Source organism: Corella eumyota, chromosome 1 (assembly GCF_963082875.1).
Source record: "Corella eumyota chromosome 1, kaCorEumy4.1, whole genome shotgun sequence".
Taxonomy (NCBI): Eukaryota; Metazoa; Chordata; class Ascidiacea; order Phlebobranchia; family Corellidae; genus Corella; species Corella eumyota.
The window spans coordinates 10,382,448-10,504,343 of record NC_137490.1 but is presented as its reverse complement, the minus strand read 5'-3'; the positions used below and the strand labels follow the sequence as shown (position 1 = coordinate 10,504,343).

Here is a 121,896-nt window from a genome sequence, read left to right as displayed (position 1 = left end):
TAAGTCGACCTTTCCACTACTAGAATAATCAAAAATAAAATAATAATAACAAAATTTATGCTTTATTCAACTTAAAATTATATTCAATAAAACGTTACGTTTATAAAATTAAATGTTTTACAAAACGAATGTGTTAAATAGGTAAGGTGGCCGAAATTACCTCAGTTTGGTTAACATATAATTAAAATAGGCTACAGCAATGAACTAACGTTAAAATAGCTTGGGGGTTGAAAATTAGCACGTTTTTAAAATCATAAAACTAAACAACAAAACACCTTAAAAATTTAACAAAAGTAGTTAAAAATAAATAAATGTATTTAATCAAATAATAATTAACTTTGTTTTGGTTATCGAGTATTGATGCGAGCTATTTGCATTATCGATTTTACAATCCAAGTCAGAAGTAGAACTGTCCAACCCGAGAGTGGAACAAAAATGAAATTCCAAACAAGCAACTCCATTGTAAATTTTTGCATCAATTTAGAGCCAACATTTGACTTACACATTGACCCATAATAAGATAAAAATGCGGAAGATACAAGTATATAAGTTAATGAAAATACGGCAAAAAGCAAGCGTGTTAATACACGAAGATAAGCTATATGGAAAATCGGCATAACCGCACTGTGGACCGGCTTTGTAGATACTCGACTGCCAAGCTTTTCGTCCCGATTTCTGCGTTGCAATACTTCGTAATCTAAAATCGAGTTTAAGTTTAAAGGGGCGCGGCGATGTGTCACTACTTTAACATCGCCTTTTTTACTTCCAGATTCAAGCTTATGAACGCACGAACAAAACGAGTCAAATTGGGTTTGGGTCATGGCACTATGATACCCAGCAGAAGGAGACATTACACTTTTAAAATCCTTTTCATTTAAGGTATACATTGGTTCCATAAATCTATCCCTGTTGCGAGGTTGTTGGTTGTACGTTTGGTGTTTGATATGAAAATGACCAAATTTTTCGTTTCCTGGCGTTGAAGAAATAAACTGCTGCAGCGAAGGTTTGCTTTGTTGAAATTTTGCGATTGACTCCATTTGTTCCTATGACAAAATTGTTCGCTTTTTTTAAATTTTTTGAGATAATAGATACGATAATATTTTAATAAAAATGTACTGCTATTAAACACAACAACAAACATATTTATTAAAAAAAACTCAGTCATCTATATATTTAACATGAGCATTTTTTTTAATAAAATTTCTTACTTTCTGTTCTTTTAACTTGTCGATCAAGTTAGGCCGCTCCTGTGGGTTGTGAGCTATTTCTTTTGATTGAACAACTGGCTCAAACATAGTCTGTGTTTCTGTTTCCTTAAAGTCTGGGTCCTCTTCTAACTGAGGTACCTCAATTTTTAACAACGAAGAATTTCTCGTAGCAATATGAAATGGCTCCATGTGCATCGGCGCCTCAGCTTCGACGAATCTCGCATCGGGAGGTTTGCCGATGGTTCGCTCTGATATACGGAATCGAGGCACATCACGTTCAGCTGTGACAGTGCTGTCAGAATTTGCAGCAGCAAACTTAACCTAAACAACACAAAAAATATCGATTTTATTTAATGTTTAAAAACAGTTACTGCAATTGTTGATTAATTTATTGTTAATACAAACAAAATTAAAATTAGAGTATTTACCTGTTTAGTAGTATATGGCGAATTATAAATTTGTGCTGGTAACTGATGATCTAACACCGAATATTTCACCGTGAAATCCTCTTTTGAAATAATATCCTCTTCTTTGGTAGAACAAAAGCAAAATATTCCTAATGCTCTTTTAGTTATATACCAAGTTGTCCTAATTGGCTTATTTCCCTGCCAATAACTAAGGACATCTTCCACCTCACGTGACCACTTTCCTGCTGCGAGCCCAACTACAAATGTAAGTGACGTCAACATGATGTATGACGTCACTAGAGCAATAACAGCGAACTTCGAGGAATAGAATAAATTTAATAAAAAACTGGACGAAAGTCCCCATTCGGAAGTTACAAAGTATTGGGGAAAATCAGATAGCTCATGCATTGCTGTTATTAACATAATATTGAGCGAACACACGCTTAGATATAAAACGTGCTCAAAATTAGTTAGGTTTTTAATAGGTGGTTCATTTTTGAAAAGCCAAGCAATACTATGGTGTTTATAAATCAATCTTAAGAGCCACCAAGTTTTTCGTTTAAAAGTCCAACTTGATTTCAAAACAACACGATCCAAGGTAAACGATATTGGTTGAGTATGTTGTAAACCGACTCCATTGCGTCCAAAATATTTACGAAGCAGGGTTTTAACTTTTCCCTTCACTGGTAAACCCAACCATGCTTTCCATTTGACTTCTGTTGCAGGGTCACGCAAAATAATTTCTCGAATTCCGAAATTTTCACTTCTATGGCTTAAGTGCCGTTTCTGCCTTTGTTTTAATTGTGCAACTGAGTATTTTAACGCTAATGTTGATACCGATGATAAAATTGTTTCCCACGAGCGAGTTCCCAACGATTTTATTGAAACAGGTTGATTAATTGAGCTATTATCGTCCTCAGGTAGGTCGGGATTGTTTACTTGTGTGTAAACAGGTACAATATCTATTCTTAATGGTTTGCCAATTTTTGATGTAAATCCCATTACAATTACATCTGCATAACCAGATCTTTAAATAAAACAGGTTCAAAATTTTTAAAACAGTCAAGTTAAAAGCAATCAATTTTTCAATTTTTAAACTTAGCTAATCCAAGTTATACTTTTATAGACACTTTTAATTTTAATGACAAATAAATAAATTAAGTTATATATTTTAATTTACAGCATATAAGGCTAAAAAAGAATTTTTTTTACAAACTTTATTTTAAAAAACGCACAAAAATCCAACCTGTATAATTTAAAGAGATTATAACTTATTTATAGAACCACATCTAACCTTAACAATCCCATAAATGAATGCCTCAACCACATAACTGGAGAACTTTTTTTTTCGCCCACTATTTTTATTAATAAATCCGTGTGTTCATCATTCCACTCTGTTGTTATTTGAAGTTCGTAAATTCGCGAATTTGAAATCTCGAACTGAGGAGGAATCATCAACAAATACCTCTGTGATGAATAATAAAATAAACAAATAGTAGTTAAATTTATACGAGAAACAATTAAAATGTTGTAAAACAAATCGATATTAACAATAAGTATTTGGTCTACGCAAAAAAACTTTACAAAATTTAAATTTCAATAATGTTGAAAAAAATTGTATTATTAAATAAATATTAAAACTTATATATTACGCCAACTTACTGTTTAATATACAATCAACCCTAAGCATGTCATTTTGTTTTTAACTGTACTTTACCTTCCATCGATTCTTCTTGTCCCTTTTATAAGCAATAATAACAAAAAGAAACATGACAACAAGTATAACACCAACGAATATTGGAATACCAAATGTGTCAGTCTTATAAACTATCTCATCCTCACAATTAAATGGGGCTCCATATATTCCAAATTTGATTACTACTGGCGGTTGCATTAAGGCAGTGGATGTGATCATCAAACGAATAAATCTTTTTAAATTAATAATACCAATTACTTCTTTTTAGAGTAACTTCGAACGAAAACTTGCTTAAAGATTTCAATATGCCGAGTAGGATGCGTTGTGTAGCTGTTAAGACACTTGGCTTCATAACATAAGATCACTTGTTCGATTCCCAATGATTCCTTGCTGCAGCGTCCTTGAGTATGGCGCTATAACCAGGACAAACTAGTGCGAACCGCACAAAAAAAAACAATCACAAGAATAATTATCTGGCAATAAGGTAAACAATATCCAAAACTGTCGAGGCAACTTTGGGACTTTATTTTTTTTCGCGTGAAGCTATACTAAAAAACTTTAGTTATTACAGTTCGGTATTTGGTTAAAACCGCACCTGGCTTGCACAGCATTAAAATCGTAAAAGAACTCGTATCTAGAAGTTCCAACAATTACGTTAAAAGGTCCGAGTGTTTCCCATTGAACCATGTTTGATGATACAGAAACATAAAACGTCTAAATTTATAAATACTTATTATTAAAGAGTTTAACCACCATAATCAATAACGCGTTTAGATAGCAATAGTAAAAAACACAAATATTAATTTACTAAAAGTATGTAAAGATAAGTATTAATAAACAAAACAACCAAATTTTTTAATAAAAAAATAGTCTGCTAATCTACCTTAACATCATGTTTATAATCGTGTGAAGTTTGTATTTGAAAACTTCCAATTATATGTTCCATTGTTAAATCAATCCCTACTTCCCAACCTTTCCAATTTAAATGGTGTTTATTTTGTGCTGGGCCCTACATCAAGCAAAAAAAAATAAAATTAAAAAATAAATTAGAGGACAAAAAGAAACAAAATTTTACACAATTCAAAAATAATGTAATTAACTGGCAGAAAAAATATAGGTCAATTAAATATGTCTTAAATTACTCAACTTTGAATAAAAAAAAAGTTTACTTAATTCAAAAAAGAATATATTTTTTAAATATGAAAAAATAAAGAAATATATCATAAACTAAAAATTTTATTTTTTCTTAGTTTAAAAAAAGATTATTCTTACATCCATAGGCATCCAATAAGTTTCAGGTTCACCATCAAACATGTTAAAAACTCTGCACTCTACTCCAATATTGGTCAAAAGTGCTGGAATGTGTCTTGTGGTTATTGTTTCTGGTTTAATGTTTAACCATTGTCCTACATGTTGAAGGACCAGAATCTACATAAATAACTAGTAGTGTTTTTAAACTTATGACAATTTAAAAAAAAAATTAAAAAATAAAACCAGTAGCATGATGTATTACTTAAAACACTTTCTACACTACATAAGGTCATGGGTTCGATCCTTATTACTCTCACGATGTTCCGCCCTTAAGTAAGGTCTTATAAACAGCAATACATCAAGCAATTATTTTCTATCATACCCCAAATTGTTAATGGCAACTCAAGACTAAGTCGGGGTAACCAATGTTACTTTATGTTTAGGTTGTAAAGTCGACCTTGCTACATCAGAGATAAAGATATATGTAAAGAAAAAAAATAAAAATATTCATATGTTTAAAACCTACTATGACAAAAAAAATAATTACCTTATTTAAGAATTTTTGTTTAATTTTTACTGTACATTAAAGCTATATTGGGAAGATACCAGTCAATATAAATAAATCAAAAAAAACAGTCAATATAAATAAATTTAAAAAAAGAAAAAAAATATTTTGAAAAACTTATAAATATTCTTACTTGTCCCGCATTGCAGTGTGGTACAAGTCTGTAAGATTGATGTTGATTCTTAGTTACAAAACTATTAACAGCCTTACCACCAATCCTTCCTGATAAAGAGGTTGAAACAGTAACTAATTCAACAGGTTCATTGATCTCACCACCAGGAATAAGTTCATATAAAGTGGTAGCATTTTGATTTGCTATATGTAACAAAAGATTATAAAAAAATTTTGAAAAAGAGATTGCAGGATTTAAAGCTAAATTTATTACTAAAATTGAATTAGTAATTTTTGTTTTAATAACAAACAAAAAGTTCATGACTCTGCTTAACCAAATTGCATGGCTGAAGACATATTTACCTTTAAATACAAATAATCTTACCTTAAATAATAGGAGATAAAATAATAGTGATATGATGTATTAAATAAGGATTAAAATATTTCGTTATCATTTTATTTTTACTTTTACTTATCTTTGATGTGGGAAGGTCGACCTCATGACTTAAACATAGAGTAACATAAGTTACTATTAACTCAGTCCCGAGTTGCCTTTAATAGTTTGGAATCTTGTTGATTGGCTCAGCAGAGTTCATACCGATTATAGCGCCTTGGTCAAGGGCGCTACAGCATGGGAGCAGTGGAATCAAACCCAAGACCTTAAATCCAAATGTTCTTACCACTACCTAAAATGCTGGTATCATGTTTCTTTTTAATAAAATTAAACAAAAATGTAAGCAAAACAAACCACTGCAATGTATATGTTCACTTCTTGGCTTCCACCTTCCATTTGACTGACACATTATAGTCACTACTCTTGTTTTTTCCCCTATTACCCAATTACCAACTGCATCTTGCTCCTTTGCAACTTGATAACCCTCATCACAAGTAAAATTAACAATAGAATTCATGCTGTAGTTGCTATTGGTTGAGTTGCGAAAAGCATGAATTATTGAGCCAGGATTACCACAATCAACAGCTAATCAGTTGTTTGTTATTAAATAGGTTATTACTAAAAACAACATTCTAACATAAACCATGACCGATTAAACTATTCGAATTCCAATCAGAATAAAAAGTTATGTAACATAGCTTTAAAAGTTTTGGAACAAATACCAAAAAATGTTTTCTACTAAGCATAACTTACATGTTTTGAAAAAACAACACTTTTTAACAAATTATATTAAATATTTTGAACAAAAATAAATTACCAAGGCATTTAATATTGTTTGATGGTTTCCATTTAGCATCATAAGTACATTGTAATGTCAAGGAGATGATACCTGGTTTTATAAAATAACCATAATCACAAGTATATGAGACAAGAGAAAGATATTTCAGGTTTGTTCCTATTCTCTTAGAATGATGATAAAATCCTGGGTCCTTACACTTTATATCTTAAAAAATGGATTTGTTTTTTATGTAACAAATATTAAATAGAAATAAATAAATATAATTTTTTTGTATATCTTCACCCTTAATTTAAAAGGGCGACTTTTTAAAGTAACATAGAGTGAAATTTATTACCCCAACCCAGTCTTGGGGGTCCTTAGGCAGTTTGTAATACAATTGCAAGTAATGATAAATAACTAACTGGCCGAATGATTTCGAGCCTGGCTTAAGTTTCCACCGTTTAAAGTGCATTTCTTACTTAAGGATGCTTTAACATGGACAAGAAAACATAAAACTCATGACACCATGTTGTAAAGCTTAGTGTTTTAACCACTACACCATGTTGCCAGTAAATTATACCAGCCCCCAAAAAAATTAAAAGCAGTGTTTTTTTCAAATATTACAAACTATTTTTAACTTACCAACACAGTTAATTGTTGAAATATTTTTAGTCCAGTTTCCAAATTCAGTACAGGTTGCCTCCATAAATAACAACCCACTTTTTTCAATTTTATAACCATGCGCACAAACTGCAGTTACATTATCCTGATATCTAAACACCCGAGTGCCATCTGTATTCCATCTTCCACCTTTAATATATGCTTTTGCTGGCTGGCTTGGAATGAGGCATTGGATTACTAAATAATAAATAATAAAAAATCTTTTTTTTTATTATTCATATCAATTTTACATATGCTAAGTCAACTTTTTTGAATTTAAACATAGAGTAATAACTGTTCGAGTTGCCCATTTGAGATATTATAGATTATGCTGACTCAGCAGGAGTCCATACCGTTTATAGCGCCTTAGTCAAGGGTGCTTACAGCAAAAGAGCAGAGGGGATTGAACCCATGACCTCATGTGGTGTAGCAAGTGTTCTTACCCATACACCATGTTGCCGGTACAATTAAAACATATTTTACTAACAAAAGTTTAACTGTATTAAAAAGTTTAAACTGATTTAATAATTTATACTTACAGGTACATTTAATATCTTCAGGAGAAGGTGACCATTTATGTAAATAATGACAAGTCATTTTTTCTTTGTTAAATTGATAATTTATTATACCATCCTCTCCATGATCAACTACAAATCCTGAAAACAAATTTAATTAAAATCATTTAGTTAATTTTATAAAAGTTTGATAATAGGATTTAGTTTATCACCTTTATCACAATAGAGCCAAGCCACTGATTTGTAAACATAATTTGTTGAAGTTATTGTTGCATTTTGAATATTTTCTTCAGAGGGTTTTGAGCAATTAAATGCTAAATAAATTAAAAATTAAAGAAAAAAAATGTCTACGTTTTAAATAAGCAAATAAAAATTGAACTTAATTAAACAAGCTTTTTAATTTTTATAATGCTCTGTGAAGTCTTTGGTTTGATCTCTACTGCGTTTACGCTGTATTCCTTAAGTAAGGTGCTACAAACAAGGTGAAATCAAAAACCAATATGCAAATTTATTGTTGCATACCTATAATCTATAGTACCCCAAACTGCCAAAGTCAACCCAATACTGAGTCTGGGTAACAAATTTTATTCTATGTTTAAGCCATAAAGTACAATTGTACAATTTATTGTCAAGTAATAAAAAATTTATAATTTATTGTTAAGAAATAAAAAATGAAATGATAAATACTTACCAGGACAAAAAATTTTGCTAACCAAGGGAGACCATTGACCATCAGCACTACAAGATACTACAACATGATCTATGCGAGATTCTTGGTCAATAAAATGACCTAAATTACATTTATAAGTAGCTTCATCTTTAAAAAAAACTCCATGTGCAGCTAGAACTGTTACATTTGCAATTATTGGTGGATCACCACAAGATATTTCTATAACATTTTTAATAGGGTTGGTATTTATTCAAGTGGTATTATATTACCCACAATGACTTCAGATTTTTAACTTAAGAAATATAAAAATTATACAAATGAATACAAAAAAAATATTTCTTTTTAAAAAATCACAAAATTGTCCCACAACAATATAAATAATTTTAAATCAAATGGATCAAATTATATTAAATGAATTAAGGTATATCAAAAAATTAAATGAGTTAAATGTATCGTAAACAGATAGCAATTTAATCAAATAAAACAAAATAATCGATTAAACCCTAACCTAAAACTTTTTTCATTTAGAATACACTTAATCCATGTGATCCATCAGTCTATTCAATCCATTTAAAAATCATTTGATATACATTCGATCCACTCAATCCCGTATATATCTTATAGGTACACAGTAAACTATTTATTCAAATTTTTCACCACATAACTCGAAAAATAAAGATTTAACTCACTTTTGCAAGACAAAGTCTCAACATCAATACTCCATGTAGTATCTTCTTTACATTCAATTGTTACAAACTTCCACCCAGCAAACTGATTAACACCACTCACTCGATAACCCTCTATACAAACATAAGTTACATGATAACCCCCCTCATAAACTTTTCCATGCTTGTAACCATTTGGGATGTAATCAGGAGGTGCTGGACAATATATAACTAAACATTTAAAGACGCATATTTGTTTTAGAATATAATATTGTAAAAAAAAATTAAATAAAAAAAATTTTAAATACTTTTAATTAGTAACACTGTTCTCATAAAACATTAGTAGTAAAAATAAAATAACTTAAATTTTTAAATGTAAGGCTCTCTAAAAAAAAGTTTCTAACTTAGAAACCTTATAAATTTCTGTCTTACCACTACATTTAATTGAGAGTGGATCAGGATTCCACTTTCCAGAAAGTTCACAAATTACTTCTCTGGATTTCATATTATCAGATTTAAGCCCATGATCACATATATATGTAGCATTTGATCCTACTGCTAATGTGTAGTTATCTAATTTAGTTGCATGATTTATTTCTGGAAGAAGTGAACATTGGGTAGCTAAAATTAGGTAAATCTTAATTAAAAATGTAAACAAAAACTTTTTGGTTTTAAACATTATTTAACAATTGTTAGACAAAAATTTAATGCAATCTTTCCATATTAAGATAAACAACTAAAGTTTATTTTTAATCAATTTTTTTGTGTAGAATAATTGTTTAAAGTGAAACATTAACTAAAATCTTTTAATAGACATGAGTAACCCTGGCATCAATTTTGACCAAGGTATATACATATAAACATTTAGCACGACTAGAAGTTAAATTACAAAATCACAATAAGTCTTGAAATGCGTTACAGATAACGAAAAACACGATTATTTCGATCTACAAAAATTTCTTACATAAAAAAAAGAAATTTAACTGAAATTCTGCATTTGGAGACCCTTTTAATCCTTACAAATCAGAAAAATGACATAACAATTCAGTTGATCAGTTAAATTACCTGTGTTGATACAGATATACTTTGATTTTAAATAACTGTACTAGAAGGGTGTAATAATAAAAAGTTATATTTTCCGAAGTTACTGTAGTCTTTAAAATTAGTTTTATTTAAATAATATATACCGAAATAAATTGGTTTAAATTAATGTAACTTTTCTATTTATTGTTGGACAGAAAAAATATATGACCCTATAATTGTAAAACTCAGATTTAGTAAAAAAAGTTTGTTAATTACCAGTAAGTTAAAAGGTTGCTGTTTAATATAACTGTTTAAGTCTACAATGATACATTGCAAAAAATGTAACTAAAACAAACTTTAATCTAAGGTCACCACAGTTTAAATAATGAATGTAATACTTCATAACAATTTAATTCACATTAAAATGTAAAACAATAAACTTACGAATACATTCAATCTGAGGGGATAACGGAGTCCACATTCCATTAATATCACAAGTTGAAACATAACTTCCTCGTTCAGGTTTATTGTTAAAACTCATTCCTTTATGACAAAAATAAGCTACGTTGTCACGATATTTATAAAATTCCTTTCTAGTTGGTCTAATCTCTGCGTTTTTAAGATGTTGAGGATACCAGCACATTATGTCTATAAACAAAGATCATAATTTTATAAAAACACAGCTAAATAAAAGTTGCTATTTCTAACTCTACCTAAATTTTTTTTAGAACATGCATAATGATTTTGCAACAAAGACACTTACTAAACATGACATTAGATAGCACAGAAGTATAATTTTTGGAAAAGAATAAGAACTTTTGGTACAAGCGATTAATAACAAAGACTTTAAGTAATCAACAACTGGGATGTTATCAAATATAACACAGCATAAATATATCAGTGCAATAAATCACTTCTAGCAACTTATACCAAAAACAAGTAAAAACAAATTAAATGCTCAGTTTGAGCTGTAAATTGAACATTTCCCAAGTATACGTAACTTAAAACAATCCTACCATTTTTTATTTAAATAATATTTAGTAAAATAGTATACAAGCAGATTAACCTTTACAATGCAGTTTGCTTGTTTTTGGTGGAGATGGAATCCATTTACCTTTCTTATCACAAAATATTGTTAATGATTTACGTTCTTGATGAAGCCACAAATCTTAAAATAAAACAGTTTATCCAGAAAATTATCTAATTTAATTCAAAGATATTTTTGTTAGAATAAAAAAAAAAACTAAGATAATCTTAACATACCATCTCTACATGTATAAGTTACATTTGATCCAATATAGAAGTTCTGAAAACTAGGAACTCGTGAAGCACTTAACATAAATCCAGGGTCATCACATTTAATTCCTAAATTTTATTAAAATAAACCAACTTTATATATAAAAATGTTTAAGGAAATTTGTAAATGCATTAAAAGTAATTCAATAACTTATTTTAACATATTTTGAGTAAACAAAAGTTAAAAGTAATTGTTAAAAAATACCTTACAAATATTTTTACATGCAACTTCAAAAAATTTTTACTTTCACAGTCTTCAATGGCTCTAATGTTATTCCAAGTTCCATCTATACTGCATTCCAGTATACTTGTTGCAGACAAGTTAGTTTGTAAATTAGAGGTTGGAATGTAAAATCCACTTTCACATCTATATTCAAGTTTTCCACCATAAGAAATGTTGTTCCCGATAAATATTTCATTAGAGATTGGTAGTTTAGGCATTCCACATACAATCGCTACCGAAAATTTTTAAAACAAGTTAATTGCCCGCTCTACAGGCTGCATTTTAATTATTATAATATAGTTGCAACTTGCAACTAACATATGCCAGCAATAATTTGCCTGCACACTTCAAACAGCAAAACTAGACATATATATATATCGCCAACATAGCTCCTTATACATAGATAACATAAAATGTTAAGCAAAAAGCATTGTTGCAATAAAATAGTTTAGTAACATTAGATAAAAAAAGTGAAATTTTACTTACGATTACAAATCAAAGTCTGTAAATCAGGATACCACAATCCATCGTCCAAGCAACTAACAGTAATGGAAGTAATACCTTGACGTATATACCACCCTTCTCTACATTCAAATGTTATCTCAGCACCAGTTGACAAATCATTTACTGGCTTGGTGTAGTTCATGTTTGGAGGTGTTTCAGGTAACTTGCAGCCAGCAGCTTAAAAATAACAACACTTTATTTTTTAATCTATTAGTGGTGTAGTGGTTAAAACATTTGACTTCACAGCATTGGGTCATGTAATCGATTTTAACTGCTTCCATTCTGTGCTGATCAAGACCAAGGTACTTAATAATTATCAGGCAATATAATTAATTTCTTGAAAATTGCCAAAGATAACTTGAGACTGGGTTAATGTATTTACTATTGCCCAATGTTTATGCTTTTAGATCAACCTTTCGACATCAAGAATAAATTTAATAGATATGCAATTAAAAATGTGATAACTGACTTGAAAATTTAACTAAACATGTTTTTATTTTGTTGCTGTTTATGTGAGTTTAACCAGTTAATTTACTGATTATGCTAATACATTAAAAAAAATAAAGTTAAAATACTTACGAACACAAGACACAGAAGATTGATGAGGTTGCCATTCACCATTTGAACCACAAACTAAAGTAAGACTTTTCATTAGAAATTCCTGTGTTAAAAACAATATAAATCTGTGTTAAATATACTAATACATAACATTATATAATTCTAACAGTTGTATTATTATTAGGAGTAATATTTATAAAAGATAAAACCAAGTTAATATATTTGAACAAAGAAAAAAAATTAAAGTGGCAATAACAATAATTTTTCAATTTAATTTTAAATTCTGTTAACAAATAAATGTAACTATAAAAATTTACTATAGAAAATATTGATATTAAAAAAAAGCAAAAGCCGAAATAATATACAAAAGTAAAAAATAAAATGTTCTAAAGTGGTTCTAAAAATGATTTATTTTATTAGAAACTAGTGTTAATATAACCTCCCCATCGTCCATCAGTTGAATAATATGTTTTTTCTTACAACTAGCATGTGCAGTGGTGCTTAAGGAATGGATTTTAAATTGTACTGATGAACTTGTGATTTCCTCACAAAATATTTCTAAAAAAATTATTTAAAGTTAATTTAACAAACATTTTATTGGCATCTTAAACAAACATTAAAAAAAAATCGCATAATAAATATTCTTGTACTAAAATAAAAATGCAAAGTCATCAGGGCATAAAATAAATAAATGCTGGTTTTATTAAAAAAAATTACAGCTGAAAAACTTACCCTTGCATATTATAAGATCGGGCTCAGGCAACCAATTCCCATCAAACATGCACTTGATGGGAATTGAATAATTGAGTGGTGACAACCAAAAACCAATTGCACATGATACATTTACTATACTCTCATAACTAAAACTGTCAGCTAACATAAATGCATTTTCTACAGGGCCTGGATTGTCACAGAAAAAAGAAAACTCGTCTGAAATCAAACAAAATAAACAAATATTAAGACTTGAACAGTTTTTAGTTAATGTCTGCTTTGAAGCCTAAAAAAATTGAAGATTTACTGGATTATTTTAAAAAAGATGTTAAATTAAAAGGCTTAAATTGCATTAGTTAAAAAAGCTTTCAAAAAAATTTACTTAGTCGATTCCTAACCTAGTTTTATTAAAAAGAAACACTAAATAATAACTTTTTTGTTATTTCTTTTAGTAAGACAATACCTTTATGTTAATTTTGTAATTTAGAGTCACTTTTAAATTAAATTTTAATATTTTTTTAAATGATGTTTTCACGTTTAAAGTTTAAAATCAATATTTCAATTTTTGTTAAAAGCAATTTGGAAAAAAAATCTATTTATTAACACTTATTTTAGAAAATAAGTTATAATTTATTTCACTTAAATATTTAATATTGTACTGTGTTTTTATAAGTCTAATAATGCAAATCCTAATGCTATCAATCAATAAACAATATAAAAAATTAACAGTTAACTGGTTAAAACAACCTGCAAAACCTTATTACATTGTTAACATACCTCTACATTTAATATAAGCAGGATCAGGTGTCCATCTTGAGTTTTCATTACAAGTTATTTCCGTACTATTTTCTGTTCTGGAAATGTAATAACCTTCATCACAGACAACATCCATGGTCGAATCTTTTGTATAAGAATCCCCTTTTACCGTAGCATGCCAAACTACATGTGGGCGAGGACATACGATTGCTATATTGCATAAAATACATGTAACTTATTACAAAAAACTGGTGTAGTGTTTATACTATTTAACTGTACTACTTAAGATCCTGGTTTAATCATTACTCATTCTAAGTGGTACTGCACTAAAGTAAACAGTATTGATTCATACCAGGTTAAAACAAACTAGCAGGTTGATTATAAAGCAATATAATAAACAATATTTAAAACTTACAAAGACAACTAAAGACTAAATAAGAGTAACAAATGTTACAAAACTTTAAGGCCATAAAACCAGACTTTTTATGTCAAAAAAGGTTAGGTTTAAATAAAATTTTAATATATTTACAGTAAAAAAATTTTTTAACACTACATACGGTATAATATGAAAAAGTGTTCAATAAAATTGAAATAAAAGTTTTTAAAAGACAAATAAATTCCTTTTTAAACTGTAAATGAAACAAGCCTTACGTTTACAAGTGAAATTTTCATGTGGTTGATCCCATTCACCATGTTCCATACATCTTATTGTTTGGTGAGATTTTCCTGGGAAAATAAAAAATCCTTCTTCACAATGCACTGTCATTAAACTCAAATATGTCACATCATCTCCTATTATCTCTGCATGGCCTGTTACCTCCGATGGCTCAATACATATTACAGCTACAAAATAAATAATATTCATCATAATTAATAATGAATATACAGTTTATGTTTGAATGTATATTCGACCGAGTATATTTAAAAAAAGTTTTTTTACTTACAAAAAAAGTGTTTTATTTATATTTAAAAAAATATATTCACAAACAAAACAAGCTATTTACATTGAACAAATGTTTTTGTTGTTATTTTTTTTGTATATATCTTTATCCCTGGTGTGGGAAAGTCTAATGCGCTACTTAAACATGAAGTAACATCAGTTACTCCAACCCAGTCTTGAGTTGCCTGTGGCAGTTTGAGATATTATGGTTTCTAATTGCTCGATAATTATACTGCTGATTAAGTGCTGGCTCAGCAGAAGTTCATACCGTTTATGGCACCTTACCTAAGGGCGCCACAGCATAAGGCCAGTGGGGATTGAACCCACGACCTCATGTTAAAAAAAATTACAAATTATTGCAATTAAAAAAACAGTTAAAAGTTTAATAAATTGTTTTAAAATAACAAAAAGAAAAAAAATTACTCGTGCATTCTGGGGGCACTGCACTCCACAAAGAGTTAGCTTGACAAGTTACTTCAACTGAATGATTGTTTTTGCCAAACCACTTTCCTCTGATACACTCATACTTTACTTTATGGTTGTATGTAGTTTTGCCAGTCTGAATTGCATACTTTACCTCATCTGGCTGTCCACATGTAATTACTATTAAAATAAATTAAAATTAAAGATTATATACAACAAATTGTTCTACTATAGAAATATAACTTACATGAACAGTTCACATATTCGAAACTGTAACTCCATTGTCCATTTTTTAAACACGTAAATTCCCAGTAAATTTGTGGGTTTGGGCGTTGGTGATCTCCATATCCTTCAGTGCATAGGTAAGTAACTTGTGAACCGTATGTGATATGCAAAGCAGTCAATTTGGAATGTGGTCTTTGTACTGGATTAGAACACTCAACAACTTTAAAGAAATAAAAAAAAATTTTTTTAAAACCAGTAATTAAGAGTACTGTTATAGGCTTTTAAGTATATGAAACAGTACTACATAAAAAACAAAGTTTTTTTTTGTATATATCTTTATCGTTGATGTGGAAAGATCGAATGTGCAACCTAAACATAGGGTAACATTTGTTACCCCAACCCAGTCTTGAGTTGCCTGTGGTAGTTTGAGATATTATACAGACTATAATTGCGTGCTGGCTCGGCAAGAGTTTGTACCGTTTATAATGCCTTACTTAAGGGCGCTACAGTTATAACGCCTTACTCAAGAGTGCACAAGTTCCCCCACAATGCTTTAATTTCCCTTAGGCAAGAGCCCTAAACTGGTATAAGCTTCAGCTAAGCCAAAAAACAATCAGCAAGTACAGGTTAATTATTTGGCAAAAAGCTTAATAATATCCAAAACTGCTAAATTATACTCAAAGTAATATAAAAACATACATTTAGGCTCTGAAATCAAAATTTTAACCTTGCTACTAAAAAATATATAGAAATAAATAGTTAAGAGTGAAAGTTTTCCTGTATATGTAATTTAAAACAACATTAGGCTAATCTAGTGTAAAGAAAAAAAAATGTTGCGAAAAAACAACTTTTTAAGACCTACGGGTACAATGTATATATAGTGGGTTGGGAATAAATAAACTATTTTCTTGGCACACAAAAGATAAATCGGGAGTTGGTTCATCAAGTAAAATCCAGTATCCATCATCACAGGTTAAAGTTACTGTATCAAGATATTGATATGTAGTATTGGAAGAAAATGTGCTTTCACCATGAGTGTAATGATCTACTGAAAAGTTGCACTTCTTCACTAAAAACAAATAAAATATTTGGTTTACAAGCAGTAAAATTGCCTTAAAAAATAAGTGCTATCTGGTGCCTTTTTCTACAAAACAGCAAAAATATAAAGCAATATTTACAATATTACACAAACATTCAAGATTTATTTTTTACTGTTTGTCTAAACCTTTTATCAAAGCCAATAAAAATTAATCCACAGAATCAAATTAATACAATATTATCAGGTAACAATGGAAATATTTTGTTAATTCAGTTGTAAAGCCCCCTTCTTAGTTTTAAAATAATTCAAATTAAAAAATTTAAATAACCTTCACAAGTTTGAGTAAGAGAGGGTTGCCATTCTCCATTTTCTTGACAAACTGAAGCAAATTCTTCAACAAAATAACCTTCTACAATAGCATGGTAACCAACCTTACACCTGTACACTATAGTTTCAAGATAAGTATATGAAGGAGGGTTGATGTAAAGATCTGCTTTGGCAAGCCTTTCAGGATCAGGACAAATTGCCTCTACAAATATTTTTAAAAAAATGTTCTTTACAAACTAAATTATAATAGCAAACATTTTTTATTATTTATGTTTTAAGGTCTACTTTTTAGCCCATTTGCAGAAATGTATAAGTAATTTTTGTTTTCTTGACTTAAAGCAGGCTGAAATTGCCATTTTAAGAACTAAAAATCTTGTTTTTTGCTCAATAGTTAGCTTAAACAGCACACAACTTAGTAACACTAATACAAAATTTCAGCAATATTTAACCTTAAGACCTACTGTCTTTAAGTCCAGTGCCTTGACCACAGTGTCAAGCTCTCAGTAAGGTAAATAAACCATTTTTATGTAAAAAATAAATAGGTGAAAACTAACAAATGATATCTCACAAATTAAATATTTTTTTTTATTTAATTTGTAAATATATATTTTTTTTTAAATATTTTTTTTATTTAATTTGTCATGGATTATGAATATCAATAAGCTGTTGTAAAATTTTTTTAATATCAACCAACGTGGTAAGAATTTTTTATAGCTGGTAATGGTTTTTTACAACAATAGCTAAGCACAAATATTAGTAGCAAAATAAATCAATTTTTTCACCATGACAAGTTATATTCTCGGGCTTCCATGATGCAGATATCTCATCACAAACAAGATTAATTGTTTTTTCCTCAGTCTTTTGATCAATCCAGAACCCAGTATTACAAGTCACTGGTCTTTGAACGCCAGCACCTAAACCACTTCCACCTATTACCGCATTCTGTACAAGGTAGGGTGCAGTACATTGAATTGCTGTAAAAATAAACCTTTTTTCAAAACCAAGAAATGTAACTTAAAATATTGAAATACAACTTTTGCTTAATATGCATTGCCTACTTAAAAAAGGAATTGTAAAAATAAAATTTACAAATTTATTTTGAAAAACATAAACTTTAAATTTTTCAATTTCACTTCACATTTTAATACAGTCGATATTTTACTCACGAATACATGAAATTGAAGTGGATAATGGCCGCCACTCTCCATAATTCTTGCAAGCCAGATCAGCAGTGAACACGCCAGGTTTTATCCAATATTTGCTGATACATTTAAAAGTAACATTTTTACCTGAAACAATATTAATAAAACAACTTCAATAATATCACATTGTTGAAGAACATCAAGAAACTTCACATAAACCATAATTTAAAAAGAAGAATAATGGCCAAATATATATCAAATAAATATAATTTAAAGTTAACAAGGGCATAGATACACTTAGCTTTGGTAACTAATGATACATTACTATATTTTTTGAATTATTTGTACTTTACAATCCTATCGTGAGCCATAAGCGTAAACAGTAAAAGTAAGAGAAAAATAATCCAAAATGTAAGGTACAATGGTTTGTTCGCAAACCATAAAAAAGTGATCTTATATTTATTGTGTTAAGTTGTTTTTTACATTTTATTTTATAAAAATAGAAACATATAAAAAAATATAATTGAATCGTTAGTCTAGTTCAAAAAAACAACCGAATTATTAAAACTGTGTTACCTGCTTCATAAGGTCCATAATTAGCAGGAAATATTTGAGCATATCTCACAACACCAGGTGGAAAACATGTTGCTTCTATAATAACAAGACTTATTTTTATGTTAAGAAAATATTAAAAAGTAATGAACAGCAAATAAAATATAATAAATAACTAATTTTTAGTTGGAACAAATATGAATTTTGTTCATTTCAAAACTTAAAAAAAAAACATTTCTTTTTTTTATTAGGAAATTATCATATATATTTTTTTGTTTGTATGGTAACAAAATTCAATAAATATTCACATACGATTGCATTGTAAAGTATCAGGGGGCGGTGAGTATAAACCAGTTGACAAACAGGTAACTCCAACTGATATTATTCCCCTACTAATCCAGTAACCTTCATCACATTGATATCTAAGTATAAAAATAGATTTGTATAATAGCAATGAAATGTAAAATTTCTCAAAAATTTAATTATTTTAACAAACCATCAGAAAATAACAGATTATCGCATATGCAGATTGCTTCGAAAATAGCCAATAAGTCTTTTTTGGCTTAAAGCAACTCCTTTTAAATATATTTTTAAAACTTGTAATTTTAAAACAAACTATTTACTGCACAATGGCATCGTAGTCTACTTCTTCTCCACTGATGTGATAGTCAGCATTTGGAATGGGTCCCGGATCTTCACAAGTTACAACTTAATCAAAAAGTTTTAAAACAACTTTATAAGAAAAACATTTTTTTTAAATTACTTATCTATACAAACTTTTAAAAAACTTAAAAATTAAAATTGAGCATAGCCTCTAAATTTAAAAAGAAAAAATCTTACGAAGACATTTAAAATTAGTTTCAGGATCTGGTTCCCATAATGCATTAGCTGAACAAATTGTAGTTCTTTTTAGGTCTTGCCTTCCAAACCAAAACCCTACATTAAAAACGTGTAAACAATACGAGGTGTTTCAGTAATGCTCTAAGTTCATGCCATTAAATAAGTAAAGCATAAAAAAGGTATAAATTTGTTGTATAAATTGTTGTCTAATCAAAAGACTTATTTAACTGACCAGTTGCACAAGTATATTCAACTGTAGATTTCCATGTCCATAACAATCCACTTTGAATGGAATATTGAACTGGATAAGGTACTGGACACATTAAAGCTAAAAATTTATTAAAAGTTATGATGAAATAGTAAGGTTTAACGTATATAAAAAATTAGATAATGAACTAATTTTTGTGATTTAATTTAGTAAGCAAATTTGTCAAAGCTTGTTGTTTACCTATTTTTACACATATAACAAAAATTACATTCTTTGAAACTAATTTGCATGTTATTACATTATTACGCAAATCTTATTATTTAGATAGATTAAAAAAAAGTAACAAAACTGCTTTCTAATATTTGTAATTTTTGTATAATTTTTTTTATTACTTTATAAAAAAATGCATATTTACAAAAAAGTTTCTGTAATTTTTTTTTGAATCTATTAATTAAGATTTAAATCTTACGATAACATTTGATATAATCAATTCTAGGTTCCCAATCTCCAGTATAATTACAAACAAGTGATACAAAAGTAATTTCACTTTTTAACCAAAAACCTTCATCACATGTATACGTTGCCTTTGTTCCATAAGAATATTCCACTTCAGATTCAGCTGTAAGTATAAAGTACATTTAAAAAATGTTTTTTTTTTGAAACAAGCCTGATTATTTTTACAAAAATATGTTTTAAGGTTTATAATTAATTTGTTAGAGTTTGTGTGTTATATTATATGGGTATTATCCATTACCCTACAAATATACTTTTATTAATATTTTAAAATCATAAAAACACTTACAAATAACTAAATCTGCTCCATCAATAGCATGGAGTACAGGACAAAGTAGAATTACACATTTGTAAAAATTTCCAGGTAAATTCCATGTCCCATGCTTCGAACAAGTTGATTCAATTTCTTTATACCCATCTGAAACAAAAATTAAAATTATATTTAACAAAAACATATATTTACTATAAAAACACTACAGTTTAACCCAATATCGCCCTGTTAATCTACCAGTAAGCCTGATGATTACCAATGTTATTTAATTACCAATGTTAGTAGTGGTATTACAATATCTTAATGATCTAAAAATACACCTACATGACATTGGCCATCAGGTGATCACCTTCAACTATTAATAAATTCCTTTTTATTTTTAAAAATATCAAACTTAGAATTCAATAAAATCAGTCCTAAAAATAGTGAAATTTACTTTTATAAGAACAGATTCGACTTCTGTCCAACCCAATTCTCCACGACATAAAAGAATCTACCACCCCACTTCGCATTTCAACATTATTTGTTGCTGTCACACTACATAATAGTTGGATACAACAATTTGGGATAGAAAGATGTTTAAAAATGCAATATAAGAAAAATAAAATTTTTTTGCATAATATACTTATAGCAATGCATTAAAATTATAATTTTTTAGTATTTTTGTGACCTAAAAACTTATTTTTTTCTAACTTATTTAATTAAGCCCTAACAAAACCTTAAGTAAGATTCCTTTCCCTTGATTTCTAAAAGATAGTAATTGTCAAAATCATAAGGACAGTCCCATGATTGCCTGTTTTAAACAATAAACATAAACAGGTGTATAAATTAAACGTTTCAAAATATAAATTTGTAGCACAATATGTAAGCAGTTAAAAAAAATGATTTAAAAATATTATAATAAGAAGTCTAGATATTTTACTTATCGTCACTGCCATCACAAACTGCTGCAGTTACTAAAGAACCAAATCCAGCTAAACATTTCTGTGAATTTAATAAAATTGTTCTTATTAAAAGAATATTATTACAAAAAAATAATTTGTACCTCATTAAATACAGATTGTATTTGATTCACGTTCAACCAAATCCAGAGTTGTTTAAGATCTTCATTATCACAACTTGCATACATCACTAGCTCACCACTACTATCTACACCCAAACATGATAATTGCTGAAGACTAAACATCGTAAATGCATTCCTTAATTCATAACCTTAACAAAAATGAAAAATTTTTAATAGTAGTTTAAAAGCAAGCAAGGCAGTATATGGTATTGAAGTTACATTAGGCTTAAATACATTTTTAATCTATAAATAACATAATTTTAGAAACTAAAAAATGAAGCCTATAATTTTAATAAATTACCATAAATATCAAAAATTAACATAACATATTAAGCAAAATAAATCGATACATTAAGCAATATTAAACATTTTTTTACAAAAAAAGATTTACCAATTTTATTGCAAGTGTAAAATAAAGTGTCTTTGTAGTAATAAGTCTCTCTTAATACTCCACTAACATTTACATCTGGACCTGGAGATATTGGTTGACTACATGTCTTATCTTTGAAAAAAAATGTTTTTATTGTAAAAAAAAGTTTTAATTACTAACAAACCTATTAGAATATATCAAAAAAATTAAAACCACATAAAAATAAGTAATTACTTTGACAATAATTATCATCAGCAGGTGGATCCCAAAAACCATTCTTGTCACAAATAACATTTAAATCCTGAGGAGTAAGTGCAAAACCTATATCGCATATTATTGTCAAATTTGCCAAATATCTGTAATTTTAATGTCAATATTAGTTAATTAAGTAAGAAACACATTAATCAAAACATTAAGTTTTGGTTAGTGGAACTAACTACTAAACTATAAATTACAACTAATTTTACTATACAGCTTGAAGTAAATAACATAGGTTCCAGTTCTTATAAATCAGAAAAAGACTGAACAGAATTGACAACCCTTTTTAATAAATATAAATATATTTTAACCTGTAGCTTGTTAATAAGGTTTGACCATGAGGTGGAGCAGTTGGTTCTTCACAAGATAAAACTAAATAAAAATACACATATAAGTCCAGTAGTGTGGCGAACCGGTCATGGCGTCGGATTACAAGCCGAAAGGTTTCGGGTGCGAGCCGCACCAACGCCACACTATTCGCCCTTGAGCCCGGCGTTAACGGATAGCTCAAAAACACGTCATAACAGCACACCCGTACCCAATAAAAAATATAAAACTTATCACCTTAAGGTGATACGAAAAAAACTAAAAAATACACATATACATCCAAAGTTCTTTAGTTGACAAAATAGGGGTTGCATAATGTATAAAAAGTAACAAAAAAATTAAAAGTTATTTAAATAAAACAATAAAATCACAAAAAGTTATTTTACACCTTGACAGGAAACATTGGTGTATGGGTTAGGTTCCCATTCCCCACTATCTAAACAATTAAATCCATGTACTTCAGTTACACCTCTTTCAACCCAATAACCGGTGCTACAGCTGTACCATAACGTATTGTTCGATTCAGTATAGTGAGCTTTGCTGTTTCGCATTTGTGGAATATTTTTGCATTTAACAACTGTAATAAATTCATAAAATAAAATTAGCTTTGTTTTATTGTCTAAATTTTTTATAGGTTAATTTTTAAAATTGTTTTTTTTTAAATGTAAAATGGTAAACCTTTTCTTTATTAATAAAATACGTTATTTTTACACATATTCTATCAATGTAATCTATTAATAAGTGATTAACGTCACAAGATGTTTAGAAAGAGTTAGGCCATGTTAATTACAACAATTACCATGAATACAATTTCACAATACTTAGTAGCAATGTTTTAACATGAAAAGCTTAATAAAGTAAATTTTTTTAATAAATAAAGTAAAAAGTTTTAGGGTGACAAAATGTAACTCTGTGATATTTTATTACAGTTAATAAAAACCTGGCCAAATATAAGATTTATATAAAAATGCAATTAAAATAGAGCTTTTTAAAACCTATCAAAATTTATATTATCTTGAAAGAAAATTTGCACTTAGTATAAAATTTTTACAAAGAAACTTACGTAAACAATCAAATTTGTCAGGATCCGGTCCCCAAGTCTGATCATCTTGACAAGTAATAGTTTTTGTTTTAATACCAGGTAATGAGTTAATTGTTAAGGTCGGGTTGCAAGAGTAAGTTACTGTATCATTGTACTTGTAATTTCCACTAGTTATACCAGAAGGGTTAGATGTTCTAACATTGTTGTTTAATGGAGGTGGATCAGAACAAGAAAGCCCTGAAAAGAGTAAAAAAAAAAACTTTAATATCATAAACTACAATTTTTTTTTAAAATTAGTAAATACAATTAAAAAAGAAAGTGCACGTTAGGAAAACAATTTATTTTTTTTATGTTTTACTGTCTTACTTATAAATTAACATAATATTTAGAAACTAGAATATTATTAAAAAAATAAGTTTTTAAATCCCTATTTAACAATATTGCTTTATTATTCATAACAGCCTAATATAGCTAAATAAAATTGTAATTCATTATTGTAAGTCATACGTTGACATTGTAAAGTCGTAGGATCAGGATTCCAGATTCTAGAACCACTAACACACTCCAAATGTTTCTCTTTAACATTAGGATCTGCATTAAAACCATAACCAGGTTGGCATTGTAGTTTGGTTGCATTTTGACCTTCTCTCCAATCCTCTCTTACATAGAAACTCTTATCGGGAATATGAGGAGCGGAGCAACAACAATCTAACATCTCTAAAATTTTAATGTTTATTAACGTATAGTATACCACTAAGTGTATAAATAACCTAGAATTATAGTACTTTTAAGTTTGTAGATAACTTATAACTTCAGGTACTAAAGCTTTTAATACTAGTTTAATAATAAAGTAAAATTTTAAGGTGTGAAATTTTTTGTATTACAGTCGCAAGATAAAATTCAAAAGAACAATGTTTTTTTTAATTATGTTTGTTGAAATCTTTAAATCTTTTTTATTAAAATTTAAAAAGTGGAGATACGCAAAATCTAATTTATCCATATTAAGTTTTCAACATAAGACTGAAAGAACTTACGTTTATCACATACAAAGTAGTTTTGCTCGAGACAAGATCTTTCTTCTAAACCTTTAAGCTCAGAGGTCAAAAAAGAATACGTTGCACACCAACGCGCATACTGTAAATTTTGCTTTACATTATCTTTTCTTGTGCCCCTAAAATTAATGCAACAACAAAAAAAACAGTAATTCTAAGCAGAGATTTTAACAATAACTTCAATTTACATTAGTTGGTTAACATTACAACTTGTTTTCAGTAAAATAACTTAATGATTAGATTACATCGAAAATCATATAAATTTAAAAGAACCTTTCAGAAAAAAATAAAACTTTGTTTCACTCTTATGTAAGATACTTTCAAGTAACACTACCTGTAGCACCACTGATACTCAGAGTCGGTGCCATCACAAACAAACAGATTTCTAGTTAAACTTGGCATACCAGGACCGAAAGCACATTTCCTGTCTTCATGTTTCATAAAACCTCTTAACTTACTATCACCTGCTACATGAGCACATGTACAACCCTCACTAAAACCATCTTTTACACCTGCGTTAATGTCTGATACACTTGCAGGTTTACCACCTAAGAACGTATAATAGAATGCTGTCTAAGTAATCTGAACTTTTAAATATATATATATATGAAATAAACTCGGTTTATTAAAACAACAAACTAACTATTCCTCAATATTAAAAAGAGTTGTCTTAAAAACTTCTAACTTTTAAAAGCAAGGCGTTTACATAAGAAATAAACAGGATTTAATAAATACCACAGACTTACCACGTCTTAAACAATATATCTCTGCTTTTCTTTTATCATCAAATCTATTGTCAACAGATGGAGGTTCATAATTACAATCCGGATTTTTTTCGTACTTTATTTCTCCATTTTTTACCAAAAACAAATTTTCTAAATACATTAAAAAACAATTAAGTATTAGTAAAAGTGACATTTAACATACTATAAACCATTTGTAAAAACTTAACATCGATACCCAAAATTAAAAAGTAAGTACGTAGCTTAATTCAGAAGTTTGCAACTATGAGTCATATCATTTTAAAAATTAATATGTCCACAATAAATTAAGTAAACATTTGTAACATAGTTTACATAAGAATGTCACCCTTAATGTAAGTTTTAATTCGCCATTGTTTATAATTTTTTTAATATTTACTTTAGTGTTACAGCTGGCATAGAACTGTAAAATGTGCAGGTATTTTAAAACGTTAAAAAATTGGTATTCGTACATTTTCATCAAAAGAGCTCGAAAATTTTAAACCCACAATAGGTTAAGACTATATTTTTTGTTTTACCTAGTATATTCATCAGTTGTTTTATTTATTACATAATAACTTTTACCTGCAGGTCTATATCGCTCGTCACAGATTGATTCTTCACCATTTTTGGCTTTCCAAAAAGTTTCACAACTGTCATCTGTGGTTGGTCCTCCCATAAACACTCTGTCATAAGGTTCCAACTATAACATAAACCTCAAATATTTATGTTTGGTTAAAAACAATACATGTAAAAAAGTTTAGTCATTTTGAAATAAAAAAATAGTTAATTTTTTTTTTAAATAAATCACAATGATAAAAAAAGCTTAATCTTATGTCAATTCAAATTGCATTTCTTTTATTAAAATAATATAGCTTTGCTAAAATAAATTATGACCAAGGTATGATTAAAAAACTTAAAGTTATATAAAATACATCCAATATAATAATTATAAAAAAACTATAACAGTCAGATAAAAACAAACAATTTCATTTATTACAAATATTTTATATAAAAAACTTACTGCGTCCAGTAAAAAACTATGTTTGAACCCTCTTAGCTTAATATGAAACGTGTTACTTGACTGACAAACCCAGTGTTGGTAGGTATCACTAAAGTTACAAGGCCGCACTCTTAATGCTGGTGATTCTGGAACTAAAGTTCAACAAAAACTGTTACAAAGAATAATTTTGATAATACCTTATTAAACATTTTTTTACTTTTTTTTAAACAAAATTGGTATGTTTGTTAACAATATCAACCAAAAAATTAAGTTAATTAAGCAAAGTGTTATGAAATTATGCTGGAGAAAGTAAATACAAAACATTTTTAATAACAAAAAAATATAACACAATAAATTGTATGTTGTAGCGCACTACTTTATTGACATACGAAGCGTAGTATGTGTGTGTACGTTATACGCATGTTGTTATTACCTTTTTCCTAATTACTTAAGCGTCCCGCTGTTATCTTATCTTTCATTCATTCTGTAATTCACCGTTAAACTAGTAAGACGCTTTCTCACTTCTATTTAACTGCTACATTGGTGACCCCGACATCTAGAAACGACATTTCTAGAATGATTAAAGAAGAGAATTCTGTTTCTTTAAAATTGCCAAGCTTTTGGTCAGCTCATCCGAGAGTTTGGTATCAACAAGCAGAAGCTCAGTTTGAGTTAAGAAAAATAAATGTTGACCAGACGAAATACTTGTATGTGGTTGCTGCCTTAGATCAAGATACTGCCCTTCGGGTCATTGATTTATTGGAAAACCCTCCAAGCAATGACAAGTATGAAGCACTCAAACAAAGATTGCTAGGAACATTCACGCTTTCCGCACAAGAAAGGGCTTCTCGGTTGCTAAACATGCCTGGTTTGGGAGAACGCAAACCGTCCGAATTAATGGATGAAATGCTGGCACTGTTAGGCGATCACAAATCGTGTTTTATTTTTCAACACCTTTTTTTGCAACATCTACCAGAGGATGTACGTTTAGTTCTTGCCCATGATTCATTCGCAAACATGCATGCACTTGCGCAACGTGCCGATGCTGTATGGATGGCAAGAAATGCTCCATCACCTTACGCCATTTCTCGAGTTAATCGGACACTAACTGAGCGAAAACCCGATAAGAATGGCGATTCTCTATGTTTCTATCATCGCCGGTTTGGAAACAGGGCCAGAAAATGCGTTCCTCCTTGTAATTTTTCGGAAAATTAAATGGCCGGTTGCTGTCAGCGGCAGCAACCGGTAAACAAAACAATTTATTTTTTGTGCACGACATCAATCCCAAAATTAGATTTCTCATCGACACTGGTGCTGAAGTAAGTGTTATCCCGCCGACCAGTTATGAGCGACGAACAAGAACCAAACAACAACCACTTCTTTCCGCTAATGGAGGCAAAATATGCACATATGGGACTAAAATGACAAAAATTTGCTTACCTGTTGGTACATTTTTATGCAAGTTCGTTATTGCGGATGTTCTTAGGCCACTTCTTGGTGCAGATTTTTTGCGTAAAAACTCCTTCCTAGTAGACATAAACGGCCAAAAGCTTTTGCAAAAACCAGTTTTAAAAAACGACCCTCCACAAAAATTGGTATTGCAAGTCAATTCAACATATACATCGTTATTGCATCAGTTTCCAGGGCTTACGTTGCCACGTTTTGATCAAAAGACCACTAAGCACAATATCATGCATTACATTCCCACCATCGGTCCACCTGTTCACGCACGAGCTCGTCGATTGCCACCCGAGAAGCTTATTATTGCCAAAACGGAGTTTACAAAGATGTTGGAAATGGGCATAATTCAACGCTCCTCTAGTCCTTGGTCTTCACCCCTTCATTTGGTGCCCAAAGCTTCTGGAGGTTGGAGACCGTGCGGTGATTATCGCCGTCTAAATGCATTCACAGAACCGGATCGTTATCCGATACCCAATATACAAGATTTTACATCGCATTTAGACGGTTGTTGCCTATTTTCTAAAATAGATTTAGTCAGAGGATATCACCAAGTGCCAGTGGCCCCTGAAGATATACCGAAGACCGCTGTCATAACTCCATTTGGCCTTTTTGAATTCAGGCGCATGCCGTTCGGGTTAAAAAATGCTGCACAAGCTTTCCAGCGACTCATGGACAGTGTGTGTCAAGGTCTTAATTTCGTGTTCATCTATCTGGATGACATATTGGTAGCAAGCAAATCTGAGAAAGAGCACCTTGAACACTTAAAAAGTCTTTTTGAAGTTCTGTCACTAAACGGCTTAGTCGTTAACATTGACAAATGTCGATTTGGCAAATCAGAACTCAACTTTCTAGGGCATTTGGTTAACAAAGCTGGAATAATTCCTTTACCGGATAAAGTAAAAGCTATTACGCAAATGCAGCCCCCTAAAACTGTTAAAGGACTACAGGAGTTTGCCGGAATGATAAATTTTTATTTTCGTTTTATTCCTGATGCCGCACGCATAATGACGCCAATTTATAAAAGTTTGTCAGGAAAGCCAAAAAAGTTGATCTGGAATAAGGACACGCAATTCGCTTTTGACAAGGCAAAATTGTCACTTGCTAATTGTACCATGCTTCATCACCCCCAGGCGCATGCTACAACAGCCTTAACGGTTGACGCATCACAACAGGCGGTTGGTGCCGTTTTGCAACAAGTAATTAATGGAAAGTGGACACCTCTTGCTTTCTTCAGCAAATATTTACGACCTGCCGAAATAAAATATAGCGCATTCGATCGGGAACTGCTGGCAATGTATCTAGCTGTTCGCCATTTTCGTTATTTTCTCCAAGGTAGAGTATTTACCATCTACACAGATCACAAACCACTTACTTTTGCTTTTTCTAAAGCCACTGATCCTTGGTCTAATCGACAACAACGACATCTGTCGGCTATTTCCGAATATACGACTGATATTCAACAACAGATACATGTGCAAAAGCTTTTTTATACAATTGGATATCGCGATTTGGTATTCCTTTAAATATGTCGTCTGATCGAGGATCGCAATTTACCTCTAGTGTCTGGAGATCTATAAACGCCTCACTCGGCATTCAGTTACACCACACGTGTGCTTTCAGGCCGCAATCCAATGGTTTGGTTGAGCGATTACATCGCCACCTTAAAAGTTCGTTAATGGCGCGGTTGACTGGACCTAACTGGACGAATCAACTTCTATGGGTGCTTTTAGGTATAAGAACCGTTCCTAAAGAAGATTTAAAGGTGTCGTCGGCGGAGCTAGTATACGGCGCCCCAATTACTGTCCCAGGAGATTTCATTTTTCATGACCCTGACAAAACAAACAGCGAACAAAAATTAAAGCTTATACGCGAAAAAATCAGCCAGTTTATGCCACAACCCATGTCACGCCACGCAAATCAAACTACATATGTCCCTCAAACTTTAAAAACTTGTAAATATGTTTTTATTCGAAAAGATGCTCATCGCCCTCCACTGACAGCACCTTATGAAGGACCATATTATGTAATAAAGCGTGATATAAAAACTTTTATTTTGGATATTGGTGGTACCAAACAAACTTTGTCCGTTGATCGTTTGAAACCAGCCAACGTTGATTTGACGCAGCCTGTTCAAGTGGCAATACCCAAAAAACGTGGAAGACCAAAAACGAAACAAAATTAACTGTTTTTTTTGTAATTTTTAATTTTCTTATAATTTTTACTACGCTTCTGGGGGGGAATTGTGTAGCGCACTACTTTATTGACATACGAAGCGTAGTATGTGTGTGTACGTTATACGCATGTTGTTATGACCTTTTTCCTAATTACTTAAGCGTCCCGCTGTTATCTTATCTTTCATTCATTCTGTAATTCACCGTTAAACTAGTAAGACGCTTTCTCACTTCTATTTAACTGCTACAATGTGTAGTATTTAAATTAGCTATAGGAAGTATATAAAAAACCTTCTGTGGATTGTTGATCCATCTCAAAGGGAGCAGTTAAACAAAGTCCACTTTTAACATGCATAAGGTGGTAAGTAGAAACCCAAGTCCACATAAGATCAACCGGGTCACTATATTTGCAGGACTTACTATAAGAATAAATAACAAATATTTAAAAAAAGAAATAACATTACCAAAAATTTTTTTTTATTTATGTCATTGTATGACTAACAAATAGTCAAATTTTTTTAATGTACCAAACTTTTTTTTAAATTAATTGTTAAAATTAATTCTAATGTCTATGTATTTTTACAATATTAATTAACATAGTAACTGTAACATTTAACAAAAAACACACATCAAGTAGTAGTCTAAGTACTTTAATTAAACCGCTATTTTAGAAGCAAATAAGATTAATCTAATGTGTGATAAATAGAAAAATAGTAAAACACGTGTAAACACGTACTAAAAATCAGAAATCTAAACTTTTTTAAAACCATGTTACCAAAAAAATATAGGCCCAACTAAATTATTTTAAAGTTTATTTTGGTTGTTATAAGTTATTTTTTAACTTAAAACTTATTTAAATCAAAACCTTTTAAAGTTTATATAAATAAACTGGCATTCAGAATATTAAATATATATTAACAAAAAATCGAATTTGTATCTGTCTTGTTACCTTCTAGCATAATGATGACCACTTAAGGGATCTAAAGGTAGTTGGTATGTTCTATTTAATAAATCACCATACATACACCTCATTGCAAACGGTATAAGTGAATCTTTCTCCTTGTGAGTTTGCATATTGGAAATTTGAAACCCATCTTAATAAAAATTAAAAATAATAAAATATTAAACTTGACAAAAAATATATTGGTAACAGCAAAGTGGTTGGAAAAGATCAGGCTTGAATAGCAATTATCCCATTTTTTGCTAAAGCGCTTAAATAAGATACTATAAACTGTGAAATTTTCTGTCAAGCCAATAACCAACTGGCAAGTAAATTATCTGGTAATCATCTTGACAAACGCAACTAACTATAGACAGGTTCAGAGTATGTTACTCTATAATTTAACCGTAAAGTTGACCTTTTTACACCAAAGAGAAACAATATATAGATATTAATTTCATTGAACCTCTAATAAATGTAAAGAAATCTCCTAGTGATGACTCGGTTCCGTTGTCATTCCATTTCCAATCTCGTTTACTTGGATTTGTTTCATTTTGTAATGACTTGTCATATAAAGATACCCAAAATCTAAAAAAGTTAATCATATTAGTAAAACTGATAGTGTTTTAATGTGCTTGAGTTTTAAATTTAATTTTAATTAATAGCATAGCTTATTGAAATATGGTAGAAAAATTATCAACATTTTTTCAGCTAAATAAAACTAATTAAAAATCAGTAAAGTTGTAAAATTAATCAAATAGTAAATAAAAAACAATACAAAACTTAAAAATAAAAATTTTTTTTAAAAAGTTATACTTAGTTAAATAATGATAGTCAGCATCTGTCAATCCAAATTGATCAAAAAATAACGAAGTTGATTGATCTTCTACTACAGACAGTTTTCTAAACAATAAAAAAGGTCTTAACATCTTTTTACAGTACCATGTAAAAAATTAAACTAGTAGCATTGTTTAGTTAAAACAATTTAAAGCATGAGGTCCTATCGATTCTGACAATATATACAATATAATTTCACAACTGCCATTTTTTTGTATATATTCTTATCCTCGATGAGAAGGTCAACTTCACAACCTCATCATAGAGTCACAACTGTTACCCCAACCCAGTCTCAAGTTGCCTTTGGCAGTTTGAGATACTATAGATTATATTATAATTGTCCAATAATTAAGCTGCTGATTAAGTGGTGGCTCAGCAGAAATTAATACCATTTATAGCACCTTACTTAAAGGTACTACATCATGATATCACTGGAGATCGAACCCAGAATCTCTTGTAGGGTTGGAAGTGTTGTAACCACTACACCATGCTGCCGCTTAATTTTAAAGCTGACAGGTGTTAAATAAAAAAATAGCTTTATGGTGTTACTTTTAATTTTAATGTATTTTTGTAAATAATTACCCAAGGGATTTTTTACAATTTGATGAAGCTTCTTTAATTGTTCTTGCATATGGACTTGGTTGTCTTGTTTCCGACTTAGGATCATGTCTGAAGTTGTAGCAATGATCACGATGTACGGCAGAATAGTTTAATGGATAATCACAAGTAGCTTTATTAGAATATTAAATTTTTGTGTGTAAAAATTTAACTAATCGTTATTTTTTCTTTAATTGAACAAAAGTGTAATAATTTTGATATCCCTAATGTAAATTATACCTTTAATGCAAAGAAAAGCATATTCATCTGCACAATCTTTTTCACTCCACTGAAGATGATTAAAAGCATTCATAGCAACACAGTCCTTATCTTCAATAGTTGTTGATATGTCACCTTCCCAAGCACTGTAATGATGATCATCTAATGGTTCACCACTTGACCATTCAAAAAAACCTAAGCATAAAATTTGTAGCTCTTAATTTTGAATATTGCTCCCCAATTGAAAGATTGGATAATTTAACCATAACTTTTTTTTTGTATATATCTTTATCCTCGATGTGGGAAGGTCGAATGCGGAACCTAAACTAGTGCAACAACAGTTACTCCGACCCAGTCTCGAGTTGCCTTTAGCAGTTTGGAATATTATATAGATTATAATTGCCTGATAATTATACTGCTGATTAAGTGCTGGCTCAGCAGGAGTTCGTACCATTTATAGCTTCTTATACTCAAGAATGCTACAGCATAAGAGCAGTGGGGATTGAACCCAAGACCTCATGTGTGGTGTAGCAAGTGTTCTTACCACTACACCACGCTGCCGGTAAACTTAATAATATTATTTACATTGTGTTGTTATTTAGCAATAAAATGCTTACCCTCCACTCTTATATCATCCAAACCTAACCACCAATAATTTGTGATATTTGGCAGTTTTGTTGCTTTATCCAGAAACCTCAGTACGTCAGCCTTATTTTTAAGCTTAACAAAAAAAATAATGAAACATTGGTAATTAAAAATACTAAACTAAAAGTTGAATTTTTGTCAGTTATGATGAAAAATTAAAAAAAATAATAAATACAATGTTGTTAATGTACATTGCTGGCTACCACAGACAGTTTAAGCAATTCATTAACCAAACAATTTAAAGATTAAATTATTTAAAGGTATCCTATAGGGGTTCAGTTAAAGTTAAACACATATTACAGGTAAGTCATTTAAAAAATGACTTTGGTAAAATGTATTACAACTATTTATTTTTTTAAATTTTTTTTTGATATATCTTTATCCTCGATGTGAAAAGGTCAAATGTAGACCTAAACATAAAGTAACATCAGTTACTTCAACCCAGTCTCAAATTGCCTGTAAAAGTTTGAGATTTTATATAAATTATAATTGTCCGATAATTATGCTGCTGATTAGGTGCTGGTTTGCAGGAGTTTTTATCGTTTATAGCGTCTCAAGGGCGCTACAGCATAAAAGCAGTGGGGATTAAACCCACAACCCAATGGTGGTGTAGCAAGTGTTCTTATCACTACACCACGCTGCCGGTATAATATATTATAAAAACATATAAACGTTATTTAAAGTAAGTATGTTAGTTATTGACAAGTGTTGTACATTAGAATTCTTAGTTGAAAACCAACCAACTTGCCTAATGACTATTCTATAGGCCATTTTACATTTTAGAATTATGAAATAAGATCAACATAAGATTTTATTTACTGTAGGTAGTACAGCACCATCTCTTCTACATATTTCAACAGCTGTTTTGTAGTCAGTTTGGTTCAACTGATAAAGGATGTCTGTGCCCTCGTGACTAATATATTCTAAATTAAAAAATCAACAAAATTGGGCTCTAAAGACCACTAATTATACATAAAGTTTACCTAAAAAAGAACATTGCTAATAAAGTTCGTATTACGAATTACCAGTTTTTTTGCATATTTCTTTAAATAAAGTTTCTTTTGGATTGCTTGCATTTTCTACAGCTTCCCGAAACCAATTTTGAACATAACCAACTGTACTTTGTTTCAAATGGGCTATTAAGTGATTTGGCAAGATACCTTTGCAACCCAACTAAACAAAAACAATTATCCTGAATATGTTAATTATAAGAAAATTAATTTAGGATTTTTTTAGAAATGTGACACTTTATTACAAAACAGTTAATTATATTCTGGTATTTTTTTAAATATTTGAATACAAAAAAAAAACAATTTCTATTTTAATATTAGAAATTGTTTGCATATTAATTTACTTTTTCTGCAATATCTCTAACACAATCTTCTGTTAAAACTGGGTTATACGTTAAACAACCTTCTGGTAAAACTGTGAAAATATTTAAAGATAGACTTTGCTGTTAAATATATATTTCAATGATCAAATCAAAATTTCTTTATGTTAAAATTCTTTTCAAATTACGTCTTAAAATCAGTTAATTCAGATACAATTATTAAACATAATTTTTTTGTATGTATATATCGCTATCCTTGATGTGGGAAGGTTGACTGCACAACCTTTACATAGAGTAACATCAGTTACCCCGACACAGTCTTGAGTTGCCTTTCGCAGTTTGGTTAGTTATACAATATAACTGCCCAATATTTACGCTGCTGATTAATGCTTGCTCAGCAGGAGTTCATATCATTCATAGGGCCTTACTTAAGAGCGTTATAGAATAAGAGAAGTGGAAATCGAACCCACGACCTCATTAGTGTAGCAATTGTTCTGACTGCTACAGCACACTGCAGACCAATTAATATGTTTAAAAAAAACTTTAAATGTTTTTTTTATTGAAGTAAAAATTTCGCTTACCTACTTCACAGACAAATGGAAATTTTATTGCACAATTATAATCATTCCAAAACTCAGTTTTTATACTCGTAAAATCTCTACCCTCATCACTTAAATCCAATCTCATCGCTCCACAATTTTCATCCACTTCTCCATTTCCATTATTTGGCTCTGTGTATTTAGTTCCTCCATAATTCCATCTCTCAAATGGAAATGGACCTAAATTTTTATTTTTAAATAAAATTATTTTATATTTTAAAATAAATGTTAACCAAAATTTGAAGCCATTGTACAGGTAAAATCATAAAAAAGTATACGTATCAGTTTGGCATCAGTTTATAAGTTGCTTTTTATTAAATATTAAGACGCACGGTTAATATTTTATCATTAAAAATATTTGCATTTAGAAATTAAAACACCAAAAAAATTTTAAAAAGCAATTTTTTATTTAAATAAGTTAACATTTTTTGTTGCTTCTTAAAAAGTTGTCAACTCTTAGTATAGCATGTTTTCTAACCTTTTATTATAACTAACTCTAATCTTTTATTATAAATTTTTGTATCTGTTGCTAACATCTTAAAATACTCTTTTATTATAAGTTTAACTAATGGTTTTAATATATAAACAAAAACCTACCTTTTTGGCAGCTTAAAACATGACCCAATCGATAACAACCCCAATCTAAAAAAAACTGTCCATCTTTATCAGCATACCAGGTACCACATCTTTCCTCTAAGCCAGCATATTCCGAAGTCAAAAGTAAAAATTCTGCATTATTCGGATCTACTTTATGCCATGGATTAAATTCTGGAAATAAAATTCATATTAAACTGGGAAAAACTAAATACATTTTAAGCGTTTTAAAAAAACTTTACAATTTTTTTAGAATTAGAATTCGTCAAAAAAAATTTAGCTTAACTTTCTATTTAAAATTTTACTAGTATGATTAAAATCATCCGGAAGAGGAATTCTATTTCGTTGATACCAAAGTGGATTAAAATAAGTCTGTTCCCCATCAGACCACAAAAAAGGAGGCCAATTTTTGGGATTCGTTTTTGCCAAGCCTTCTGGTGTAGCTTTCCGCTCCATTGATAACCAAAAATAATGATGTGAATGTAACTCAGCTAGATGTACTCCTCTATCACTTAAATACTGAAAATAAGTCTACAAAAAAAATCATTAAAAAAGTTTAAAAATTCATTAAAAAAGGGTTTATTTAATTTTAAGAATTTTATGTTAGTTTTATTTAAACAATTTAGTTTACAAAAGTTTGAAGAACCTACATCATGATATCTTGTGAAAAAATCAAATACATCTTGGGTTTCAATTTTAGGAAGAATTCCTCCATCTAAATTTGTACAAAACTTAACTGCTAGATCTTTATTAAAAAACCTGTATTTCTCTTCATAGTAAAAATGCCAAGTTTCTAGTACAGAGGTTGTGTTGTAGTTGTACATAGGAATTTTACCATTATTTGTCATATCTTTAAAAAATGATAAATTTAAAGTTAATAAACTTTCAACAAGGCTATAAATATAAAAACTTGGAAGTTTTTATAAAATTTACTGGATCGAATAAACCACAAGAACTATATTAAAAAAAAATCACATGAACTAAATTTCAAAATGACCTTAACCCGTTTAAATTTCACATGATATATGTGATTCATTTGATATACATTTAATTGAATAGATTAATTCAGTTCAACTGATCCTGTATATTTTATAAAAACCTAAAACTTGGTATTAAACTTTTACTCCATACTCTCAATAAAATTTTAATTATACGATTAAAAAATTGTAAGGTTTCTGTACTGGATAAAATAAACATTCTATAAATATATTGCGAACTCTTGATATTTAGTTCTAAAAACAGTTAAAATAAAAATATTTAAATGGTTTTTAGTATGTTTAAATTATCTATTTAAACTTTTGTGCAAAAACAAATTACTTTTAAAAACTGGTGAAAAATTTAAAACCATTCCATTGATAAATTTCCAAACTCCTTCAGAGTCAAAATCACTAAAACCTAACCAAGCTGATGAACCTGTATTGGCCATCTCTATATCTATCATGTTTCTAATAAGAAGATCATGCCTATCTTTATTATAAGGCATAGCTAAATGGCCACCATGTCCTATAATTATTAAGATTTTAAGTATTTGTTATAAAATAATCGATGATACATTAAATTAAATTAACATACTAGTATATAGCCGATTATAAAAATAGTTCTTTTGTCTTAATGAGCTTTTAATATAAAGTATATACTGATTAAAATAAAAACAGCTTAATTGTTTTAAAATAACCTTTACAAAACTGGTTGCCCTGTCTCCAAGAAGCTAGCTGTTTCACAAAAAGAAAGGACTTTTTACCAAATTTAACTTCCCTGTCAGCCAAATGACCTTAAATAACATTAAAACCAATTAAAAAAAAGCAAAATTAATAATAAAATGCTTTAAAATATATTAGTATATTAATCTAACTATATTTAATATTTTGATTATTAGAACAGGTGTTACCCTTAGACCAAGAACAATTATTTTCCTTAAACAAGACCGTGTAACACTGACAACTTCCATCTACACATTCTTCATTATCATTACAGGGTGGTGAACACGCTCCTGTTTTAACATTTGCTTTTAAATACTTCAGAGTACATAAATAAATATTACATTAAATTTTAGTTAAATAGATAAGTTATTTGAAATAAAATGCTTGCTTACAAATGTTCCATCAATCACGCCAAAAGATTAGTTGCTAAATTTTAATTAAACGAAGACTGAATAATGGCCAATAAAAACCAGCTTAAAATTATAAAATGACAGTAGGATTGTGCACAAATCTGTACCTTATTTCTAAGTTAATAACTGATTTTTTATTTTTCTTTATTTGAATGTAATATAAAGGTGCATGTAAGGGTTTCCTTTATTGTATATACCATTAATAAAATCTGTTGAATAAACTTTCATTCGAGAAAATTTTTATGTATAACTATCGAGGCAAGATTTCAATAAGCTACTTAATGAAAATGTATATCATAGCTTAATAATATTAAATTTTACATTACTGATTTCATAGATAATAAAAATAAAAAGGGTTTTACCTGGAATGGTAAAATCCTCATAAATTTCATCAGGAGGTGTATCTTTAACACATGTCAAATTTTATATTAAATATTTTCATTACAAGTTATAACCAAAAACATTTTTATATAATGTAAAATTAGTTAAAATGGTAGATAAGCGCAAAACTTACCAGTGAATTAAGACCTTTTAAAATACCACATACTTTAAGTTACTTACACTTTAGACAAATAAAAGGCTTAACAGCCTGGCAATCATCTACATTCCAACTCCAAGTTGAATTGAAATTTAAATAAACACAATCCTGTGCCACATGTGATGAGGGTAAAGCAGAATCCCATTTGTTATACCCAGATAGATTATATCCATCATTCCACAAAAAAGTTCCTTAAATACCAATTAGCCTATTAAATTTTTGTTTTTAAAACTTTTTTACATATTTTTTAATTTGTTACCTTCTGTATCCTTATCATCTAACCCTATCCACCAAGAAGTCAAATTAAACATTATAGACGAATTAAATAATTTCTCTTCAAGTTTAGTTTGAATTGATGAATCAGATATCTAAAGACAAAAAAGTTTAAAAATTTTTGAAAACAAAATACCAAAAATTTCTATATTTTTACATGGCATTTCTTAAAAAAAATTATCAACCTTCAAACATAAAATTAAATTTACAATTTTTAATTTAAAAAATTAGCTTCCAGCCAAGCAATTAATAGTATAAATTATTACTTATACCTGATAAAATAACAATGCATTTTCATTTTGACAAGTCATCAATGCATCATTATATGTTTGACTATCCAAATGAACTTTGATTAAAGTATCATTTTGCAAATCAATATAAGCTGTAAATAAATATTTTAAATTTAACAGATAAATTTAAATTGCATAAAAATAATATTTATTTTTACAAACACAAACATTCTTAATACTGTTAACCTGATCCATTGCAACTTTCAAAACCAAGGCCATTTACTACATTTTCTGAATTTACTTTAATAACTGTCATTGCTTCTAATAAAATAGGAATTGACATTGCTTGAAAACTAGATAATTGAGCAGTTGGAATTCTTCCTTTTACTTCATTACAACCAACCTATTGCAAATAAAAACAAAGAGTTTACTTTTATCTTAAATAATATTGTTGTTGTAATATAAAATTGTATATAAAGCAAATAAAAAATACTGATGAAAATGTTGATAGAAGACAAGATTCATTATGAGGAGGCTCATAATCGCAATCAAATGGAAGATCTATAACACAAAAACAAATTAAAGGACTTAAAAAAGGGAATTTTTAAGGAACACATCAGCAGAATCTATCACAAAAAACTTACCCACTCCATAACACTTAATTTGATCTTGTTTTAAAATTTGCATCTTTTCAGCTACTTCATGTAAATTGGTTCCAAGAAAAAAAGCTTTTTCTGTGGTGTTTAATTTTGCTGGGTAGTGTGTTCCTGTTTCTTTACAACCAATTGTAGACAACCACATATCGGATAAACACGCTTCTGAATATGGTGGTGAGTAGTAGGTGGGGCAGTTAACTGGTAGCTCTATGTGAATTACAAAATATAAAGTTTACCAAATTATTATTTTTTTTTTAAATACCCTCGAAGCATATATTAAAAAAACTTTAGAAAAAAGCACACTTTTTTTGTAAAGGGTGTTTAACTAGTGTTTAATGAAAGTTAATTATATTTTTATTTATTTCTTGAACATTTATTATTGTTAAGTAAAACTTTGAAATTTCAATTTACCTAAACCAAAACAAGCATCCTGATATAATTTATTTCCACTTAGTGCACTAGATTCTATAGATTTCACACTTTCTTCAACCTCTCTATATCATTTTGGTTGAAAAAGTAGGATTTTTAAAATGTTTAAAACAAGAAATTAATTTATAGATAGATATGTTATATATATATTTTGAAAAAAAACATTTAACTGCACAATTACCGAAAATAAGCTAAATTGATTACAAATATTAGTTTTTATTTTAAAAACCATGTTTAGTTCCTCTTTAAACTTTTAAACTATAACCTTTGATTCATGTTTTGATAAAGGTTGTTAAAATCAGGTTCACTTAACATGGAAGGATATGAACTTCCTTTGTCGCTACATCCACTTTGTACCCAAATGAAACTAACACAGTTTCTCGATAATGTAGGAAGAAATGTAGAACATTCATCTTGCGAAAAACTTTCTATAAAAATATAGAACAAAATTAACCAATGAATTTTAATTGTTTAATAAACAAATGTTGCCGATTTAGCAACACTGAAGCATCTAAAAAAGCTTTTTACCCAACCCCCAACAATTCAACTGTGCATCAACATCTCCATTTAATGCTTCAGTAGGAATTTGCCTTAAATGAGATTCTAGATCCCTAAAAAAATCATTTGTACATTAATTAAAAAAAGTAAATAATTACAAGTGTATTCTTTTCCATAATTTGACTTCAGCAAACCTCAGAATTATGGCAAAAAATTAATATATTATAACCATACGACCAAAAACAACTTTTTACGTGACAGATAGAGCATTTAGTGCATTTAGCTCATCAGAAGTTAAATTATTTGGGTGTCCATAACCGTTTTCCACACAACCAACTAATATCCAAGAATTATTAAGACATGTTGATGTGTAGGGACCATTCGAACTACAATCAGACAAATTAGCTGTAGATAAAATGATTTAAGTTATGGCCTATAATAATTTGCATTAACCATAATCTACATAATAAAGGCTAGTTAAATTACAAGAATAGTAAACACCACTTCTATGTAAACTTCTAGAGTTGTAAATAAAATTGAACAAACATTTTCAAACCCACCTGAAATATAACTGATTTTCAAAAAAGCAAGTATTACAACTATAACATAAAAATATAATAAATTAAAATTAAACAGCTACAAAATAGTTATATATATACAATATATGCAAGCTACTGACAACTTTTCCAAAGATTAACTAGATTTTGCCCAAACAAAAAATACATTTATTGTAGAATTTCTTAAGATTAGCATAGCTGGGAATACGAATTTGTTTGGGCCTAATAATTACTTTATCATGTCAACAATTTCACATTGATAATTTATGACAAAAAATAATATAGTTTATAAATAAAAAAAATATTATGGTTATTTTTATTCTTGCGTACCATTACTTTTACCCTTACTTACTCAAAATTATTTATATATATATACCTTTAACGATATTATTAACAAAAAAATATTACCTGATAAAGTTAACTTCAAATTCATGTTTTGATTTGTTTACCTAAGCATTTGTATCCAATACTGGTAATTGTTTTAGTTACCATAATACTCATAATAACTTTTGACATGTATTATACCAAACCTTAAATAGTTTAAAAAAAAAATTATTACAATCGTGTAATACCAAAATTAAATAGAAAAAGGTAAAAAAAATCAAAATAATATTTTATAATTTGCAAATGCTCTGTTTTTATACAATACTGTCAATATTGATTTATTTTTTATGGTTGACACACTTACAGCCCAGTCTGGAAAGTAGGGCAGCGTGCACACATGAGATTTATTTCGGTGAAAAAAATACATGTCAGAAAATAGCATTTTGCACGCCTGGTTTTTAAAAAAAAATTACGTTTACACCATTTTCTACTTTTGCATGCACATGATGTCGTCGAAAACTCTGCTATATTTCAGACTGGCTTACAGCGAATAAAAAGACATATTTTAGTTATCCCATTATTAGTTAAGATTAATATATGCATTGTAATATTTTTAAACACCTGCAAGTCACTAGTGTTATGGCCCCTTTGATCATGATTAGGCACCACTTTCAACATTTATTATTTTGCAATTTGGACAAAGTACAGGTAGGATTTACTTAAAACATGACCAACATTTTTAAGTCAGAAATGTAGTAGTGTTAATAAAATAGAACGTTTAAGTTTATTTTAACAAGCGTTATTGATATTTTTATTTTGATGAGTTACAGTTCCGGGTAACTGTGTCTGAATATGTTAAGTAGCCTAAGTTAAGTTAATTTTTAGCCAACAGGTATATATCCAATTTTTTTTTTAAATAAATTTATCACTTATGCATCATTACATTAATTTAATCATTTATAGGTTTTACCCACGACATAAACTGGGATTTATTGTGTTTATGCTTACATTTATATAAATTTTTTAAATAAAAAAACAAATTCGTATTAACAATCTGAAATTACACGTTTAGCCTTATACGATTATGTCGTTACTATTTCTTACTTCCATATCTATATTTGAGTCATGTAGGTAAAAGTGGCTGTACTATACAAATGTCATAAGATTTTTGATTGTGTAACAAGGCTAGGCAATATAAGTCGAATTAAACAAATCAAATCCAAATAAACGTAAAATTTTTTAAAATACTTAAAAATTTATCCATCCTAAAACATAAATGCCCATATTTGAAAATTTAAATATTATATAAAACTAATAAATGTCTTGAAAACGATTAAAAAAAACGCAAATACATACAGCAAAACATTTTAAATCGCGCTACTCGTACCTACAGGTTAATATACCCGGATTTCTTATCGTAGTATGCCCGATGTGCCTTATATGCACAGTATTCCCAATTTTTTATCTTTTTAATCAATTTCTAGTTCGACTTGTTACTACTATATTAACTTGTGATTGATATGCCAAAATTTGTTAACATTCACAGGTATACCTTTTATAAAAAAAATGCAAATAAACAAAAACTTTTGTTTATTCTAAATACAGAAATTAGGCATATATTGCAGCTTTAACAGAAGGAGATAGTGCGCATTTTGGAATAATCAGACAAGTGTCGTTTCGGGCATAAGCACTTTTTTAAGGTGGCACATTTTTGGCGCATGTGCCTTTATTCCTATCCGCAACCTATGTTATTAACTTCCCGTTTTCGGACTGTTTTCTTATGTTTTCCTGTAAAAAAAGGGTTCTTCTTTGGTGATAAATTGCAATATCTTTGTTGATGATTAGCGCGGTTTAATATTTTAAACACTGGATTGACAGATACTATATTTATTAACAGGTTAATAGAAAAATGGATAAAACGGCGTTAATTGTTGTTGATGTACAAAATGATTTTATTAGTGGAACAATGGCGTTATCAACATGTCCAGCAAAACAGGTAGATTCTTAACTGCTATATATACCCCTAATATATTTTTTAGAAGTAAAAATTTTAACTTTTAGAAGTAATTTTTTAAGAATGCCAGTGCAGTTTGGTGTATAGTTATTGGAATTAAATATATTATTGCGTAATATTATATAACCTAATCGTCTTATTTTTGTTGTTTAATAATAATTTCTGTTTTTTTAATTTTATGGAATAAACACCCAAATTGGTATATTTTATATATAACACATATGAGTACAGAAAATTCATTGATTGACGCGGCAGGTGTATGAAGAAGTATCAAATAGTTCGAAGATCAAACATTTTTTACAATATTAATCTTATCTGCATTATTTTAGAATGGTGAAGAAGTGGTAGAATGTATAAATAAAATTTCTCACCTTCCTGAATGGGACTTAGTTGTGTTTAGCCAGGATTGGCATCCAGATAACCATATCTCATTTGTTACCAATGCCCACAAATTTGAGGAACATCCCCATTCAAAAGTAAGTCAAGCTTTTAGTTAGAGTATATACCTTTAATAAACAGAATAGTATGGATCAAATGAAATAAAAGAATTAAATGTATTGAGCGAAACAAAGGGATTGCATGAATCAAACCCTAACCCCAAATCTTACACAATTTATTTGACTTATCCCACCCATTAATTAATTTTTCTTCCTAGGGTTGCACTCTTAATTTCTGTTTGTTATTCAATGATTACTTTTTTTGGTACAAAATTACAAATTAACAACCTTTTTATACTCCTGATCAAAATGCCCTTTTAGATATCTGCTAAACATGCAGAAGTTTATGATATTGTCTTATTCAACATTGAAAAATCTGAAGCTAGAGAGCAAATAATGTGGCCTCCTCATTGCATTCAAGATTCTTGGGGTGCTGAATTTCACAAAGATCTTGAGGTTACTATTTACTAACAATATCATCAATTAATTACTTGTAAATACATAGTTTAAACATGAACTAATTAAACGTTTTATTAATTAAAAAATATTAATGCAACATGTTTTAGTTACCAGATAATTGTCATGTAGTCAAAAAAGGATCAAATACATATATTGATTCATATTCTGCATTTTATGACAACAATAAAATTCAAGAAACTAATCTAAGAAAACTGCTCAATGACCACAACATTACTCAAACTTTTATATGTGGAATTGCAACTGATGTTTGTGTTAACTATACAGTACAGGATAGTCATGAGCTTGGATTTAAGGTTATACAAATTAATTTTTTATGTAAACATTTTGTAAGTTTAAAGCATCTGTTATTTGACCCATTTACATCTTTGTATTATGAGTTCTTAACAAATCATAACTAATTTTTTATAAAATTAAAACTGGATTATAATAAAAATAATGGTTAAGTTAATTTATAGATAGAAAAAAATTAAACTTGAACCATGGGTAATTCATTTTGTAGACTTACATTATTGAAGATGCATGTCGAGGAGTGAATTCAAAAAACATAGAAGACTCTATTACTCACCTTAAGTCCATTGGAGTAAAATGTATAACCACAAAACAGGTTTGTATTATTTTATTTATCTGTTTTGTTTAGTTTATTTATTACAATCTTTAACAGGTCAGTGAAGAATTGGGTCACAAAACTAATGATTGCTGAAAAATTACTGCTTACACCAATCAAGTATCAGCTTTTACAAATAACCATCCATGTTAAAGACCAATGTTTTAAGATAAATTCAAAAAAATAATATAGTTTTAGTTGCTAAATCTCTATATCATGCTTTAAAATAGTTTAATAAAGTATTTTTAATTGTAATTTTATTGTGTTTATATATCTTTTGTATTTACATTTGTTGCATTTTTTTACCAAATATGCGGATTATTTTGTATATATTTATTATATGTGCTCTTATGTTAAAACTTTTCTATAATCTTTTATGGGAAAGTTTATCTGTAAAGTTTTGCAATTATTTACTTAAATTTCTTCAATTTTTTTGTGTACTGTGACTGTGCTTTTTTGCAATTGTGAAATAATTTTGTATATTGCTTTCGAAGGTTCACCCAATGCTCCGTTTTGTGCTTTAATAAAATATTTTTATAGAGAACATGGTTTTAATCGCTAAATTTAATTAATAAATCTTTGATACCCTGAGACACTATCTGTAACATATGATTTTTTCAATAATAAGAAAAGATTTTGTTTGATGATTTTATTTGTTATCGGCAACATAACACATCTCAACATTTCAACAAACTAAATACCCCACTTACAGGGATTTATTAAGTAATGTTTTGGGGCTTGATACACCAAGAATTACATCTAGGAACAATGTTATAGTGATTCTATCGACCCAGGATAACTAAAATTTTCCAATCTTTAATTTTAATTATCACACATGTTTTAACTTTTCCTTTTTTAATGAACTTTTCTAAACAAAATTAGCGTAAACCACAGATAAAAAAACACTTAACTAACTTCTTAAAAAATAAAGAAAACTATTTCTATTTTTAAAAGTAATATTGAAAATTTTGATATTTTTCTAAATTTGTAATTTTCATTTGTTATGCAGTAGAATAAGAACGGTAACTTTTTGAAACAAAAAATTGTTTAAAAATATAGTAAGCATTTTTTAGACCTAGGATAAATTAGCAGTATTTTGTGCCTGTGATTCATCAGATTTAAATTGTTGCGCCTCAGTTACTACAGTGTCTAAATTATCAGCCAACACTTGCTCCTCGTTTGATGCAGGTACAACTGGATCAAATTCTTTATTTGTCTTCTCTAAAAGAAAAAAGACTAATATTAAATAATTAAAACAAACCATATTTAAATTGTAAAGTTTGATTACAAGAAGACTAAAACTAGTTAACCAAACACAACAGGAAATTAAAAGGGTTCAATATCCTTCAATAAAGGCATTTAAAATTTACCGTTATCAACACCTAAAGATTCTTCAGCCACATTTATTTCAGGGTCAGCCACATTTATTTCATGTTCTTCTTGATCAACCTCCTCCTCTGATTTTTTTTCACTATTAAACAAAGCATTATTTTCTACCACAGTACTCTCTTCTGGACTTTCTTTTTTCTCAAGTTTTGCAGATTTGCTAGTTTCCATCTCCTCTAGTTCTTCTTCCTTTACTTCACCTTCAGTTTCCTTATCCTCTAGTTCTTCTTCCTTTACTTCACCTTCAAGTTCTTTTTCCTTTACTTCACCTTCAGGTAAATTTTCTTCAGTAAATGAATTTAAACCAGGAATTCCACCATCAGTAACATTTTGTCCAACAAAAGGACCTGGTGAGTTTTCATTATTTTCCTCCTTAATTTTATTTGTAAAATCTTCATCAGAAGAATGAACCAGTTGAGTTTTTACCGGAGTCTAAAATAATTAAGAATGCTTAAACTTTCCATAACTTTAATTACTATTTTTATGCTCAAAGGCGAACTTAATACGACAATTTCAATAAATTAAAATAAAACTATAAAAAATTACCGGTATTGCACAATTTTGAAAATGATCTTCATAACAACTAGGATGAAAATTAATATCATCCTTTTTCACACAATTTGAAAACTGCCAGGCTTCCTCACTTTCATTATAAATAGTATTGAAGCCTTCTTTGCAAACTTTACAATACTAAAACATTAGAAGTAAAATTTTACTTACCTAATGAAAAATAACAAGCATAAATATAATGCTTGTATTAGCCGGCAGCATGGTGTAGTGGTAAGAACACTTGCTACACCACACATGAGGTCGTGGATTCAATCCCCACTGATCTCATAATGTAGCGCCCTTGAGTAAGGCGCTATAAACGGAATGAACTCCTGCTGAGCCAGCATTTAATCAGCAGTATAATTATCCAGCTGGGTTGGAGTAACAGATGTTACTCTACGTTTAAGTCGCGCGTTCGACTTTCCCACATCGAAGATAAAGATACAAAAAAAATTATTGATGTGAGATAATCTCATGGACTCATAGTCAACAATAAAATTATAACTTCTATATTCAATGCAGTCTTGCATTACCTTGTCAGTGTTAAATATTTTGGCCTTGTGATATTACATGGTTAAATTCATGTTATCTTATTATTAAATAAGGCAAATTCTACCATAATTACTAACAAGTCACCATAAAGATATACACGAAGTTGGGCAGTTTATATATAATATAAACCATATAACACAATTTATTATAAATTGAAGTTAAATACTTATGGCATAAATGATGCCCAGTTTTCCTAATTGGTAACAAATTTACCATTAAATTTTCATTTAAATTCGCTGCTATTAATTCTTGACTTACCTCTTCACCTTGTTTTCCTGTTAAAGTAACCTTGTTATCTGATTCCCGTTCTTCCGTTTCAACATTATCCAAATCTTCAAGTTCATTTAATTGTACATTCTTTGTTTGAGAGTTTTCTATTTCTTCATAACAAATCCACTCCTGCATATTTAGTACATTTATTATTAGAAGTTGACTTTTCACAATTTTGATTACCGCATAATTCATAGAATTAGTAAGCTTTAATTGTAAATAAAATGGATTTTGTAACAGAAGAACAACATCAGAACAAATTTGTGATAGTTAACAGTGTGCTAAATAAATTAAAAAATTATTTATATAAGAAAATGCAGAATTCTTAATATTTCTTACCCCTGCTGTGGGGTAGATAGTACGATGAGTTTGAGCAAACCCTTCTTTATCTTTCTTATTTATCCTGAAATGCCAATCCAAGTGGTCAGCATATAAATCTGTCTGCATAGTGGTGAATCTTAAACCACATGCTGCACATTGAATGCCAGTGTTAAGTCGCTTTATAATCTCGCTGTGTCGCCTAATCACATAAAAAAAACATGAATTTGATTAAAATAAATGGGACATGTAAGGCCTATACAACTATTTAAACTTACTCGTTTAAGTTTGATTTAAAAGTTAGCACTGGAATATCAGCATCTGGATCCACAGAAACTACATCAGGATTAAATGGTGAAATTGATTTTCTTGTTTCAGTTATTTCCTGCAAAAATAAAGCAAATAATAAAACATTTACCAAATAAGTATAAGCAGTGTTATAGGGAGCATTATAATAAAAACAAATAACCAAGAAATAAATTTCATTTTTATTAAGTAATTATATTAATTTTTTTATTTTACAATATTATCAGATTTCTTCTCAGAAGAAGAGGGAGGATGAGTGGGAGAATCATTCCTTTCTGTTGGAATTGGACTTTTCGAAGTTTGCTTTCCTGGAATTATCCCTTTGTTCAATAAATTAAATAAAAGTTGGTTCACGTCAATTTGATTTATCTCAGGTTTGACTGGAGCAGGTGGCTACAAAAAAATTAATGTTTTGAAGAGTATTATGTCAAATATGAAAATGTATCCTAAACATATGTTTTATTTATACAGCCTATACTATGTCTACAAAAAAATAATTCAACTACAGATAAAAAATAAAAATGGTAATAACCTTGTTTCATGATACAGAAGGCAAATAAATAATTAAAAAAATGATTTACCTCAAATGCAGAGTTTGGGTTTACACTCATACCAAATTCGTTATCGCGATGATAACCATCAATATTATCCCTTTTTTCCATTTCCACAAAATCTGGGAAGGGATAAGGATTAGGCAAAGTCCTTGGTTTGTACATGGATTCCCTTTCTGGATATGAAAAATCATTAGGCATAAACAAAGGGGGGTGTTCTCCAATAGGAGATCGTCTCCGAGGCCCCCGCTTCCAATCAGGAGGAAATTTGTCATCATGGAAATGATGTCTAGGTGGAGACCTTTCTCGTCTTTCATCCATGTAAAATTTATCTGGTCCAAATCCTCTCTATAAAATTAATAATACGATTTTATAATTAAATTCTTATAGACAATAATTTTTCAACACGTCAAAAAACAAAGTTTTTTTTTCAATTTTTTCAAAATAATTTAATAAAAACACCATTTAATATTTTGACCATTACATATAATGAGTTTAATAAACAAAGGTACATTAGCAAATAATACAACTAAGGAATTTGAAAAGTAAATTTTTATGCAAAAAATTTTAGAAAAAATTGTTGTTTTTATGAAAAAAACTAACTCTATTTCTTTCTTGCATTCGCGAAAAATTATGATCTCTTCGTGTTGGTAATCTTCCTCTTGCAATGTCAAATGGTGGGTCATCACGAGGAGGAGAATTCCAACCACCTCGACCTCGATATCTTAATAAAGGTGGTCGCCTAAGAATTTAATATTATTAACACTAACATACCCTGCGTAAAATTATCATTGATCAAAACAAAAGTTTATTTTTTTAACCTTCTGTGTTCATTCATTCTATTAATGCCAACCATATCATCCCAGTTGTTTTCTTGAGCCATAATGTAGTGCATTTGGTCATCCTCCTCATTTTTTCTACAACAACTTATTTAAATTTATCCATGTATTTTTAATAGTTAAAAACAATGTATTTTTACACTTTTATTTTTATGTTTGTTATAAATTGTATAATATCTTATAATCCTTATTTAAATTCAACTACCTGGAGGTCTTTGATCTATACTGCCTTCCTTTTTTTAAACCAGGGTGTCCTCTCAATCTTCCTCCTCTATGTGATTGTCGTCCTCTTAAATGCTCTTCCGGAAAAGATTCTCTAGGCCAAGCAGATTTTTTTGGAAAATCTCTTGAGTTATTAGGATTCAGTTCATGTGTGCTGTCATCATGTTTTATATTTGCAACTCCTTCTATACTTGTGTCTTCATTAAAAAAAACTTTATCAGAAGTTTCAGCATCAAGTGGATCCATGACCCCTTTTTCTTCTTCGAGGTCTTCATTACTTTTTATTTTATTTTTTTGAAGATCTGACTTATTTTCTGAAACATTAACTTCCATGCTTTCATAATCTTGCTTCTTTTCAGCACTGATGTATCTACGTTTTTTAAGCGGTAAGGGTGGAGATTTCGTGGCATCAAAACCTTTGTTTTTCAAATCATCTTTATCACTACCATTATCAGCATCGGGTTTACGAGAGTTAATAGACTTTTGTATTTTTTTAATATGCTCATTGTAGGCAGATGCAGCTTCAATTGTGGTACCTGAATTAGTTTCAGTATTATTGGACATATTAGCAATAATAAACTCCTCTGGTTCCTCACATGTTTGTTGCACTTTGCTGTCCACACTCTTTTTCATCCCTGCAATAATGTAATCCTCTGGTTCTTCCAGTTGTGATGATTTAATCTCAGGTGGCATGCCAGCTATAATAAAATCTTCCGGTTCTTCTGGTCCATGTTTTTTTGGTGACACCTTATCATTATCGAAACCAGGTTTTTGCAACTTGGGAATTCTTTTCGAAATTATTGATGAATTCTTAGTACTATTAGTTTCTTTTTTAAATACAGCATCATCTTGTGCGAATCTACGAATACTTTTTTTTCCGGTAAAAACTTTAGAGATTTTATCCTTTTGAAAGTTTGTTTTTTTGCTGTTAGAGTTTCTTGGTTTTAAGTTATTTTTTTTTGCTATTGGTTTTGAATTGTTGTTCGATTCCTGGTATGGCACTTCTTTATCCATATTGTCACCACGTATTTTAGATCGCAAGTCATTTGTTTTACTTTTAATTTGCTTGTCATGTTTTGGCCTGCTTTTATTAAACTGGTGATCAAGTGGGTTATGGAATTCTTTGTTAAATGCTTTCTTTTCAAATTTTTCATCAAAGACTTCCCGGTGGGAGTTAGAATTTAATGAATGAGTCGGCCTTCGGGAAGCTAAATTTCGATTATCTTCTGGTGAAAACTTGTTGGTTTTTATTTTTCCAAATAAATGACCTAGATTAAAATTATCACAGACAAAATTACAACCTTTGTTTTGTAAAAAACTTAAAATAAATTGAAAATCTATTTTTAATTTACAAAACAATGCCATTTAAAAAAATTAATAAATACCCTCATTTAAAACTTTATAATGCTGGTACGTTTAACAAAAAGACAAGTCTAAGTATATGTAAAAAATATAGAACAACCTTGATCATGAAATGTTCTCCGGTCTCTTTGCAACTCAAAAAGTTGATGTAACTGTTTTAACATTTCCTGATGTTGTTCATGACTCAACTGACCGTTATGCAATTGTAAATCCGCCTGCAATTTTAAAAAAAAGTCTTCATGACTAAAAGTTTTCCTCCTAAAAATTTAAAATTTCTACAAAAAATATTTCACCTGTTTAAGAATCTCATTTTGATGACTAAGGGTTAATTCCTGAGGTATCTGTAGGTTTGGATCAACACTCATTCTTCGAGAAACAGTGGGTTTTTCTAAAAAAAAATTACCACATAAAAAGTTATGAGATGCCAATTTCACAATTAGAAATGACTTAATCAAATCACTTTCACTTTACAGTCCTCCACAAAAATTGAAACTATAAAGTATAAAAGAAAATTTGGGTGGACTATATTGTTCGCGAAAGAATTGGCACCATAAAATAAAAGAGAGAATTGGCAGGGATTGTAAAGTAGAAGTAATCCATTAAATCTAGTATAAAACCTTGGAAGTTCTTTCGTTCTTGGTACATTTGACCTTCTGAGTAAACTTCTGGCTCTGGTGAGAATCTTGGTGAAAGGGAAGAGTCACTAAATCTATATTAAATATAAAAAATTTAAAAATAAATTAAATAAAAAGACTAAACAACAACATATTTTTTTTCAGACAATAAAAAAGCAAGAATTCGATTGTACCTGACAAGTCAACTTTTTTTAAAGTTTTATTTTTAATTTAAAAAAAAACTAAATTAGAATATAAAACTAAAAATACTTTGGTAATTTTTTAAGTGTTATGATAAAGTTTCAAGATTTGTTTACTGATAAATTAATTTTTTTAAATACCTTTCAGGCAGATCTTTAACAAATTTTCTTTTCACTTTAATATCAGGAGAAGTGCTTTTTCGATAACTAAATTAAATTATGTGATATTCTTAACATCGAAATATTATTTTTTCATAAAGACTAAATATAATAAAGATGTGATTGCATAAACTTACTTTGGTGACAAGCTTCGCTTTGAAAATTTTGATGGAGGAGACTTTGCAGATTTCCGAAATGATCTTTTTTTTCGTCGCTCATTATCAGTTGGAGAGGTCTATAAATTTTTATTTACATTATAAATATTTAAAATCAGTGCTCAATGTTACAATTTTAGAAACAATAAAAAATACCTTTTTAAACTCTTTTTGTCTTGTGTCAGACTTGTGTTTTGATGTTTCAGTTTTAGAGACTTTGTTCACAACATTTTCTTGTTTAGACATAAGTTTTTCCTTTTCAGAAACAGTGGGCGACTTTTTCTTTAGTTGTGGATTGTTTTTTAGTTTTTCTGCAGCTACCATTTTGACAGAATTATTTTTGGATGGCGATGTAGTTTTTGTAGCAACCTGGATTAAAAAAATTTACATTTTAGTATATCGATACTTTAAATCAAATACCTATTCATCAAAGTACTTTGAATTCCATACTTTACCTTTTTTGTATTAGCATTTTTTATTCTTGGGTCTTTGGGTGCACTTGGTTTTGTTTTATGAACACTTTGCATCTAAATTAAATTTTTTTAAATAGTAACATAAACAGTAAAAAGTTTGTAGCTCAGGTTACAAATTACTAATATATAAAACTGGTTCTATACTGAAATTTTTTTTTAATTTTAAGTAAGCGATTAAGGTTAATATAAATTATTTAGAAAATTTATATGATCAATGCAAACTTTAAGAAATAATAATTTCATTAAAATTAATAACCTGAGATCCCGCAGATGAAATGTTTGGAACCGTAACCTTGAAATTTTCTAAAAAAATAGTAATACTAGTTAACTTTTCTCTTAATATTTACAATTTATAATTTATTTTACCTTGAACTTGGGGTTCATTGTTGCTGGTTTTGAGGTTATTTGGCTTGTCCTATTAAAAAAAAATTTAATAAATTTCCAACTAATAAAGTTAAGAAATTAGTCTGAAAAATAAAAATAAATTTCTTAATGGTAAAAAATTATACAAACATTTTTAATCAGTTGTATTTCTTTTTCCTTTGCTTGTAATTGTTGCTTAGTTTGTTCCAATTCTAAAAGTAGTCGTTTTTGCTGTAAATCCAAGAGCTCTTTTTGTTGACGAACCAGTTGTTGTTGTATAGTTTCAACTTCACCAGAAACCTTTAAAATATCTGTCTTTTTATACATATGTACACTATTTTTTTAAGTATGCCAATACTATATTTTGTATATTTATAAATTTAACAAATAATTGTATATTAACCTTTTTTGGTTTTAACTTGACAGCATCACTTTTTTTCGCTTTTGTAGCATCAGAAGCAGAAGATTCCTTATTTAAAAGTATACAACTTTATATAAACTGTGCTTATCTTTCAATTAGTAACATACAATTGTTCTTTAATTAGGTTCACATTAATTTGTCTACGTTTTGCAATATTTAACTGCTTACCTTCTTTAAAAATTTTGGGTTTATATGAATGTTTGGTGCAAGATTGTCTTGCAAATGAGCTGGTAATGGTTTAACGGGCCAATTCGGATCCAAACCTTTTATGTTAATATCGAGAGCATAAAGAGTTTTAAGTGGAAAATGGTCATCCCAAGTGCTTCTAAGCTTATATAAACTCATTTTTTGCTTGTCATCACTCTGTAGCATAAGCAAAAAAAAAGAAATTATTAAATAAAAAAACAAATTTAATTTGAATTTGGTAGCTAAACTATACAAACATACTGCTCAAATTTATCTTTTGAAAATATTGTCTTTAAAAATTTTACTACTCACAGATTTAAATGCCAATTCAAAAGTATTAACAAGATTCTTAGCAAATAGGGGTCGGTAGTTTTCTCCAACATTTTTGATAATGGAATCCAGTAGGTAAAGGATTGGTAGTTTGGTTGTGGCCTGCTTTGTACATAAGTTAATAAAACCCACATGATATAACGATAATAGAATCAGCATTTAAGAAAGCAAAAAGTTCATTTAAAAGTGCAATTATAAATCAACAAAATACAAAAATTGTAGAATTGTGCATTGTCAAGTGCTATTATTTCACTGCACAGACATTTTGCACATTTCTATTTATTTAATTTAACATTAATAGCTACAATATAATTTAATATGAAATGGCTAATTCGTACGCTTAGTTGTCATGCTTTAGTCACTTGTGAATTTAACAGTAAAAAGATTAACTGATATTTTTTTAATTTTAATTTTATTTTGAAACACTTTTCCTCGTGAAACGAAATTATTAAAATAAAAAAACCACCTGATTTCCTAAATATATTTTAAAATGTATGTATTTTAACCTATATTTCACCAAGAAAAATAAAATAGTAAATTATTTACTTTGTTTACGTAAGTTATTATAAAGACTAAGCTATTTGTATTTAATATGATCATATTCAACCCAAGTTTTTTTTTAAATTGAAAAGCACTTCAGTGTTACTTTTTTACACGACATGTATTTAAATATTTCAGTTATAAACTGCACTTTTAAAATTTATTTTAATGTCAACTGTAACCTACAACTTATATCTCTCTTACACAAATAAATGCATATATGAATGCAACAACTATCTTACACCTTTTTTCTAAATCACATTGTGATAAATTTTTGTTTTTTTATTGGGGAAATGTGTGCTTTTGGGATAGGTTTTGGCATTGGTGTAGCTTAAACCATAGTGTGGCATTGGTGTAGCCTAAACCCAAAACCTTTCGGCTTAAAGTTAGCCATGACCTGTATACCACGCTTCTGGACTACCCCTTAACACTAAAATAGTGGCCAAATAACCCAACCTAATCTGACATATTGTGTTTATTTTTTTATTTAAAAAAATAAATTTATTAAAATGTTGTACTATGCGAACATTTTATTTACAACCTGAAAGTTGAATTTATAACAATTAGTTTCTTTATAGTTTAACCATATATAAAAAATATTATATACTTAAATTAATAAAATAAATAAATCTAAACGAAAAAATAGAATTAAAAATAGCAATTGATAGATTGCTATGTTTTAACCTTGCCTAACTGCTCTTCAATAAGATTAACGATGTGTGCAGAAAAACTTTTGTTTTCTTCAGCAAGAATTGTAAGCATGTTGATGTGGGGTTTTGAATTAAAAGTGAGATCTTCCAAAGATGACAAATACTCTTCTGTAATGTCTTCCATGTTTTTTTTTTCCTAACAATATTAAAATATTTATCGTAATACTTTACTTATGCCATAAAACATTACTTTGTCTAAAAAACACAAATTTATAAAAACATAATTAATAGCCAAGTAAAGCTCTTCAAAAAGTGATAGATATTCAAAAATGTTATAGTTAGCATTTACTAAAATTTAGTTGGGTAACACCAAACTGAAGTTACTTTTTTTAATATTGTTACAAAATTCCTTCAACTTGCTGTGAATTTGTTCGTGGCCATTTTGTTATACTGATACACTACATTTTTTATATTTTAAACCTTATTTTGTTCTTTTCAAGTTTAATAGTTTGGCATAAAACTATTATATTTTTTGGGGGGGTTACCGTAAGTAATAGATGTTAAGACCATATTGTTGAAATCACCTAATACTGCTACTACAAAAAGTTAAACTAAACCTAAATTGGTGTAATCTTCTATCCAAATCTTCTGGCAAACACTGAAACCTGCAAACCTGGCAACTGACTGTTTTTGTTTAAAGACCTTGTAAAATCCATAATAACGAAGTCTGAAAGTGCTGGCTGTAATAATACAAAGTAAAGGTATAAAAACCGCCTTAACTAGTAAAAAAACAGCGCCAAAAAAGCTGTAATGTTATTTTGGGTACAAAAGCTAGAGACTCGGCACGTCAAGGCACATAAAGTACAAGTTTCGGCGTATACATACCATGTCAGTCTGCCAGTTGCAAAACGAACCAAACACTGCTGGATAAAAAACGAGACTTGTAACTGAAATATAACACACATAAACCTCAGAAAAGATCAACTGGTTTTATGATCATTGGATCAACTAAAAATCTTGGATTTAAAAGTGTAGCCTGCTCATTAACATATAATAAACAATAATATATGTTTATTATATATTATTAAATTAAACCTACCGTAGAGACTTTTACATGCCAATAGCGGTTACAATAAAAAGCGTGCTATAACACTGAAAAAAAATGACACCCGGAAAATTTAAAAATGTAAAATAAAGGTTAAACAAAAGCTGATAGAAAGCTTTTCAAATAACTAGACTTAACTTAGAGGATTTACCTCCCCTACTTTTATGTTAACTCGTTTTTAAGTTTTAAAATCGTGCAATACATTAAAATACAGTAAAATATTCAACCAGTGTGAATTTATTGCCGTAAATTACTACACTTGATTAATTTTACATACTTGGTTTGCTTTGTAGTAAGCACTTATTTGTTATTTAAATTTTTATCTGTTTTAATCTAGTCCAAATCTAGTTTATGTACGCTGTATGAGTTTATGCTAAAGTTGCCTATCGAACATCTTCTTTTGCCACCTTGATTAATTGTTCTTTTTGGATTTGTCTTACTCAGTTTGGTAAGCACGTGTTTTATATTTTTCAATACTATTTGATTTAAAGCGTAATAATTTGTGGATTTAATATTTTTAATATCAATTGTCATTTTAAGATAATTTTAACGCGGGATTGCTTATGTGTTGTTAACATATGTTTTAGGAAACGTACGCATCATATCTATCACCACGTTTTACATTGTTAAGTTTTGTTAAAATTGTGCCCAATCATATTAAAAAATGACAATAATAAGTTCAAAAACTGGTTTGTTTAATGTTTGTAAACGTTTAAAACTTTAATCAAGGCCTGAAATTGATAATATTGTATGTTACTTATCAAGGTTTACTAAACAAGGATTAACTAAATTGAACTAAATTTTTGTTTTTTATTATTTACTTTTACGTAATAAAAAAAATTATATAATAAATAAGAAAAATAAACAACAAAATGTAATACACGTACAATATGAATATTTAAATGTCAGCAAAAGGGTGCTTTTGCTTAATCTTTAAACAAAAGACTGGCAGTGTGGTGTAGTGGTTAGAACACTTGCTACACCATATGAGGTCGTGGGTTCATTCCTAACTGCTTTTATCATGTAGTCACTTGAGTAAAGTGTTATAACTGGTGAAAAATCCCACATCGAGGATAAAGTTACATATTTTTCAGAAACTCCTTAAAAAACATTGGACCAATACAAACAAAGAACAACAACTTAATAAACATTTCAAGTAAGTGTACAATTTATACTCTTAACATGTTTACCAATTTTAATTCATTTTTAAAATCCAAAACACAGCAGTTTTTATAATAACAAATACAGGATTGATCTTATAATTTGAACGTCGTGAGAATCTCTACACTCTGTGTTAGGTTTTTGAAGATTGGTTTTTCTTTTTTTTAAACCTTTTTTAACTTCTTTTTGATTTCTACCACTACTTTATGTGATACTTTGGTTGTTAATTTATATGTTTTTGTAACTCAGCCGAAGTAAAACCTTTTTTTATTGGTTCAACACCGCTCAAGCCATACAAAAAATAGGTTCTTTTACATTGGATGTGGTAAATGCACAAGTGGTTTGTTTTTGCCAGTCTCCATGGATTTTTGACAACTGAATGTATAGTCGGCACATTATCTGGGCTTTAGTTGATAACAAAAAATCTTTCATTATTTTTACTAAAACCATTTTTACAAAACTAGAGTAAACTAGATTTATTTGATAAATAAAATATGGTTAGAAATTATTTAATTATGTTTAGCATAAATTTTTATAAAAAAAAATTTGCTTACACCTTAACTAAGAATATAACATATCTTTGATTTTTAATAAACAAACAACCATTTAAATATATTATACAAATAAAATGAATTTTTCAACCCAATTTAATGTTGTTAATATTAGGATATAGATTATACTTAATTTTAAATTCCTAAAATTGATTTTTAATAAATAAACAAGCATTTAAATAAAATAAACAAACAAAAATTATTTTTTAAACATGTATTTTAATTACTAATATCATGAAATACATTATATTAAATTTTAAATGCTTAATATAAAACTTTAATTTTTAATAAACAAACAAGAATTTAAATGTAATAAACAAACAAAAATTAAATTTTTAATCCATTTTCGAGTTATTAATATTATGATATATAACTGACCAAAATTTGAAAACTTAATAACGATCTCTAAATTTTAATAAACAAACACCTATTAATTACTAATTAATAATATTTAAATTATCAAAATAGGAGGATTGAAACACAATATAATAATAAACAACATACTAAAATTTTAAAAATTTATATACACAAAATCAAAAGTTATTTGATTTCAAAATTCGGATTAGTAAGAATAAAAATAAAAATAATAATAAATATACGGACAATAACAATATGTTTCGAAATCTAAGATTTCGAACCATAATAACTAGATTTATTTGATAAATAAAATATGGTTCGAAATTATTTGATTATTTTTAACATAAATTTCTATAAATAAAAAAAGATATGCATAAACATTAACTAAGAATATTACATATCTTTGAATAAACAAACAAGCATTTATATATACTATACACACAAAAACTAATATTTAACGCAGTTTTAAGTTGTTTATATCAGGATATAGATTATACCAAATTTTAAATTCCTAAAATTGATTTTTGATTTAAATTAAATAAACAAGCATTTAAATATGATAAACAATTGAAACTTATTTTTCAAATATGTTTTTTAACTACTTATATTTTAAAATACATCATACCAAATTTTTAATGCTTAATATCGGACTTAAACTTTTAATCAACAAACAAGCATTTAAATATAATAAACAAACAAGAATTAATTTTTATTTCAATTTCAAGTTATAAATATTATAACATATAACTGACCAAAATTTAAAAACCTAATAACAATCATTAAATTTAAATAAACAAACACCTATTAATTAGTAATTAGTGTCAAAAATTAAAATTTTAATTTATTTTTGAGTTACTAATATCATATTATACAATTGACAAAAATTTAAAAAATTAACAACAACCTTTAAATTTAAATAAACAAACACTTATTAATTAGTATTTAGAAATTAAAAATTACAATTTTAATTCAGTTTTGAGTTACTAATATCATGATATACAATTGACCAAGATTTGAAAAATTAATAACAACCTTTAAATTTTAATAAAGAAACACCCTTTAATTAGTAATTAGTGATAAAAATTAAAATTTTTATTTATTTTTGAGTTACTGATATCATGATATACAATTGACCAAGATTTAAAAAATAAATAACAAACTTTAAATTTTAATAAATAAACACTTATTAATTAGTAATTAGTGATAATTAAATGTTGTAAATAGGAGAATGAAAACATAATCTGATAATAAACAACATACTAAAATTTCAGATTTTTAAATTCTAAGGAACTGAAGATATCTTCTTTCAAAATTGGGACTAGAAAGAATAATAATAATAATAATAATAATAAGTATAATGACAATAACAATATGTTTCGAATCTAAGATTTCGAACCATAAATACGGACAATAACAATATGTTTCGAAATCTAAGATTTCGAACCATAATAAATATTAACCTAAAATAATAATAAAAAAATTTGCCACTTCGTGTGCGTTAGCATTAGCTTAAATGCGTTTCAGGTCATTGGCAATATTAAGAGCCCGTTCAGTGGTTATTCTCTATTATGTTATTAACATATCATTTTTAAATCTAACAAGTCCTAATTCGGCTGTTGGTTTCTAGTGTAAATTAATTAATTTTTAAAGAACTGTAGATTAAATTTAAAATTCATACAAACCTTATCCAGAATACTTTCTTGTGGCTTCCTTCAACTACTAAAGCATTTTTCCATATCACTTGTGAATATTGCATAGTAGAAATAGAAAAAGTTTTATTCGTAATTTATCTGAATTTATTTAACATGTGAACGATAAAATAGATTTTCTATATAAAAGTTTCTAGATTTTGTTATGTGGCATCATATTGGCCTTGATTAAAAATCATTGGAAATATATTTTGTGCTCGCCAATATTTCCGATATTCTTCGTTTTACATGTTAATTACATTTCAATAAATTGTAGTTTTGTTTTTGTAACTATTTAAAAATAATTTATTTAACATTAATTATTAAAATTAATACGTGTTATCTTTTTGATTCATGGTTATTACACTGGCAAATCAAGAAACTACCACCACCAATGCTAAGTATTTTTGATAAGCCTATGTTTTTGGATATGTGTATGTTAACATGATTTTATGCCCTCACTTGTACTTAGATTCGTGTAACTCTTGTTTTTCAACATTAAATTTACTAAGCAAAACAGTTTAAAGCCTGTAAAAACTAAAAACAAACAATGTCGGAGTTGAGCTTAGTTCGCTAAAAGCAGAAAAATGCCTTAGGTTGCTAGTGTTGATGTTTCGCGAACGGGGCAATTAAAAATTAATATAGGACATATGCCCTTGATGTATTGTAAAGCAATTCAGTTGCAATAGTTAGATGGTGAAAAGTTAATTATTGCTTGGTAAAGTGTGTTTGCTCTTTAATTTGTTTTTGCCTGTCAAGTAGTTTTTTTTTATTAAATAAGACACAATAATTTCTAGAGAAAAAAGAGCTCACACTTACCTAGTTGTACTAACATAAATAGAATACTAGCAGTTTAAGTTAATTAATTCTATTATCATACATACGTTCTTAAAATCGTATTTTTTATTTGTGAATAAATTATTCCATTGAATAAACAACAATTGTACTTTTAAAAGATATTAGACATATGCTGATATTGCTTATCTGACGATAGTTTTACGAAATACCCAATAATTTTTTGGATTGTAAGTTATATTGGCATAAAACATTGTACGTTTATATGCTCTTTGTATAAAGAAGGTTAGTATATATATTTATAACTAGTTTTAAAAGCAGAAATATTCTTTTTAAAAGCTACACAACGCGCTAGAAAATTAAAAAATAATATAAATTTTACACCAATAATAAGTTATTATAATATAGTTGAATTCGTGTATAGAACGTGATAATTTACTAACTATAAAACTTTAGATGTTTATTAATTTTGACATAAATAAAATTATTTTTATATCTGTTATAAATAGCCACAGCGTGTTGCCGTAAATGTAGGACAATATTTTTTTAAATCATTAAATTGATTTTGTCATTTTTTCCCGTCGCATTGTTGTAATATTAATTGTATATCATATTTATTATTTACTTTTATCAATGTGCAAAAAAAAACAAAATAAAAAAAAAATGTTTCTATTTTTGTTTAAAATGAACCTAAATATTAGAATAACTTTGCCACTGGATGATGTTATGAGCATGTCATATACCATATTTTACAAAAACTCTTGCATACTGGTCAATAGGTAAAATAAAGTTATTTTTTTACATCAACTGTTCTTGATGGGATAACTCAAGCCTGTTATAATTTTAACGTTTTACTCTTTTTTTTAAATAAAATGAAAAAAGACGTTAGCTTTATAAAATTATCACAGACTGATAACCCATTGAAATTATTATAGAAATAGAGGTTTTTGATTGCAATCTGATTAAAATCTTATTGTGGTATGAATAACTATAGTAATACTGCTAATCAATTAAATATTTTAATTTCGCAAATACTAGAGAATAACAATTGGCCTATATTTGGTTATTGTGTTATCTTTTGAGAAAAAAATCGAAAGGGTAACAACGTTATGTTTTAAATTTACAGAAAATTTAAAATTTTTGCCTTAATTTTTTTGCAAAACATCTGAGTACTTTTTATATTTAAACAAAACCACATTAATAATATATGATCGACGATTAAACTGTTTAACTGTGGTAAGGTTATTTGTTTTCACAAATTACTTATTTAATATAAGAATTATAATTTTACAAATTTGAAATAATCCGTAAAAAATCATGATATTACTTTTAAGGGTGCTCAATTTAAATAAATACATAGGAGGGAGTATAATCATGCGAGCGTGTTAAATTCATTTACCGAAGTATTTACAGATAAAAAGGGGCTTATTGACTTTACGTGACTTTACCATCACTTCTAGGGGGTCTAATGGATAATTTTGTCGAGGTACTGATAGCATTGAGGAAGATACAATTGTATACAAAGAAATGCGTCGAATGATTGCGGATATGTGCAATTCTAAAGTGATGATATCTTTAGCTAATACATGGATTTGGTTGAATAAATAACTCTTTAAAGTGTCATCACTTTTATTAAGCGTGTGGCACGAAATGTAAATAACAAAGTCGTTGTATGATATTACAAGCAAAAGAATTTCAAAAAAAATCACACAGGACATTTTTACTGACCAATCCCAATACACCTGAGGTCAAAAGGTAGGACTAACATATTAAAGTAAGGCCATTCAAATGAACGATTGTAAAAAGATAAGAGAGTTTAAGAAAATGAAATATGCAGAATAGTGTTCTTGTACGATTTACAAATATCGGCAACTTATAGTTATGAAATTACGTGCAGTAAATAAAAGGAAAATTGTCAAATTCATAAAATATTTAGAAATATTTAATCTTTATGTTGATGTTTCTTATATCATTCTGGCTTGTATGGTAGGATTGTTATTGAATAACACTTTTCATATTTTTTTTCGTTCGAATAATCTACAAAACAAAATATGATATAGTTAAATATAAACTTGATATTACTATACTTTAGTTTTACTATTTGACTACATTAACCTGACATTGCCAAATATTTTATTAATCGTTTACCAATAATTGTTATAGGTTCAAAAGTTTAAACAGGATATTAAAGAACAAGAGAAACCAGTGAAATATTGCATTCAGCTCGACCTTTATCTAAAGCATATAGTGCCGGCAATTTTTATCTCTCTATTGTGGAAGTTTTCAATTGTGATGGATATTCGTTTTACTCTACATTTAATTCATTGATTTAGGAATTTAGGCTTTGTCTCAAAAATACAGCTAGTTTTAAAAAATGACAGCCAGACAGAAGGATTACTTGTGACGTAACAACGACTATTGTGTGTTGGCGCCAAGTAATAATATTGCGGGTAGCAAAATGTGGACATTAACGCGATAACATTTTGGTCAATTGTTTACATTCCCATTTATTTAACATAGACTATTACTGTGCAATTGAAAGTGATTAAACAAACAAAAATCTACCGTTTTTGTTTGTTTTAAACAACTAACTAAAAGGATTTATTAAAGATCAAAACCAACTCCCCAAATTATATTTTGCTTTTCCCGTTTTAATCAAATTCAGGTTATTGTTAAAAACATTTGCAAGATTTTTTATCTAATATTGCCTGGTAAGTTTGGCTTGGTGCTCAGACGTTAAAACGGCTCATTAGCTTTTCGTGTTTGGGTTATATATACTCCATCTTCATTTGCGGTGGATAATTGGAACGCGCCAATCAAAGGCAAATGATTACGCTATTATATCGCACATACCATAATAACATCCATTGTAAAAAAAGCATTGCATATGTTTAATGTAGCACCACTTGCAAAAGTGTTTATCTTTCAGAAATAATTGCTATATAATTAGTAACGCAGGCTGTATATAAAGGATATGTGAAGTTGTTGAGTTCTCACATATAACGTAACGTTCGTTGGATAAAAAAAAAGGATTTAAAAATTGTGTTTTTTTCTGGTTGTGTGCAGTTTAACTTGGTTGTTAATTTTGCATTTCGCTGATCGTATCACTTAACGCGCTATCTTGACCAACCTTTAAAGATAGGCAAGGCTAATTTATATGAATGGGTTCAACTTGAACGCACATACACGCGCTTACATTTTGCTTAACAAAAACCAGACTTTATTTTTATCAGTGGGCTTTCTTTTTACCAGGTTACAGATAACCGGTTTTATGTTTACGAATTGCCTAAAACCTCACAGATATGTTAAAGGGATTACGTTTTGGGGTTAAAATAAATAACTGCTGTAATATTAATGTATGGTTCGTGTAACAACGTTTTATAAAAAAAAAAGTTTAAGCACATTTTTGAATAACATTATACAATATATGTTTTATAAATCGGTGCTCAATGATTCAAATGACTACAAAACACGACAACTGATGACCTTAAAACCGCCGTCTACTTATAATGAATCACAATGACGAACTATTGGAGAAAAAATACCTGATTCACCACAAAAATTAAAAAGAAAGTGAAAAAAAATAAAAGAAAAATTACCTTTTAAAGTTAAACTATTTAGAATAATAACATCGCTGGAATTAATGAAGCATTACATCTTTTTCACCGAGCATGTGCCTTTACGGTACGTTGACGCGCTGCCAGGTATTCTATAACTATGTCAACAAAAATTTGACCAGCAGCCCTGTGGGAAAGAAGTGAATTATTCGTTAATATATTTGTCTAAGGCTTACCTAGCCTTTTTCAGATAAATTTGTAAATAACGCAAAAAAAATTACTGAAAATATAACAACACATTTTGCATAAATATAATTGTTGATTAAAAATATATTTTTAAATATATTACTACTTATTATTTGACATGTAAAAGCAGGTAATCTTTTTTGCCATTCTTTAATCTTGTTTTTTTGTTTATCCTCACCATAAAAGTGTGATCATGAAGATTAAAAGATTCGAGTTAAAACCGCTGCACATTCTTAAACAACTGCAACTTAAGCTTGGGGGATAAAAATTTAAACAAAAGTTTAATTCATTATTTTTTTAACTAAGCCTATTTAATCCACTTTATCACCTAAACATAAACGCGTATACTTTCTATTTTACTAAAAAGCAAAAAAATATAAACTTTATATTTTCTAATTACAAAACCATAATTAATTAAAAAAAAATTAATTATAAAAAGTAAGTTTTATCAGAGTGAATTTTTTGGTGTTTTTAAGTTAAGCTAACGAGACTTTTGGTGGTGACTTATAAAGTGGTAAAACTCATTGTATTTATTGTTACCATTTTTTATTTTATTTCTATGTGTCGCTTCAACATGACAGGTTTAATTTTTATGAAAGTTGTTGTAGTGGGACATTTAGGGATTTGTGAATTAAGGGTTCAAGATAAATATTGTGGTATTGCTGCAGCTTGAAACGAATATATTACGGCCTGTAACCTAACACTATATAAACGACATGCTGCATTGCCAAATCTGTGTATATTTTATCGAATTATTTTTATTTATGTTACTTATTGCATAGCGCCACCTACAGATTAAATGTTTTGCGACATATAAATAAAAGTTTGTTACAAAAATAGATTGAAATTCTTTAAATAAACCGCACATCTTTTAAAACATGTTTTATTTATGATAAATAATAAATTTAAAATGTTTTAATATGTTAAAATGAACATTTAAGTAATTAGTTATTTGAAACAAAAAAATGGTTTTAATAATTAAGTAAGTTACAAAATTATTATTAATAATAAAATTTAAACATATGTTAAATATTAACAGTAAAAATGTAATCCTTTTTTTAAATATAAGTTAAATGTTTAATTAGCACGATTGGTAATTATCAATAAACGTTATTAGTTATGCTTTTGGGTGGCCCACTCTATCTGCTGCATTTTAGCTTATAGCCCAGTCGCATAAGTCGATCTGCAACAACTATTATCCCTTGATAGTTTACCCAGACATGATATACGTCAGCTTTTTTATTGTAAAGGCGTGTTAATTGGACATACAAAATTTGCCGTTCAAGCTTTATAATATATAGATGTCTATCGTAAAAATTTAAATAACCATTAAATAAGGTATACATTGTTTTACTATCAAAAAAATTTACTCACAGTTAACATATTGAATCCATGTAATAGTGTTTTGCTTGTTAAAAGTTTTGCTTCATAACAGTCACCAAAGAACATAATTTCTATTATTATTTTTATTGCAGAAGATACTTCTTGTCACAAATCTTAGTAAAATCATTTGTCAACTGCGCGGGATCGGCTAAAAAAACAAGTTTTATTTTTAAATAAACTAAAACTTTACAAAATGATTAAACAAGTACATATTACAAATTTAGATATATATATATTAAGTATTGCTCCTACTATTATGTACCAATACTGGTTTTTATTAAAAAAATAAAAAAATTGACAATTAAAAAGAAATCAAAACTTTGATCAGATCTAAACTGCTCATTTTTCAAACTGCCCATTTTTTTTTATATTGAATCAATTTTTTTGTAATTTAATTTAATACATTATTTTTTTGAATTATGTGCTAAAAAAAACTAATCATGACATGATTTTAATATTATTGTGTTATTTTAAAAATTAAAATTCGTTAAAAGAAAGTTATATATATTTAAGTATAACAAAAATCATTTACTTGTCTAGGGATTGTTTTGACTTTATAAAACAAAGTTTTTTGCAATAACTAAATTTTTTTTATTATAATGTCAATTTTTTCTAATTAATGTTAATTTCCACCATTATGTATAACAATTTTAAACAGTATAAACCATAAACATATTAATAATATTTATTATTTTTAAATTTTTTTTACCAAAAACGGTAAGTATATATATGTATTTCGTGAAAATTGGCATTGTGTAAAAAATAAAAAAAAATATTTAAGGATATTGCATTACCATTTAAAAAAATAGAAAACCTTTAGACGCTTTAATCGTGATATTCGGTTAATTTTCTTAAATTTAAAACATTAAGCTTAAATTAGATTAAGCTTATCCGTTAGTAAAGCCAGGGGACAATACAAAACATATCCTACTGGATTAAAATAACACGAAGTTCTATTGCATGGTTGGCTCCACTCAAAACAAAACTGAAACCACATTTGAATGGCACTTAAACCAACAACAAAACTCACTTTAAAACTGTGACTAAACTATTTTGATTTTTATACCACAATGGGTCGCAAGTAAACTAACCAATAACTGAAAAATCGCTCAAGTGAGCTCAAACCCGTGATGAGCGTTACAAATGATAAGTGTTGTTTATTACTTTAAAAAAATTATTTTCAATTTTTAATTACACGAACCAAAGTTACATGTTCCGCTATACAAATAGCAAAAATTAGTCAATTAATAAAATAGAATAATAAATTTATTGTTATAATATTTATGTAAAACTAGTATGATATATATACATACATATAAGTATATACATTATGTGTTAAATATATATATATAATACTTATAAGCCTTTAAATAAAGAGGCCACAAGAGTAAAAACGCTTGAACGATAGACTTTTATGTAATAAAAGAAATAGCTTTACTAGATAAAAAGGATTAAACTGCAGACACTGTGAGCTGTATACATGTCTGGTTAATTTAGTTGTAAAGACCCACCACTATGATCATTTAACTTTATAATAACAAATTTAATAAAAAAATATTTTTAAAGTAAATAAATTACCCTTTATAATTTGTCAAACTGTTAATGTATTTTTATAATAATATAATTTTAATTAAACTTTGGTTAAAAAATATAATATTGTTATTTTAGGTTTTTACATTAAATATACTACATTTAAAAAAAATTAATAGTGTTTAGCAGTTAATTTTAATTTTAAAAAAATATATATTAAATATTATTAAAAAATATTAAGTATTTGCTCAAAAATTAACTGTTATAAGTGTAAGAAATTTAATCTCTAATTTTAATTAAATAAAGTATTTTTATTAAGCATAATTAAAACAAAACAACGACATAAAAACTCTTGTTGTATAAATTGTTCCGAATCGTTTTAGCGAAATACAAAATGGCGAAATACACAAAACTGTCTAGGCGCTCATCGCAACTTAAGATATTCTTTCTACTGTTTACATTTTGCAAAAACAAACTGAAAATGCCCTACGGGAAAAATAATTACTTTTAAAATAGTAAATTTAAAATTAATTTATATTTTTATAAATTCACCTTGTGTAATTAAACAATTCAACAAATTTAGGGTTTTACCAGTTGTTATCTTTTAATATTAATATATTAATGTACAAACTTTTAACAAAAAATTAATACAAATTTACTAAGTACGCTGCCTTAGTGGGGGGTATTTTGTCGGCTTTGGGAATTACGATAAAGAACAGTTAATGACAAAATGACTCAAAAAACAGCGCTTAAGTAAGTTTGAACCATCGTATGCTGTCAGTTGTAATAAGCGTGATATCGTACAGTAAACCAAATCGCGTTTAGAAAATAACAAAACTTTTTAAATGTCTTGTAAAAAGAACTGGCTTTGTTTAATCGCAAGTATTCTTTAACTTTTGCTTAAGGGTGCAAAAAATATTTAAAAATTTAGTTAAAAGAAATCCCAATAACAAAAAAGCCTTGTTGAACAAAGTTTTCTAATTTAAAGCTTTGATTTAGTTGTAACACCACCTTACATGTTCAAACTTCATACATGCTAAATTTATCCACAATCAATGTAACCAAAAATATATTTCATTTATATGTTAGAAACATTTTTTTTAAGTTATTGGGCCACACATCAAACAATTTTGTATTACAATTTTTTAGATTTAATATGGAAGTTATAGTAAATTTTTACAATGACATGCTCTATTTTAAAGCACACTCTATTAGCTAAGTGATTTCAACCATTTCTAACAAAAATCAATGTGAATAATTTTAGTTTTTAATAAAAGGAAAATTTCAAATTAGCCATTATGGAATTAAGAGATTTTGTCGGATTAACTGTTTGCTAAATGTATTTTATGTTCCCATTTGTTGACTAAAAAACGTCTGTTAAATTGTTAAATAATTAATTGATGTTTCCATATAATTACTACATACACTTTATTTTACTTTGGTACAGAAACAATCTACTAATATTCAAGCTGGTTTAAATTTTGGCACAAACAATGACAAAGTCAATTATTCTAGAACCAACATGTAAGTTATACTAAAAGGTGTATTACAATGAAAAATGACACTTATATAACTGATAAGCAACTAAAAAAAATAAATAAAAATAAATAAAAAAACAACATTTTTTTATAAATCACAAAACATTTTTATATTCAATAAATATTCCTATAACATCCTATTTTTATATTCAAGATGTGTGTAAGTATATAATCGGCCACACACTAGGCAGACAAAATAAAATCGTAAAATAAATGTGGATTAAAAACTAAGCCGGAAAAACATCAGCGTGTTGTCGTACAAATAAATAATGTGTTTTCCATATTTGGAATATTAACCAAACCAATACTAAACCCATATTTTTGATTTGTAAAATGCAATAGAAGTTAACACCAAAAACGCTTGGATTTCCTAATGCCATGAATTCTTATAGAATTTTTTTTTTATTTAACCATCTATTACTATTTATGTATTCAAAATAAACATGTATGGTATAAATCATATGTATACATATTTTAAACTTAATTACCTAATTATTACTTACTTTACTTTACAGATTTAAATCACACTTTTAAACAAAAACTTTAAGTTTTACTATTAAAATAGTTTAATTGTTTTGACAGGCAAAATATATTACTAAGACTTTGTATAAATGTTTTCCATAAAAGATACACAGCAGTAAATGTAATGTTTTATAAACTAAAGCATACAAATTATATATTTACCTTCATCAAACAACTTTGTCTAAGAACAACTGCAGCATGTTGATTTAAATATATTTTAAATACATTTAACTGCTCAGAACGCATTGAATACAGAGTGCTATAGTGATTATCTGTAACCTATTTTGCCAATACACAAAACTGACTACTCAAATAACTTTACCTCATTGAGTTTTTGGTTCTACAAAAAAATTATTACAAATGCATTATTTAAGATAATAGGTTTATAACATATAAGTTTTAATTAAAAATAACTCTGTAACATAAAAAAGTAATTTAGACAATCAAATATAAGCATTAATTTTTTTTTAAGTTTAAAAAGAATTAAAATATATTTATAACAAAAAACTGATCTATGCCTAATTTTTCTTTAAATAAGAATAAAAGTTAAGATTTAAACTGTGCCAAATTTGTAAGAAATAAAATCAATTTAGTTTATTCTTTAATTAGTATGTTTGTTTTTACTAAAACTTGCGCCTTTTCCTTTAATACCAAAAAATAAATTTAACTTTAAAAATTAAAACAGTAAGTGAACTAGCTAACTAACCCTTCTTGTTTCCAACAATATGTCATATAATATACTATTCGATCTACGAGCAACCAACCGAAACACTATAGCCATTCTCCGCCATTTTGTTTGTAATTGATACTCCATGTACGTCCAATGAATAAATCGCATTGTGCTACAGTTGGCTTGAAAATTTAATTTTTTTTTTAAAAAGATAAAAAATTAATCGTGAATTTATAGAATTAATTTAAAAAAAATAAAAAATTAAATTTTTATTTAAGACATTGTTAAACTTAGTTTTTCTAAAGATTATTCCTTTGTGAATCTATTTTTACTTTTCTTTTCAAACAGTACTCCCTTTGTATTACAATTTACGTCGTTACTCTGCACCTAAAACAATACAATAAAAATAACGCGTCATTTTTAAACAACCCAAGTAAAATATTACATGTGATTAGGCACAGAGCATTTATCTTCTTTGGTCAAAAATTTCTGTTTCGTGAGATTGGTAAATTATCGTTACCTTAGGCTGTTTTTAAGCACGACAAAATATTTGACCATTAGGTAGACAGAACGCGATGTAGTGTTTGTGGTATAGCTTTAAATTCCAAATAATTTCTTTTAAAGTTTTATCGCTTATACAAAACATATATTTATATAACAATATATTGATAATTTTTTAAATTCCTCAGAAAACGTCAAGGTAAAATGATTAAATGCATGTGTTTTACCAAAAATAAACAACACATGAAAATCGGCTCAGTTTGTTTAGTTAAGTAAAAGATAGCGCTTAAAAAAGTAAAACGCAAACATAAAAAGATGCCATTACATGTATATAGCTATAAAATGCGGTGGTTGCGGTATTGACTTATACGTTTTCTAATCCCGGATTATCTTGTATCATATCTTATAAATAGGGAATTAGGTTTTTGGCAATTTGACGCTAACCATTATCTTCGGTCCATGTTATTTGTCTCAATTAAACGACTTTTTAGAATTACTAAATTATTTTTTAAACTGAGCTGAAATTTTTTTTTTCAAGCGAATATTTTGTAAATTATTTAAAATCTTAATTTTTTACACATTTAAAAATTTTTTGGGGACTTGACTTTATTTATTATTTAAAAAAAATATTTAAACAAATTGATTTATTAAACATAAATTTAATTTTTATCAACACAGTTACAATGTAGTCGACGATTCGATTAAAAGTTATAAAAAAATCCATATTACTACATTGTCGAAAAGCGATTGATTTGCGACTGTTTAGGTATTGGTTGACTTCGGCGAGTTTACGGCGTGACGTTATTTATGAGCAATTGATTGTTTTCACAATTGCTCAATTATCGGTACAAGCCCAATAGGCCGCTATAAGCCGACTGTTTTGTATATTGTAATACGCGTTGTACGAGTATTTTTTATACCAAAACAAAATTTTTAATTTCAAACAAAAGTTTTAATTTTTATTTATTTAAAAATCTATGAATAGTATTTTAAACTGCCTATCATGAACTGACGAGCCAGTTTTGTCCCTTGTGTATTCGTTTTGTTTACGTTTTTTCATCAAGTAAAACTTATAACACCAGTAAATTCCCTTTGGGTAAATGACACAAGATTCTTTTAAACATCACAGCTATCTAATATAAAGCAGATACCGCCGTAGAGGCGTTAAAACAATACTACATCTAAGGAAATAGGTTAAATTTAAAAAATTTATCAGTAAGATTTATTAACGTTAATCTTAGATCAAAAAAATAGTTTTAAAAAATAAATAATAACCATGCAATTTCTATTTTATACTTCGTATTATTTTAATAAAACGTTAAAGCATTGAAACAATTAAACGGTAAAATTTAAACAATTTTTAATAATTTTACAAATGTTCTTCCAGCCGTGATTTAATTGCTTTATCATTACACGAAAATTCTATAACGCATGCTTCAAAACAAGATACAATATTAATTACACAATATATACAAATATAAACCTACGTACAAAATAAGCAAGGAACATTTTAGTAACTGCATGGTAATTAAATACATTAAACAAATCAATAACATAATTGTCTTTTAATATGTTTGTCATTTTCGCTCATTGAGAAAACATATAATGCCTAATTATTTAGTTTATACAACACACATTTATCTTAGAAATTGGAACTTTTGCTTAATAACGACGCTAACTTTGGCGTTATCAACTGCTTTAGAGATCCCTGTAAAATCTGTAAAATTTTCTAATTCCAAATATTATGGGGCGTATTGGCACGCGTTGAAGTTAGGTTCCCGCCCGGGATGATAGCCGAGGTAAGACGACGGAACTTGCTTTGACTTTATTCTAAACGAGTTCAGAGAAGAAGCGCATGGATCAGCGCTTCGGTAAGGCATATACGGAGCGGCTGGGTTGTAAGGGCATCCCGGCGAAACGTTCACGGGTCCAGCGGCCGCCAGGTTTGAGAGTCCGTTGCTTATGTTCATATTCGGCATGACTGAGTTTGCAGTTATTGAATTTGGAATCGGGTTGGAGCTCGGAAATCCAAGAGACTGAGTTGTAAGCGGATTTAAACTTGAATTAAGTGGCCAAGGAAATGATTTATTAGCCAACGACCCACCCGCTGTCATTTTTGATGCCCATGTATTGTAGGGATAACCGGTGTAAAGAGACGACTCGTCGTAGTGAGTCATAAAATTGTTTAATTGTCCAAATCCGGTTTTATAATCGTTCAGTTGATTTCTTTCCCTCTTTCTCCATTTTGCACGGCGATTTTTAAACCAAACCTATAAATTAAAAATTAAAAAATTAATTAAACAAACATTTTACAAAAAAAAACAGATCCTTATTAAAATTAATAGATTGTACGAAAAGTTTATCGATTAAATTCAGTCAAAATCCTAATGAATCGCCAGTTTTGTGTATTAGAGAAGCTTTAGTTAATTGATAAGAGAGAAGCGGTTTATTGTTTAATCACTGCGCCGGAGCACATTGTGTTTTTGTAAATTGTTTAACGACCTTTTTACCCATTTGTATAATGTCTGCGTGTATACAACGTGATTGTGTCTACGTGTATATGTGATTGACATATGTTATTTGAGTATGTTTCTGTCATAAAAATTGTGTATTGGAATTCATAGCGTAAATTTTAAATGTATATTCCATTGTTTTAAAACTTCTAAAATTGTGTTAAATAATGTATTTAATTCACATCGTAATTTATTTTACCTACACATAAAAAAATACGAAAAAAAACGCTTACTCTCACACGAGCTTCTGATAGATTTGTCCACGATGCTATTTCCTCTCTTGCTTGCATATCTGGATACCTTAAAAATATATTTAAAAAAAATTAATAAAAAACATATTTAAGTTAAAAAAAGTATCTTTAATTTGATTTAAAATAAGTATATGGCATATGTATATATATAAATTTGTATGTATTTAAAAACCAAGTAATTTTAAACATGTATATTGGTAAAATTATAATGTTATATTATAAACCTGTTTCTGGCAAAAAGTGATTCTAGTTCTTGAAGTTGCTGGGAAGTAAAATGAGTTCTTTGACGACGTTGTCTTCTTTTATTCTTCTCCCCTCCATCTCTACTTTCTCCATCATCGCTTGCAACGATTTCTACGCTGTTTTTATCACTTTCTCCACTTCTTTTCCTTTCGACATCGGAATCCGCGTTTCCTACTTTCCCACTTGAAGATGGTGTCAACATTTCGTTCGGTTTTTCTATAACTTCGTCTGCAAAAATTAAAAAATATATAAACGTAAGAAAACCCGAATTAATAAATTTTAACATTATACTTCGACTACAATGCATAAACGGATATTATTAGTAATGCTATCTTTTTAATCGGATTAATGATCTTAACTTTCTTATCCAATTTAAAAAATTGACGGTTTAAATATAATGTGACATTTATTCACAGTTTATAACTACAAAAATTAGTTATGGTAATCAACACGTTTAACAATAGAGAATATTATAATAGTCTATCCATAAAATTTACGCCATGGTATTGTTGAATTTAAAACAATTAAAATAACTTAAATAAAAATTGAACTAATCTCTAAACTTTTAAAACTGTTTAAGTATTTTTACGGATCTATTACATATACACACTAACTACTAAAAACATTTGCTTAACTTTTATATTAGATTAACATTGATTTTAAATTCTAATCTAAGCGGCTTGTTAGTTAATGTAGTTAAGGGGCTTTCTTAAAAACAAATCTCGTTGTAAGTTGAACGAAACACACTTGGTTTAAAATCTAACAACTTAAATAGCGTTTAATTGCCCACGGTCTCCATAACAGTAAATTAATAATGATTTTTAGCTGCCTGGAAAATTGTTTTCTGAACTCAAAAATATTCCCGCCCAGAATTTAGTGATCTAGGTTATTACTTAGATAGGATTCTGGAAAATAACCCCCACAGATTTACTGGGATTATTTCAATGCACTTTAGACATAAATAAAAATCGAAGTTGGAACGGAATAATCTTTGTAAATCCTTTAACACTCTTTAAAAACCTTAGCCGACTAATGACAAATTGCAAGTTGTCTTGTACGAAAACCCCTCAAAAATAACTAGGTTTTTGTATTTCCATTGGCGGGAAATTAATTGCGTTTTTAATGCTAAACTTTTTTATTAACCTTATCGAATATATTATGAACATTTCTATGTTTATTGATAAATACAGTTTAAAGCCGCTAAGAACGGTAAATCTCCTTTATATAAGTGGTCAAAAAGGCGACTGCGAGTCGAAATAAAACTACTTCTAAAGTTATTATCAGTTAACATTATTTAAAACGACAAACTAAATTTAAATTTTGAAATTCTTAATTTCATATAAAAATAGCAAATCTATATTAATTATAATGGTATAGCAGCTTTTTTCTAAATACTAAAGTTATCCCCTGACATTGGCAATTAATAAAAAAACTGAAGTCACAGAAAACATTTTAGCTTCATAAAAAAATAAAGCCTTAAGCTCCTATATTACAACTATGTTATTATATTGCGCCTCCATTTTATAAATTTACAGGCGAAGGAGATCGGCCCAATATCGCGAATTTAATTCCCGCGAAAATCGATATATTCTCTGACGTTACCTTCAACTGCCGACAAGTCTACAGAGTCGACGGTTTTTGAGGGTGATGGTGTGTTGTGACAGCTAGGTATACTTTTGCTTCTGCTACGCGTTTCTTTGTTTTTCTTGTATTCTTCGTAATAGTTTTTATGATCATCAGATGCATTTTGTAAACCCTGATTCGTGATTGAGCTGTATTTACTTGCTGAATTGTTGTAAGTTGTGGCAGAGGCTACTAAAGAGGCTAGCCCACTACCAGGGTATAAAGAGCTAACATTTCCATGTACTGAATTGGAACAGTTGGCTAATTTAGGAAAATTGGAAGAAAATTTGCCAGCATATCTTGATATTGTGCCTGCGCTAAACATTGAAGAAGCGCCGACGTTTGCTGACGGATTGTGTTGACTAACAGCCGATCCAAAAAATGTACTGGAATTGGATGGTGGTGAGTGAGAAGGTGATCCAGGAACGTAGTTACCTGTGTGGTAGGGGTTGTAGTTATAACTTGTATTGGACTGGTTAAGATAGTGGTAGGGTTGGTGGGCGGCCAAAGCAGAAGCAGCTGCAGCCGGGGAAAAAAAATTCTCAGTTCTGTAATCCATTGAAAAACCCTTTTTGCAATATCTATTTTACAGTCAACAAAACTATATTTCAGTCAAGTTGGTTACAATTAATACAATGACTGCTTCCCTATGAAATTACCAAAATAAAAAACAAAAAATTTAATTATCCCTATACTAGTTGTTATAACAATAATAAACCATTTTGCAGATTTTTGCAAGTACCTGGTTATCCTTTCATAAAATACTAAACCTTCCTATAACACCTATTTATATTTGAGCATTGGTGTAATAAAACACGTATACAGTAACAAACCTAATGCTAGAGATAGCCATTCTACCCTTTTTCTTTTATATCTTAATTTGCATTACGTAAATTATTATTGCTTCATATATCGTTAATCTTTAAGCGAGGGATTATAGGCTCTCTTTGTCGTTATTTAAAATAAGTTGGCTGTGTCTAAATCAAAGACTTGACTTTTATTATATTAAAACTTTCTAATCAAAAAAGATTACAAATTGATCCTGGTAAATCGCACTCAATATTAAATATTAATTATTAAATAAAGTTTTTCTGCTCACATATAACTGTAGGCCTTATAGGTCAAATTGTCGACTATTCTGCTAGTGATATACGCGCGAGTGAAAGACATTTATGTAATTTCGATTCTGTCGCGTAATTTTTTTATTCACAGCTGCCAAAACGCGAGCTCACCGAAACGCAATCGGCCTGAAGTGGACAATAACAATAATACTCGTTTCGGCTGTAGGTATGCTTTTCTTAATAACCAACACAATATGAAGTGCAACGGTTGTTTTATATAATATGCTACATTTTATAATATAATCACAATCGCATCAGCACGTTTCCAGATACAAAAGTACCTTGAATTAAATTTAAAAAATGATAGGTCATTTTTTTTAGATTTTAACGTATTTAGTTTCTTATGTGGTAGAAGGCTGTTGCAACCAAACAAAAAGTTTAACAATTGCTCCACATTATAATATTACTGAAGTTTGTGTTCATTTAAAAACACCTTCAGTCATAACTTTAACTTTCTGACTTCAATAAATTTTCTATTAAAACACATTGTTTAAGTAATTTTGGTTAAACGTTAAGTTATACGCATTGCTGAACACTAGTTAAATGTGGATAAAATTTAGTTATTCTGAACAGTTTTCATTCAGTCTTAACTGTAGTCAAATTCGCTCTCTAGCGCCTCACGTTGACATTATCTTTTTACTAGAAGGAAATTTTGTTTGAGTATTTTTCACAAATTGTATTAAATTGCCGCAGCGTGGCGACATCGTCATTTGTAATAGGGGAACAAAATTTAAACAACTATATTTATGTTTAAAAATCTTTGTAAAATCAAATTAATACAGATAATAGCTTGTAAGACATGCTTTTAAATATTGGAGATTAACTTTGATTTGCAGACATTATAGATTTTATTAAGAATTTTTAAATAACACCTTCTTAAATTAAATATACTTTTTAAGTTAAATGCATGTTTTTATAAAATAATTTTTATTTAAAGGTATTTTTTAATCAAATCAAATATTTTTGTAGACTTTTTTACAGTTTATTTGTTAAATGTATTAAATTGGGTTCTAAAGAGAGTTTGTTTTATTATAGTTATTTATCTTCTATAACAACATCTTCAAAAATTTTTTTCCTAAAAAAACTTAGATTTTAGCGTTGTTTATAATACAGATCGCGCCTTATTTCTCTTTACTCTTTAGTATTTAGGTCCAATTTAACATTTTTTGGGGTAAGAGGAAAAAAGCTCGGATTTAGAAAGGGCAATCGGCCTTTAATTTAAACATGTCAAACTTTATTAGATTACATTTTTATCAATAACCGTTCTTTAAACCATGACTTTTTAAAACTGCGGTTTTAAACATTCGTGGAAAGTATTTTAAGCAATGTCGTTATCATAATTTTATTTATACATAAAACAAAAAATGCTTTAACTTCTTTAAAAATAATGTTATTTGTTAATTCCTTGTATTCATGAAAAATAAAAACCTAAATGTAAATCACTGCAACAGATAAAAAAAAACAAAATCATGTGTCAAAATAAAGAAATAACTATTTTTCCAAAAAATGTAATAAGATTAAAAATTCTGTTGATGTTAAATTATTTTGTTTTTTTATAATAAGGCTTTGCATATATAACTGCTTATTAATTTACGACATCTCATTTATATCTTGTTTCAAAGAACAAAGTTTTATTTAAATATCTTACAGTATTACTTTAAATGGTGATTTTAACGCAGTCATATTTTATTCTAAGAAAAATAATTTTGTGGAATTTTATTTTATTTCGAAGCACTTTTTTTCTTTAAATAAAAAAATTATTTATTATTTTAGAAATACCTTAAATTTAATAAAAGTTATAACATTTTCAAACTGTTTGCGAAAGTATTTTGTTTGTTTTTTAAATTATGCATAAAAATTACAAATACGTTAATTAAAACTAAAGAATTTTTAGATAGTTAGAAAAAAACACCACAAATTATAAGCTATTATGTCAAAAAATATTTTGATAATAACGAAATCCGTAAAAGTCATTTAAACGTTGTTGAAACATATTTAGCAGCCACACCTCTTAATAATTTTTTTAATTTAAAAAGATATAAATATATACGTATATATACATATAAATATTATATTTATGTCAAAATCATGGGACAGCAAAAATGACCTTTTGTGGTGCGCAAGCAATATTTAATGCGCACACCTTACAACAGGGTTTAAATAAACCACAAAAAGATAATTTGAGAAGTTAAATATAATTTGTAAGGCGGATGCTCAACCTTTTTACAATGTCTAAAATTTAAACCTATTTTTTTCTTATTAAAACAACGTTAAACATTAAACAAGTAAGTTTTATGAAGTAAAACCCAAAAATAAAATTTAAAACAAATTTTTTTGTTTAACTTTTTATTAAGTTATAATCAATTAAATTTGTTATGTAATGTTTTTTAACTTTTTTTTAAATAAATTTAAAATATATTGTTTTTAAATATAACTAACATACATCTATCTTAATAAACACAACTTTGTCGGAGCAGGGAATAAATAAATATAACTAAATCTATCAAAACTGGATTAAAATAAATTATACCTCCAAAATAAAAAAGAAATAAGATTTTATTTAAAACTAATATTAACAAATAAAATTTTTGGTCTTGTCGTGTTGAAGTAAATAAAAAAAATCAAGAGTTAAACTCAAAAAATGGCGCATTTGCTGGAGGGCCTATTTTCAGTAAATTTTAAAAGTTTTAAATATAAACCTAAACATTTTTTTCAGACCAACAGTATTAGTTAACTTAAAACAATGGGATTTGTTAAATGTTTTTATTAAAAACCCTATGACAAGATTTGTTACATTTTTTAGGAGTAGTTTTGATGGATAGGTGCATTCTTACTTTAAATTAAAAACATGTTTAGAAAAATTAAAACAATTTTCAATTTTTAATTAAAAAGCAACGAAAATATAAAGACTTTAACAAAAGACCCTTGTTAAGATGCGAATTGTTGAAGCAGAAAATCTTATATACCAGTGCATTTTATATACGAAGAGGATTTGCCACTGACGAAATATAGTAAACAAAATAGGCCTATGTTGCGCTCCGTCGAATCATATAATACCAGAGAATGTGCAAAAATCGGCGCCAATAATTTTACTTAATTCCTTGGAAAATAATTTGCTTTGAAAACTTGCTCTTACCCGACTCTGGGCCGTTAGACATGTTTTAAACATAGGTTTAAGGGCTTTGTGGTAGAACGAAGTCACACACAACCCATTATTACGTTTCAATATATGCGTCATAAATATTTTATTATAATTGCTATTAGGTAAAAAAATCATCTATTTAAAATATAAAGTCTGCGTGGTAAAAAGTTATGATAAAAGTTTATTTTATTTTAATAAAGGTAAACTTAATTTAAAAAACCGGAATATGAATTTACCTTTAATGTTAAATCTTTAAACAAATATTAAAACCGGCGCCAAATCGACACAAAAGAATTTCCTGAGTGATGTGTAATCGTTTATGCAAATACTTTCAAGCACAAATTAAATCCATAAATTGACATCAAGTGCGTTTAATAAACGATCAAAAATTATTCCGTAATATTACTTAAGTAAGGTATTGAAAATTGTATAAGAAAACATTTATATTGATTTGCTTAAAATATTATGTTTGACTCTGACTTAATTAGTTGAAGTTATCCATGGAGATTTACATTAATCTTAAATTTCCACAAAAGCTGGAAGTTTTAAGATTTTAATAATTCATTAGAAGTTTATTGTATTACTATTGCCACCATTCTTAAGCCAACATAATTTATAATTTTTCATGATTAAACTCTATGTGGCATGTAAATTTTATATATCAAGAAAAAATAAGCCTTTTTTAAATTTATTGCTTAGTTTTTTTTAATTAAAAATCTTTATTTACATTTATTTTAAATGATACATTTTAGGAATCTTTAAAATACCGTTGTCATTATAATATTTTTACCTATACTGTCAGACTGTCAAATCAATTGGTGTATATTTTAATCCAAGGTACTAAATTATTTAATTACTCTTTTTAATTAATAAAATATTTAAAAAATTTAGTTTTTAAATTGGCTAAAATTAGGCTATGTTAAAAATTCATTAAACAACATACATCCACCTCTATAGATGATTGTTAATTTATTTTTTTTGTTTGAAATAACTTTAATAATTTATTTGATAATTTATTAAATATTTTTTGTTGTATTAAACTCTGATGTTATATATATCTTTTATATTAAAAAAAAGAAAATATAAAATTTTTAAAATACAGTATTTTTTAAATAATTTTAAACAAAAAAGTAAGAGATTTAATTTTAATAATCGATTTAACACCACTGTGATAGTAGGTCTAAAAAACAAATTTTTTTTTGTACTCTTTGTTTACAAAACCTTATTAACTATGCACTATATCAAACTTAAAAAAAAAATTATATTAATTAAACAAATTAACTTATGATATTACCTTTAATCTGGACCTCTTGCTTTATAACCGACGAAGTGCTTTGATTTCCACAGTTGTTTGTTTCGACAAACTCCCCTTGTTCATTCCCTGCTGCATAGTAAAGTGGACGTGGATTTGATTGCAAAGTGTTGTGAAGGTAATAAGAGTTGCTAATTGCGGAATAATTTGTCGTCGATGTTGCTTGATTGAAATCATGTGTACGCAAATACGGCTGGTTTACAGGATAAGACGCCATATTTGCGTCTTCTTCTTTCACTTGTATAGTAGAAAATTGACTTTGCAGTTGTGGATGTGGCGAAAACTGATAATAGGACGTCGAGTTGATTAAAGCTTTTTGATCGTGATTTTTTGTCTTGTTGTAAATTATTTCTTGTCCGTGCAAAGCACTTAGAGTTGGTGACTGCAGTGTTGTAAAAGTCTCTTGACTTTGATTCAAAATCTCACAATTTTTTGATGGAGGGTAGTAATCTTTTAATAACTCGTCTTCTTGATGACTATGTTGCTGTTCTAACTGACTTGGTTGGCTTAATAGAAGTTCTGGTTCAGTTAGGTATTTAGGGGCATTATCCATTCTAAAGCTCCGACAATGTCAATTTTTTTTCGGTTTTAACTTTTTGTTTTACCAAGCCGCAAACCACTAGATATTGATGCACCAAGATCACCGTAACGATAATTTAAATTAAAAAATATCATTAAACAAATTCTCCTAAATTAATTTGTTAACACATCCTTTTATAACATGTTCTAATAAAATATAGAAGTTAGTTTCAGCAATTATTTTTTCTTTAGTTTTCAACAGTTATACCTTAAACAAAATGGCTGAATGTCATGTCATTTATATTGTACAATAAGAAAAAGGGCAATGTAAACGTCGAAAAATTTCTAACCAAGCTAAAAAACTGTTTGTTTAATACATGTTGTTTGTTAAACTTATCATAAAAATACACAACATTACTAATTAGATTTTTTTGTTTATTTTAAATATTAGATGCACTTTACTTTGATAGTTTAATTACATATTTTTTATAATACAAAATATTTAATTTTAAATAAAATTAAGACAACACAATACACACTATAATAAAATATCCGTAATCTGTTTTATTTCTATAATATTATAACTACACTATAATCTAAAACAAAGCATTATCGTGTAAGTATTTAATTCTTACTGTCTTAAAAAATGTTTTATTTTTATATAGAACACGTTTGTTAAATATTTGTTTTTTAGACATGAAATTTATTCTGCTCTTAATAGAATAGACATTAGAACATGCAAGTAATAGGTAATTATATTGGTTATGCTTTCTTAATGATATTTGCGGGTGTATTAATGTAAAGGTGTTGATAGAATTTTTTCAAGGGCAAAGAAAAAAAGCATGTGTATTCATTTAGTCTTGTATATTATTATATATTAAACATTAACTATAAACATGTTTTTTTAAGCAAGTTATTCTACATATGCCTGTAAAGACTATAGGCCTAATTGTATACTAAAAAAAGTTGGTAGAAATCATTTTAGAAAATGTTTTATATATTATATGTCTAAACGAAAACTAATAACCGATTACAAACAAAGAATAAAATTTAACATTTTTAGGATTAGCTTGCCAGGCCAGACGTTGCCTACTAAGCTTAAAATATAAGCCTTGTTGCCTATTATGACGTTGAAGAACTTATAGGTATAAACTTCTCTGTGTGGTCTGAAACAAAATTGTAAATACTGTTTTGACCTAAACCAACGATATAAATCTTTACCGTTTTTTATTGTTTTTTACTTGAAAGTGGAATAGTAAACGTTTTATAAATTTGCATTTAAAAAATGATAAATTCGTTTTAGTTACTTATTCTGAATTTGCCAACAAGCCGTATTTACAGACATAAAAAATTTTTTTGTTGTTACGGCAAACCAAAAAATAATAAAAATAATAACATCATAACCTAATAAATAAACTCGAACGTATGTTCTCTTTTAAAAATGACTTTCCTTAATGGGGCAATCATAATCATCGTAAATTTCCTGACTCCTAGAAAGGCGACACTTAGTAAGCTTAAGTGTCTTCAGCGCAGCGGGGGAGGAAGAGATTAGTTGACTTAAGTTCCTTTACCTGCGCACTATTGTCTTCCTGACTACGTCGGCTACATCAAAAGAAATCCTATCTTTATCTGGCGAAATCTGGTCGAACTGTTTATTGAATATTTCATACAGCGACAGGCAAAAATTTAGATTGTGTTTTTTTGTTAGACATCCTTGGTGGTCTAATTTTCTTATTACCTGTTTCGTTATTTAAAACTTTTTATCGAAACAAATTTAATATATTTCTAAATACGAAACCACTTTTTAACAAAATTATATATAATAAGCTTATCGTTTTAGTTTGCTATGGTGGGAAAAGTACTAAAATATGATTATCCAATAAAGATTTCGTCATATGTGACAGCAAATTAAAATACTATTTAAAATAAAAATACTTGTTTTTTTAAGACAAACGAGAATTAAACAATGTCATTTTTTTAGTTTGTTTTACTGTGGGGTTGTTTTTATGACAGTAATTTTGATTAAAACTACTCTATATTTGAAAAAAAATGTAATACAACTTTAGGTAGTTTACTATTTAAATAGGTTGGTTAAGGTAATTATATCAATGTAAAAAGTATCTGTAAAATATTTATGCCTTATAATGTTTTTTTGTTTTTTTGGAAATACATTTTTTTTAATGGATTAATATTTGGCTGAATATATTCTTTCTTGTTAAAAAGCGGTTCGCAATATATTTTTTTTGCGAACGCTTGAAAAAAATATTCTGCTTCGAAAAATTATTTTTTTTATTTATTGTATTTGAGAAGTGGCAAATTAGAATTTAACATTCTAAACGTTTAAACCTTCAGCCATTTCATATCTAAAACTAAATTCATTTTCAAGAAATTGTGTTTAAGAACAATTTTTTGTATAACATTATTTGATCTGTTAAAATGTAGTTTAATATATTAAAACATGAAAAATCAGTTATTTGGATTTTTTAAACACAATTTAAATTTAAATTTATGTAGACAGTGTTGTTGGTAAAAAATGTTAACATAACATATTTAATTTTTCATGTCAGAGTTGTAATTGCAATGCCAAATTTAAAACATTTTTTTTCGACATAAATTTATTTATCGGTAAATACATTCACTAAAACGTCAAAATAGTAAACTTATACAAAAATGAAAAACAAATTGCACGAGCAGGTATTTATAAAACAGGTTATTCGACTACACTATGTGTTTTCTTTACAGTGTAAGTATTAACTATTGAATAATACTATTTTGAAGAAAAGGTCTAGGCTTTGAGGATAACTTTAACACTAACTTTTTATTTGTGACGATCTGCCACAATATTCGAAAATATATATATTTTTTTTCTATTGTTTTTAACGCAAGAAGTTCAACACAAGGCCAAAAGGAAAATCAGAAAAATAAATTAAAGAAAAAATTAAAAAAACACACAAAAAATTTAAATAACAAAAAAAAATGTTGTCGCCAACTAAGCCTTATTGCGTTTTAAAATACACAATAACATGAAAAGAAATTAAAGACCAACTTAAATCAGAGGTTTATATCAAAGTCTTTATATAAACACAAGTAATTTAACACGTGACCGAAAGTAAAATTTGAAAATCTGAATGAGTCATAAAATGCATTGCGGGTTTAAGAAAAAACATAGTTATTTTGCTTTAGAAATCTAAAAATTTAACCGGAATTTTCATTTACTAATTTTAAGGCACATTTACGCGCATTTGTTTTGTAGTGTTGTTCTTTGAAAAATACGATTAAAATAAAGGAAAGAAGATAGATAACAATAAAATGTCACCAACTTATCATTATAACAAACTGGCAGCGTGGTGTAGTGGTAAGAACACTTGAACACTTGCTACACCACACATGAGGTTGTAGGTTTATTTCCCACTGATCTCATGCAGTAGGGCCCTTCAGTAAGGTTCTATAAACGGTATAAACTCCTGCTGAGTCAGCACTCAATCAGCAGTATATTTATCGGGCAATTATAATCTATAATATCCCAAACTGCCACAGGCAACTCGAGACTGGGTCGGAGTAGCTGATGTTTCTTTATGTTTAAGTCGCGCATTCGATTTTCCCACATCGAGGATAAAGATATATACAAAAAAAAATTACGACATCAAATATTTTGTAGTATAAGTAAAAATTGAGGACCAATTTCATAATGCACAGGTGAGGACAAATTTCATAATGCACGTACGATAATTTCTTATAGCCATTACAATTTTTTATTTTTAATAATCATAAAAGTTTTAAAAAAAAAAGTTTTTAAAAAAAATAAAAGTTTTAAAAAAATTTTTATGTAAAATTTTTGTTTTCTGCGTAAGAAGTTTTTGTAAATCAAAAAATTCTCGTTAAAATTTTCGTCGTTTTTTATACCTGTAATGCAACCCCTATTTTGATGTTTAAACTTAAAATAATAACGTAACAATCCGGTTAAATCAGTTAAATAACTTGTGTCCATATATATACTTTGGTTTATATAGCTTTGATTAACATCAATATATATGATTAATAATCAATAATTTTATTAAAAGCTACAAAATAAAATTCGATTTCTATCGAAATAATACCTTTAATAAAATAAAAAAAACTCTGCCATGTTTAATAAAAACTTTGCCATGTAAAATCATTACAAAATTTTAAACAAGTTACCGTCCATATAACAGTTAACCACTCGACCAAAATCTTCGAAAACCAAATTTTGCTAAAATTTGGGTCAAATTTTTTTTAGAAATTAAAAAACATTTTTTAAAAGACGGTTAGACTAGGCTAAGGTCAGTAAAAATGTTTTATTGTTGGTAAATTTCAAAAATGTGGTTATCGGTTAAATGTTGTTTTATCAAATACCAGAAAGTAATATGTTTTGTATAACCGACGTAATTTTTTATATCAACACATTAATTTGCAAGAAATGCAAAATTTACCTAAAATTTAATAAAATCAGCTTAATGCCTTTAATTGCATAACTTTAATTAAACTTTGGATTTTGTATAACTACGTTTTACGTTGGTTCTTTTTACTGCTTAATTTTAGGGATATGTTTTCAAGGTACAAACGTAAAGATTAATAATATCTTCGCGATATTTTAGCGCTTCTTTCATTTTTGGTTCTACCATTTTCCAGCTGCACAATTTTTTATTTGAGACAATATTATGTTAGTTTTCCGTCGGACTGTTAAGCTACGTTATCATTAGTTATCTGTTTTATTAGTTTACAAAGTGTTCTACCTGCTACATCATAAATTTATATGAAAAATGTTTCATACAAGGTACAGTGGATATTTTTGTTTTTATCAGTTTTGCACAACAACTATACTGCCCTTGCGTAGTCAGTTTGAGCTTACAAACTGACCGACAAAGACAGAGAGTTAAATCATTTGTATTTTCAAATAAGAAAAATATTGGCAGAAAAACTTATAGTTGTAAGATCTGACTGCCTGAAGTTTGGGACTTGATATTAGAAAAATTTGCTTTACATATACACTTTTTTTTGTTGAGTAAAGTGTGTTGTTATTGTGTTAACTTTATAGATTAAATAGTAACAGAGTATTGATTAAAAAGTTAATTTAAAGTTTACCAACAGGTAAGTTTTCAAATATGTCATATTTTGCATTTATTAAGTAATTGTTTTTACAATTGAAAAAAAAACATAAATTAAAACATAACATTCTAAATATTTTATAGTCAGATATTTCGCCAAAAATGTTAATATTTTTTTTCCTAGTTAAATTTTATGTTCTTTAAACTTTGAATCTTGTGCCATATTTTAATATAAAAAACTAATTTTTAGGCAGTGTGGTACACCAAAAACATAATACCATGTACAAAATAACAATAAACAGTATGTTATATATAATTATCTAAATGTGTTGAAATGTGATGTTAAAATATAAACAAACTTTCTCATTGGTAACATGTAGCAATAATACAGTTAGGTTATAATGACGATGTTGCGTTGATAGTTCTAAGTTTGTGTCACAGTTCTATTTAAATTTTAAGTTATTAAAAATAATAGAAATTTTAGATTTAAATGCCTGTACTTGATTCTGAAAAAAAAATATCTTGGCAGTTATATATATATAAGTTTTGTCAAAAAAGTAAAGTAGAAAAAAAAGCTATTTTGTAATTTGCGCTATTGATAAATATTTAATAAAAAAATGACCATGATAGGAATTGTGACAAGACTTTTTTTTTAAATATTTTGGGCTTATAGTGCAAACTATTCATATTTAAAGTGAAAGCATTTTAAAAATAAATTTTGTTTAAAGGAAGTTTAATGTAACTTGCTCTCTGCATAGAATATCTTCTGGTAAAAACAATATCAACCCACACAACTATATTAATTTCTTACTGTACATAGTGTTTTAATTTAATTAAAGAGAAAATCAGGGAAATATTAGACAGTAGTACAATGTAAATGTTAAAAACAAAGGAAATTCCTATTTCAAAACTTTATCTTAAACACTAAATTTAAAAGCAAGATACATAATTTTAAAAGTAAGATTTATTTAATCAGTAGATAGTTAACAGGAAATGTTCTTGCAGTAGAATAAATATAAGTTGGCTTGCCAAAATTAGTTTTGATTGCATTGGATTATCTTTCTTAGATCATTTATAGAGGTTTTTGTAAAATTAATGCAATTTTAGAACTTAAAAAAATATGGTCAATTTATTGCAGGGTAAACTGGTAAGGATTTATTTTAGCAGGTTAATAAAAAAAACAATGCTGCATATTTATAAATGTTATTACCATATCATTAGCCTTGTAAGTATTTTTATTAGTTAATGTTTTGGTTATTTCTTCTGCATACAAGTTGAGGGTTGATATTAAAGGAGTAGGTATTAAAAAGGCCATTTATGTGAATTACAAATACTAGGAATCCTCATTTTTATCTATTGTGTATTTCTTACGACTTTTAAAAAACAATTTATACCAAAATATTCAAAAATGCTAAATGACTTATAGCATTGAAATTTCCACATACAAGCGGTCAATGTTATAAGTAGAGTAGGCTACTTTTATTATAAAAAACAATAATTGTTTTTATCAACCAACCTCTAATTCTTACAAAATTAAATTTTAATCTTGTATAAAGATAAATATTTATTTGATAAAGAGGTTTAGTGATATTCAGCATGAGGTATCTTTAAAGTAGAAAGCTTAATTACAATATATATATTTTTTGCTGGGCATTGAAAATAATTTTTAAATGTTAAAATTTCGTCAAATTTTATCAATGGGCTTGCCATACATGCAATAAGTAATTCAGCTAGACAAAGTTTGTACAAACATTGATAGTTACTGAAAGTAATTTATTCGCTTTAATTTAGTTTTAAATTCAAAAGTTTTTATTCTTAAAAAACTTGCCATTAACAAAATAGGCTGTACTTTTAAAACAAATTTTGTTTACGTTATGTGCTACTTACTAGTTTATATAAAAAATATTCAATTTGAATTTGTGGTCATTTCTAATAGGATGTTAGTCTAGTCCTATGTTTTTTTTTTTATTAATTATTGTTGAGCTGTTATTTTACTTCATTTTAATATTATTATTATGTAACAATTTGAGTTAAGTTTTCAGATGGTTTAATGTTTAGTTTAACGAATTTATTATGAAACTAGATTATGTTTTTTTGTTGTTGTGCAAGGTCTTACTCTGATCAGATTTTAAATCTGTGGTGCCTGTATCGTAATTTATTTCATGATATAACTAACAGGCTTACCCTTTGTAATTTTAATGCATTTAGTTTTAATTTTTCACTAGGTGTTGTTAAAAAATTAAGTTTGCTGATGTTTAAAATTGAAAAGTTTGAAATTTTAGTGTTTGGGCCCCCTGAAAAATGGGGTCTATAAAAATGCATTGTCCCCTTTACTTATTGTTCTACGCAGGGTATATTTTGCTTAGTGTTACCGAATTTTTTTTACTTGGAAGAAATATGGTTATAATTGCTTTGTATGAAAGCAAAAACAAAACGGAATATGTAGGTTAAAAGAGCACCAACTTTACACCCCCTACCTACAGAGTCAAATCAGTTTGAATTAAGCGGAAGTACGTATTTCTGTGACACTTTTTTGCAGATCGTGGCATGATTTAACGTCTAAGCACAAACCTAAAACAATTAGATTAGTAATATCTTAACCTTACGTAGTTCACTTACGTCATTACTAGGCCTTAAATTCGTGACGTGATGTGTTGTAAATTATTGCATCAATAGCATACCAAGTCTAACTTATTTTTTTAATGAAAGTACAGCTCTTTAATGAAAGTACAGCTCGGTTTAAGTTTATTTAGAAATTTATGAAGGAAGGACGTTAAATGTCACGTTTTACGTAACTTAACTTGTGACTTGTTTTTTTTTAATTATTACATTAGCGAATTAAAAAATCGTATATTAATTTTACGAGGTTCATTTTTGTTTAATTAAGAATTTTTTCAATCTATGTGTTTTTATTTTATTTACCACAATAAAAGATAGCTTATATACCAAATTTTTCAAATTACGTCTATGTTTACAAATCGCAAGTAGGTGAAGCGTATTTTGCGTAATATATTGTTGCAATAATTGTCGTTATTTTTTTTCTTTAAATTAATTCAATGTTTAAAAATATGTTCTTCACATTTTGATAAGGTTTAAAAAATTTCGTTAAATATCGTAAAGTTAGGCGAAACAAAATGATTGCTAAAATTAATCGTTGTTGTTTTAGGAACCTAAGCTTGTTATACAAGTATATATCTGCAGGTTATATTTTCAAAACCTATTATATATAAGATGTAAGAAAAGAAAAATGTATAGCCTATGCTGTTCGTCGTATTAAAAAGTCATTTAAGCCGGTAAAAAACAAATTTAAAGAAACTAAAACTGTTGTACAACTAAATTAATACTTAACAGTAAATAAAATTCCTTAATCTCTTATATAACGAATTTGTGTTGTTGTATTTATTTTTAGACAATCGTGAATGTGTATAATTGTTAATCTGTTGTAAAAATTCGTTGGTTAATCTAAGGCGTGTGTTTAATTAATGACAAATTGTGAATGGTTAAAAATGTTTTTAATATATATATAAAAAATTTTTTTTAAAGTGTTAATAATATAATTTGTTTAAAAAAGTGCATGGTAAAAACTAAGTTAACCTACATTTATTTAACAAAAATTATCATTCAATTTTTTGAACACCAGTTTATTAATTAAAATACTTATGAACAACATACTGAATATATTTTTATTATTTAAGTACATAGGCATAATTTATGTAATATTATAACAAAAATTAGACCCTTTTGTAAACTTTGTAATTTAATTAAAAAACTAAAATAAAAAAATCAAGCAAAAAATTGCTATCATTAAGCCAATAAATAGCATGTTATATCTTTGACCAAACTTTAAGATTATTATCGATTTTTAAAATCTATTAAAGTAACGTTGTCGGAAACATGTTTATTTTAAATTTCGGTTGAACCATTTTCTTGTTTTAGATTGAAGATTTTTGCTTTAAAATATGTATTTTTTGAGGTATAGAATTGTAATAATAGGAAAACGATTTTAATTTAGTAAATTATTAAGACTAAATAAATAAATTATAAAGAATTGGTTAAAATTTTATTTAATTACGATATAATTAAATAGTCTAGTGTTTTTTGTTATTAAATAACATTTTAGTAATCATATTCTTCAAGGTTTAAATTAAATATTTTTCAATATTTACTAAAAAAAGTAATTTCTATTAATAATTTATGACTAGTTCGATAGACTGTTTTTTCGCGATTTGTTGCGAAATGAAAAAAGTATTTTCATTTTAGATTTTTTTGAGATGAATCAAAAACTAATGACCGGTTTTAATAAGTGCAATATGCTTACTACAGTACTAATATAATTAAACATAAAGCTATTAAAAAATAAAAAAATTATAAAAAATACCAAAAAAATGTTTAATCGGGAATCAAATTAAGAGGGCTAATAGAGTTTTTTTCAGTTATACAGTTGGCAGCGTTTTTTTTATTATCTAGAACAGTCGTAAAAAAGTTAACAAAACAAATTAAGACATGACTGCGATTAACCAAGACTTTGCGGTCCAGATATTAAATATGTTAATACTCGTTTAAGCATACGGTTTAGACTTTGCTAATCCTTATCGTTTTGTGTTTTTATTAATATCACATCCTTAAAAAATGTTTATACATTTATATTACTAAATACAGTTGTAGCTATACATTTTTAAATTTTTATTTAGTTTATTTATTTTTCACGTGTTTGTCACAAAAAAATTTGTAATTGGTAAAAAAGAATTTTATTTTTGTTAATTTTTTATGGTATCCTAAACAGTTAACCGCTAAGAACTGGCAAGTGTAAGTAAGTACCACGTGAAAAATGACGTCGTAAACACTGAGCTAAAATGTAGGTCAACGTTCAAAAAAGAAAAAGGGAATTTATCGCAGACAGCGCGGCTTCCAAGACAGACTTATCTCTCAAACTCGCCTTTTTTTTGGGTAAAATTTTTAATAAAAGTTTTGTTTAGTGCATGGGTTAAGTTTTCGTTGAAGTTAAATAAATGAAAAGTTATGTTAGCGTACCGTTTGTTTAAACAACTACTATAGCTTTTATTTTCATGATTTGACCTATATTATTTACTTTACTCCCTCTCTTTTTTTAATTTTGTTACCTATAATTTGATAAAGAAAGGGTTTAGCTGGCAACTGCTCGACTTTAAATACTGTTTATCTATCTTACCATGAAGACATTAAGAAATAGGAGTTTTAATAAATGTAACTTTAAAACTAAAATATTTAAAATGAGTTTGTAAGTGGTAATGAAAATTCACCCAAAAAATGATTTGTTTTTAATATATATACCTTTAAATATAGCTTAAAAATTATTCATAATTTTATGTGCTTTTGTTTTTAAACTTTTGCCCTTTACAATTATTAATTTTAAATTTATTTTAAAATTTTGATTCTTTGTGTGTGTTGTTTGAATTTAAATGGCTGTATTAATCTTAACCACTAAAACATTTACAGTTAATTGAACAGTCTGTTCGTTAAGCAAGCATTAAAAATCTGCATAAATGCTTGCTTTCAAAAACTGTAAATTTAGTAACAAAATATATATAATTCATTTATTTATATCAACAGTGCTAGGATATTTTTAACTACATGTTTGATAAATTTTATGGGTATGAAACAATTTACTGATAAATGGAAATTAATCGGTCGAAAAATTTGTTAATTTTTGACAAAGAATGATGACAGCTGGTTCCTCTTTGAACGTTAAGAAACCTAGTAGTCACATTTTTCAAAGCATTAAGTATCAAAATCATTTCCCTGTAACTGAAGGCATCAAAGACAATATGGCATACCATTTTTTACCCAATCGATCTTCTCCACCAATGTACAGACAACCTAGTTTTGAAGATGATCAATTCGAATATAAAGAAAAAAGTCACAACCATAAAAACCAACTACGAGGAAATGGTATTAGGAAATCACTTTGTTCTTGAACCAAGTGTTTAATAAAGGGTTTATATTAATTTGCTGACATAACATTATCATATTATATCTATGCAAGTATTGTGATTATTTTTCATTTTTAAATACTTCTAAACTTTTTTTAATATGCAATTTTATGTAAAACCAATCAGTTTTGATTTTATTATTTTTGTTACAGTCGAACAGAAAATGCAAATAAGTGATGTTGTCAAAAAAAGTGAAATTAGTCAACCTCCTCTTCCCTTTCATCCTGCCACTAGAGGTGGATTTTCCTTGGATTCGTTTGGTTTTGATCCTTCACACCATAGAGCTGCACAACAAGGTTATTTAACTTCTAGTAATGTTTTTAAATCATCTTTATGTTTTATTGTTTTTCAAATCTCATTTGTAAAAATTAAAAGTTTGGAATTTTGAAGGGTTATATTTGATAATTTTATAGGTTTACATACTATATTTTAGAAATTTGCTATTGTCTTCACTTTATGAATAAAAATATTATTTTTATATGTTTGTTTTTTTATCATATTAAGAATTGCTGTCAAATATTTCAAACTCTACGCAAAACTTTAACATCAATTCCAACACTAATGTATTTAAATCCTCAAGTGGTCGCAAGAAAAAGTAAATATTGACAAATTATTTCATTAACAAAAAAAAATATTTTTTAAATCATAAAATATTATTTATGTATATACTTTGAATAATTTTAAGATCACAAAATGATTTTACATCAAACAAAAACACCAATTTGATCTTAAATTTTTTTTAATAGTTAGATTCATTAGATTCGTATTTACTGCTTATACATTTACCATGCATATTTTTTAATAATCCTTTTTTTAAGATCACAAGAAGATAATGGTTTATCGAATCAACAGAGTTTATTTGACAATGATGATGATGACTCCTGGAAAATATGTGGAGTATGTAATGACCGAGCCACCGGTTATCATTTTAATGCCTTAACTTGTGAGGGCTGTAAAGGATTTTTTAGGTAAGTGATTTAACTTTTTATTTTTTTGTAAGTTTAATTTGCAGCTATGTCATATAAATATGTATATATGAAATATATATATATTTTTATTGATTTTAAATATTTTTTGGGCTTACGTTAGATATTGCAAAAGTAAAAATATCAGCATTATAAATGTTGAACCCCTTTTTTGTGTTATATATCTTGCTATTGTATTAGTTAAGGCATCAGTATAGTCAACATAAACTTAACCTTATTGTTAAGAGCCCTTAGGCCTTTAAATTCTTTTTGCATTAAATCATAAATAAATCTGTTTGATGTATTTACAAGTTGATTTATTAACAGTTAACTACATATGAAAGTAGGTCACAAAAATATTTTTTAAATCTTGCTTATTCAACTTTTTTTTATTTAAAAAAAAAATTTTCAAACAGGTAATACTAATTCCCGTAATTTTAACTACCTCAAAATCACATTTCAAATTAATATCGAAAAATTATTTTTATACTTTGATACTGAATAAGTTTAGATAGATTTTCTTAATTTTTGGATAAGTTTTGTTTTTCGATTTGATTAGTAGCTTAATTTACATTTATGTTGTATTTAACTTAAATTTTTACATGTGTTTTTTGCCTAGTATACCAAACCTTTTAAACCACCAATTTTAGCAATTTTTTTAACATACAACGTAGCATTGCAATGTTTGTAATAGTTGCACTGCAAAGATTTATAATCAATATTGATTTACATTAATAATGTTCTTTCATTATTTCATTTAAAAAGAAATACAGTTCATTTAAAAATTGCAAAATTGAATCCAGTTTTAAAGACTAATTTTCAAATAAATTTAAATTGATTTTGATATTTTAACTTTACAGGAGAAGCATAAAAAATGCAAAAACATTTACTTGTTCGTATAATAATCAATGTTCAATCACTAAAAGTAATCGTAGACAATGTCAAGCTTGTCGGTTGCAAAAATGCATCGATATTGGAATGAAACGAGAATGTAAGTAGTTTTGTATTAACAAGCTCTTATTACTTAAACTATTTTCTGTATTTAATTTTGGAATGATTTTATTAAATATTCCATAATTTTTTAATAAAAATATTAAGTAGGCTATTAATAACCACACAACCATAATATTGTAACCAACAAACAGAAGTTAAATGTAAATGTTTTTATATTTAAAGAGGTACATTATGTTAGTTTTTATTTGTATTAACCTTTTGTATAAAGTATTTAACATTGCCGAAAAAGTCATCCATTCAAAGTAATTTGCTTTATTCACAAGTTGTCTTCGTATATTTTTTAAACCTTCTATTTTAAAAGTATTGTTGTTGTATTTAAGGTATAATGTCACAAGATCAAATTCAAATGAAAAAGACGCTGGTTTTAAGTAATCGAATCAAGCGAGCCACTCAAGTTTGGATTCCAATGGAATTACAAGAAGATCAACGAGTTTTACTCAACACAATTTGTCTAGCATTTGTGCAAAGTAATGTTGCCCCAAGCCAAGATAATTTACGGGTATGTTGATTTAAAAATTAGTTTCTAATAATTCTATAATTTGGAATTTTTGCCTGTTTGAAAAATTAAATGTGTTCATGATTTGTTTATTTTAAATTTTTTTATCTCCTAAAATAGCAAACTGTTGTTAATATGAAATATTTCGTAAACTGTCATTTTTTGTATCTCTTTGTTGTGCTAATATTAGTTTAATAATTTTCATAAAATATTTTTGGATATTTAATGAATTTTTATTGTAAACAATTTGTAAAAAGCGTTTTCTTTAAATATACCGTAAAAAACTTTCTATTAACCATAAAAGGTTTTTTTCTGTAGGGGGCTGATGCAATTAAGAAAGACATCATGCAAAAAAAATCTCCCTGTAGTTCACCTTGCTCTAGTAATAGTTCGGGCAATTTTCATGACTTGTAAGTTTTAGATTTAAAATAATTAATTCTGAAGAAAATTTTTAATTTTTATTGTAAGTGTGTTACCGTGTGTATATATATATACATACTAAGTAGTACAAGTAGCCTAAAGCCTAGTAAACACAAAGTTCGATGTCAAAATAAAATAACTTTTACAATCTTTAGAATTAAACGAATTTCATCAGAAATAGTTGCAAGAACACCAAGTAATATGGCAGGAGGGGATCCTTCACAAAGCCTGAATAGTGCCACCAATGCAGCTCACGTGTATCACTTTACAGATATTATGGAATTTAGTATTAAAGAAGTTATTAAGTTTTGCAAAAAAATACCCACCTTTATGTGAGTTTCATTAAGATTATAACCTACACACTTTTAATTTCAGTGAAGTGTTATTGAAATAAATTTTGTAATAAACTTAATTTGTTTTTTTAAACATTTTTGTATGCGAATTTTATAAAATCTTGGCATTTTTAAGGTTTGTTAAACCAATTGCTTATATTTTAAGTTTTGTGCTAAATACTTGATTTTAACTTTTAGGGATCTTAATCTTGCTGACCAAATAGCTTTGTTAAAAGCAGGTTGCACTGAAATACTTTTTATAAAAGCAAATTACACATATGATGTGGATAAAAAGGCTCTAACACTAGGGCCTGATATTCTGTATACTAGAGAATCCTTCTTACAAGGTAAAACTATTAGAAAAATTAATCAATATTAAATCAATTTTAATACTTTTGAATAAAATAAAGTAATGTTACCATATTATAGGGGGGATGTCTGAAGAGTATGCAGACACCTACCTTAAATTTCATGAAGATTTAAGTAAACTAAATCTTAATGATATGGAAATGGCTTCACTTTCCTCCATTGCACTTTTTTCTGCCGGTATGTTTTTATTTAAGTTAAAAGTGCGATTTATATTTTTTAACAATTGGAATGTCTTATTTTTCGCGGTCTGATTTTATACAATTATATTTACAAATTAGACCGAGCTGATGTTAAAGAATACAATAGAGTTGAAATACAACAACAATGCATAGCAGAGGCACTGCAAGCCTATACAGAAACCACATATCGAATAAGACATAGGTTTGCTCATATTACGTCCTTTTTACCAAGATTAAGAACCCTTAATGCCTTATGTACAACTGCATTTACACAAGTCCAAGTAAGTTGAATTTAAATAGTTGCATCTAAATTTGTTAAGTTTAGAGTAATTTTACTTCAGTTTAAAATTGAATTCTAACTGCATTTGGTTGAAATTTAGAATAACTGGTATATATATATATTGAAGCTTATTACGAAATATAAAAATGTATTTCCAATTCATAGAGGCCTACAAAATTAATTAAACTGCCACTTTTGTTATGGTATATTATCACATTAGTATTAATTTTGCTTGATAATCACAATTTTTTTTAAACTGTCGTATATTATGTGTTAATTATAGAAAGATTATGGTGATGATATTCGCCCCCTTGTAATTGAAGTGCAACCTGTGGATGAAGAAACTTAGTAACAAAAGCATAGAACTTTGATTTAAAGGGTTCGTTCATCTTTGCAGGGTTACATTTGTCATTTTACTTTGATTTTATCTAGGAAATGGATTAGTGGAAGCAAAAAACAAAAAACTATTTATATTTATCCTTATCACAGTCTTAACAAAATTTTAGTTACTACCTCATATTTAAGTCACCTCAGTTTACAAAAATTTTATTCCTGATTTTAAGTTTTTAAACATGTTTTAATCTTTTTATTCTGAATTCCACCCACGATATCATCATGCACTAAGCCAGGGCTTATACTTTTATTACTTGGTAGTAATAACAACATTTTTTTTTATCCAATAAACCATATTTTGAAATAAAAGGTTGTGACTTTATGTGCCAAGGATCTCGTTGGTGTTTAATCTAAATTATATTTCTGTTTAATGAAAACTGTATTTTTAACAAAGGTATAAATAGGTTTTAAAAACAAATTTTGTTTAATTTTAACCACATAAATTATGTTTCTCATAAGGCTTCATATTTAATTTTTCTTTACAAACGCACTGTTTTTTATTAAACAAATACTATGGTCAAAATTATTTGATTGGATTTGCATTTTATGAAACTGAATCATGTAAAACCGGTTGAACAGCCTTTTTAAAATAAAAATGTTCCTCAAAAAGCCATATTTTTGGCCTAATGTTAATGTAAACAAGTTTGTTTACATTAAGTGCTTTACTCTAATTTTCAATTGTTTATTTGCTTACCTTAACATTTAATAGTTTATTTTTTACTTTTAACTATACCTTTATTAACAGCATATATACATGCTTATCATGTAATTGTTTATAGAATTGTGCAAGCAGGCATTTACCCAGATACATAACCTTTTTATATATATTTACATATACTTACTCTATAAATTCAAAAAGCTAAGGCAGTTGTAAAAGTTCTTAACAACATTTCTGTATTATAAGTGTTTCTAAATAGTTTTGGCTTGCCATGTTTAAAAAAAAATTGTAATAGCCAGTGACTGTTATTTCCATTTCTCTCATTAAATTTATCTTTTAAAACACTAACATTAAATTTCAAACTTTTTTGTTGCATTTGACTATTTTTTGTTTATATTTTTGAGCAGCAATAATTTAAAATACAAAAATAAAACTTAATCATGTTTAAGAGAAATTTAGAAAATTCAGGATTTATATCTCTGACTATTTAAAGTTAAAACTGCATTTATTTCTAGGTAATTAAATTGCATATTTGATTTGTTTTTTGTTGTATTGTTAAACATTTTCTATCCATCAAAATACTGGCCTTTTTTAGTTGTGAATATTAAATTGTTTTTAATTTAAAAAAATTATTTTAAAACTGTCAAATTATATTAGAATAGTTAAATATTGCCTTTTGCCTGTCTCTAGTCATGATTTAAATAATTATTTAAGTTACAATTGCTTTGTTCATTGCTATAATTGTTTTGTTAGAAAAATAATGTTCGTTACAAACCAATCTAAATTTTACCGTTAATATTTGTCATAAATTTTTATTTGTTAATTCAGTATTGACATAAAAAAATCCCTTTTTTCTCAGCAAAACAAAATATTTTATTTATCTCAAAGTTACACACCAAATTCATAAACCCATTTATAAAAAGTTTAAGACAAAACATCTAAATCATGGTCATCAGGATGATATAGTTCACTTAATAATCTATACATATAAGAGGGTGCGTTTCCACCTATGTTTGAAATAAACAATGTAACAAGTTCAGGAGGTACATAGTCAAAAGTTGGATTGTAAATTTGAACATTTTTAATATTTTCGAAGCCAGCTTCACAATATCCTATAACACTTTTTGGTGATGCTAACCTAAAACAAATTAATAGGAAAAAAAGTTGAGAGTAGATTAAAAAATATAAAGTAACCTTACATTCACAAGTGGTAAAATAAGCTAAAAAATGGTAAAACAAGTGGTAAAATAAGTTAAAAAATTAAAAAGAAGTATATATATGTAAATTTTCACAGCAAACTTAAACCTTTAAATTTAGCACATGCAACAAGTTTTAATTTGTTGTTTTTCCCATTGGTCACAACTAGTAATGCAATCTTTATTTTTACCTATTAAAATGAGTTTCATTTCCACATATATCTGAGTAGTGATATAAGCTTAGTTTAAACATAGCTCCCAATACTATAACAGGCACAGCATGTTGCTTTGCTGTTAATGCAATCAAGTGTGTTCCATTTAAAGCTTTTAAACCTCCATTAGCTAGCACAGCATGTGTTCCAATTATTACCTAAACCAATAGTTTAAAATACATTTAGGTTGTACTTAGCAGCAAGTGATAATATATTTTAAAACTCACTAGTAACTAAAAGTAAAGTGTACCAGTATTTTACTTTATTATTATTTTTTTTTAATAAAAATTGAATAAAAACCTTATTAACATGAGACATCATTGCAAATACAGCTGAATCAGTTATTACTGTTGTTTCAATACCATCTTTTGCTAATGACTTGGCAAACTCATGACCCTTTGTTTAAAAAAAATATTTATTTAAACTTTTAACATGAAAAACCACTTTAACTAAAAGTTTAAAAAAGTATATATAAAATTGTATAAACTAGTCTAAGCATACATGATAAAATGGGGCTCCTTCCACAACAATCACATTAAACTTTCTTTTTTTAGCAGCTTGTTTTAAAAATGCTTCGACGGAGCAAGATTTTCCAAATGTTAAAATAACTTCATTAGAATGAATATGTTCTAAAGCCTAGAAAATAATTAACATTTTTGATAAGCGCCACATAAAATGGTAAAACAGAAACCTTCTTTAACAAAAACTATAAAATAACTAAAAAACCTGAGCTGATATGTTGTGTATTGAATCCTCCATTTCATCAATATATTCTTTAACAACTTCCATCACTGTTGATTTTAAGTCTTTTACAGTCTTTGTAAAGTCTTCGCCCTCTACACAAATAAGAATACTAAATTCAATTCTCTTTATCATAGTAGTACCTATACTTACTAACGTTTTTTTTAAATAAAAGTCAACTCAATTACAATTGTTACGTTTTAAAATATATATATATAATAAGTAATATGTAACAAAACTTTTTTATTAAAAATAGTGGTAAAATACTAGAATATCATAAACTTGTTAGCCCCAAAAAAATGATTATAAACAACACCTGATGTTATCATCTTTTGCAACCATTCTTTTGTCGATTCTTCTGTAGCACCACGCAACAATCCATATTCTTCTCGAACTATTTTGAGCACTCGACGAACCATGTTTCCTATCACCAACTCTGAAGGTTGGGCATCCACCATTCTCTTACCCTCCTGATTAAAATACTTTTACTCTGCTTATTATAATATGGATTTTAAAGTCTTAAAAACAGTTGCCATAATTAGGATCAGAATTCAGAAAACAAGGGCAATTTTTGCCAAATTCTAAACACTGTACCAAGTAAAATGCTTTAAAACACAGGTATGTTGACATATTAATCAAAAAATCTACATTGTTGAAGAAGGTGGAACTAAGTCAATGGTCTATCATGGTTTTACCTAATAAGTTGTTTAGCACAAAAATATAAAAATGATTAAAATTGCAAAAATAAAATTGTGAATTTTAATTAAATTCTATTGTTGGGCAAAGCAACTAAAACAATTTTTACAGATTTATTTATCAGAAAAACCAGGATCTTATATTAATAAAACGAAGTATTTATATACAACAAATGGTATTTTAAAAAACCTTTAAAGTGATAAAAAGTGCTTTTTAAATTAGTTCATAATAGCACCCTGGGGATAGACTTTTATGTTTGAATAAATCTTTAAAGTATATCAGTACATTAATAATGATGTCACGGAGTGTCATACTAACAGACCAGGGCACCTTGTTAATACGGGGAGTTTTATTTGCAGTTATTGGGATTGTTTGTGATTAATATCTGTGTGGTGTAGTTGTCAAAACACCTGGCTTTACTACATAAGGTCCTGGGTTTAATCCTAACCGCAAAGGCAACATAGCACTGGGTCAGGGTAACTGATGTTACTTTATGATTAGGTAAACAGGTTGTGAGGTTAACCTTCCTACATCGAGGATAAATAAATATATATAAAAAATGCAGTTATTTTAGTTATGTTTTTTTTTTTTTTGTATATATCTTTATCCTCGATGTGGGAAAGTCGAATGTGCGACTTAAACATAGAGTAACATAAGTTACTCCGACCCAGTCTCGAGTTGCCTGTGGCAGTTTGGGATATTATAGATTATAATTGCCCAGTAGTTATGCTGCTAATTAAGTGCTGGCTCAGCAGGAGTTTATACCATTTATAGCGCCTTACTCAAGGACGCTACAGCATGAGATCAATGGGGATTGAACCTACGACCTCACAGTGGTTTAGCAAGTGTTCTTACCACTACACCACGCTGCCGGTAAATGTTATTTGCACTTAGTAAATATTGCAATTACTAATAAAAAATAAAGTTTTTTTTTCAATACCATGCGAATTATTGTCATCAAATCTTTAGCATTGCTCCAATATGTTTGACTAATTATTTTTCTAAGATGATTTATTGTTTTGTAAGCAAGATCAAATGATCCACTATATTTTTCTTGCTCCAGATCCAATAAAAAACGATCTAAATTAGGCCTTGCCATATGTTGATTCGGGCTTTTGTAATTGTCTTATGCAATCGCTAATTTACACAGCTAAGACCTGTAAAACAAACGTTGTTTTGAAAATAAAGGAAAGGACTTAATCAACTTGGCGAGATTAGTCAAGCGTTTAAAGTTACAGGAGCCAGTTAGGGAAAGTTTTTAGAAAATTTGTAACGTGGTGTTAAAGTTTCTCGCATTGTCAAAACTGTTATCCCGTCAAGTTAATAAAGAACCTTTCGAAAATGTATACGCTAGTTATTAACTATAAACCGTGCTATTTTCCGATGTGACTTGTGACTAGCAGTAGGTATTTTCAGATTGCCTCTACAATAACAGAATAAAATTCGTAAAACAATAGTTACTTTTGAGAAAGATAAAAAGCCATATGGCACATATCTGCATTTTGTGCATTTAGAGCTCTAAAATTTAAATAGATACTTTTTTATTTTAAATTTGTCTATTTATAGTATAAGTGAAATGATATACAGATTAAATGTTTTGGTTTGTATATTAGGAAATTTTTTTAAACTGTTTTTTTTTATACCTAAACTTTTTTAGACTCTTTCTCAAATTACGCAACTTTAGTTTATTTAAACCCCTTGCGTTAATACTTTGTTAATATACAAGTTACATTGACCCTTCAAATAACGCACAGTCGCTGTAAAATGTGTAGTTATAGTAGTATATCACGTAATCGTAATTTTACTTTATAAATTTGTGGGAATTTATGTAGCAGTTATTTTATGAATTTAAATATTACCTTAGAGGATATGTTTTGATTTAAAGTTCTTGTACTTGCGCAATATAATAAATGGATGTATGTTTACACATTCATTCCAATCAATAAAAAAACTAACTTAACTTTTATAATATTGCGAAACTATAATATTTAACTTTCATGTAGAGAGTGAAATAAGTTCGTAGGATTGCGTAACACAGTCTAGCGTGTACGCCTTCGCTCTCTGATTGGTCTAGTATGACGCAATACGAAATGTTGCTGGTTGCGACATAACATTTCGGTAGTTCTCCGCAGAAAAGTTTCATGTTCATGTTTGTAGATCACTAACACAGTTAAAAACGACGTTGGTGAAAAGAAGTTCTAAACTTTTTAAAAAGTTGTATTTAGTAAACAGTTTATAAATACCAGTAAAACAAAATAGATTGAATACTAGGTAATTTAAAACGCGGAATAATATTTTATATAACCCAAACAACTATCTGTAGTGTTGTGGGACTGTATTTGTTCCGTCATAGTAAATTGATCAAAACGAAGTAGTAGCAGCACTAACCTAACGTATGAAAAAAAAATGTAAAAAAAAAAATTCAAGTTTTTATAAGGATTGAAAAACCATTCATTGGAGTAAAGTAGATGCCTTGTAATAATATGCATACGCAGACTAAGATAGTACACTAGTTGAAAGTTATTAAATGACAAAGGGAAGGAAAGACCTTAAAAAATGGCATTTAGCTGTTTATAGATAGAAGATAGTTAGACTTTAACTTTAGTAGTAATTTAATGTCTATTTGGAATTTAAGTTTGACAGTTTAAACCAATAAACTATAACACAAATAAAAAATTGTACCCTTTTGAACTGCTATAACTATCTTTTTGGTCTTTACTTAACCTCTGGGAAGGTTATTTATTTATTAGGCTGTTTTTGGAGGTTTTTAAAAATGTGTAATTAAAAAACAAATTACCCCTAATTAATGTGACTATTACAATTGAAATGTTACCTTATGGCACCACCGTAAATATTTGTTCACTGTATTGCATAATCAGATAATTTTGGAGCTGTTCATAATAGGGCAAATAAAGACTGTGTAACTTAAATTAAACGAAATTTTTATTTTTTAGGTTTAAGAATGAAGGGTATATGTACTAGGATTTAAGAATTGGCCAGGTAGGCCACTTCTTAATATTCTTTCTTCAAACTGAACCGTTGGTGCTACAAACTTATTAAGCAATCTCCTTTTTTTACTTGGTTAAAAACACAACAATTGTGATGAAATAAGCTACATTAGTTAAAGACACTGAACAAACTATTAACGTACATTACATTGGAACTGTATGATAGAGTTGTTTATTTTATTATTTTTGGGACATTAAAATAATACTTATGAATAAACAACGTTCTGCACCAATTGCTATTAACAACAATGAAACATCCATTAACAGCCAATTGGATGTTGTTACTAGCAGTCAAAGAACTAACCATCAAAGACATGACAGTATCTCACAGATCAAGTCATCAATAACTAATAGTTTGCCATGCAACACCACTTTTTCACCAGGTTTATCTTCTCCAACTCCTCCAACATTTGTTCCTGATGGAAGTCATCAAGTCGCAAGAATTGGAAAATATATTTTGGTTGAACATGTTGAGGGACATAACACAGGAAACGTATTTCGAGCCGTAGATTGCAATACTGATATGGAATACATTTGCAAGGTCAGTTATTGTTTTATTAATGATCATAGCTTTGGGTCACGTACATTTTTTTTGTGGATATTATTTCATACAAACTAGTTACAGTATATATTTTTTTATTTAAAGGTTTATGAAGCTACACTTTATAGAAATGCTATTAAGGGATACATGCGTGTTGCTGAACATCCAAATATAAATAATATAGTTGATTTGTTGGTTGGACCTCAAAAGGCATATCTTTTTCTTCACTCTGGCATTCCAATGAAGGATAACTGCAAAGGTGACATTAGTGACCCTTCAAGTTCCGGTAAATGTACATTTTGTTTGTTATAACTAGCTGGTTATTTTAATATTTTAGTTTTTAAAAAGTTAGTTAGCTTTTATATAAGTTGTAATTTTGTATCAATAAATATATATATTTTTTTTAATTTACTTTTTAAAAAATGTATTTTTTCTGTGTTTGTTATGTATATATACTTAAAATTACAGGTTTTAAGGCAGAAAATCTTCACAGTTTTGTTCGTTCCAAACGTTTTCTTTCGGAAAGTGTTGCTGCTTCTTTGTTCAAGCAAGTTGTCTCAGCTGTTTCACATTGTCATACCCAAAACATTGTTCTAAGAGATCTTAAACTCAGAAAATTTATTTTTAGAAACGAAGAAAGGTATTTTATTAATTACATAAAAATAAAAATTTGTAGCAATGTTTTATGCGTGACCTAAATCTTTAAAAACAACTTTGAATATAACTTAACTTTTAAAATTTAATTTATAGAACTGAAGTCCTACTTGAATGTCTGGATGATGCAAGTGTTCTTGATAGCAGCGATGACAGAATGTCGGACAGACATGGTTGCCCTGCTTATGCTAGTCCGGAAATACTTTCTACCACATGCGCAACCAATAATAATAAAACCAATTTAAGTACAGGTTATAGTGGTAAAGCATCAGATGTGTGGAGCTTGGGTGTAATGTTGTATACAATGTAAGTATAGGTCTAAGCTTTTATTTTATAACCCATTGTAACCTAAAATGGCTTATTTGTAACAAATATTGCAATCTATTATGCCACTTTTTTAAATACTTTCGAGTTTTTTAGGTTTTTAATTGTAGGACTATATTTTTTTCTGTCATTGCTGTGTAAAAAAGCTTTAAATATTTGTTAAATATATATATAATATTTTGAAGGTTGGTTGGTCGATATCCTTTTCATGAACCAGACCCCATTGCAATGTTTGCAAAAATAAGCCGTGGCCACTTTACACTGCCTGATAAGTTATCTTCCCACGCTAAAGACTTAATTAAAAACTTGCTTCGAATACAACCAGCACTTAGACTAACAGCTCAGGAAATTTTGGACCATCCATGGCTACAACGTTCTGGTACGATTCACGGTATAAATTACAATAACCTTTGTTAAAAAGTTTTGTATAAATTTTTTTTGTTATTAAAGGTAAATTTGCATTTAAACAAAGTATTTTTCAGGGGATTGTTGGGATACTCCTCGACAAGCAATATCCCTCGGATGCGGAGGAAATTGTCGTAGCAGCAATACTAAAACTTTCCTTCAAGAATTTGGTCGTCACACGGGGAGCCATTCCTTTCCATCATCATTTTTTAGTCCATCACACTACGATGATCAACTTGTTCCTGAGCTTCAAAACACATTAAAACAATTAAAAACAGATGAAAATGTTGATGACGGAGAAATGTTGTTTGAATTTGGGTAATTATTTTAATATATTTTGATCATATGTGGATTAAAACACGTTTATATTCCTTAACAACATGAGGGAAGTTGTATAAATAATCTCTTCCATAGAATCACTAATAATCAAAAATAATGTTGTTGGCAATATCCAATTTCATTATGTTTTTCAGTCTGTGCGTAAAGATTTTTAAATTGTTAAATTTAGAGTACAAATAAATATTATTCTTAAGTTTGTTTTTCCATATCTATATATTTTATACAGTTACTTAATTTCCAAAAGATACTACATCACTAATTATTTTGAAAAATAAACAACGTTTCCAAAAACGGAGTGGGCCACAAACAGTAGATTAACAAATCTTTACTCAAAACCTTACTTATATAACTTTTTGTTACATTAAAGAGGTATTTGAGTTTTCTTAGCTAAATATATTCGGGAAACAGATTCACACAGTAGTTAAAGCTGGTACGGTTCTGGGTTTAATGTTACTGTTGCCATGTATAGTATGACTTACTAAATCAGTCAATGAAGGGTTGTAGTCATTAAATATAACTGGGTTAACCAAAGCAACTGGCCTGGGATACTAAACCAGTAAATTAGAGTAGCTTGGAAATATTTAAAGTTAATGTTTGTTTTGTAAAGGAGCTTAAATTCATTTTTCATTTGAATGAGATAAAAGTTTTGGTTAAAGTTAGTTTATACAGCAATAATAAAGTTTCGGTTTTATGAAACATTAAAGAATTCTGAAAATCAAATAACATGCTTGAAATTTGCACAATGGACTTTTGTTGATATAAAATACTTTGTTCATGCAAATTAATTGAAACCAAATTTTTTTTATCAAAACATCGAACCATGATATAGATTAAATAATTACCACCTTAAAAGGATATGGAAGTTAAAAAATTGGATTTTTTTATTAGAAATGGCTACATTTTGACAGATAAATAATCCGAATGAATTCATGCGTTCAAGTGTTTTTTTGTCTTAATCAAAAACCATGATAAATATACAATAGTTGTTTTTAAAAAATAAGCTACAATTTTTTTAAACACGAGGTGGAAAATTTTCGGCTACAACACAGTTTAGTTGTTTTTATTGCCATTAAAAATGTTCGGGTCTCTTACTCCCACTGTTAAAACCCTACAATCGCCGTAATTTTTTTAAAAATTGAGATTTCGAAATCTTGCTTTGCTTTGTTGAAATCGCTTTTCCAAACGATCCATTTGCTCTTTAAAATATAAATATATTTTCAAATATAATATTTCCAGCAATTGTGTGGAAATTTAAAATAGTAAGTGTAAACGATTGTATTTTAGATCAAAAATGTAACTTCTTCTATTTTAGCTAAAAGTTACATATTTATATATAAAATTATTTTTGCATATAAACTGTTACCGTCTCCAAATAAAGATTTAATTTTCTTTCTGGTGGTCGCCCTTTTAGTTGAGAGGTCTTTAAAACTTGATTCCATGTCTTCGATTCTTTTTGCCATTCTTTGTCTTAAAGATAAAATTGAGTTGTCTGACATCAACGGAACGCTCTCTGAAAATAAACGGAGATCTTTTTCTAAGTCTCCCCTCTCTTGTCGAAGTTTTTGTAATAAGTTCTGTGAGCGAGAAACAGACGACAAGATTTGTTCATTTTTGTTCTGCTTTGTCTCCAATAAAGCTCTTGGGCTCCAGTATTCTTCAGTAGAGGACCTGGAAGATGCGGGACTGTCGTCGAAGTGATGAACAGGGATTGAAATCGAGACACTTGAAGTATTTTGGTTTGGTTTCTTTTTGTTAATATTTTTATCAACATGTATGATTTTTACAGGGATATTTGTTACTACCTCTCTTGTTTGTTCACCTTTGTCTAATTCACATGAAACATCGTTTTTATTTTCTGGGTCAGTTAGTTTAATTGGTTCTGTTTTAAAAGGAGTGTTTTTATTTTTTGAATCAGTTATTTTAATTGGTTCTGTTTTAATAGAAGTATTGTTTCGAATTGTTTTAATGGGAGTATTGTCTACACTAGGTTTTATTTCCGTGGTTGTTTTATCAGGGTTACCGCTGACGAGTTCAATCGATTCTGCATATTCATTAGTCGAGTTGTATAAAGGTTCGTGAGTATTCCAAGCTGGTATATAGTTTGCTGCTCCCTTAAAAACGTTAAATTATTAAGATTATCTTAGGATTTTTATTTTAAAATGCCTAAAAAGTAATACAACAACTCTTACCTTAATCCAGGGATGATTTAAACTGTCCTTAACCGTAAGACGTTTTCTAAAGATAAAATGAGTTTTGTTATTAGATTTCGTAATATTTTTTAATATTAAAAATTTGATTTTACCTCTGGTCTCTTAATAGAAACATTCTGATAAAATCTTTGGCAAGATCACTGACTTCAAAAAAGTACTCCTCGTCAAATATGTAGTTTACTTTAGTAATATTTTCAAATGTTTCTGATTTGTCATCTCCAAGAAAGGGGGAACACCCACTTAACCTTTATTAAAAATTAAGAACATGTGTTCATGTTGTAAAAGGTACGTAAAATTATTTAGTTGAGTGCATTTTTTTGGCAATGTTTTGTTCTTATACTCACAAAATAAAGGTGATTACTCCAATACTCCAACAATCAGCAGGTAAACCGATTGGCTCATAAGCTATAATTTCTGGGGCTAAAAATTAAAAAACGCAATTAAAAATTGGATGTAATATTTTGAAAATTTATAATTAAAATGTTTTTAAAAAATTAGCTAAATAGTAAATCATGTTTCTATAAAAAATAATTTGTTATTAGTACAAATATAAGGAAATTGCAAATTACCTACAAATTCTGGGGTGCCATGCATATTTTTATATTCTTTTCCTGGTTGAATCTCTTGAGCCAAACCAAAGTCAATTAACTTTATTTTGTGGCTATCTCCTTCTTTATTTAACAACATAATGTTTTCTGGCTAAATATAAATTTCTTGAGTTATATGGATTTAAAATAAGTTTCTTTTGATAGTACATATTTTAAGATGGTCAAGTAAAAATCAGTTTTTATTACTACAATGATGTAAATTATTTAATTAAATAATTAGTCATATATAAAGTGTCAGTATGTTATTATAAGATAGTATCCAATATGTTTTTGGTTTTGGCCTTTTATTTTTACGTTACTAGATTAAATATTTTAATTTAAGTTAATGAAAAACGAACTTTTAGGTCAAAATGTGCTATATTTTTGTTATGCAAATAATTCATTCCTTCTAATATTTGAACTATAAAAACAATAGCTTGTGGTTCGGATAAATATTCTTTTTCCGATAAAAAATCAAAAAGTTCCCCGCCAGCAACCCTGCAATAATAAAAATGTGAATTTATTTACCAGAAAAAATGTTAGCTATGAATAATAACAAAATATTAAGTTGGTAATTATTTGAAACACTTATTGAAATAAAATTAATAGCCAACAAATTAATTTTCAATAAGATATTAGGAAAAAGTTTAAAACTAGGAGGTTTAGGTTTGCCACTATAATAATCAACATAGTAAATATTAAAAACAAATAAATTAATTAAAAGAACAAAAGTAACCCGAAGTCGAAATTAACAGTCTTAAAATAAAAAACCTGACATATTATAAATATTGTTATAAGATCTTACATTTCAAGAATTAAAACCACTTCGGTATTACTTTCAAAAACTTCATGTAAACGAATAATATTGTCATGTTTTACACTTGTTAAAATCTCGACCTCACGTTTTATATCTTCAATTGAAACCTATAAAAAATTAGGTTAACAGCCTTATTTTCATACCTTTTAATTTAATAACTTTTTATTTAACCAATGTTTTTTATTTTAAAACAATTAAATATTCTGACACATGTATTTAAAATAAATTAAGTAACCGATTACCCCTCTTCTACTGGCTTTTGCTCTTTTCTTTTTAATAAACTTTGCGGCATAAATTCGTTGTGTTGATTTTTCCATACATTTTCTTACGACAGCAAATTGGCCACTTTAAATAAAACAACCAATTAATATCATATAGCATGGTAGGTCGATAAAACAACGCAGCATCATAATCAATAGGTTGCAAGATGGTTAAAATATTAATTAACACAACCTTCCAATCTCCTCAGTTATATCATAAAATTCTTCAACTTCTCCCTGTTGAAACTTAATCATTTTTTCTTAAATAATTTTCTAAATTTGAAAAAAAAAATCTATTTACCAAACATTTTTACATATCGCAATATATATTTAATTACATGTTATAACATTAGGTTTTTGTGGAAAAAATATTATATACTATTTATTTTAAAACTAATATTTAGTGTTACATTTTGTAAAAATAATTACTGTAAAAATGTTTGACATGTAATGATGTCAATGTAAATTAATTTTAATAATTTTTTTTAGTAAAAATAGTTTATTTTAACCTAACTAAATACTACAAGAACACACATTAAGTGTAAAACATAAACTTAATATTACTTAACTTTTTTATTACTACTTATTTACTTTAGCAAAACTAAAAGAAATACAAACTCTTAACCATGTCTTTCTTATATGTAATGCCATACGCAGTGATTACTTATCTCGTTGTCTATTTATATTTCTGATGTCAATTAGTCAGCTGTTTGTTTTATGACGCGGTCTTTATAAATACACAAAGGAGTAGTATCCTGTCTAATTTTTTTTATCAAGGTTGTAAAAAGTGACATCATTTTTATGCGCGAATTAAACTTGCATGTTATATTTAATTGTAATAATTTATTGTCTTAAGGCAAACTGTATTGCAAACACACTAACGATATCTTTAAACTGATTAGTTTTTACAAATGACAGATTCCAGTACTTTTAAAGCTATCGAATGACAGTCTTGTTTGCAACCCTACTACGAATTGTTACGAGTAAAATAGGCATAAAATCACATTTTAAAATAATATTTTTGTACCAGCATAACATTTAACAGATCAAAAATGTAAAGAATTTAAATTGTTAAGACTATAACGCTATATGTTAATCTTTCGACTCTTTATTAACTTACATTTTTAGACTATTATAAGTCGTGGGCTTTCTTCGGTAAAAGAAGTGTTTTGTTCAGTGCGATAGTTTTTGACATTTTTACAATGATTGTATAATAAGCAAAGGTGGGCACTTAACCGTTAATGCGTTAATCGTTAATTAACAAAGTTAAATTTTTCGATAAAATTTAACTTTTAAGTTAACTTTAAAATCGTTAACGGACCTGTTAACTTTCGTTAAATTGTGCTTCCGTTAAATTAGGTCCGTTAATTTAATATTTTTACAATTTTACCATGGTAATATATAAGTATATATGTTTTAATTTGCCATTTATTAGGTTTAATCGTTTTAATTTTAAACAATGTATGCCACTACCATCTGGCCGCTGTTATTTGGGCATTCTTTCAGTTTTAAAAAACGTCTTTTAAACTTACGTTCGTGTAGTTAAAATATCAACTAAGATAAAAACTGCTGTTTTTTAAAAAAAGGATCGTTTCTTTGTTTGTTTTATTTAAATTTTAACGTGAACGGTTATCGATAACTTCCGTTACATTTCGTTTAATTTAACTTATTAACGTTAACGAAGTTAATGTACATTGTACTATGTAACGAATTATCACTTAACGAAGTTACTTTCTGGGTTAACTGTGCCCACCTATGATAATAAGCAATATATATACAATTTTTAGAGTAAAATGGATAAGTTATAGCTGTTATTTTTTAATATATGTTTTTCTTAATAATTATATATATCCTAAAACTGAAATGTAAGGTAGTCGTACGCCCTTGTACTATACAAAGCAAAAACACAACATATCCACCAAAGCTTGTTTTTACACCCCTAGACGCACATAATTAAAAAAAATGTTTTTGCTTATTTAACAAATGCCACAACATTTTTGCCTCGGTATTCATTGCTTAATTTACTACAACAACCAGTTCATATAAGGAAGCAAGTTGGCCATGGGCGCGCAATAAGATCATTTGTACCTTAAGACAATAATCATATTAAAAGTTCGTTTGTTTACCGATATGACATCGGCCTTCAAGTCAAAAGATTTAAAATGTAAGCCGCCTAACGGCACAATATTCGCACTTTAGCCATAGTTTACACCACAATTTATTAAAAATAAAACCTGTTAGGCAAGTGAAAACATTAGAATTTAAACTTAATGTCTGGCGCCACTGTTTTAAATACAATTTAATAAAAACAAAGGCTATAATTTCACAATTTATACATAAAAAAATATATATTACACTTTTAATAAAACTATCATGTAAATGCCTCTAACTGAATCCCAGTCCAAAAACTTGCAGAATCAGGTAATGTTTGTCAAGTAATGTAGCGCAGCGTACGTGTTAGGTAAGTAACGCGGTATAGCCATAACAAAGGTTATGGTTTTAATTTAAAAAAAAATTTTATACGCTTTAAAATGAAATGACGTGTTGTTTGTTTTTCAGTTAGTAATAATCACTACGTGAGTTTAAAAAATTTCCCGATATTTAAAACGATTGACAAATTTACATTAGGATTTAACGAAATAATCTAATGTGACTAAATATTTCTCTTGTATGAGTAAGGTGAACGTTAGATTTGAAGATTTTAGGTATTATTTTCCTACTTTCTATAATAAATTTTTGTCATAAAATTATAAAATTAAACCTGTTTTACCTTAAACGGCAGTATAAGATAATTTGAAGACAACACCCATAGACCTAAATAAAAGAAAATAAAAAAAAAATACATTTTTTTCCAAAATAACAGAGTGATGGCATTTTTGGTCACTTCAGTTAGAATTAAATTATAAGTTTTTATATTTTAAATTTTGATGCCCATTATATTTATTTAGCATTTTTACAGGCAATTTTTACTTTTACTCAAAAGTGCAATATAAAAAAACAATGAAGAAAATGCAATGTTGCCTAAGTGCAAATAACACAACATTTTTAACAAAATTCGAGAAAGGCTTTAAACAATTATTAGCATAACATCCAAAACCGAACTGAGTACGTGAAATTTGCAATTTTATAGGATGACCAAAATACCACAAAAATTGTTCTGAAAATAGAAATAAATTTGGCTGCATAAATCTAATAAAAATACAAAATTTCTACAAAAATATAACTTTTTACATTGTTATACTTTATACAAATACATATACAAGTAAAGTATATAATAAAAGCAGTGATTGTTGTATAAAAATCACGTCTAAAAGTTTAAACTACAGCTTGAACGCTTAAATTAGGTAAAGATTTTGCTTGAGAAATATTTACAGTTGTAGGTAAATTCAAGTTATTGTTTGGTGTCAAAGTTTGCGGCGCACAACAATTTGAGCTATAATCTTGTGCATCATCCTTCGACTTAATGTCTAGGGGCACATTAGTTTTTAAATTGTTTGTCGAGCCATCGTGTCTGGGAAAACGCACGTCGGACCTTAAGCCCACTGTTGTGGAAACATCACTCGGATTAAGGGGCTGTAACGAAATAAGTTTAGTTGTCGGGCTTGCTGGCGAAATTAATACTTCGTCCTGCGAGGGACTGCTGTCTTTTCTATTACAGTTTTTAGGACTTTCGTCACAAGTTAAAAGACCATTTCGATTCTTTAAAACTACTTTGACATTCTGGAATGTCTGTAAAAGAGAATAATTTTTTTTTATTAAGGCAATAAATTTGTATGTAACGCAACAATAAAAAATAATTGATATGCTTTAGTGGGTATATAAAGAAATTCAATTATATTATACGGTTTATAAATATGATCTTAATGTAAAACACGGCATAAAATTTTATTTTTTGAACTTAATATAAAACAAATTAAACACTCACCTTAAACTCATAAGCATATAAGCTTAAACAAAACAGCATACAACCAGTTAACAACCATTCCGTGGTTGAACCAACGAGGTCAATATAACGAACATAAGGGGGAATTCTGCTTAATAAATCCCGACAAGAACCATTCGGCATAACTAAGGACATGTTACCAATCATTTCCTATAACAAAACGACTTAATAAAACAAAAAGCAATTTTTTTTTACATTGTGTAATTTAAATATAAATACCAAAAATGAATAACATAAAGTTTCCAATAATTATGATAAATGATTCCCTAAATTAAATTTTGAACTTGTAATATAATTCAAGCTATAAAAAAATTTACATATACTTACAAGTGTTCTATTTCTAGAACTCAATTTTTTGTACATTCCAACACCGGATACTGTAAAAAAGAAAAAAAAACAATTTTAAAAAGAAAAAAAAGGGGAAAAAAAAACCACTTTGAATACAAGAACTTTGAATTTTATTTTCAATTATAGATTCACAGTCAACTTTAAATTTTTTTAACGTAATACCTATTTTTAAAAAGCTTTTCAACTTACCCAAAGTTAATGCAAAAACCATGACAAAGGCAATAACAAGCCTTAACGCACCAATAAATTTGGAATATTTAAGAGGGGGTTTAAATAACTTAAACGTTCTACGGCTTGATATACTAGAAGTAACACTAAAAGCAGTTCCAATTATAAATGCGAGGCCAGCTCCAATATAATGTAAAACTTTAGCTTTTGAAACCTAAAAATCATTGGTATATACAAAAAATAGTAAAACTAAAAAAAATTAAAATGTAAACTAAAATAACCTCAAAATATTTTAAAATTTCAAAAAAATATCAAGTACAACGAAGGGCTAGCAGTAAACCTTGACAAAAATATAAAAAAAAAGTTTTACCTGAAAATTGCCAACAATAATTGTTCCAAAGCAACTTAGAAATCCAAAAATCAGGCACATGGTAGTTAGACAACCTGTCTGTCCCATATGCTTGTAATACCTCCAAGCTAAGAATACCACAATTAAACCTAGAAAAGAAATTCTGATGTTTTTCCTTATTTTAAAAATTTTAAAACTTGCAGTTAGTTACATGTTAAAAATGTTTTTTTTTAATTCTTTGATTAAAATGAGCTTATTAACAACTGTGTTTAAACGGCAAAAATCGAAAACCACAAACAAAATGCTTTCATATGATTTAAACCATGACCAAATTGTTTAAAGAGTAAAATAAACTTCAATGAACGAAAAGTGTTAAAAATGCATTTTGGGAGTAAAAAAATTAAATTAGTGTATTTGTAAGATTCTCACCTAGGAATCCTTCTGTGTTTAATATCATACCAAAAACCATAGATTCTGGATGTTCTGTACCTGTATAGCTAAAAATAACAATAAACCTATCAGACAATGTATATTCATTGAATAACAGACAATGCACCTTGGCTATTGTAATCAAAGTATTGTTAAATAATATATATATATATTGCTTTACAAAAGAACTTTTGTTTTGATATTCCTGAAAAATGAACTAGCCTATTCTTCTTACATGTTAGTTTTTTAATTTGTAATACGATAACAACTATTACGTGGTTGATTTTGCATTATAAAATAGTTATATTTTTAAATTAAATATATACCTTAAATAGGGAAAAATCCATTTTTCAATGTGACAATTGTTTTTGGCGAAAAAGTATCTGCAATAAAAAAAGAAACACTTTACTTTACCATAGTCCCTTTTTTTAACCCACTTTTAAAGCTTACAAACAAATGTATTACATAAGTAACTTACGTTGCAATAAATCCAATAATTGAGGTGATGCTGATTAATATTGGAAGATGGAACCATGAAAATGGACCACAAACAGCATTTTTCTGTCTTGCATTTTGTTTCCAGCAATATTTTATACTACTAGTAGGATCATTGTGCCTAAAAAATAACAAAAAATTAATAAGAAATAAAAACAGAAGTAAATCAATTATTGCTTCGAATTAAAAACAATATGTCTGACAGTTTGAGCTGCATCAATATTGACAATAAGTCAATAAGGCTGGCGTTTAACCAGGACTTGAAAACAAATATATGTAACATAAGATACCGTTAGAAAAGTAAAACAACATGCATTAAATTAGGTTTAAGGCAATCAAACTTATTCATTTAAATATTTGATTAAATTTGTTTTTAACTTACAATACAGAACCATTTGAACTGGCCACACTATCAATCCTGCTGAAATTATGGTGATGTGTATTGTTATTCATAAAACAACAACACAAATTATTGAAAGGTGATTTTCTTTTTCCTGTCCTGTTAACATGAAAGGGATATCCAGAACTCATTATTGGTTTACCTGCTTGGTAACTATTTTGAGGATATTGTGAATCAGGTTTGCATCTAAAACAAAAGTGTGAAAATTGTCAATATATGTTTTTATTTTACCTTTTTACCAAGACTATACTCTTGCCATTTTAATTTACTACCCTGCTTGTCCTAGCTCGTATTGGTTGTCAATAGCCGGAAATTGTGTCACATTGCCCATTATCAGACCATGCGCATTATGGGTTTATAAAGTGACTGGCTAAAATAAACGATGTAAACTGTCAAAAGAAACTTTGGAACTTTTTAACGTTTATACCACAAATCCTTTGGAACTACTATATTTACACAAGTTAGCAGGTGGATAATTACACCGCCAGTGCCACCAGCAACGCTCGTAACAAATTTTTCTAATAACTGGACAAAAAACCTTATACAATATTAGGTTGATAAACAAGGGATGAGACCGAAATGTGACATTTTAGTCAGATATACACGATCCCTCTTGATTTTCTCTTTGATATTACTCAATTGACTTTAAATAATAGACAAGGGCAAGTATTGTGTAAAGTAAATATTTGTAAAAACACGCTGGGCTTAGTACGCAAATTGCTCACTCTGTCCACATTGCTCACTATATCTTTAAAACCTCGACCGTCGCGGCCGCCCACGTTGTACTAGAGTTTTAAAATCGGGTTGCAATCGGCCCATGCAAAAAAGATTAAACAAAATACAATGAGTGCAATAATAAGGTAGGATTTTTATTATTGAACATTTTTCGCAATAGCTTTACGTTAAACTAAATAGCAAATTAGAACTAATTTACGTTAAACTAAAGTAACATATAACAAAAAAACGTTAACTTACCTTATATGCTTTGTTTTCTTTTCCATTTTATCTTATATTAAATAAACAAATTCCTGTTTAATAAACCTATTGAGTTGTAAAACAAATATTAAGCCTGAAAAAGGTAAAAAAAATGTTTGTAATTTAAATATTGCATCCATACTCATTTTTTATATCACAAGTAATTTAAAAGTAAAATTTTTAAAACAATTTCCTTTATTGTTTGACTTAACCAACAACATTCCTATGCAATGAAGCATCGTTTAGTAGATCATGCAGGTTTATATTTTCGTGTAAACTAACACCGCAGACAAATTGTGATGCATGATCTGTAACCTTATCGTGCTAGCAAACTAGTACACAAGATACTTTACCCGGTATTATCTACAAACAGTTAATCTAATTTAAATCTATAAAAAATGTACTGTTGCGTGAGATATATTAAAAATAACTTCATTGAAAAAAAACGTGCTGTAGAGTTACTATACAACTGGGAGAAGATAATTTGTTTCAGGCTTTCTATTTCTCTATAATTTCAGCCCTGTTTAACACGTGACGTTATATTACATCCTGGGGAAACTGTATAGCTGGCCAGAAAATAGGTCAAGTTATTTAAAAACGTTTAACGTTAAATGTTTTATAGGTAAGATGATACAACCTTACTGCGGCTTACATAAACGGGCCTACAAACTTTGTAAACGTATTCACCTAATCATAATGTTAAAAAAGGAAATTAAACTCTATAAACAATCAAAGATAGCTTATTAGACGTATGAATAACAACGTTAATACTGGGTTAATTTAAATAATAATATTTTCTGTTTTAACATTTTTAAGCATTGGCATCTATAGTTACATTGTGTGCTTTTTATCACAGACAACTGAACGCACTTTAAACTTCATTTTTTTCAAGTTTAAGTGTATTCCTCTTAAAAACTGCTGTTTATTTTCCTTAGGAGGGTGCCGCAACGGAAACAAATTAATCACTTAAACAAGATTAATTAAACGATAAAAGTCACCATGTTAATACAAAATTATAAAAAATTCGTAGCGTGATGTAAAAATTGTCTAGAATTAACTAAATTTAATTCGCGAATTTATGAGGGGTTTAAAATATTCAAAACATAAAACAGTATGTCTTTTTTTAAATAAAGCATACCACTTTGTACTACATGTTTATATTTAACTAGAGTTAATACAACATACCTAGAATAGATTTTTATTATGTTTGTTCAAATAAAATTATTTTTTATTTGATTTTACCGCATTAATAAAAGTAAAGTAGATACACAATAAAAATTACTTTAGGCGGGAAAAATGACTAAATTTATTTTTTGATTTTAAACATGACCTTTGTATAAAAGTTTACGTAGTTATTTTAAGTACATTATGGTCACCAAACCTATAATAAATTAAACCTTTAAAAAAGTCCCACACAAAGTGTAGTGGGTATACAGGTTTATTTATGAAAAAAACGTGTTGCCTTTAAAACTGTTAAATATCATCCCAAAATTAGATTAAGTGTAACACCTAAATAATCACCTATAATCAAACTTTTTCTCATAAAATTACTGATGTATCTAAAATAGTTTTTCTAACTCCTGATCTAGTTCAAAAAAATGTTAAGTAATCACCTGGCGTTGTAGTAAATATCTACCTCAGATATTAAATCCTTAACTATGTTAGTTAAATATTATTTGTCACTATAACATTATGCGATACATCAACGCGATACAACTTGCTGAAACTGTATCTAAAAACATGCCTGTCATAATAATCAACTAAGGTTATTTAATTACCACAACATTTAAATCTTTTAAGCACATGGATTTTCGTTTACGATTAAAGGCTTCCTGTTAATGAGTATCATTACATTTGTGCATACTGTTCCACTACGTAAGGTATATTAAATGCTGAGTAACACAATTTTTTTTCAAAACCGTTTTTCTATTTTACGACATTTAGTAATGTGCTAAAACTGTGGACATTACTCATTATAAAATACCCACCTTTAAAAAAATGAAATTTTAGAACATTTTTTGCTTTAAATTTTCGATAAAACAGGTAATTTTTAACCCAAGTTTGATTTTATGTTTAAGTAGACTGATCTTAACATTTAATCCTAAATATATACAGTTTTTATATCTAAAAATTTTGATAACTATATTGCCATATTAGCTGTTTCCGAAGCCCTGCGTAAATACACCTGGACTATATAAACTGATTAGACACAAAGACCTGTGCTTTAAAAAGAGAAAGGAATTAAAAATTAAAAAAGGGAGCTCTATTTTAAAAACAATTACTTGATGTAAGATATAAAAAATTATCAAATTTTACTAATTGATTTATAACAGTTGTGAAAAAATGTTGCATATTATTTTTAGAATTTTAAATGGGTTTATGTGCGTAAATATTTCCATTCGACGCAGTTAAATGCGACATTTAAAACTAAAGGTTGCCTATATATAAAAACATTAATTTTAGTTTAAAAACACCAAAAATGCGATATACGAAAGATGAACTTTGTTAAGCGAAAGGCCAGCAAAATAGGTAAACTTTAAACGAAAAAAATAAACATAATTTCAAAAAAAAAATATTCACGAAATTGAAACCGATAATCTTATTCATTAGACCCGAAAATATAGTTTAGAAGCGAGGTGTAACAAAAAAGATATCTATTACACTCATCCCCCAAGGGCGCAAAGAACATTAAGCAATTTGCATGTTTGCTTGTCAATTGTTGCTGACCTATAACTGGTTGTTTACTAAATATCAATACAAATTTATTATTTTTTTTAACAAAATTTAACAAATAGAAATATACTATCATTTCTTATAGATCTGCCAAAATATTTAAACATTTACATAACTGAAATTGTACGTGTAATTAATTTAGTATAACTTTTAAAATAAAGGTTTTTTTCTCTATACCTTTCAAATGTTTCCTACTGGCGCTTGCTGATTGCTTGTAGTAGCTCAATATTTCATTTTAATAAGCCACCCACACAATTTCAAACGATTCTAAATTAAACACCTTTGATATTTACTTTTGAAGGCCAAAGCACTTTGGCCGTATTTAATATTGTTTTTCAATTTTTCTGCAGTATCAACATACACAATTTTTTCTACTATTAACATTAGAATATACTAACTTATACCCAAAATTATGTCTGATAGTCTGGCCCACTTATAACTTTCTTTATACAAAATAAAGTTGCATCTATTATTGATATTGCTAATGTTTACTAACTTCGTAAAAACTTTATCGACTTTTACAATGGCCTGCATAATTTTTTAACTAAAAATGGGCGACGCATAATTTTTGAACTAAAAATGAGCAACTGTTATCAACAAAAACACTTGAAACGTCACTCAGTTTTGGCGCCAAAATTGCGTTTGTGCAGTGCAGTGAAACATATAAACAACCCTTAAAGATTAAATTTAATAATGATGTCAATTCGCGTCATCATTTTCAAGTTAGGAAAACAAATATTAAATAACACCATAAACATTAACGTTATGTTGTTGTTTTTTTTAACGTTTGTGAATCAGTTTCCTGTGTATTTTGCTAATTAATTATAAACAACAATCAGTGATTGGTTTTGTTTTAACCAATTCCCAGAATTAAATGGGATTTGTTTTGCATGAAAAATGAATATTTAATTAGCGTTAGAACATTAATTTCACTAAAAATAACACTGCAGGTGTATAATAAAATATTTAAAAAATGTATATCTGCATATATATTATATATTTTTAAGCTGTTTAAGTAGCCACTTGAATATAATCCTGTCTGTGCTATGTTAACAAAATACACATATGCTTAGACACCACTAAGTTTTCGAAAAGTTTCCGTATTTAAAAATTAAATCTTTTTTTTAAATGTTATGTTTATTGACTGACAACTATTAGTGACTTAAGATAACCTAACCGAAAAGTTAAAAAGAGTTGAACTGGTGTGAAAATACGCACATTATAATTTAATTCCGAGACAAATAATCAATCGTGGCCGAGACCTATAACCAAACGAAATCAAGCAAAGCCGCGACCCCAAATTTATCGCGACGTGATCCATTGAAAACGGAATCTTAATCGAGTTAATATAATCTCATAGCAGAATTGGGTATATGGAACATTGATCTTTATGGCCTCGATCCCGCGAGCAATAATACAATTACTTTATCGAGCTCGTTTATAATGTATATAAAAATGCTTTCTTTAGAACAAGTTCAATAGGTTAACGTAGATTAGGCATAAACTGTTTATCTCCATAACAAATTAAATCAAATTAAAAACAAACTCTGAGATTTCAAGTATTTTAAACATGTAGATTTCGAACACGTGTTTAAAATTAACACAAATAAAAATGCTACGTTAAGTTGACGTGAGATACACCCTAAAGGCATTTAATTAGAAAACTTGATATTATTTTTAATATATTTTACATTACGCCCATCACGTTTATTAAGTTTATTCTAGAAAACCTGATGGAATGGAATTTTTAATAAATTTTAAAATCTTAATATTGCCGCAAGATATAAACTTTAAAGTAAAACAACAGGTTTAAGTTTAAGTAATCAAATTTTAAAGTATTTTGTCAAGAACTAAGATTATCATGGTAAAACTAAACTGTATGGTTAGTCACAGAAGTTGGTACAAAATTTGGTAAACACCAAAAATAATAATAGCATCTTTGCATTAATCTTAACTAACTCACACTTAACTCTGACATAAATTTATTGTTTCTTAATAAACTGAGAACCGATATAATATACATAACAATTTAATCCTAAAATAAGGCAATTGGAAGTAATCTACCCTAAAAACAAGCAAAGCAACAAGTCTAGCGTCCAATTAATAACCTAAGCGTTGAAAAAAGAATTTTAAACAAAAAAGGTGTTTTCATGCACGACACAATAATCTGACATTTCCATTTAAATGTAAAATATTTACTTAAGATAAGGTTTTTTAAACCACAAAACTTAAATAACTAAAACCAGTAAGATTAAACTACTTTAAACTATACAAAACGATTT

The 121,896-nt window shown here is 27.9% G+C and overlaps 11 protein-coding genes and 1 long non-coding RNA gene across 18 annotated transcripts in view; 5 read left to right on the top strand and 7 right to left on the bottom strand.

The window, feature by feature from the left end:
- Positions 1 to 347: 347 nt before the first annotated feature.
- LOC145759618 (sushi, von Willebrand factor type A, EGF and pentraxin domain-containing protein 1-like) lies at positions 348 to 20,983 on the bottom strand. Its single transcript, XM_082573501.1, has 41 exons — positions 20,908 to 20,983; positions 20,490 to 20,618; positions 20,157 to 20,306; positions 19,712 to 19,807; positions 19,480 to 19,575; positions 19,263 to 19,347; positions 18,952 to 19,061; positions 18,664 to 18,738; positions 18,112 to 18,234; positions 17,728 to 17,919; positions 16,947 to 17,147; positions 16,442 to 16,648; positions 15,602 to 15,799; positions 15,355 to 15,534; positions 14,643 to 14,834; positions 14,013 to 14,201; positions 13,257 to 13,454; positions 12,964 to 13,082; positions 12,546 to 12,627; positions 11,949 to 12,143; positions 11,485 to 11,694; positions 11,207 to 11,308; positions 11,010 to 11,111; positions 10,388 to 10,591; positions 9,353 to 9,541; positions 8,945 to 9,151; positions 8,277 to 8,474; positions 7,798 to 7,899; positions 7,610 to 7,726; positions 7,053 to 7,268; positions 6,450 to 6,635; positions 5,987 to 6,217; positions 5,261 to 5,442; positions 4,584 to 4,739; positions 4,195 to 4,320; positions 3,907 to 4,025; positions 3,333 to 3,543; positions 2,910 to 3,082; positions 1,637 to 2,642; positions 1,209 to 1,529; positions 348 to 1,043 (listed from the first exon to the last, which is right to left on the bottom strand). The coding sequence occupies exons 1-41, from the start codon at positions 20,981 to 20,983 to the stop codon at positions 348 to 350; spliced, it is 7,947 nt and encodes a 2,648-aa protein (XP_082429627.1).
- A 5,898-nt stretch (positions 20,984 to 26,881) lies between these two features.
- Positions 26,882 to 27,541, top strand: LOC145759516 (uncharacterized). Its single transcript, XM_082573394.1, has one exon. It carries the CDS (start codon positions 26,903 to 26,905, stop codon positions 27,539 to 27,541), a length of 639 nt encoding a protein of 212 aa, XP_082429520.1. The 5' UTR covers positions 26,882 to 26,902.
- A 1,771-nt stretch (positions 27,542 to 29,312) lies between these two features.
- Positions 29,313 to 29,969, top strand: LOC145759326 (uncharacterized). Its single transcript, XM_082573169.1, has one exon. It carries the CDS (start codon positions 29,313 to 29,315, stop codon positions 29,967 to 29,969), a length of 657 nt encoding a protein of 218 aa, XP_082429295.1.
- Positions 29,970 to 43,112: 13,143 nt separating this feature from the next.
- LOC145753461 (nicotinamidase-like) lies at positions 43,113 to 45,460 on the top strand. Its single transcript, XM_082569874.1, has 6 exons — positions 43,113 to 43,330; positions 43,678 to 43,824; positions 44,107 to 44,241; positions 44,352 to 44,558; positions 44,765 to 44,869; positions 44,927 to 45,460. Exons 1-6 carry the CDS (start codon positions 43,244 to 43,246, stop codon positions 44,963 to 44,965), a joined length of 720 nt encoding a protein of 239 aa, XP_082426000.1. The 5' UTR covers positions 43,113 to 43,243; the 3' UTR covers positions 44,966 to 45,460.
- A 41-nt stretch (positions 45,461 to 45,501) lies between these two features.
- On the bottom strand, positions 45,502 to 55,566 carry LOC145753443 (uncharacterized). Of its 2 annotated transcripts, none has more exons than XM_082569864.1 (25): positions 55,350 to 55,566; positions 54,108 to 54,227; positions 53,778 to 53,972; positions 53,592 to 53,657; positions 53,339 to 53,488; positions 53,192 to 53,240; positions 53,082 to 53,128; positions 52,808 to 52,879; positions 52,509 to 52,721; positions 52,335 to 52,432; positions 52,180 to 52,245; positions 51,842 to 51,933; positions 51,518 to 51,612; positions 51,325 to 51,439; positions 49,846 to 51,130; positions 49,623 to 49,718; positions 49,405 to 49,525; positions 48,832 to 49,149; positions 48,467 to 48,643; positions 48,223 to 48,329; positions 47,966 to 48,146; positions 47,615 to 47,755; positions 46,802 to 46,945; positions 46,240 to 46,687; positions 45,502 to 46,090 (listed from the first exon to the last, which is right to left on the bottom strand). In XM_082569864.1, exons 1-25 carry the CDS (start codon positions 55,497 to 55,499, stop codon positions 45,945 to 45,947), a joined length of 4,692 nt encoding a protein of 1,563 aa, XP_082425990.1. In that variant the 5' UTR covers positions 55,500 to 55,566; the 3' UTR covers positions 45,502 to 45,944. The 2 variants fall into 2 exon arrangements, with proteins under 2 accessions (XP_082425990.1, XP_082425982.1); XM_082569856.1 differs by having other exon boundaries at positions 45,503 to 46,090; positions 49,405 to 49,543.
- Positions 55,567 to 62,590: 7,024 nt separating this feature from the next.
- LOC145757398 (uncharacterized) lies at positions 62,591 to 70,763 on the bottom strand. 2 transcript variants are annotated; one of them, XR_014285448.1, is made up of 6 exons: positions 70,455 to 70,763; positions 69,911 to 70,088; positions 66,150 to 66,306; positions 64,879 to 65,028; positions 64,572 to 64,716; positions 62,591 to 63,009 (listed from the first exon to the last, which is right to left on the bottom strand). It is a non-coding gene; the product is annotated as an uncharacterized LOC145757398 (long non-coding RNA). The 2 variants fall into 2 exon arrangements; XR_014285442.1 differs by having other exon boundaries at positions 64,954 to 65,028.
- A 1,453-nt stretch (positions 70,764 to 72,216) lies between these two features.
- Positions 72,217 to 76,186, bottom strand: LOC145749966 (pituitary homeobox 3-like). Its single transcript, XM_082565869.1, has 4 exons — positions 75,529 to 76,186; positions 73,908 to 74,154; positions 73,666 to 73,732; positions 72,217 to 73,189 (listed from the first exon to the last, which is right to left on the bottom strand). The coding sequence occupies exons 1-4, from the start codon at positions 76,106 to 76,108 to the stop codon at positions 72,662 to 72,664; spliced, it is 1,422 nt and encodes a 473-aa protein (XP_082421995.1). The 5' UTR covers positions 76,109 to 76,186; the 3' UTR covers positions 72,217 to 72,661.
- A 16,116-nt stretch (positions 76,187 to 92,302) lies between these two features.
- On the top strand, positions 92,303 to 98,186 carry LOC145752355 (vitamin D3 receptor B-like). The gene is made up of 12 exons (XM_082568631.1): positions 92,303 to 92,637; positions 92,831 to 92,974; positions 93,183 to 93,273; positions 93,497 to 93,646; positions 94,504 to 94,634; positions 94,978 to 95,156; positions 95,472 to 95,563; positions 95,729 to 95,905; positions 96,104 to 96,252; positions 96,335 to 96,451; positions 96,553 to 96,734; positions 97,017 to 98,186. Exons 1-12 carry the CDS (start codon positions 92,406 to 92,408, stop codon positions 97,080 to 97,082), a joined length of 1,710 nt encoding a protein of 569 aa, XP_082424757.1. The 5' UTR covers positions 92,303 to 92,405; the 3' UTR covers positions 97,083 to 98,186.
- Positions 98,187 to 98,637: 451 nt separating this feature from the next.
- On the bottom strand, positions 98,638 to 102,584 carry LOC145748144 (translation initiation factor eIF2B subunit beta-like). Its single transcript, XM_082564940.1, has 8 exons — positions 102,489 to 102,584; positions 101,570 to 101,786; positions 100,250 to 100,403; positions 99,919 to 100,028; positions 99,694 to 99,828; positions 99,493 to 99,588; positions 99,172 to 99,350; positions 98,638 to 98,922 (listed from the first exon to the last, which is right to left on the bottom strand). Exons 2-8 carry the CDS (start codon positions 101,726 to 101,728, stop codon positions 98,709 to 98,711), a joined length of 1,047 nt encoding a protein of 348 aa, XP_082421066.1. The 5' UTR covers positions 101,729 to 101,786; positions 102,489 to 102,584; the 3' UTR covers positions 98,638 to 98,708.
- Positions 102,585 to 103,564: 980 nt separating this feature from the next.
- Positions 103,565 to 106,093, top strand: LOC145764145 (tribbles homolog 2-like). 3 transcript variants are annotated; one of them, XM_082575735.1, is made up of 6 exons: positions 103,565 to 104,178; positions 104,284 to 104,437; positions 104,647 to 104,818; positions 104,929 to 105,138; positions 105,342 to 105,535; positions 105,639 to 106,093. In XM_082575735.1, exons 1-6 carry the CDS (start codon positions 103,846 to 103,848, stop codon positions 105,881 to 105,883), a joined length of 1,308 nt encoding a protein of 435 aa, XP_082431861.1. In that variant the 5' UTR covers positions 103,565 to 103,845; the 3' UTR covers positions 105,884 to 106,093. The 3 variants fall into 3 exon arrangements, with proteins under 3 accessions (XP_082431861.1, XP_082431860.1, XP_082431859.1); XM_082575734.1 differs by having other exon boundaries at positions 104,284 to 104,464; XM_082575733.1 differs by having other exon boundaries at positions 104,284 to 104,464; positions 105,342 to 105,547.
- A 247-nt stretch (positions 106,094 to 106,340) lies between these two features.
- Positions 106,341 to 110,047, bottom strand: LOC145764143 (death-associated protein kinase 2-like). The gene is made up of 10 exons (XM_082575732.1): positions 109,968 to 110,047; positions 109,757 to 109,859; positions 109,503 to 109,621; positions 109,057 to 109,195; positions 108,680 to 108,809; positions 108,455 to 108,530; positions 108,203 to 108,355; positions 108,090 to 108,135; positions 107,264 to 108,011; positions 106,341 to 107,096 (listed from the first exon to the last, which is right to left on the bottom strand). Exons 1-10 carry the CDS (start codon positions 110,027 to 110,029, stop codon positions 107,029 to 107,031), a joined length of 1,644 nt encoding a protein of 547 aa, XP_082431858.1. The 5' UTR covers positions 110,030 to 110,047; the 3' UTR covers positions 106,341 to 107,028.
- Positions 110,048 to 112,702: 2,655 nt separating this feature from the next.
- LOC145752915 (uncharacterized) overlaps positions 112,703 to 121,896 on the bottom strand; it is a 10,232-nt gene continuing 1,038 nt past the window's right edge. Inside the window, exons 2-11 of one of the 3 annotated variants that reach the window (XM_082569294.1) lie at positions 116,882 to 116,975; positions 115,889 to 116,092; positions 115,490 to 115,627; positions 115,338 to 115,394; positions 115,012 to 115,079; positions 114,604 to 114,731; positions 114,255 to 114,447; positions 114,045 to 114,094; positions 113,700 to 113,867; positions 112,703 to 113,503 (exon numbers count right to left, since the gene is read on the bottom strand). In XM_082569294.1, the coding sequence (XP_082425420.1) occupies positions 113,090 to 113,503; positions 113,700 to 113,867; positions 114,045 to 114,094; positions 114,255 to 114,447; positions 114,604 to 114,731; positions 115,012 to 115,079; positions 115,338 to 115,394; positions 115,490 to 115,627; positions 115,889 to 116,092; positions 116,882 to 116,907 (1,446 nt within the window). In that variant the 5' untranslated portion in view covers positions 116,908 to 116,975 and the 3' untranslated portion in view covers positions 112,703 to 113,089. Of the gene's footprint in view, positions 113,504 to 113,699; positions 113,868 to 114,044; positions 114,095 to 114,254; positions 114,448 to 114,603; positions 114,732 to 115,011; positions 115,080 to 115,337; positions 115,395 to 115,489; positions 115,628 to 115,888; positions 116,093 to 116,178; positions 116,432 to 116,881; positions 116,976 to 121,896 lie in introns of those variants that run through there. The other 2 variants (XM_082569302.1, XM_082569285.1) reach the window with 2 other exon arrangements.

Coding starts and splice junctions, on each gene's coding strand:
- LOC145759618 (XM_082573501.1), bottom strand. CDS start 20,983: ATGCGAAGTGGGGTGGTAGATTCTTTTATGTCGTGGAGAATTGGGTTG. Junction 8,475..8,944: donor TGAGACTTTGTCTTGCAAAA/GTGAGTTAAATC, acceptor AAAATGTTATAG/AAATATCTTGTGGTGATCCA. Junction 6,636..7,052: donor TTCAACAATTAACTGTGTTG/GTAAGTTAAAAA, acceptor CCATTTTTTAAG/ATATAAAGTGTAAGGACCCA.
- LOC145759516 (XM_082573394.1), top strand. CDS start 26,903: ATGATTAAAGAAGAGAATTCTGTTTCTTTAAAATTGCCAAGCTTTTGG.
- LOC145759326 (XM_082573169.1), top strand. CDS start 29,313: ATGTCGTCTGATCGAGGATCGCAATTTACCTCTAGTGTCTGGAGATCT.
- LOC145753461 (XM_082569874.1), top strand. CDS start 43,244: ATGGATAAAACGGCGTTAATTGTTGTTGATGTACAAAATGATTTTATT. Junction 43,825..44,106: donor AGGAACATCCCCATTCAAAA/GTAAGTCAAGCT, acceptor ATGCCCTTTTAG/ATATCTGCTAAACATGCAGA. Junction 44,559..44,764: donor GTCATGAGCTTGGATTTAAG/GTTATACAAATT, acceptor TTCATTTTGTAG/ACTTACATTATTGAAGATGC.
- LOC145753443 (XM_082569856.1), bottom strand. CDS start 55,499: ATGGAAGACATTACAGAAGAGTATTTGTCATCTTTGGAAGATCTCACT. Junction 52,722..52,807: donor AAAATGCTAATACAAAAAAG/GTAAAGTATGGA, acceptor TTTTTAATCCAG/GTTGCTACAAAAACTACATC. Junction 49,150..49,404: donor GAATGCAAGAAAGAAATAGA/GTTAGTTTTTTT, acceptor TTAATTTTATAG/AGAGGATTTGGACCAGATAA.
- LOC145749966 (XM_082565869.1), bottom strand. CDS start 76,108: ATGGATTACAGAACTGAGAATTTTTTTTCCCCGGCTGCAGCTGCTTCT. Junction 74,155..75,528: donor AGACTTGTCGGCAGTTGAAG/GTAACGTCAGAG, acceptor TAATTTTTGCAG/ACGAAGTTATAGAAAAACCG. Junction 73,733..73,907: donor TCACTTTTTGCCAGAAACAG/GTTTATAATATA, acceptor TATATTTTTAAG/GTATCCAGATATGCAAGCAA.
- LOC145752355 (XM_082568631.1), top strand. CDS start 92,406: ATGATGACAGCTGGTTCCTCTTTGAACGTTAAGAAACCTAGTAGTCAC. Junction 92,638..92,830: donor AAACCAACTACGAGGAAATG/GTATTAGGAAAT, acceptor TTTTTGTTACAG/TCGAACAGAAAATGCAAATA. Junction 92,975..93,182: donor CCATAGAGCTGCACAACAAG/GTTATTTAACTT, acceptor TATCATATTAAG/AATTGCTGTCAAATATTTCA.
- LOC145748144 (XM_082564940.1), bottom strand. CDS start 101,728: ATGGCAAGGCCTAATTTAGATCGTTTTTTATTGGATCTGGAGCAAGAA. Junction 100,404..101,569: donor TGATGACAATAATTCGCATG/GTATTGAAAAAA, acceptor TATTTTAATCAG/GAGGGTAAGAGAATGGTGGA. Junction 99,589..99,693: donor AAGGAGCCCCATTTTATCAT/GTATGCTTAGAC, acceptor TTTTAAACAAAG/GGTCATGAGTTTGCCAAGTC.
- LOC145764145 (XM_082575733.1), top strand. CDS start 103,846: ATGAATAAACAACGTTCTGCACCAATTGCTATTAACAACAATGAAACA. Junction 104,179..104,283: donor ATATGGAATACATTTGCAAG/GTCAGTTATTGT, acceptor TTTTATTTAAAG/GTTTATGAAGCTACACTTTA. Junction 104,465..104,646: donor TAGTGACCCTTCAAGTTCCG/GTAAATGTACAT, acceptor TTAAAATTACAG/GTTTTAAGGCAGAAAATCTT.
- LOC145764143 (XM_082575732.1), bottom strand. CDS start 110,029: ATGATTAAGTTTCAACAGGGAGAAGTTGAAGAATTTTATGATATAACT. Junction 109,196..109,502: donor GTGGTTTTAATTCTTGAAAT/GTAAGATCTTAT, acceptor TTATTATTGCAG/GGTTGCTGGCGGGGAACTTT. Junction 107,097..107,263: donor TAAATCTTTATTTGGAGACG/GTAACAGTTTAT, acceptor TATATTTTAAAG/AGCAAATGGATCGTTTGGAA.